The sequence below is a fragment of the Mytilus edulis genome, chromosome 8 (assembly GCF_963676685.1).
Source record: "Mytilus edulis chromosome 8, xbMytEdul2.2, whole genome shotgun sequence".
NCBI lineage: Eukaryota > Metazoa > Mollusca > Bivalvia > Mytilida > Mytilidae > Mytilus > Mytilus edulis.
The window spans coordinates 64,445,711-64,589,889 of NC_092351.1; the positions used below are offsets into that span (position 1 = coordinate 64,445,711).

Here is a 144,179-nt window from a genome sequence, read left to right on the forward strand (position 1 = left end):
ACGCCTTTATGACGTCATTTACCAGATAGAGGGGCTCGCCTGTATCCCTGCACTATTTACGTTCATCAAGCGTCTTAGTGATCGTCTTTGTGCAGGATAAACTAGAAATAATGGTTGCTCTGTAGGTACTTACTGACATTTCCTTAATGACAGCAGTGTTGATTGTCAATTTTGAGAATTCATATTTGCCAAATAATTCGTACAATATAGAATTATAGTTTTCCAACCACTCGCTCAACATTGGAAGGAAGTGACGACGCCCCTAAACGCACAAATGACGATGATAAAGGCGCGTATAATTGACGAGTTTTTTCCGGTGACGGATGAACTCGAAAGTGGTCTATTATACTTGGGACATAAACAAAAGTAACAACAACAATAAAATAACTGAGTTGAACACACAAATATATCTCTATAAGAATCTACCAACCAGTAAACTTAATAGGTATTGGATCATCAAAATTGACAATACTACACAAACAGGAAAAATTATATGAGTACAAAAGATTGTGTAACAATACCGATAAATAGATGGAAAACATTTGCCATGGCAAAATATGCAAAAAGAGAATCGGGAGAAGTTTTGGATAAAAACACTGGGTGTCCTCCACCCAGACGGAATCAATAGAAAGAAATAATTAAATTTACAGTCTAGTGTTTATATTATTATATTCAGGATTTTGGATTAAAATCAATCGACCAAAACTTACCTGTATTATTACTGATCTATGTTTACACCTTATACATTATATATCAGTATTGTTAAAACTTTTGCACCGAAGAAGGCCATTTGTTGAGCCGAAACATTTGCAATTATTGTATAATTTATATCATCTGTTCAGTTTTTCCATCTTTGTGCGATGATATTCAACACTTTTTAGTGTTTTGTTTTCCATCTATTTATCGGTATTGTTACACAATCTTTTAGACTCATATATATATATATATATATATATATCAGTCTAAAGATTTGCACAACGGTACTGATATAAGGTGTTATTAAACGAAAATGTTGTTATAAAATCGTGTTGACAAATATTTCGGCTCAACAAATGGCCTTCTTCTTGTGCATAGTATCGCCTATTCTAGACGATCCGGTACATAGTAAATTTGCTGGTTGGTCCTTTTTATAGACTTTTATATATATATATATATATATATATACTCATATATATACAAGTAAAACTAACTAAGAGTTTTTCAGTATCAGGTAGATATGGAAACATAGACAACCCAACCCAGGACAAAAGGGGGGGTTCCAACTATGTGTCATCATTCAAATGCATTGAGCAGCCAAAAAAAGGGGGATTCCAACCCCCGGAAACCCCCCTCTGGATCCGCCACTGCTTTTAGTGCTGATCTTTCACTTTTTTGCCGATTTTTCATGAAGATCAGAATAATGAACTTGTCATTATTTTCATTAAACATACTATAATTTTGTTTATCTCTTTTTAGTAATGGTTCAACAATAACGGCAATACCTCACCAGTTCTTGACGGATATGACAATCAACGGTACCATCATCACATTTTTTTTCAAGGAACATCACATACGATATTTATGAATAATTGTATTCCAATTGATTTCTTAATCCTGAACGATAATGGATAAGGTTTTGTATTTTGCAACTCTGAAATATGATTAGTATTGTAAATATATTTTGCTAGCTAGGAAGATCTTGGAATATACGTTTGTTGAAATATTTCGTTAATACTCAGTTGTGTGGATATAGGAAGATGTTGGCTCTTAGCCAATGAGACAGCAACATCGACAAGTAACATTGAGAAATATGTAACGGCAGACGCCTTGTGTGAGTGTTTGTGATTTTGTATATATACCAGTCATGTCTTCACTTAATTTCATAGTGCGGTCGTAAATATTTGTCCAGCTTATGAAAACAGACGAGGAAGCAACACATATGATCTTACATTCCGTCGTTCTCAAATTTAGTTTTAGGGGTAGAAAATAAAAATATAGTATTAATATTTACACTTTCATAAGTAAACAATGGTGCTCGCCTTAGCGATAAGAGAAAAAATGGTTACAATCTGCTATATCATCCTCTCAGCTATGTGTTATTTATATACTGGTAACTTGGCAGAGAGGTGTTATTCATTTCTGTTTTGTTTACTTTTTGAGCCATTGTTTATTTCCTTATTTTATTCTCATTATTTTCTGTTCAGCAATTCCAATTCAGATCCTCATAAGGGAATAACATCTGTTCAGCAATTCCCATTCAGATCCTCATAAGGGAATAACATCTGTTCAGCAATTCCCATTCAGATCCTCATAAGGGAATAACATTTGTTCAGCAATTCCCATTCAGACCCTCATAAGGGAATAACATCTGTTCAGCAATTCCCATTCAGATCCTCATAAGGGAATAACATCTGTTCAGCAATTCCCATTCAGATCCTCATAAGGGAATAACATCTGTTCAGCAATTCCCATTCAGATACTCATAAGGGAATAACATCTGTTCAGCAATTCCCATTCAGATCCTCATAAGGGAATAACATCTGTTCAGCAATTCCCATTTAGATCATCATAAGGGAATAACATCTGTTCAGCAATTCCCATTCAGATCCTCATAAGGGAATAACATCTGTTCAGCAATTCCCATTCAGATCCTCATAAGGGAATAATATCTGTTCAGCAATTCCCATTCAGATCCTCATAAGGGAATAACATCTGTTCAGCAATTCCCATTCAGATCCTCATAAGGGAATAACATCTGTTCAGCAATTCCCATTCAGATCCTCATAAGGGAATAACATCTGTTCGCATGTCCTGGTCCACAGCTTTATGGAGGATACGTATTGAATTGAAAGACATATACCTTTGCGAGCGAGAGTCGATATATATTTAAGGGATTTTTAATCTAATTAGTCGAAACTAAAACCATGGCAAAATACGAAAAATAGACAAAGAGACAAACAACAGTACACAAAACAAAAGAAAAAAAAAACACACAAGAAAGAAAAAAAGCACAACCCGAACGCCACCAAAAATCAAGGGTGAATCGGGTACTTCTGAAGTGTTAGCTGATCCTGTACTTTGAGAGATCAACAGTGGGGTATATGATGACCAAGTGACGCATAATTTAGATTCACTTTCGATTGTCAGTTTCAAAATGTAAAATGATTAACAATCAAGTAACTTAGTGTAGAAATGTATCGAGAAAACACAACCTCTCTCTGACTTAGTAACTTTCGTAGATACATATATATTTTTATAGAATAAACTGTAATGCTATTAATCCCCTGGTTAAAGAATCTTTACAAACAAACGTAAATTTACATTCCGCAGGAATTTATTCTTGTTACTCATTTGCAGATAATTTTTTTAAAGATATGAAAATGAACCAAGAAAATTACTCTCATATTAATGTACCTTTTAAACAATCAAAAAAAACGTGTCAAAATGTAATATTAAAAAGTGTGTTTCAGAGGAATATGAAAAAACTACTTTAAATTAACTTTTAAAATTGGATTCCTCATCCAAACTTTGTCTTTATGGGAAATTAAAAACTAATTGTCAGTCTGAGGAATGTTTAAATTGCAATACTTTTATAAATAGACACAGTCAGGATTCTACTTCGTCAAAATTATCTACCCAATTACGCCAGTTATTTCACAATCGTAGAAATGGAAGCCATTGTAGGGATGACGCGCTGCCAATTTTGCTCTTGAAAAACCGATAAATTTATCCACATAGCACCATTACGATCAGTATATGTCAGTTGTATTTTAAAAGACAAACGTATCAACTATCTAATGAGCATCAGTTATGTTCTTGTCTGCATTGAGTCAACTTAAAACTATTGTCTGATCGGTTGTCAGGTGGAATTTTCGAAAATTCTTAAACATTTAAAAAAATTATAATTTAATATTTCGTGGAAGGGAAGACTAAACATTTTAGTAGTTGAAGATTAAAAACCCTAGTTATCACACACATTTTTTTTCTTTCATTTTCATCATCCAACTTAAAAGACTGTCGTAAAGTACTTTTATTAAAAAAAAAATAGCGATTCGAACACACCTACTCTGTTTTTGTGATTCATTAGATAGGTATTTCACTTGACCCATGTATTTCAATTTTTCGTACTGTGATATCTTTATGTTATGAAGTCAACCTGTAGCTTTGATATATAAAAATGATTGAATCTGAAGCGAGATGATATATCAAATACTCTTGCTTTGTACGTTTTCAAGACAAAATATTCAACTCAAACACGCCCTAACATAAAAAGGTGCACTCGATTTTTTTGTTGATACAATTGTTACCCATTTTTGTCGAGCCTGCAACTTTTGTTGCAGAAAGCTCGACATAGGGATAGTGATCCGGCGGCGGCGTTAGCTCACTTCTTAAAAGCTTTATATTTTAGAAGGTGGAAGACCTGGATGCTTCATACTTTGTATATAGATGCTTCATGTTACGAAGTTTCCGTCAGTCACATGTCCAATGTCCTTGACCTCATTTTCATGGTTCAGTGACCACTTAAAAAAAAAGTTCAAATTTTTTATAATGTTGAATTCTCTCTTATAAGTAATAGGATAACTATATTTGATATGTGCCTACCTTGCAAGGTCCTCGTGTCTGTCAGACAGTTTTCACTTGACCTCGACCTCATTTCATGGATCAGTGAACAAGGTTAAGTTTTGGTTGTCAAGTCCATATCTCAGATACTATAAGCAATAGGGCTAGTATATTCAGTCTATGGAAGGACTGTAAGGTGTACATGTCCAACTGGCAGGTGTCATCTGACCTTGACCTCATTTTCATGGTTCAGTGGTTATAGTTAAATTTTTGTGTTTTGGTCTGTTTTTCTCATACCATATGCAATAGGTCTACTATATTTGTTGTATGGAATGATTGTTAAGTGTACATGTCTAGCGGGCAGATGTCATGTGACCTTGACCTCATTTTCATGGTTCAGTGGTCAAAGTTAAGTTTTTTGAGTTTTGGTCTTTTTATCTAATGCTATATGCCATAGGTCAACTATATTTGGTGTATGGAAATATTTTATGATCTTTATGTCAGTCGAGCAGGTTTTATTTAACCGTGACCTCATTTTCACGATTCATTGCACAGTGTTAAGTTTTTGTGTTTTGGTCTATTTTTCTTAAACTATAAGTAATGTGTCAACTATATATGTTGTATAGAAGCATTGTTAGCTGTACCTGTCTGCCTGGCATGGTTCATCTGACCTGGACCTCTTTTTCAAGGTTCATTGGTCTTTGTTTAGTTATCTTGGTTAATGTTAAGTTTATGTGACAGTTGTAATAAATCGTAGCTTTATACTTAGGACTATCAACATAATATCAATGGCGAGACATTTCAGCGTGTGCACTCTTGTTTAGAATTTTTTCTTGAGTCCCATAATGGAAGGACAGACACGAAAATTACTGAACTAATATATTGATATGTTCTCCGTCCGTGGTACATTTTTGTAATTAAAAAAAAGAAGATAGGATGTTATGCATTTTCTGCATCCAACTTGATAGATACCCATGTCGTCGACTTGATATCTAATTGTACGGAAGCGTATTAGGGACATAGAAAAAATAAAAGTAGTAGTGAACTTTTTTTTCAAAGTCGAAATTTTGACATTTCAAATCTTAAAATTTCGACTTTAACTCGAAATTTTAACTATTCTTATCTTGAAATTTTGACTTTCTAAAATCTTGAAATTTCGACTTTTCAAAGAGTCGAAATTTTGACTTTTTTAGAATTCGAAATTTTGCCTTTATAAAAAGTCGAAATTTCGACTTTTTTAAAACTGGAAATTTCGGTTTTTTCTAAACTCGAAATTTCGACTTCTTTTTAACTCAAAATTTCTACTTGTTTTAAACTCAAAATTTCGAATTTTCCTAAGTATTTATACGTTTGCGATTACCACATTCACAGTCATTTATATCAGCAAGCGGATATATAATATATAATTCATAAACTTAATAAGCACATTTTAATAAACTAAACCATTTTAAAGAGGTTATTTTCGATAGAAAATCTTGTTCTTGCCGAAGAATAAGTAAAATATGTTTCACGTTCAAATAAATATTTCAAGTCTGGACTTCAGATATGTGTATCAAGACAACCCCGTTATTCCGATACACCCATGTTACGACATACTTTTATTCAACAGTCTGATATATAAAGGCAAGGGTTAATAGTAGTGTCATAAGAATGTCAACTTGTAGAGTTTAATCAATATTCCAGAAAAAAGAACCATTTATTTATTTCAAAATTCCAAAACTAGAAAACCGAGCAGCTCATTTGTCGTCCTGAATATGCATGGCATTTTTGGCTACTTGATTTACCATTGTTCAAACAAGGCAAAGTCAGTGACATGCTATTGGGAAACCAAACAGGCCTTTGAAACTGCGATGCTATATGTTCTCAGATATGACGATTCTATGACAGTGTCGTGGGAACTAAAACATGGAACAAAACCTATTTCAAAATATAAATTGTCAAAATGTGTTGATGACGCTTTAACAATTTGCGTCCATGTCTACTCCTTCTAAAATTTATAAAAAGTCGAAATTTTGAGTTTAAATAAGTTGAAATTTTGAGTTTAAAATAAGTTGAAATTTCGAGTTTAAAATAAGTCAAAATTTCGAGTTTTAAAAAAGTCGAAATTTTGAGTTTACAAAAAGTCGAAATTTTGAATTTAAAATAAGTTGAAATTTCTAGTTTAAAATAAGTCGAAATTTTGAGTTTTATAAAAGTCGAAATTTTGAGTTTAAAAAAGTCGAAATTTCGAGTTTAAAGTGAAAATTTCGACTTTTCATAAGTCGAAATTTCGAGTTTCAAAAAAGTCAATATTTCGACTTTTCAAAAAGTCGAAATTTCAAGATTTTTGAAAGTCAAAATTTCAAGTTTATGTCAAAATTTCGGGATTTGAAAAGTCAAACTTTCAAGTTAAAGTCAAAATTTCGAGATTTGAAAAGTCAAAATTTCGACTTTGAAAAAAAAGATTCACTGCCAATTTCATTTTTTCTATGTCCCTAATACGCTTCCGTATTATTGTTCTGCATTACTATGTAATAAATAAATTGAAAACTTATGCAAATGGTGTTTTTTAAATTAAAACACTTCGTAATTGAGAAGAAAATTGTCGTTTTATTTGTTTCTATTAACTTTTAAAAATTTTGTTACTATAGTAAACATTACAGTAAGCATTTATCGCCTTCTCTAACAAAAAGCTTCGATTCTTTTGTTCTATTTCAACTGTGTTTACGCCTTGACAGTTACTCTCAAAATTTAGACTGAGTAATCATTCCCTAGGCATTGAATTGGGAAGGTACAGAAACATTCTAAAAGCACAAAGATTATGTAAAAAATGTGGAGTCCTAGATGACGAATTTCATTTCTTGTTGTATTGTGACATTAACATATCATTGCGTTCTATTTTTTTTACTTATCAAAAAGAATATGTGCCATTATTTCAACATATTGATGTATTTAATAAACTTAAACACATTCTAAACCCAATCCCTGAACTTGTTGGACATATTGGAGTCTTCATTAAGCAGTCTTTAGAACTGAGGGGGTTAGACCCATGTCAGACAAGCTCGTGATTGTATTTTATACATCAATTTTAATTTGAACTCTTTAAATATGTTCTATTATATTGTATTGTATTTCATTGTATTGTATTGTATCTAAAATGTATAATTGTTTGTTTGTATTGCTTGACAATTATAGGTGTAATTTTGCAATAAAGATATTATATTATATATACCAACATACATTCCCAAATAGTGGGAAAAAAACTACCAAAATCAATTAGGAGCATATGGATCAGTGGCCATCGCTTGTTGACTTTTTCACACATATGTTTTGTCTAAATAAGGCAGTTGATTTTTCTCTTGTTCACATATTGTTTTCAGTGGAACACATGAGATTTATCTTTTTCTTGTGTTTAAGTTGTTATGGATTTTTTTTAATATATTAAGTCCAGCTGACTGCTCCTTTTTATGTATTTTCCTTTTTTTTCAATGTTTATCTAGTCTTTATTTTTTACCCTGTATGCTCATTATTGAGGGGGGCAAGGGGTTTAGCTGTTATGCTGTTATGGGGCATTTTAATTCTTTGTTATCTGTTATTCTGAAAATATATTTGCTGTTAGCTGTTATTGTCTTATTCTTTGTTAGCTGTTATTGGGCTTTTAGTTTTTTTGTTATCTGTTATTGTGATAATGTATTTGCTGTTAACTGTTATTGAAAATTGGAATGTTCGCATTTTTTTGACAGCCAAATTTTCGGTAGAAATTGAAGGTCATTGGACATGTTGGACATTGGGGTCTACCACTACTAATATGTTGGTCCCGTATTCGGAGAAGGATTCCATTAACATATACCCATCACAGAAGTAAGGTCCAGGACAATTCCAGTACATCTTATGATTATCCTTTGTAATACATTCCATTTTTTTTGGAACATTTATTTAGAATTATCTTATTTTCTTGTATGAGGATAATGTTCCTTGTTTCCCGTACGAACATATTAAATTAGAACAATTCTTTATATGACAAAAAGGAAAACATATGGCCAGGAATATCTGACAAGGATCTCAATTAAGGACTAGGTCCTTACAACCAGTTAACCTTTTATATTATATGGTACATAGACTCAGCTCTTTTCAAATTACAATGAAAGTTTCCACCATGTACTGGGTTCCGAAGCTGCACATAAGTCATTACAAACAAAGATTTATTTCGTCTTCAAGCCATTGTTCCCCTACTAAACTATGTATTTCACTTACTAGTAGACTTGGTACAATCAAAAACCTGATAAAAATTTTTCAAATAAGGCCTTTGAAAATAGTGGAATAAATTACTTTTGGAGTGTCAAAATTGGTTCGAGGTACATGTACTTGATAAATTGCATGCTTATAATCGGTGCTTTTGATTTTTCTACCCTATATACAACTTTGCTTCATAGTCATATTCAGAAAAATTTGCACACCTCTTTAAATAGGCATTTAAAAAAGTCAGAATGCGAATATATATATTCAAACTCTTTTAGGTCATTTTTTAGTAGCAACAAACACAAGCACTATGTCAATTGGACCTACTTTGATACCATAGCTGCCCTTCAATGTTTACTAGATATCATTTTTGTCTCTTTGACATATTCCTCATTTCCATTTTAAATTGTATTACACACTATTTAAATTACCAGCATGTGTGAGTTTTTATAACTGTACAAAAATAAATGCTGAAAAAAAGTAGTATATATAACAAATAAACAGCTACGCCATGAGCGCATGATACGCCCGTCGCCTTTTTGAAATATTCGATTACTTCTCAATGTCATATCAGATATTTATAAAAACTGAAAGGGAGCTTCAGTCAATATATATCATGTATATAAACAATACATCAAAGTATCATGAGAACTTCTGAAAACATTTTTGAGTTATTGTCCGAAAACTGGAAAATACCATCTTTTTTAATAAACAAACCCCTTAACTGAATAACATAAAATCGAAAATTAATAAAAATCGAAAGGGCGCTTACAGCAATAGATATAAATAATTCAGCAAAGTTTCATGAGAACTGCTGAAAACGTTTTTGTGCTAATGTCCGAAAACTAGAAAATCCCCCTTTTTAATTAATAAAACCCCTTAACTCGGAAACGTAAAATCTAAAATTTATAAAAATTGAAAGGGAGCTCATGTCAATAGATATAAACAATTCAACAAAATTCCTTGCAAATTTGTGAAAGGATTTTTGAGATATTATCAGAAAACTGAAGAAAAAAACACCATTTTTATTGAATAAAACCCCATTACTCAGAAACTTAAAATCTAAAATTTATAAAAAAAAAAAAACGATAGGGAGCTCACATCAATAGATATATCAATTTCCTAAAGTTTTATGTCAATTGGTTAAAGAGTGTTTGACGTGGCACGGTACTTGTCTATCCCAAATTCATGTATTTGGTTTTGATGTTATATTTGTTATTCTCGTGGTGTTTTGTCTGTTGCTTGGTCCGTTTCTGTGTGTGTTGCGTTTCGGTGTTGTGTCGTTGTTCTCCTCTTATATTTAATGCGTTTCCCTCGGTTTTAGTTTGTTACCCCGATTTTGTTTTTTGTCCATGGATTTATGAGTTTTGAACAGCGGTATACTACTGTTGCCTTTATTTGAGTTAATGTCCGACATGTTGACGACGGACGGACAAGAATATACCAAATACATATCTAGATACATAAATCTAAAAACCATATGTTCATAGAAAATGGAATTCATTACAAAGGATTATACCGTAATAAGAAATACTGGATTTGTCAAGGACCCGACTTATTTTAATATTTCATTTACTGTTATCTGTTTTTGTCCATTTTAATTCCTTGTTATCTGTTATAAGCCAAATCAATTTGCTGTTTTGCTGTTATTGGGACCCCCCTTGCCCCCCCCTCATTATTTTCTATTCTTTCCTTATTCTATCCCCATTCGGCAATCCTCGGTAGAATCCGCTACTCTCCTTCTATACGGAATAGGCCGAGTTGAGACGAATGATTCTACCCCATGCAGACCTGCTAACAATTACTGCAGTTTTTTACGTGTTGTTCTTCTCCTCGACCGATCTGCATTCATCCAAATACCAAGGGATCCATGCATACACAAACATCAAGACTTTTGGTACAGAGACGTATCATTTTACAGTTGTTTTATTATTTGTGGCCGACGGTATCAAAGTAAAACCAATAATGATCGTGATACGTAAAACAAAACCTGCAGAAAACTATGAAATTGTGTACTGGGCGAGTGTAAAGACGAATGGTTTAAAAGAAAAAGAACGACTGCAATACCAGAGCTTTTTTAATTTTTCATATAGAGTGTAATGCTCATTGTTGAGGGTCATACACATGCTCTTGTTTACATCATGTATCATTGAACATATGGGGAAAGCTGTCCCATTTATTTTTGTACTCGTGCCACATTATTTTATCTGACCAGTTTCTGTTCCTCCATAGTAAATATAGCAAATGTGTATGGAATGCCATAGCTGTCTTCCGTTGTTCATATTTAGTATATGCTGTGATCATTTAATTATTTTCAGCGGTTTTTTCTCGATTATGAGTGCCCTTTTCATTATGTTCAGTAGTATAACAATTATGTTGAGCAGTAACATCATAATGATCAGTAGAATAATCATTATGGTTCCACTAGCCCAGTACTGTAACCAAAATTCGGTCCTGGTATTAAAATACAGAAAATAAAACTTAGAATGCTTGATTGAAATTTGCTGTTATTAAATTTTGGAAATCATTTTTAAATTGAGTAAAACATCCTCTTCATGCAAAGCTCAAATTCCTTGTTCTGATTTTGCTAAAATTTAGGGTTCTTTTTTGTTGAGCCTGTGACTTTTGTCGCAAAAGCGAGACATATATATATATGCGGTCCGTAATTCCGTCGTCGTAGGCGGCGTTGTCCACAAGTATACACTCTGTGGTTTCAGTTTTAAAATGTTTAATAACTTTCTTAAACTATCCTGGATTTGTACTAAAATTGGACAGAAGAATCAATTTTTTATATGTTTTACTTGAATGGCCGATTACAAATATCTAACTTTTAGCTAATTTGATGATATCGATAGCAAAACAGGGCGTTAACTTAATTTATACAAGGATTTGAAATTAAAAATTATTACAATTTAAATATCTAATGTTTTAATTACTATGACAACGTCTTATATATCAGGTGCTTTATTTGTACTGCATGTTATAAAATTCAATTTTAGGAGAAATCATCTGGGTCAGGTCGTATTATTTGTACCATATTTAATAGTGCTGTTGGTGGGTGACATTTGAATGTTCCAGTGGCGGATCCAAAAATTTGTGTAAGGGTGCCATCTGATTGACCTAAAAAGGGGGCGCTCCAGTCATGTTCAGTGATTGATCATGCCCTATATAATCAACGAAATTTCCCCACTGTGCCATACCCCCCTCCCCCAATGTCCCTCTGGATCCGCTTATGCACTGTAAATCTAAGTGTTAACAAATAGAACACTGCTTGAACGCTTTTTTGTAACACTTTTTGAACGTGTAATGGTGTTCCAAATGTTTACACTAGTGTTAATCAATTGAATGTGTGGTGTTCAGTTTTTAATGCCTTTGTGTTTCATTTTTGAACACTTGATGTTAGAGACCTTAACATTAGTGTTCAACGATTTAACGTGTCCGAATGTTCAAAATATTAATACGTCGACGCGTTCAACAGCCATGTAACACTTTTTGAACGCACTGAACATGTTCAAAACCAGAAATGTTAAGATCCAGAACACCAGATGTTAACATTCAGAACAGTTGACATAGGTGTTCAAAGTGATGGTGTTCAAATGTAGAACATGTTCTATTTTCAAGCGTACATAATGTTCCATAAATACTAAGCTTAATTAAACTGTTATAAAAACTATATTGAATCAGGCAAAATATAACAATAAAACATATTTTAACAAGTAATTCTTTATATAATCAAATGAGCATATATGTAAGACATGTAAAAAAAAGTACACAAGAATACCTTATGATATCACAAGTAACAGTCAGTGAAATCACATACATAATGTTTTTAAATTGACTTCACATCACAAATAAGTATTTACCCCTACATGAAAAGATAGTTGCTACATCATGTGTATCCTAACCGAAAAAGCATGTAAAAGTGATAAGTAGATAGTTTATGATATAGATATTTGTCACAATGAAAGTTTAAAAGTTTGCAAATTCCAAGAGTTCTTGTACGATCACATACAATGAACGCTCCACTTTTCAGTGCATCTTCACTTAAAGCTATCAACTAAGTGGCATTTTATGTGTTGTTATCAACTTCCAAATGTCAAAGTCATCCACAACAAGTAATGTCTATGAGCCTATATATCCTGCAAAATAAAATTTAAAATTAATAGAAGAGAGTTTTTTTTTTATAAAACATCAAATTATGCAATGATTGTTATGCTTTAATTTCGATATATACTACGTCTAGAGTACAAATTGATATTCTATGGCACTGAAATGCAAGTTTTGACATTATAAATTACAAAAGTCGATTTCTTGACCTAAGGTATACAGATATAGAAATGATATACCCACATAAGCTATTAATAAACATATATTGTCATACCTTTTTTTATATCTTTTTTTTCCAACACTTCATAGCATGCAAAAATGACCTTCGTGGGATTATTGGCTACCGGTTCCTAATTCAAACATTTCAATCTAACGATTCCTGCAAATAAAAAAAAACGAGTGCATTTTCTAAGTCAACTGAAATGGTGTTCCAAATGTTTACACTAGTGTTCATCAATTGAATGTGTGGTGTTCAGTTTTTAATGCCTTTGTGTTTCACTTTTGAACACTTGATGTTAGAGTTATTTAACACTTAGTGTTCATCAATTTAATGTGCAGTGTTCAGTTTTTAATGCCTTTTTGTTTCATTTTTGAACACTTGATGTTAGAGTTATTTAACACTTAGTGTTCATCATTTGAATATGTGGTGTTCAGTTTTAAATGCCTTTGTGTTTCATTTTTGAACACTTCATGTTAGAGTTCTAAACACTTAGTGTTCATCAATTGAATGTGTGGTGTTCAGTTTTTAATGCCTTTGTGTTTCATTTTTGAACACTTGATGTTAGAGTTCTTAACACTTAGTGTTCAGCGATCTTCAGCTAATATACGTGGATAACTTGGCAACAATCATCATTTATTCTGTAAAACAGACAGACGATCACAGACTGGTTATTCATCAGTTTAGGAAATCATTTGTTATGAACGTTTAATCTAAATCCTGTTCTTTAATTCGTCTTTTATTTTGTTGAATATTTGGATATAACAGTTATGAATATTTGACAAATATATATCTGACATGAGAAAATAACAAGGAAGCCATCGAACTACCTATTGAGATTATCCTAATTTGTTACTCACTTCTTTCATGTTCATGTGGGATAGAAGTCCCTTCTCCAGTTCTCTTCCTTATGTGTATCCATTCTTCGTTAAACCGCCTAAATCACCAGCCGATATCTGTTTCCGGTATTTGGTACCCTGGTATATTTTTTTTAACGCGAGGTGTTCAAAATTTCGAGCGATTTGAACACTGATTGAACATGTAATGTTAATAAACTGAACGGATCATGAAATAAGATAAACATCGACATATTTTTATTACGATATTATCATAACAGGCCTAATTGATATGCATTATTTTGTCACTTGTAAGTAAAACTAGAAATAATAATAAAATAAGTTCATAAACTATACATATATCCTGTATATGCCAGCTTGGAAGTTTAATATTTCCCAATTACTAAAATATTAGTAAAAAATTTACAGATCATCATCCTGCGTATACATTCATATATTTTAAAGAATTTCTTTTTGAATTTGCCAATTAGAAGGATAGAAAATCGGACAAACGACTGTCTTCTTTTTTTACATCAGAATTTGAACACTGGTGTTCACTGTGTCTGAACACACATGTTAGTAGTTTTAACACAAACGTTAAATCTTTGAACACGTCTCTAAGCATTAACATATGACGTTAAAATATTGAACATTCGGTGTACAAATTTTGAACGCGTCCGGACGCGTCAGGCGTCAGGTATATTTACAGTGTGGGTTCTAATGACCATGAAATATATTTCCTCTGTATAATTACATTCTCAGTCCTACACATACTATTAACCATATATATATTATTCAAATGAGCATAAGCTGAGAGAAATAAGGAAGAAAAAAAATTAAAATATGATTTTGTTTTTGCTCAATCATTATGAAAGTGAAATAGTGAGATAATAATTCGCTTTTAACGGACAGTTGTCAAAAATAAGCTAAGGAACAATGCAAATGAGTTATGAAATTGCAAGAGAATAATTGGACCTCACTGAGTCCGTATTCATGTCACCTTCAATTTAACCCTTTATCTAAAGATTAGTTACGAAATATAAGAGAATATGGTACGAGTGCCAATGAGACAACTTTCCGTTCAAGTCACAATTTGTAAAAGTAAACCATTATAGGTCAAAGTACGGTCTTGTACTTCTACAATCCATGTTTTTAATCTATGACTGAACTCCAACACTCCACCGTTCCACCACGCCACTCCACTCCACTCAACATTTTAGTACATGCCCGAATAAAATGCTAATATATAATCATTTTCTGAAAACAAGATGGTTTATAGTCACGCTTATATTCACAAAAAGTCTCATTTTAAATTACAAACTTAAATAAACCATGGCGATCAGCACGTTTGCACAATGTATTCTCTTGGTCTTTGTTGTGATTACTTTTGGTGGTAAGTTAAAATGCTTTATTCATAATTTGCAAGGATACATTTGAAATTACAAATATTCAAATATTGACTAAATGTCAACAATAATTGTGTATTTAACGCGAACAAAAGAAATAGAAATATATAAATCGGACTCTCACCATGCATCCATTTTTACTTTTTTTACGCAGTATAATTTGTTTCATCGTAGATTAAATATTTATTATTCAATAACAGTTGCCAATTTGGAATTTAAATCATTATACCTTGTTCAATTGAAATAAATGTACCTATGATCACCTATGAAATGCTATGGGTGCATTGATTTTTTTTAGCAATGTAATATGGCGAACACACGCTTGATTGTGCATTCGAGGCGATGAAATGAAGTGGGCGAAGCAAAAGTATAAAACGGCCGGATCCAGTGATTTAAAAAGGGTGGTCCCAACCCAGGAGAAAAGAGGGGTGGGGGTTCCAACCACATATCCTAATTCAAATGCATTGATCTTCTAAAAAAAAAGGGGGGTTCAAACGAAACCATATGATAAAAGAAAATAATACAAAAAAGTATACAACCATATATATCTTTATGAATATTAAAGATATATATAAATATATATATATATCATATCTTGTTAGGCATTTCCGATTGGCCAGTTTATAAAATCAAAGGAATTGATTTAAACGAATAAATTGGTAAAATTATCAGCATTACATGATGATTCCACTCCAAAAATTTGAGAAAAACCTAACAACTTGTCTTAGAGCTATTGCCCCTGAAATATCTGACCAACCCTCCCCGAATTTCAAGTAGTTTTCTGTAATAGAAAAACTATCGGAGCTAGGATAAAACGGAAATTTCAAAATGGTCCATCACAACAAGATGCTGCAAATTAGAGAAACGTCTGTTTACCTGTTTTGGAGTTACAAATGTATAGATAATTTTCTGCAGTTTTTGCTGTTATCTGGAAAAAAATATGTGAGCTAGCTTAAAAGTGTAAATTGCTCAAAAGGTTACACGACAAGATTTATCTATCCTGAAAATTGAGAAAAAAATCTGTTGTAAACCCGTTTTGGAGTTGCCCCTGGCATAATGTTTATTCTGTTTTCTTTGTTGTTATTATGGAAAAGGGAACTGGGTTACAAGTGGACGTTTGTAAAAATGCACAGCGAAATGACAGTAACGTTACGTCATTGGTTAAATTTCCATTGTTTATGACATTTTTAACCAATCAGGACGTTTTGGTGTACACTTTTAAAAATATTACCCAGGATGCTTCAGATGTCATCAATTCTATGTGATGTTTTATAGTTTCTGAAGTATTTGGTGGGGAATGTTGCAAAGCTTACAAAGACCTTACTGGAGACCTCCATTCTCCACAATGGTGCTCAGACTTATGCTGCATTAATCCATTAACTTTTGGAGGTACATACTACTGTTGTGATAATATCCTGCTACAGGCACCAAACAAAATGAGAGACAGTTTCTGTATCCAATGGTGGGCTGCACATTTGTAAGTACAGGATTAAAAAATCAGGGTTCAAATGACATTGTTTAATTGGTTTATGACAGACCATAAGCTCTCATGGTTAGATCAATTACACAATTGCGTTTAATGATATGTGCATAAGATTTGTTTAATTATTGAAGATTCAATATTTTATTAAAGTCTCCCTACTTGCAATACATAAATATACAGTACATACAGAGTATATACACAATATAAAACAAACAATACACAAATATAAAATACAAGTACCATTCTATTAAGAATTATGAGAGACTGTAAAACAATTTCTATATAAAACTAGTTAAAATACATACGAGTGTTAAAATAATTTCATTTTAAGAATATAACTAGAGGCTCTAAAGAGCCTGTGTCGCTCACCTTGGTCTATGTGACTATTAAACAAAGGAAGCAGATGGATTCATGACAAAATTGTATTTTGGTGATGGTGATGTGTTTGTACATCTTACTTTACTGAACATCCTTGCAGCTTACAATTATCTCTATCTATAATGAACTTGGCCCAGTAGTTTCAGTGGAAAATGTTAGTAAAAATTTACAAATTTTATAAAAATTGTTGAAAATTGACTATAAAGGACAATAACTCCTTAGGGGGTCAATTGACCATTTCGGTCATGTTGACTTATTTGTAAATCTTACTTTGCTGAACATTATTGCTGTTTACAGTTTATTTCTATCTATAATAATTTTCAAGATAATAACCAAAAACAGTAAAATTTCCTTAAAATTACCAATTCAGGGGCAGGAACCCAACAACGGGTTGTCCGATTTATCTGAAAATTTCAGGGCAGATAGATCTTGACCTGATAAACAATTTATCCCCCTGTCAGATTTGCTCTAAAGGCTTTGGTTTTTGAGTTATAAGCCAAAAACTGCATTTTACCCCTATCTTCTATTTTTAGCCATGGCGGCCATCGTTGTTGGATGGCCAGGTCATCGGACACATTTTAGATACCCTAAAGATGATTGTGGATAAGTTTGGATTAATTTGGCACAGTAGTTTCAGAGAAGATTTTTGTAAAAGATTACTAAGATTTACGAAAAATGGTTAAAAATTGACTATAAAGGGCAATAACTCCTATATGGGTCAACTGACCATTTCGGTCATGTTGACTTATTTGTAAATCTTACTTTGCTGAACATTATTGCTGTTTACAGTTTATTTCTATCTATAATAATTTTCAAGATAATAACCAAAAACAGTAAAATTTCCTTAAAATTACCAATTCAGGGGCAGCAACCCAACAACAGGTTGTCAGATTCATCTGAAAATTTCAGGGTAGATAGATCTTGACCTGATAAACAATTTTCTAATAGTCAGATTTGCTCTAAATGCTTTGGTTTTTAAGTTATAAGCCAAAAACTGCATTTTACCCCTATCTTCTATTTTTAGCCATGGCGGCCATCTTGGTTGGTTGGCCGGGTCCCTGGACACATTTTTTAAACTAGATACCCCAAAGATAATTGTGGCCAAGTTTGGATAAATTTGCCCCAGTGGTTTCAGAGGAGAAAATTTTTGTAAAAGATTACTAAGATTTACGAAAAATGGTTAAAAATTGACTATAAAGGGCAATAACTCCTATATGGGTCAACTGACCATTTCGGTCATGTTGACTTATTTGTAGATCTTATTTTGCTGAACATTATTGCTGTTTACAGTTTATCTCTATCTATAATAATATTCAAGACAATAACCATATAACGGCAAAATTTCCTTAAAATTGCCAATTCAGGGGCAGCAACCCAACAACCGGTTGTCCGATTCGTCTGAAAATTTTAGGGCAGATAGATCTTGACTTGATAAACAATTTAACCCCATGTCAGATTTGCTCTAAATGCTTCGGTTTCAGAGTTATAAGCCAAAAACTGCATTTGACCCCTATGTTCTATTTTTAGCCATGGCGGCCATCTTGGTTGGTTGGCCGGGTAACCGAACACATTTTTTAAACTAGATACCCCAATGATGATTGTGGCCAAGTTTGGTTAAATTTGGCCCAGTAGTTTCAGAGGAGAAGATTTTTGTAAAAGTTAACGACGACGGACGACGGACGACGGACGCCGGACGACGCCGGACGACGACGGACGCCGGACGCCAAGTGATGAGAAAAGCTCACTTGGCCCTTCGGGCCAGGTGAGCTAAAAAGGTATTTCTTCTACTTAAAATATCAAAGCAGGTTTTGGCAACCATATCATAACATTTAATGTTTTTAAATAAATAAACAAATTTATCATCATCAGAAATCATTAAAATCTACATTATATTTCATAGCTTCGCTATATAGACAAAAGCGCAAATCTGCATATAAAGGACGATAGTATTACAATGAATGATGCTTGTGCTCTTCTGTCAAGATATCACTTAGATAAAGATAAAGATATTTTATTTCCTAATCATAGGGCTCACAACAAGCATGTATAAATCACATAAAGTAAAAATAAAAAGCCTTTCTCTCCCCCTCGCATACACTCACATATACAGCTATCGTTCTGATTAAGGATGCTTGATTTAACAGTACAACATGTAATTGAAAAATAAAATACAGATAAAAATACAGACACAAATGTATTTTTATTTTTTTATGAGGAGAATCAGTTGCCTACATTGTATATGAGGAACGAAGGATAACTCTTACTGCCCAGAAAAGAAAAAGAAAAAACAATTCAGTGTAATGTGACAATGAACTGGTGAATAAATAAATAAGTTTTATAATTTTCAGGTGACATTGACCTCATTTTTATGGTTCATTAAATAATAGATAAATTCACTATGTTTACGTAGTAAAGTGATATGCAATTTGCTTTAAGAAATAGGACAAGTGTATTTGGTCTACAGAACAATTTAGAATTGAGTAGCTGAAATTGACCGGGTTAAAAGGTCAGCAAATAATTGTTCATTTTCTTTGTTTTACGAGATAGGTTTCGTAAAATGAAATCATTTCTAGCACAAGACTTTTTCTCGACTGAATTTTAACGTAAGCAACTTTCTCTTCAAATATGACATGAATGGGAAGGAATCGATAGAAACTCGTGTGAACGTATCAGATTTCATGCCGTTTTTATTACTTTGAGCTTGTCATTTATTTAAGCATCTTACTTCTCAAGGATATCATATTTTTCCGAAGACAGGTGTCTAATGTTTAAAAGGAACTGAACAAACGCTTATAATTGAAGTGCATGAAACTTTAAAAAAAGTACACATGCATAAGCAATTCGTTTTATATTTATAATCATGATAAATATAATGGTAAAAAGGAAAAACTGTGCATGAAAAAAAAGGGAATAAGATAAATATATATTTGACATCAGTTACAGTATAAAAAACCTAGATGTGATGTCAAATTTTTGTATAAGAATGTTTTACTTTTCTACATTGGCTAGAGGTATAGGGGAGGGTTGAGATCTTAAAAATATGTTAAACTCCGCCGCATTTGCGCTTGTCCCTAGTCAGGAGCCTCTGGCCTTTGTTAGTCTTGTATGACTTTTCATTTTGGTTTTTTGTGTATAATTTGGAGTTTAGTATGACGTCCATTATAACTGAACTAGTATATATATATTTTTTATGGGCCAGCTGAAGGACGCCTCCGGGTGCGGGATTTTGTCGCTGCATTGAAGACCTATTGGTGACCTTCTGTTATTGTCTGTTCTATGGCCGGATTGTTGTCTCTTTGACACATTCCCCATTTCCATTCTCAATTTTATTTAAGACGTGATTTGTGTATTTTTTTTTTTTAGATATGTTCCCATTCTGATTGGTGTCGCTGTCCTACTAATCGTGGCTGTCACGTGCTGTTGTTGTTGTTGCTGCTGTGGCTGCTGCAGACGACAGAGACCAGGATATATTGTACAAAATCAGCAGCCAGGTATTCATAAAAATCTATAAACTATAGTCTGTCATTCCACTTATTATTAATTTTTGATCAGCAACTGTTAATATGTTTCATAACGATTTGAATTGGAAATAAAAAAAAAAGTGCTTATTTTAAAAAGATACAACTGCATAATCATAATTTAAGAGAATTCTAAAAAAAAATAGGGAATTAATCCATGCCATGTTGGTGCTACAGGCCATTAAAGCAAATTAAATCTAATTGCAATGTCTTTTTCAATAAGCTATTGGAAAAAAAGGATAAAGGACTTAAGTGAAAGTAATAAAATTTTTCTATACAAAAATATTAAGATTAACTTGAAACAAGAATTTTACCTAAAACATAATTATTCTGACTCCAGAAAACTATTAACAAAAATTTAGAATTAGCGAACACACTCTTTTAATAGAAAAGGGTAGACATCTTAAGATCCCTAGAGATCAGAGATATCGCAAATTCTGTAATGAGGTAGAGGACGAAAAACACTTCTTTCTCTAATGCCCTAAATATAAATTTTACAGAAACAAATATTTTGACTTCATGAAAATCAATTCGGAGTGGCTCGTTTAATTTTCATAAAATTTTGACAAAGTATTTTCTTTGACCCTTTGACAAAAATATAAAAAATCAGAAAATTTGAACCAACCATTTTATCAGAAAAATTACACTAGTTATATAGCAGTTTGACAAACACTAATTTTGATCATTGAGAAGCTTAATATTCTCTTAACAACACATCGTTATTAAAACGTTTAGCTGATTTTACAGAGTTATCTCCCTGTAGTGTTAGGTACCACCTTAAAAAAAAGTAATCGGTATAATATAACCGTTTTATAATATTTGGTTGGAAGTTCTTACTGCAAATGATAGTTAATGTAAATCATCTTCTGTGACATCACAGCTTATTGACATTTTTGTTCGAAAACAAGATATATAAGATGTATAAAGATTTATATAAAAAATCAAAGATTTTTAGATCCGATTAACATAATTCATACTCTAGTTTGTAGATTTCTTACTCATATTTACGGTTTTGTAATTATCATTTACCATTAAAAAAAGCATGCATGATGACTAGGACTATTATATTAACGTCCCACATGATGTCGATTCAAACGATCTGTTAAGTCCATTTGTTGGTAAAAAAAATCAATATGAATGGTTGATAATGACTTGAAAATAGCAATTATTTTATTGTTGGTTTAAATAAAAATACCACAATGAGCATTTTCCATCACTGGGTATCCGTCGTCTCATAAATCTAATCCCTCCCCTTACCAAAAAAACCCAACAATTGATCCAAAGCGTACCAAGCCTTCACATGATTGACACTGGCGGATCTAGAAATTTTCATAAGTGGGGGCCCACTGACTGCGCTAAGAGGGGGCCCGCTCCAGTCACGCTTCAGTGATTCCCTATATAAGCAACCAATTTTTTTCCCAAAAAGAGGGGGCCCGGGCCCCCTCTAAATCCGCCTCTTATTGATTAGTTAGGGTGTCTCGATTTGAACTTGTGAATAAAAACATGTATATTTTGATCAATTTGAAAATTGAAAAGGTTCGTTTAAAAAAAATGCTTGTTTTTTCATAGGTTTATCTGTAATATATGTAGTTGAGCAGCAACCAAACACCAATCAAGATCATGACCAATAATGGATACCGGAACAAAGAATTATAATCAAAGAGCTGAAAGCTTTGAGGAAAAATGACGCCACTGTCTCTAATATTGGGATATTTATTATGCAAGTCTTGATTTTCACATACCGTAATTAGTTTAACAATGCAACATGTCTCGTAAGCATATAATTGATATTCGTATATGTGTGTGTGTGTGTGAAGTGAAGATTACAACTGGCTGTTTTTTTTAAGACAAATGAATAGGTCAAGACTACCTGAATTGTACAAAAAAATACCGTAGAAAGGCTTGTATATTTCTCACTGGTATATAGTATGTACCCCCTTCTCCCACAAAATTTTAGGTAAATAATCTTTTTGTTACTGTTATCAAAGGTCTAATGAAACTCCGTTAATTTCAAAGAATTGTAGTCAAATCGGCACCTGGTTAAATTGACACCTGGTCAAATCGGCACCCGGTATACTCAAATCGGCACCTAGTCAAATTGGCACCTGGTTAAATCCACACCTGATATAGTCAATTCGTCACCCATGTTAAATATATATTTTAACAGTATTTTAAGCAAAAAGAGTAAAAATAAGAAAGGGGTTGCCAGAATTGTTTTCAATATTTAAGCAAAATGAGTTAAATACCTAAGGAATGGATTGTCCAAAAATAAATTAACTTTCACATTTTTTGGGGTACGTGTACATTTTGTATATATTTATTTTTCTCAACTAAATGTGTATTTTTAATCATATATATGAGGTATTGGATATTTCTTATCCATTTTTTTTAACCAGTTGAGCATTGTGCATGATTGTTGGTTTAATGCTGTTCAAACTTTCCTTCGATCGTTTGCGGTATTTTCTTGAGAAAACCTGTTTTCCATCATCAAACAGAAGTAGAAACTGCTTGAAAATGATTCTAGAACGCTTCATGATTGTTAAAATAAGTTTAGTTCACTTAAAAAACAATTTTGAAACTTATGCGATGTTTAACAGGAAGTTTAAAATGCACGTGTAAACGAAGAAATTAACCGGTGAGAGTCGAAATCCGTACATGACAGATATCACTATAATACGACTTTGAAAGTAAAACAGTTCCATCCTTTTGTAAAACAGTCTTTAATATACCTATCACATTAATGTTTGAAGGGTCTTAAGCTTATACAAACCATATAAGTCGGTATGAAACACCAAAACGGAATGAATAATAACCGATTACGTTTTGTAGTTTACAAATTCTAAGCTGGTTTACGGTTGTCTTTTTTACTATGTTTGGATCGTTTGAATCTAGCAGATACCAGTTTATTTCAAATGCATTGAAAAGAAACGAGAAATTTGTAATGAAAGGTTTAGTTTTTATATTTATCAGTTTTAATTTGATATTAATAGAAATAACTTATTAATGGATGAGTTAAAATTATCTACAATATCAATAACAAAGATGGCGGAACGTAAACAAACCACCTCGCATCGAATTTGAACTTGTTCTCTTATTTCTTGCTTATTGTACTCTATAGTCCGCACCCTCTCTGGAAGGTCCAATTTTGGAGAATAAAACCGCGTACTATACAAGCCTTTCTATGGTCAGGTCAACATTTTTGTTGTAAATAAAATAAAGTATGTAAACTGGTTCCCGTCCGACTACAACACTTTGTTCGAGTGTAGCGGAATACAAACAGATACCAGTTAGTTTGTAAAATAGTAAATATGAAACCGAATGCGGTAGGCGGAGGCAATAATCGACTTCCTGTTGTTCTGGTCTATGGTATCGGAACAATGCCGCTGACGCGTCATTTTCCAAAAAGCTGAAGAATTCATCCATCATGATAGAACAATTAAGAGCCTTGGACATGAATTATTGAGCTATGGTTGGAAAGTGATATTTTTTTATTTTCATAAAAATGATGATAAATGCTCAGCTGAAACAAGAATAACACATAAATAAAGTTTTTTTCAATTTTTATCAAATTTGAGGGTTTCAATAGCAACTAAATACAATACACTTTATACGGACTAAAATGCAATAATTTAAACAAAATATACAACTTTTTCAGCTTTGAAAAAGCTGAAGCATATAATATCTTTTAAGTTATCATAGCTTAATCATTTATTTTATAAATAATAAAAAAAAATTTAAGTGAACAATTAATTTTGCTGTTGCTATGGTTACATAAAACTTACAACTTTTTCAAAATAATAATAAATGCGAAAAACACCATTTTTCCTATGCCAATTAAAAAAATCGCAACAGTCAATTTGAAGTTCTTTCTTATTCCCTGTTCATCTATGGTATAATTATTTATTTTAATAAAAAGAAATGGGTAGCAAATGATTTAATTTTTTTTTAGCATTGGTGAAAATTAAAAAAAATCAAAAAAGAAAAAAATCTTATTTATCAGAATAGACTTAAAAATAACTGTGTTTTATTATACCACGAGAATAAACATATATAAACAACACTTAATATGTTTCACACATAATCAGTATTTTATATCAATATTTTGAAGAAAAATGTTGCATAGCAACCAAATTAAGGCCATAGCAACCTATTTTAGTATTACTTTTTATCAAGTTTTGAGAACAGAATATCTTTTTTTATGATTAAAGATGGGTTTATAATTGTTTACCAATGTCAATTATTGCTGGCTCTACCTTATTCATTAAACATTTTTTTTAAAGTGCTAAAAAGGTTTAAAAAAAATCTTAAATTTAATAAAAAGTAAGATTAATTTTGAATTTTGCAACACAAAGCTAAGCCATATCTTTAAATTTCTATCATTCTATCATTCTAACCAAGACAACTTTGATATAGGTTAATAAATCAAATTATATTGACAACCTTATATGACAAATTAGAAAAGTAAGGATTTTTCAGCTAACAACAGTTGTAATAATTTACTGAATGACAAACACATTATTTATACTCATAATCCCGTTTCTCCATTCCAGAACATGACCATTGTGAGAAACATATATATGTTTCATGCAAGATGCAAGTCATGCTTACCCTTCCTGAGCACCATAGATGCCCAACTTTAACTTTGAACTTAAAAAGTCAATGAACCATGTCTGAAGGTGTCAGGTCATATAGTTTCATGGATACTATAGTATATATATGCATGTCAATGGTTATACAACTACATACCAAACATCATTGACTAGACAAAATAGGTTTTCTTACAATATAACCTTATCATAAACTTTAACCATGGACAGAATTCAGTCAGTAAGCCATGACTGAGGTTTTTTTAACATAATATTAACATAGAATATTTATGATGTACCTTATCAAAAGACATGAATTCATAACAATAAATACCTTTACACTATAAGCAAGATTTGAATTGCAGCAGATCAAGTTTACGAGCCTATTCCATCTACGCCAGTGACTTACAACCTTACGACTTTTCAGAGGGTTGCATCCTGTTCTGCAAATCATGTTTTGCTTATTGAATGATTTTTTCCCCCAAAAGTTAAAGACACCAAAATAATAATGATGGAAAGACAGAGAGGGATCTAACAATAAATATCCCCTTTTTCATCTTATAATAATACAGAAATATTTAAAAATAGGCTATTTTCTATATACCAATTGGAAACCAAAAGAGTTTAAGAAAGACAATTAAACAGAAATACCATAATTGAGCATAGACTACAAATTGATTAATATAACAAAGTTAGTGGTAAAGTTAGTTCCTGGCCAAGACTTGTAACTCTTACAATGTCTCAGCAGCTATTCCAGCTTCCATATCTTCTTCATCATAAGAATTGCATGCTGTTTTCCTCTTCTCTAAAACAAGTCTACTAAAATATGAAGCAATCTGAGTAGCTGATAAAAATTCATCTTTGGAAAAAAATCTTTTTCCAAGGCTGCTTTTAGCACTTCTCATTCTTCTTCCGGGTCACACTTGTGTCCAGTTCTTTCTCCCTTTGAAAATTTTTCCTTCAGGAAAGAAATTTGCGTGGTAGTGAATTTTTTTACAGTTCGTCTTTGTTTTAGACCCCATCCTTCACACACTTTGCAGGAATTTTCACGTTCTGTAGTTTCGTGGCAACAGCTAGGTAAAACAACCAATTTCTGTTCAATTTTACTAGCATATTGTATCTTAGACTTATCAATTAAAGATGAAACCATTGGTTTTGTTCTATGAGAACCAACATTCAAATGTCTGACCAAATTACCATACTTGCTAAACGTTGATAGACAATTTGGTTCTGAACAGGTAAACAGGTTGCTCCCAATATCATCAACCTCTTCCTCAATATCAACATCTGATTGATCTACCGCAATATTGCATGTTTCATTTCTGCAGTCTTGAACTATAATACCTTGCCTGGCTGTTCTGGATGGAATTGAACTAAGGTGGCCGGCAAAAGCTTCTACGACTGTAATATTACTGCAACTTAACAACTGCAGCTTTAGCGATGAATTTGTAAGAATCTTTCCTTCCCCTATGCCATACTGTCTGAACACCCTTATACCTGTTTGTTGGTAGGCAAAGTTGTTCAGGGTTGTAATATTCTGAATTTGAGATTTGATCTCTTTCTTGTTACTGCTCTCTGGAGGTAGTGCAACAACCACAGCTACATTTTTTAAACTGCATATCTGAAGTGATTTCTTAAAATCAGCTGCAGTGCACACATCATGTCCTTCATTCACATATTTTCTAATTGCTGATTTTATGTGTGCAGCCCTCCTATCACAGATAGATTTTCCTCCCTGAGGATCAGCAAAATCCATTTGCACAACCTTAATGTTTTCTTCTTCATTGATAAGTGCTATTTCACTGACTGCCAAAAAACCATGGAAACATCCAGCATTGTCTGACCTTATGTAAGCTTTTTTAAGAGAAGGATTCATTTGTTGAAATTGTAGGAGAGTGTTTCTTAGTACAGCGTTTGATGTTCTTGCATCTTGGGAAGCATTATCGAAGACATGGATAATGGTTTGCATTTTAAGGTCATCAGTATCAGAAGTATGATATGATCCTACACTAACATGCCAATTTAACCCTCTTTTGCCGAACCATTTAGACTGAGACTCTCTATAGCGCATGGGCAGGAATTTCATAGTCCAGTCTCTCTCTACCAAAACTTCATCTTTTGATAATTTATACAAAATTTCACTTCTTGCTGTGTCCTGGTTATAGGATCTCAGGAGGTGTTTCTTCCACTCTTGAACGGCCTTTATACTCTGAAATATAAAATATAATACATGTACATGAATATTAGTAAATATGTGAAATGGTGCAGTTATTTATATTAGTTAAAGTTGTGGTTTAGAGCTGTAATTTCAAAAGGAAATACCAGGATAAGATAAAACTGGTATGAAATGATGCTGCGATTGTTTTTCTTCATCTAAAAGTCAAATTCCCCCCCCAAAAAAAAGAACCGAGTTACTGTATTAAGATTTCTCGCTACATTGAAGACCTGTTGGTGACCTTCTGCTGTTATTTTTTTCTATGGTCGGGTTGTTGTCTCTTTGACACATTCCCCATTTCCATTCTCAATTTTATTAAGATGGACTTTTGTGTAATCAACATTTACCCTCATTCATATTTTTTTTTCATTATGATATGCAGTATAGATATACATATACAGATGAATACTCTGCGAAATATTATTAATGAACAACGTGGACACAAACCAGCATGAATAGTATCCACCATTCTAAGACTATAGCATGGCAATAAATAGTCCCTACGGATTGACAATTTATTTTACCAAAACAAAATTGGAACTTGATGTATCAGTTGTCATATTTAAACTATATTATAAAAGTTTATACCAAATATAAAATCAAAATCTTCAAACATGATGAAAAAAAAGTGCCGAAGACTGATTACGTTTTTTAATTTCCTAAGTCCAAGAACCATAACTCTGCAAAAATCATCAGACCACAACAGAATTGGAACTTTATCTGTAATTTGTCATGGTTAAACTATACACCAAACATAAAATCAATATATTCAAGCATGACATAAAAAAATGTGGAAAACTGATTTATCAGACAGACAGAGTGAAATCCCTAAGTCCACTTCAGCTTCAGCGGTAAGGGGCTTTTAGGGTAATTGTGCGCAAGATATCAGCTCAGCGGTAAGGGGCTTTTAGGGTAATTGCGAGATATCAGCAAATATACAATGGGATTTTTTACCTGTTCAACCATGTATATGGTGTCATCTTCTTGATCAGCTGACTCATATAATACTTCATCTGATGATTTCTCTATTTTTACCAGGGTTTCTGTTAAGTCATCACATTTCTTACACACTTGGTTGTGCTCATGTTGACAAGAAGCAGTATATTCTTTTGATTGATCTGATAAGGCAAAGTTACAACAGTGGTCTGCAGTTTCAGATTCTTTGGAAATATGCAACTGAAAAGAACAAAAAGATTCTCGACATGTTATAATTATTTTCATTTTTTGTCGCAACTACGAGGTAAGTCTGGAAGCTAAGAAAGAGATTCCAAATTTCTTAAATGTGTAGCAACTCGGTATGGTTAGCACAGTTGTGTTTAAGAGTTGCTGATCTACAATGTCCTCGAATATTGGAGAGAATTTTTTTTATGGAATTCAGAAATTCGTTTTTATTAATGGAAAATTTAGATGTGCATAATATTCTCATTTTGTTTTTACATTGATACACAACATGACATTTCTTTGAAAAAATAAGTTAATTACCTTGTATTCTATTTTGAGGGATTGCTTCCCCAAGGTTAAGGATTTCTGGATAGACTCTTGCCATGGTGCTCCCTTCCCCAGTTTTCCAAGTAATTCTGCAACTTTTTTTAGATCTTCAAATGCTTTGGCTCCATCAGCAGCATAGTTGTCCAGCCCCTTCATGCACTTTCTAATGTTTGGTTCAACTGCCTCCATTATTCTCAAATAAGATCTTGAACTTGCTGTGGCATCAAAATGTGTGTCTTTACAATAGGATTCATATTTTCATTAATACAGGTTCTTACACTGTTCAATATTATTTTTGGCACATGAAACACTTCCCCTGATGAAATCTTGAGATGTGTCTTTCCATATGGTGCATCTGTCATTATGGATGGACTCATAATGAAGTCCATGAAATGGCTTATCTGCTCATCTGTCAAACCCTCTCGACTATATGATGTTTTACTCACAGGTTGTCCAGTACCAATCATTGAAGAATGTTTTCTAGCTGTGGTGTACTTGTATTTTGACAAGTCAGGAATAAATTCCTTAATTGCTTTAAGGAGTAATTTCCAGCAAACAGAGATAAAATCTGTCTTTGTGTTCCCCAATCTGTGGCTTGGTTATATGCTGCAGATAAAACTTCAAGCATATTATTGTCAGCTGATTGTGTTGAAGACAATCTTTGTAGCACAGCATTTGATAAAGAAGACACTTGTCCAGGAGCAATAACATTCAAAACTTCTTGAAAGATTGAAGTTGCTGTATTTGTGTGATTTCTTCTAGTGCGCTCAGACGCTTCCTCCCAATTACACTGTAGCTGGCTGACTGGATCTAGACCACAAACAGTCAAAAAATTATCCAGGGCTTTTCTTTTTAAGTCATTTTCAGGCACAGACTCTTGGCTGTCAGGCCGCCAAACACTACCCTGAGATTCATCATCTGTAAAATCTGTCTGGGAAAATTCCTACAAAAAATATGTTTATATAAAATTTAATGAAAAATCTTACACTGATTATAAATAATTAAAAAAATTAAGTGTTATAACATTTAGTACTGAACTTCAAATTTGATCGAGGTATAGCTAATATACACATTTAATGAATTTATACCTATGATAGTGTTAACGAGGTCATTTTCCATAATATTAATATTTCCAAGCAGGCAACTCTTTTTAAAAAAAGTCGATTTTAGAACTTGTCCGAGATATTGCTGATATTAACCTTTAGTACTAGTATAAGTTTTATAAAAACCTCGCAAGAATTCCTCCTTTGGGAGCACTAACAAAACTGGACAGATAGACATATGGATGGACTGAAGGACGGACACCCAGTATTTCTATGTCCCCGCAAAAGTGCAAGGAGGATCAAAAATAACATTAAATGTGAGTTTTCCATGGAAAACATATGTTGCCAAGAAACGACAAGTTTCAACAGGAAGTTGATAGTCAATGAAATAAATACACACACTATAACACAATGTTAAAGCTTTAAGGCAGCAACCATTTGATTTTCTGGGCGGGGGGCTATGGTTTTTTTTTCAGGACAAATTATTTTTTTCTCCAAAAACTGGAAACAAACTTTTTTTCCAAAAAAAAACATAGCCCCCCCCCCCCTCCCCCCCAGAAAATCAAATGGTTGCTGCCTAAGCCATATAAAGATTGTGCCCAGTGTTACGTTGATGAGAAAAGTGTGACAAAAGTTTTTGCGACTCCACCGATGAAGACACTGACGCAGGCAACATATAAATCACTAACAACGGATGATAGAGTAAATAAGTCATATATATCATCATGTAACAATATCAAAGTGTTTTAGTTTTAAACTTACTGTAATTTCAGTTGTGACAGTCTCACTTTCTTTTACTGATTCATTTTCTACAAGTTTGTCAAATTCTGCAAGGTAACCAGGATTGCTGCATTCCACTTTCTGCTTGTTTTCCACATACATTTCATTCTATAAAAAAGAGATTTGTTGTTATTTTATTTTATTCTAAAATTAAAAGCAAATAGAAACAAGAATAACACAATGACAGTAATTAAACCAGTCTTGTTTTTACATTTTTTTGTGTCACACCATTTTTAAATCTATAACCATGACAGTGGAATTTGCCAATATCAAACTTTACCTTCATTGTTCCATCAGTAACAATAAGTAAAATTCAAAAAACTTTTATGAAAAATATAAGCAACAGTTCAAAGGTTATCATTATACATAAATTCATCAACTTTTAAACTTAAGTCAGAGAATGGAAGCCAATTTTGGGATCTTCATAAGTACATATACATACAGACAGACATGGGTAAAACATATTGCCCAATTCACATAGCGGCGGAGGCATAACAATCAGACTTGAAATAGAAAGCTTCAAAATAGGTGCTGACCTTTTGTACCCCACTTTATATAATAAATGGAGAATGTGACACAGATGATGCCCTCGTTTGGATATAATACTATTAAGAGGCAAACAATTAAGGATTGGTAAAAGTAACACCACCCAAATTGGAAATTGATCTATGTTTTGAGGTTATAAGCATTACGTATAAGTTCTATAATTTTTGTTTGAGGAAAATTTAAGTTAGAGAATGGAAATCATTTGGGGAATAACATACAAATGTACAGACAGATAAGGCTTATGCATATTACCTGTTTATCAACAAGCGTTGCATAAAAACATAAAAGCTATGTCAAATATGACTTGATAGATACATGTACATTATAAACGGCTGACTTACTGTTATTTCATATCTCTCACTTTCTTCTAATGATTGTGATTCTTCCATAAGATAGTCTAGTTGATCTGCTAGGTAAAACTGACTGTGCAACTCCATATTTGTCTCTAGATCTCTTTCCATACAAGTTTCATTCTGGAAAAAAAAACCAAAACAAAATCAATCAATTCCAATCTTGCATCATTTAAATATATATATGGAAAATAACTGAATCTACTATGGTTTTGGTAATCATATAAAAATGAGTATACCCAGTAACCCTATCAATATTTATATGATACAAGGACCGAAAGTGGAAGGTATTGTACCAGACAGCTCATCAATAACTTTGCAAATATTGGTTTTTTTTTCTCTTCGTTTTGGCCTTTTGGCCAAGTTGGAGTTTGAACACCGCCAATATAAGGATTTCCTGATGTGGCTTGATTTTAGATCAATTGTTTTGATGAAGTCTCAATAAATGGTAAAGATTAGAAAACAATTTGTTTATATATATAATTTGAAAGCAATTTGTAAGTGATTTGCTTCTTTAAAATAAGTAAATGATTTCAGAAATGTTTTGTGATTTTAACTTGAACTAGCTGGCATGATCAGTAACTGCTGCGAGTACTCTCAGATCTGTACTTATTCTTTTTGTTTTTGGGATATACAAGTACCCAGCCACGTCCACTCTGTGTTTTTGTTAGATTTATTTCTATTTGTATCCATCTGATGAGTTAAGCTTTTTTCAACTGATTTTTATAGTTCGTTCCTATGTTGTACTGCTACACCACTGTGTCTCAAGTCAGGGGATTGGGTTGGGATCCAGCTAATATGTTTAATCCCACCACATTATGTATGTATGTGCCTATCCCAAGTCAGGAGCCTGTAATTCCGTTTGTTGCTGTGTTACATATTTGTTTTTCATTAATGTTTTTGGTAGATTAATAAGGCCATTAGTTTTCTCGTTTTAATTGTTTTACATTTGTTTTTTCAGGGCCTTTTACAGCTGACTATGCAGTATGGGCTTTGCCTTTTGTTGAAGACTGTACGGTGAACTATAGTTGTTAATTTGTGTGTCATTTGATCTCTTGTGAAGAGTTGTCTCATTCAGTCATTGGCAATCACGCCATATCTTCTTTTTTATATTTTTATAATTGATTCTTACATTCAGCTGGCACTCAGAATTTATATTATCCTTTGTTTCATGGTCCTTTAATTCTTTCACTATCTCTTTACGACAAGAAGTACACACGTCCCTGTAATCAAAATGTAAAAAAAACTTACTTTATATTGAAGTGGAGGATGTCATAATTGTTCATGACTAAAGATCATTCAAAGCATAGGTCAAATACATACAAAGAATGTACAGCATGGGTTAGTTACAATTTATTATGTTGTTTGGATTTGGTTTAACTAGTTTTTGTTTATATGATTGCAATGATTGATGTTGTTTTAATGTATTATCATGCAGGGAAAGTAAATCCTGACATTGTTACAGAGTGAAAAGTGAGGCCCCAAATGGGGGGTTCCCATAATCACATTTATCATTTACTATTTCTTTAAACTCAGAGTCTGTAATCAGACAATCAAATAATCAATAATATTTGGTTTAGTAATCAAATAATCAGTAACAAATGGCCAAATAATCACATTATCAATAACCCCATGAGGAGGTTCAAAGGTTTGTTATTAGTTTGAATATTGGTTCATTGGACTTATTCTTTAAATAGATTGTTACCTGATCCAATCTGTATTAATTGGTGTCTTTGTTTCCACAGATAAAGGGACTGACACAAAGCAATAGTTCCTTTGAAAAGAGGTTTCTTTCTTTTTTGTATTTCCTTTCGCCTTGAACAATAATTCAGCATATATAATTGACTGCTTCTCCATCCTAAGCCTAATCTGTACCTATGGTTTGGACAAATTGTGCATTGCTCTGTTGGTATATCAAACAATCCTCCACGATATTTTAATAAGTCAGCTTCATTATTGACACCTTTAAAGTTTATATGAAAACGTCTGCAGTGAGATTCAATGGATTTGTTGCATGATTTAAGAGGTAGTCTAAGAACTTTGTTACAATCAGCTTTAGCATTTGAATCACAAAATATATTATTTACACTAGTAAATTCTCCAAAGCTACAGCATAAAGGATTTCCACTTGCAAAAAAATAGAATCATTTATCAATTAAGTTAGAAAAAATCAATAGTGAAATATCGCTGATTTACAGTTTTTCCAGCAAACATATCTATATTAAAAGTTTAATTAATTTCCAAAACCAAAAAAATATTTCTGACCTCAAAATTGAAATGACTGTAAACGGTCTATAATCATAAATAACATACAAAAATAAAATAATTCCCATGACCATATTTTTAAGTTATTGGATGGATAATTGTTTAAAAACAGTCCAGTGGCAGGTTAAAGTAAATGCATATTCAGGAAAAGAATATGATATTATGCATATTCAGTGACTCTTAGTTGTACAAAACTCTAACATTGAACTGGACTTGTTAGAGCCAAAACTTTAAAATTGGGAAATTTAAGCAAGAATATCAACAATAGAACCTTTTTTTGGTAATTCAAGCATCAAATTCAAATTTGAAGTTATATTGAATAACAAATAACAATAATAAAAATTGGTTGATTATATAGGGAATCACTATTAAAGCATGGAGGGAGCAAGCCACCTCTTATGGAATTCAGTGACACCCCTTCCTCTTATAAAAAAGTTTTTGATCCTCCATTGAGTTAAGGCCCCCATCAAAGATTAGCCCAGAAATTAGACTTTTATGGTATTAGGAATCAAAATTTAAATTGGATAAATGATTTTTTAGCTGACAGGCAACAGCAGGTACTTTTCATGGTGTTAAATCTTCAAAATTAGCTGTTGACTCTGGTGTCCCTCAGGGAACAGTTTTAGGCCCAACATTATTTTTCCTCTTTATTAATGACCTAGCCGAACATGTAACTTGCAATGCAAGACTTTTTGAAGATGACTGTTTATTATACAAAAATGTAAATAAATATAGTTCTGATGCACAATTACTTCAAAAAGATTTATCTAGTTTAGTACAATGGGAAGAGGACTGGCAAATGAATTTTAATCCCGAGAAGTGTTATGTAATTCATATTTCTAAAAAAAGTAAACCTTCCGCTTTTGATTATATATTGCACAATCATGTTTTAGAAGCAGTAAAAGACAGTAAATATTTAGGAGTAACTATAAGCCATAATCTTGATTGGGGAACACATATAAACAATATTACCTGTAAGGCAAATAAAACCTTAGGTTTTCTTCGTAGGAACTTGAAAAACTGCACACATAAGAAAACCTTACGTACACATCACTTGTCCGTCCAGTCGTCGAATACTCTTCCCCTGTCTGGGATCCGTACAAAAAGCAACACATCACTCAGGTTGAGCAGGTACAGCGTAAGGCAGCCAGGTTTGTCTTCAATGATTATAAAGACAGATCACCTGGAGCAGTTTCAAATTTAATTAAATCGTTGGAATGGGAAAATTTAGAAATAAGAAGAAAAAAAGCTAGATTAACTATGCTATATAAAATAAATTGGGGGTTAGTTGAAGTTCCTAATGACAATTTAACAATATCTGATAAGACGTTCTAGGGGGAAACATAAATTTAGGCAAATATCAACAAATAAAGATTTCTATAAATTTTCATTTTATTCTTGCACTATTTCGAACTGGAACTCACTACCTGAAGCAAAAGGTATGTCTGACACCCTGGAATCCTTCAAAAGAGGCATATCCACTCTAACATTTGAAGGATCCACAACAACTTATTAAACTACAAAGCCACTGTATAATGTATATATGCTATTGTTAACTATTTTTCTTTGTCATATTAATTTTAAATTTAGTCCATATGTACATAGAACACAAGATCCGGGAAGTTTTACACTCCTACCTAGGAGTCTACTCCCGTATTCGGAAGAAGAAGAATATACCTACATGGGATCAGTGAAAGGGGTACTATGATCTTTGTAAAGGAAAATCTTATTAAAAAAATCAAATTAGTTTAATATGTAAATATTCTAGTTAAATCAATAATCGTTTTAAAGTAATTTATTTATGTATTTAAGAAACAAACATCCGCATTCTCTATATATATTCGTCAGTCTTTTTTAACTTAATTATGAGTTTGAATCCCCTTTGGTATATGTATGATCATTCGCCTCTATCTTTGATGTCAAGAGAAGTTTGAATAAAAGTAAAACTACGCATGCAAAAAACTCGTAGGGAAGGACCATTTAACTTCCGGGGAGGGGGAGGTATGTTTTTTTTTCTATTTTTTTTTTAATTCTGATCCCAAATTTGAAAAAAAATAAAATATTCTGGCAAAGCGGATGACAGAAAAAAAAATATTGTGAATGCAAATTCCTCTCATTCCTTAGTGTTAAATTTGGAAAAAAATAATCTGATTGTCGCGTTGAAAAACTAAAATAATTGGTTCGCGACATGTTTTAATACACACAATGATTGATAAATAATTGGTAAGACATCGTCAACTCTAAATTTGAAACGAGCCCGTGCATGGAACGAAAATTCGGTAAAACTTGAATATGAATTTACATATGTTGTATATAAAATCTACTATTTTGTAAAGCAATCGTCATATGACATGGGATATCAGTGATGATAATTGTCTGTGTTTTATAATTTCGTTTTATTGTGTATTGTGTAAACACTTATATGTTTATTTGTAATTGTCATTAGGTGATAGTCCAATGTCTGGATTTTATTTCAATAAGAATTACTTACTTACTTAATTTGAGTGAACTTGAATTGATCATTTATTTTGTGACTCGACGGGTAATCCATTTGTAATTTGAATTAATACAAATCTGAACTGTTGTCACCAGGATTAAATGTCAATTGAAAGATGACGAGCAGTATACTTATCTGTATTCTATGTACATATGTTATGCTGAATTTGTGTGGTAAGTTTATTGTGAACGCGCTTATGTTACAACCTCCCTTCACAAATCTGAAACAGTTGGTCAATTCATAACGCGATGCATGTATATCAAACTAATTGTTTATGTCCTGAATGTCCAACGAACATTATGAGGGACAGGTTGGCTTAAAACTGTTATTAATTTGAGAAAACGGATTACGGTCCAGTGTCGGATCCAGCCATTATTAAAGGGGGCTCCTGAGCCAGGATACAAAAGGGTGTGTTTCCAACCATATGTCGCCATTCTAAAGAATTGGTCGTAAATAAGGGGGATACAACCATCGGACATCAACCAAGTTTTGGATCCTTTACTGTGGTCAACAAGGTTTCACAATGTCTCCTTTTCGGAACGCTCTACACAATGAGTTTATGAGCGTTTATTTCTCCACTTACTCTCATTGTTATTGCATCAAATTTAAAACACAATTTACAAATCTAGATTGATTGATTACTGCTTGTTTAACGTTCAGTGACAATTTTCATCATAAAAACCTTGACTTCTTATACTGCATCTCCTTTGGAATTAAGACAGCAACCATTTGATTTTCTGGGGGGGGGGGGGGGGGGGGCTATGGTTTCTGAGAAAAAAAAATTGTTTGTTTCACCCTCAGCTGCCACTATATGTAATGCTAAAATTGAAAGAAAAAAATTGTTTTTTTTGCCGCAGTCGAAAAAACAAAATTTGTCCAGAAAAAAACCCATAGCCCCCCCCCCCCCCGAGAAAATCAAATGGTTGCTGCCTAAATACTAAAATAATTTACTATACAGTTACCGGAGTAGCTGGTGACGAATGCTGCAAAGAATACACAGTTCTCAGTGGTAGAAAAATCGATGCAAAGTGGTGTCCCCGCTACTGCTGTTATGATACCATTTATCATGACTACATATGCTGTGAAGATGAGTCCAAAAGAGCTTTATCTGACCATAGGGAAGAATTCTGCAGCAAGTGGTGGTCGGCGCATCTGTAAGTACATGTATTGAGTGTGTGTAAATGAGTGACAGCACATGTGTAAGTACATAATATATGCATGTATTGAGTGAGTGTGTAAATGATGGACAGCACATGTGTTAGTACATATATACATGTATTGAATGCGTGTGTAAATGATCGACAAGATATGTGTAAGAGCATACATACATATATTGAGTGCGTGTGTAAATGATGAACATCACAGGTGTAAGAACATACATATATGTATTGAGTGCGTGTGTAAATGATGGACCTCACATGTGTAAGTACATATAAACATGTATTTAGTGTGTGTGTAAATGACGGACAGCACATGTGCGAGTACATACATACATATATTGAGTATGGATGTAAATGACGGACAACACTTGTGTAAGTACATATAAACATGTATTGAATGCATGTGTAAATGATCGACAAGACATCTGTAATAGCATACAAACATATATTGAGTGCGTGTGTAAATGATGAACAGCACATGTGTAAGTACATACATGCATTGAGTGCGTGTGTAAATGATGGTCAGCGTATGTGTAAGTACATATGCACGTGTATTAAATGCGTGTGTAAATGAAGGACAGCATATGTATAAGCAATTAAATATTAAGTGATTGGCATCATACAAGCATGTATATATTATACTTGTATATGTAAATTCTATAAGCTGTATTGCTTCTGAATAAAAGACTATTATTACTATTATTATGAGTGGCAAGCAGAATGCGTGTGTAAATGACACAGCACATGTGTAAGTACATATATACATGTATTGAATGCGTGTGTAAGGGAGCTACCATTTGATTTTTATGGGGGGGGGGGGGGGGGGGGGGGCTAGGAGGAAACATTTTGTCCTGCATTTTTTTTTTAGCTGTAATCTCTGTCCTGCCTTTTTATTTTCACTATGTTCGGTCCTGACTTTTTTTTTAGTTTATCCTGACTTTTTTTTTAGCAAGTGTCTCATCCTGCCTTTTTTTTTTACTCAAAACTCCTGTCCTGCCTATTTTTTTCAAATTACATCCTAGCCCCCCATAAAAATTAAATGGTAACTCCCTAAATGATCGACAAGACATGTGTAATAGCATACAAATATATATTGATTGCATGTGTAAATGATGAACAGCACATGTGTAAGTACATAGTATTTACATATATTGAGTGCGTGTGTAAATGATAGTCAGCCCATGTGTAAGTACATATACACATGTATTGAGTGCGTGTGTAAATGACGGACAGCATATGTGTAAGAAAATAAATATTAAGTGATTGACATCATACATGTAAGCAAGTATATATTGAGTGGCAAGCAGAATGCGTGTGTAAATGACGGACAGCACATGTGTAAGAAAATAAAGTTACGTGTTCGGCAGCATACATGCAAGTTTATATGTACATCCACGTCTACATCTTGAATCGCGGAGTTGTGATTGGTGATATAAAACCGTACACTTTGATTCATCCTTGTTTAATATGTAAAGTACGTCTAAGTCCTGATTGGCGGAGTTATGATTGGCGACATAAAATCCTACACTTTGATGTATTTCTTGTTATATAGGTACGTCTAAGTGTATTGGGGATATACAACCTTACACTCTAGTTTATAGGTATTTCCCTGATTGTTGAAGCTGTGATCGGTGGTATAAAGCGTGCACAATTAATTCAATCTATCATGTATTTAGGTACGTCCCCGTTCTGGTTGGTGTGGCTGTGTTTGGCAGTCTTGTTATTGCATGCAGTTGTATCTGCTGTTGTGGAATGTCAAGTGGACAGTCCAGTGGTTTGAATATTGCTTCCAAATTTAGAAAGGTAAACTCATTTTTCATGTACGAATACATATTTCGGAGTTTAGTATGACGTTCATCATTATCAATGAATTAGTCTACATTTTTTGTTTAAGGGCCAGATGATGCACTGCCACACCTCCGGGTGTGGGATTTTCTCGCTGTATTGAAGACCCATTTATGTCCTTTGGTTGTTTTCCGCTCTTTGGTCGGGTTGTTGACTCTTTGACACCATTTCCATTCCCAATATTATCATTGATTACTTAAAATAAAACACCAACTTGCATCTTTAACAATGGTAACTTTTTGTCAGTAAAAAAAACATCATTAAGGGGGAATAACTGTAACTCTATTAAGAGTTAGCTGACAATTCCAGTCATGTTGACATATTTATAGATCTCCTGCTTATAAATTTTCCTTTTACAGTTTCTATTTGTCTTTTGTAGTTTTCAAGATGATATGAAAAAGAGATAAAACAACAGACTGAAAGACAACGCATATCAAACTGCTTTTTACTACTGATCTTATCTAAAACGTTTTGCAGAATAATTCTTTATTCTTTATTGAAAAAGCACTGTATGCCCATATGGGCCAATAGCTTACAACAGTGGCGGATCCAGAAATTTTCATAAGTGGGGGCCCACTGACTGACCTAAGAGGGGGCCCGCTCCAGTCACGCTTCAATGATTCCCTATATAAGCAACCAAATATTTTCCCAAAAGGGGGGGGGGGCGGGTAGGGGACCCGCCCCATAAATCCGCCTCTGTACAAACATTATACATGATATACACATGATCAACTTTCTTTTCTTTACATTAAACGTAATATGATTTTGTTTTATCTATTTTTAGTAATGGTGCAACAATAACGGGAAAACCACACAAGTTCATGACGGATATGACGACAAACGGTACCATTGCCACATTGTTTTCAAGGAACATCATAATCGATATTTCTGAATAATTTTATTCTGAGAGATTTTGGATAAGGATGTGTATTTTGCAACTCTGAAATATGATTAGTATTGTAAATATATTTTGCTAGTTTGGAATATACGTTTGTTGAAAATATTTCGTTAATACTTGAAGTTGTGTAGATCGATGTTGGTCATATGCCAATGAGACAGCGACCTCGTCAACCTCAAACAACCAACAGCAACATTGAGAAATATGTAACGGGTCGTGTGTGTGTGTGTGTGTTTGGTTATACAAGTCATGTCTTCACTTAATTTCATAGCGCTGTCGTGAATATTTGTCCAGCTTATGACAAAAGACGAAGAAGCAATACATAATGATCTTACATTCCGTCGTCCTCAAATTTAGTTTCAGGGGTACAAAATAGTATCAATATTTACACTTTCGGCATAAATTTTCCCTGTACAACATTGAACGTAAGGGGAGAGCTGTCCCATTTTGAAATCATGCCACATATCCTTATTATGTTCGACCATTTCTGCTGAATGATAAATATACCTGTATATTACATGTAGCAAATCTGGTCATAATATGAGATAAATAGACGATGTATAATTTTGGGTCCCCGATGGTTCCACTAGCCCAGTAGCCAAAGTTCGGTACTGGTAAGAAAATACAGATAATGCTTTAATGGAATTTGCTGTTATTTAATTTTGAAATCATTTTTAAATTGAGGAATATATATCCTCTTCGTGCAAAGCTCTGATCTCTTGTTCCAACTTTTCTACAAATCTAGGTCCTTTTATTTGAGCCTGCGACTTTTGTCGAAAAAGCGAGATATGGCGGTCCTACATTCCGTCGTCATCGTCGGTGCAGTCCACAAATATTCAATCTGTAGTTAAAGTTTTGAAAATTTTAATAAATTTCTTAAAACATCCTGGATTTCTAACAAACGTGAGCAGATGCGTGTTTATGATCATAAGGTAGTATTCAGAAGTAAATTATGAAGAAAACAAAATCCTGTTTATAATCCGTATTTTACTTATAAATGGACTTAGTTTTTCTGCCAGTTGATATTGTTAACGTATATTTGTTCCGCCTAGCAGAAGTTCTAACGGAATGGAAACTTTGTAATAAACATTTTCATAACATATATGCATTTCCTGTTGGAACAAATATTCTATATATATCATTTATTCCGTTAATAACATATACTGTAATATTTATTCCTGGGAACTTATATTATGAAGGAACTTCTATTCCGTGACATTATTACATTCATTCTGTAGTTAATGTTTAAAACAAATTAAGAACTTTTTTAAACTATCCTAGAATTGTACCAAACATGGACAGAATAAAATTGAGAATGGAAATGGGGAATGTGCCAAAGAGACAACAACCCGACCATAGAAAAAAACAACAGCAAAGGTCACCAACAGGTCTTCAATGTAGCGAGAAATTCCCGCACCCGGAGGCGTCCTTCAACTGGCCCCTAAGCAAATATATACTAGTTCAGTGATAATGAACGCCATACTAATTTCCAAATTGTACACAAGAAACTAAAATTAAATTAATACAAGACTAACAAAGGCCAGAGGCTCCTGACTTGGGACAGGCGCAAAAATGTGGCGGGGTTAAACATGTTTGTGAGATCTCAACCCTCCCCCTATACCTCTAGCCAATGTAGAAAAGTAAACGCATAACAATACGCACATTAAATTCAGTTCAAGAGAAGTCCGAGTCTGATGTCAAGATGTAACCAAAGAAAATAAACAAAATGACAATAATACATAAATAACAACAGACTACTAGCAGTTAACTGACATGCCAGCTCCAGACTTCAAATAACTGACTGAAAGATTATGATTTCATCATATGAACATCAGGCACAATCCTTCCCGTTAGGGGTTTAGAATCATACCATCATAACATATATGAGAAGAACATAACCCGTGTCATGCCAACAACTGGTTTTTGAATAAATGTGTTTAGTTCCGATGCAAAGACCCTATAAGTGAATCAATATTAACGCCAAAATATGCAATCTTTAATGACCTGACAACAGTCTCGTAACTATATCCCTTCTTAATAAGTCTATTCAAAGGTTTTGTTAGTTTTTGAGGTGAATACTGACACCTTTGTGCTTTATAAAGAATATTTTCATAAAAAATTGGATGTGAAATACCTGAACGTATAAGAAGTCTGCATGTTGGGCTATATTTACGAATGATGTTCTTATACCGATGATAAAATTTAGTAAATGTTTTGACTAGTTTGTGATATCGAAAACCCTGGTGTAATAATTTTTCAGTAATACATAAATTTCTCTCGTTAAAATCTAAAACATTGTTACATACACGAGCGAATCGTACAAGTTGAGATATATAAACACCGTAAGATGGTGACAAGGGAACGTCACCATCTAAAAATGGATAATTAACGATGGGAAATGAAAAATCATCTCTTTTATCATAAATTTTAGTATTCAGCTTTCCGTTAGTGATATAGATATCAAGATCGAGGAAAGGGCAGTGGTCATTGTTAGTATTAGCTTTATTTAAAATAAGTTCAACAGGATAAATTTCTTTAATATACATACTGAAGTCGTCATTATTGAGAGCCAAAATATCATCCAAATATCTAAAAGTATTATTAAATTTGTTTATAAGATGTTGTTTCGATGGGTCTTTGCTTATTTTTGTCATAAATTGTAACTCATAGCAATACAAAAACAGGTCCGCAATAAGTGGTGCACAGAAACTTGTTTGTGTTCAAAAGCTAGTATCTAGAAGGAAAGTTTGTGCAGTAAAATTGGTCGGCGTTAATATTATTATTACAAAAAAAAACCGACAGCAACCAACGACAACTACACTGTAAAAATCGTGCTTAGAATTTAAACACTTGTGATACATGTTTAGATCTAAACGTGTTTAGCATTGTGTTTAATTTCTAAACACATTTTTCAGTAAGCACATAATATTTAAACATGACGTGAATTTAAACACGTTTAAAAATGATAATGTATAAGAATTAAACACATTTTCTAAGCTAAACACGATTCTAAACACAATCCAAAACACAGTGTACTGAGACACGTTTAGATCTAAACATGTAAAAAAAGTGCACAAAAGATGTGCTTAGAATTGTGTTTAGAATCTAAACACCATTTTTACAGTGTATTGCATTTCTTTCTACCTTGACTTCACCATACATTGTTAAGTTTGGTGATTTCTAATGTTAATAATAAAGCAAGGAAAGTCTTTTTCCCCCCTAAATGTGCATGTAATATTTGCCACTGGAAGTTGAGGAAATACATGTATGCAGTTGATCGTGAATCAATTAATGATATGCTTTACTTGAAAGGCGGATTATAAATATCTAACTTTAAGCTCGTTTGACGATAAAGTAGCAAAAACGGGGCTTAACTTAATTTATACAAGGATTTGAAATAGTAACTATACAAGTGCCTGTTTAAACTGCAATAAACTGAAGTACCATAAATGTAACATTATAAAATTATTACACTTTAAACATCAGGTGTTTACTATGACAACGTCTTGTCAGATGCTTTATTTGTACTGCATGCAATAAAATTCAATTTTTTGAGAAATCATCTGGGTCAGGTGCTATTATTTGTACTATATTTAATAGTGCTATTAGTGAGTGACACTTGAATAGTTCCAATGACCATGAAATATATTTTCCTCTGCATGATTTTATCCTCAGTCCTACAAATATTTACCATATCTATAATACAACTTATTCAAAGGGGGCATTAGCTACGAGAAATAGATAACGAGAACTAGATAAAGACTACACTATGATTTTTTTAAACATTAATATCTTTATTGCAAAATTACACCCATAATGGTCAAGCAATACAACTAAAAAGTTATACACAATAGAATGCAATACAATTTAATACAATACAATATATAGAATAATAGAACATTTACTATTAATGGAAGTGAAATTGTGAAATTATAATTTTTTCGAATGTCATATCTCATATGGTTAATTAGATGGCGTCTAGACAAGAAATGTTGATGTACATGTATAATCGGGCGATATCTTTTTGCGCCAAAAAGTAACTCATTTGCGCCACAACTTAATTGCGCCAATACCTCTTTTGCGCCACCTATTTTTCAAAACTATAGGTATCATTTGCGCCAATAAAATATTCATCTAATTGCGCCAATTTTATATATTTTTATTTATATATAAAACTAAATGATTGACTAGGTACCAACAGCAAAAAAATGCCTCTATAATTCATTAACAGTTATTAAATGCTCTTTAAAAATCAAATATAATGCTTTGCCTCTGACATATCTTTTCATTTAAATTTGGGTGTTATGGTGTTTTGTGCTCCCCTTTCTTTTCTTATTGACAAATGCCTTTCATGTCCTTAACATTTTAGACCTTCTCAAGCCTAATATATCAATAACTTATTATTGATTCACGTAAAACGTTGGAATTTACGACCAGCACTAAAACAGTAATATGTCTGGCCTATTTTTAGGTGGATGAACCTTTTAACAACTTTCCGAAAATTATTTTAAAAAAAATGTGAGAAATTCACAAAATAAACCCCAACGAAACACAATTTAGAAAATGAATCAACAGATAAAAAAATAATAGATTTTGTTTTGTTTTTGTTAAAATGAAACAACTTTGCTATAAATAGATAAAGTCTTCATTAATTTAGATATTTCATAATTTGTTTTGTTTACCATGTTTACTACAAACAAGTAAAAAGCATGTACTAACACGTTGAGTGAAATTGAGTGGAGTGGACTGGTGGAGTGTTGGAGTGAAGTCATTGAGTGAAATCATAGAGTAAGGAAATGGAGTGGATTGGTGTAAAGAATTTTGATTAGATATTAAAGGAATCCACAAATCGATTCATATTATATGAAACTTTTAATCCATGTTTTCACTTCATGAATCCACTCCACCACTCCAGTTCATTCAACCTTTTAGTATAGGCCCAAATAAAACGCTATTTTCTGAAAACGAGATGGTTTTTAGTCACGCTTTTATTCACAAATATTCTCAACTATGTCAGTGGTTTTAAATTACAAACTATAAATAAACAATGGCGATCGGCACGTTTACGCAATGTATTCTCTTGGTCTTTGCTGTGATTACTTTTTGTGGTAAGTAAAATTGCTTCATTGTCAATCAGAATGTAATGTTCATAATTTGCATGAACATAATTGTATATTTAAAGGATGATTAAAAGCAACGGAAATATGTAAATTAGACCCTCACCTTTGCTACGTAGTATAGACGTTGCGCACGATATTGGTGTCACTTTGAAAATTTGGGTTAGATGGCGGGTTATTCAAATTCAAGCTCTTATCCTATACAATAAACAGCCATGTTTTGCATATCATTCGAAAAGAAATAAACCAGAGGAATCAATAACATAGATGAATTTGTGCTTTGCCTTTTTTTTAATGAAAAAAAATGCTCATTTTGATGTCTTTAACGTCATTTTAAGGGTGTCCCGCTGTTACAATTTTGTTTAATGTGCGTCTTTGAAATCCCAGTGCGGATTCATTAGTAAGTATAATTGTTTAAAATTTTACAACTATATTTGATACAATTAACGTTAAATGAAGTAATAGATATTTTTAACTATAAGAGTAGGAAGATCGTCAGAAAAGTTTAAACAAAAAAAGAGAAAAAATGTCCCAATTTGCAACTCAACCCGTAAAAAAACTTTCTGTCTTCAATTTCATAATATATAACATACGAAAATGGATTTTATTTATATCAGAAAAATTATACATGTTCCGAAGAAGCTATCTAAAGTCATTATTATGTAACTGCGGTCTTATTTTAAAAACATTGTCATTTTTCCCGTGTCCAATAAAATGTCCCGATGGACAAAATAACACAAAGAAAATTTCAGAGGCTTTTTATCAAACGAAATTCTACTATATCTCAAATTTTTATCACCTGTTAACTGATATGAATGGAAAATACATTTAATTTCCTTTAATATGATATGATATGTACTTTTGTTTGAGTTGCAGGTAGAAAATCCGAAACGATCTAAGATGTCTAATGAAATGTCCCCGTAACCGTAATTTGACGTTCGCGTTATAATAACGTTAAACTGGTTTACGACTTTTCTTGCATATTTGGCATATACATAATTAAATGAAATGGTCTAATCTATATAAAATAAAGTTCTCGTTTAATATGTATTAAAATGTAGATCTGCATGGTTTCAAGGATATAAGATGTCGAAACATTTAACTGGGATACTCCATAAAGACCAGGCCCCGGAGTTATAACAAAGAGAAACCTAACTAATGACCACACCCCACTTTATAAGCAAGATACATTGAAAAAGGAAATGCAAACAAAAGTGAGATCTTCTTAATTATCCTCCTCAGCCATATAGTATCTGCAATTCCTAGCGTTGCTATTAAAAAATTCGAAGCTATACACATGAACGAAAATTCTCACAATAAATCGTATGAGAAAAAGTACACCTTAGTCGTGAACATTTCAGTAAAACGTGCAATCATTTTTTGTTGTTACATCGACTCATTTAACAAAAAGTTTTATCAGAGAAATACTCGTATGCCATAAAATGTCAGTATAGCTAACGATCATTTTGATTAATCCACTGTAAGTACATCTACTTAGCAATGTGTATGAAAAGAAGGGTTGTTACACTTAGAAGTAGTGTGATAGAACATGTAGCAGCTAGCTTTTCTCAACAACAAAAATAAATAGATAAATCTCAGTTTCAGGTATAGAAATGTGATTTTTTTTCTGAGACAAGTGCTTGTGACCATCCACAAGACCTTGCGGTTATCCGATGTTCAGTACTTCAGTACTTTGAGTATATTTGTAAAACAAATGATGTAAACTCGAAACCAAAAAGATTGAAACCGAAAACATAGAAATAATCAGTTTGCATTGGAAACGGGTTTTTTTAAAGTCAAAGAAGATTTAGTGTAAACCGGTATACTCTGTAATATGTTGAAAATGTAAGCGCTGAACCAAAAATAACCAATAGTATATAAAAAGTGCATGGAATACATTCCTGGTCCATAGTTGTTTGCTTGAGAAAAACATTTATCCATGTGAACATGCACATATAGCAATTACTTGAAAATACACATCTAGTAAAATGAAAATAATTGTATCATCCAAAATCGGATTTCGACCTGCTGGTAATGTGTGAGGTATGTATTGGTCTGTATAAGATAATTTTCTATACTTTGCCAAATTCTACATGTATAATTTCAAATATTATAAAAAAAAATATTGATCGCCGACCCTTTTTTGAAGCTTTAATTTGTGAAAAGATATCAGATGAAAGGATAGCTCGTAAAATATATTACCGAAAGCAAAAACACAACAATACAGAATCACCGTTCTCATAATAAAGTACATGTGTGTAAGAAGATGCGGCCGTATGACGAGATAAACTTCCATTAAAGACAAATTAATAATTTCTATAGCTTATTCTATTGCAATCAACAATGAGCAAAACCCGTACCGTATGGTCAGCTATAAAAGACCCTTAAAAGACAAATGTAAAACAATTCAAACGAGAAAACTAACGGCCTGATTTGTGTACAAAATGTGTAATTTCCTACATAACATGAATTTTCTTAATTATTTGGTAAAACAATCCTGATTTAAAAATTGTGACCAATGTAAACATTCAATATTTTCTTTTTAAAAAAATAGTTTAGACCCTGACCATCTTTAAATCATTGACGGTTGGCAACGGCAGCATAAAAGCACGTATTTCTTTTTCAAACTTGATGAACATTTTATAAAGCTTTTCGTGAGAGATTTTTGTAAAAAATATTCTATTTTTAACGTTTTCCATAAAGCGTGTTTGATGTTAAGATTGTGGTCTTACTTGAACGTTAAAATGAATAATATGCATTATAATGTAAGTATAAGTCACTGTTAAATGTTATAAGCAAAGACAGCCAATGCGATATGGTGTAAGCACGCTCGTCCTAAGAGTAAAGAGATTCGCCTCAGATTTGTCCTGCATTTGTTTCACTCATAGTACTTAGTTTGAATGTTTCAAAACATTGAAAGGGGCCTTTTATATCAGCCTATTCAGTATTGGCTTTGCTTTTGAAGGCCGTACAGTGACCTATAGTTGTTGATTTCTGTGTTATTTTGGTCTCTTGTAGAGAGTTGTCTCATTGGCAATCATACCACATCTTTTTTTATACATTTCAATCATTTAACAAGACATCAAATTGTTATTTTTTGTTATTGTTGCATCTATTAGTAAGTATTCTTCGCAAAAATTAAAAATTGTTCATGTATTTAAAATTTTGTTCAAATTTAATGGAATTTTGTATTTGCAACGCCTTAAAAAAATAAAACCATATAAAAGAGCAACTTAGAAAGTCTCTGTACTTTAAGCAGCATTTCACATGAGTAGATATAAGGTCAACATTTGAAACTTTCCGTGGAACAACGTCAAAATCGTCGTTTTATTAGGAACGTCGTGTAACGAAAAGTGGCACCAATACTGTGCGTAACGTCATAATGTTTTACATTGTTGCGCGGAAAGAACGATGCTTTGTGTGTATTTTTAACCCTGTGTTAAATTTGGAATTAAGGTCTTGGCAGTTCGATACCACGTGTAATGTGTAAAGCCTGTTTCTTGATCAATTTTATAATAATATGTACAAGAAATGTATCTGTACTAAAAAAATGCTACTATTGTCAGCTATGGGAAAATTAATTTTGTTTTCCAATCTAATATGGCGAACACCTGCGTGATTGTATTCGAGACACGTCTGCAGGGGCAGATTCAGTCATTTGAAAAAAAAGGGAAGAAAGGGGGGGGGGGGGGCTGGGTTCTAAACCCAGGATAAAGGGGGTGTTCAACTATATGTCCCCATTCAAATGCATTGATCGTTCAAGGTTCCAACCCCCGGAACCCTCCCCTGGATCCGCCACTGGCATTTCCTGGCAGTTTCTAAAACCAATTTTGAAGGAATTAATTTAAACCTGTAAATTGCGAAAATAATTAGCATTCCAGGATGATTCCTCAAGAAAAAATGAGAAAAACTTAACCGCTTGTTTGAGAGTTATTGCTCCTGAAATATATTTATTTATTTATTTATGAAATGCACATTTATACCCTAGGGGTTGAAGGCATATACAAACAATACACTACAATATACACAATGGAAAAAAATATATAGGAAAACCCCAATGCCACCTCGGTTTCAAGCAGTTGTCTGTATTTGAAAAAAAATATAGATAGGAGCAATGATGAAAGTGTAATTGCAAAATGGTTCATCAAAATGATTCTTCACTGAAAATTAGAGAATCATGTGTTGGCCTGTTTTGGAGTTATTGCCCTTATATTAATGACCATTTTATGCAGTTTTTGAAAAGTACAGGAGCTAGGTTAAAAGTGTAAACTGCCATAAAGGTAATTCTACCCTGGAAATTGATGAAAAATCAGTAAATATTAAAAAGAAGATGTAATATGATTGCCAATGAGACAACTCTCCACAAGAGACCAAAATGACACAGAAATTAACAACTATAGGTCACCGTACGGCCTTCAACAATGAGCAAAGCCTATACCGCATAGTCAGCTATAAAAGGCCCTTTAAAAGAATGTGGTGGGGTTAAACATGTTAACAGGATCCCAACCCTCCCCTAACCCGGGACAGTGGATTAACAGTACAACATATGAACGAACTATAAAAATCAGTTGAAAAAGGCTTAACTCATCAGATGGATAAAGATAAACCCGTTTTGGAAATTTTGCCCCTAAAGGGTGTTTATTTTGTATTTCTTTGCTGCATTCATGGAAAAGGGAACTAGGTTACAAGTAAGGCTGCAATAATGCTCAACGTGACAAGACCGATCACCCTAAACAATTCTGAAAAATCCTGTCGACCTGGTTTTAAATAATTGCCCCTGAAATATACAATTTTTCAGTTTTTCTTATTTTTTTGTCATTGATTTCCTTTATAAACTTTTGGAGGTAATTTTCGAGGGTAAACCGCTAAAATGACCAGCATGATAAGATCTATTCACCTTGAGATTTTTACAGCTCATATTTTGGAGTTATTGCCTCTGAATTGTTTTTTTTTGCAAAGTATAAATTCATTGTAAAGTATGTGTATTTTAAAGTTCAAATTATCAATCAGGCGATATTATCACCAGGTAAACGATCATGCCTCTTGTTTTCATCCCAAACACAACTTTTGGTGTATTGTTTTATGTTTTTGCCCAGAATGCTTTAGATTCTTAAATGTTGAATTGATGACATCTGTTTGATGTTTTACAGTTTCTAATGTATTTGGTGGCGAATGCTGCAAAGCTTACAGAGATATTACTGGGGACCTTCGTTCTCCACAATGGTGCTCCGATTTATGCTGCATCAATCCCAAAACTTTGGGAGGTACATACTACTGTTGTGAGAATATCCTGCTGCAGGCACCAAACAACATGAGAGACAGTTTCTGTATCCAATGGTGGGCTGCACATGTGTAAGTACATGATTAAAAAATCAAGGTTCAAATTACATTGTTTAATTGGTTTATGACAGACCATAAGCTCTCATGGTTAGATCAATTACACAATTACGTTTAATGATATTATATCATTAAACGTAATTGTGTAATTGATCTAATTTAAAGTGTCCAGTGTTATATGTGCATCAGGTTTGATATTGAATGGTGCGTGTGCTCTTCTTTCAAGATATCACTGACATTGACCTCATTTTTATGGTTCATTATTAAATAATGAAATAAATTATGTTTACGTAGTTAAGTGATATGTTAGGACTGGTATATTTGGTCTACAGAACAATTTAGAGATGAGTAGCTGAAATTCACCGGGTTAAAAGGTCAGCAAAAAATTGCTCATTTTCTTTGTTTTACGAGACAAGTAAGTACACTGAAATCAGTTAGTTATAGCACAAGACTTTTCCTGGACTGAATTTTAACAGACGCATTTCTTTCTAAACAAAAATATGTAAACGTTGTGTCGCTTTTGTTAATTGTTGTTTTATAAACGCTACAAAAGTAGATACATCGTTTAGGGCGCATTTCTTTCTAACACAAACGATGCAAACGCATAACCGCTCACATGTTTTGATCATTTATTTCAAACATACGTTTGCAAAGTTTGCATAAACTTTGACAAACTATGCAAACGCTAGAAATGCGTCTGCAGTTTGTCATTTTTCGTTTGTTAGTACAAACGCTACATTTGTGTCTAACTTCAACTTGATTAAACGATGTATTTGTTTCTACTTTTGTAGTGTTTAGAAGACATCAACAAACGCCACACAACGTTTACAAAATTTTGGTTAGAAAGAATTGCGGCCCATATATAAGTCTTTACTGACCCTGTTTGAACCTTCAATAATGCATGCACCATGTGCACATGTTGTTGGTAAACAAACTTTTTACAAACGTAGAAACAAATGTTTCGTTTAATCAGGTTGAAGTTAGACACAAATGTAGCGTTTGTACTAACAAGCGAAAAATAACAAACTGCAGACGCATTTCTAGCGTGTGCATAGTTTGTCAAAGTTTATGCAAACTTTTCAAACGTATGTTTGAAAGAAATGATCAAAACATGTGCGCGCTTAGCCGTTTGCATCGATTTCATGCCGTTTTTATTACGTTGAGCTCGTCATTTATTTAAGCATCTTACTTCTCAAGGATATCATATTTTTCCAAAGACAGACTTTCGTAAGGTATCTAATGTTTAAAAGGAATTGCCAATGGTTCTTTAAACCCATTATAGTTATTTGGAAACGAAAAAGCGAGTACTGTATAGGTTAGACCTTTCAGTCAGGGATACATGATGCATATAATTTAAGTGCACGAAACTTAAAAAAAAGTAAACATGCATATATATATATCAAGCAATTCGTTTTGTTTTCGTAAGATAACTATAATGGTAAAAAGCAAAAACTGTGCATGAAAAAAGAAGAAGAAGGGAATAAGATAAATATATATTTGACATCAGTTACGGTACAAAAGACAAATCTTTGTATAAGAATGTTTTAAGACGTGATTGGTATATATGTTTTTTAGATACGTTCCCATTCTGATTGGTGTCGCTGTCCTACTCATCGTAGCTGTCACGTGCTGTTGTTGCTGTTGCTGCTGTGGTTGCTGCAGACGACAAAGACCAGGATACATTGTACAAAATCAACAGCCAGGTATTCAAACAAATCTATATATAATAGTCTTTTATTTCACATCTTACAAAATTTTGTGTTATCGAAAACTGTTAATACAAAACGTGTTCGATATAACACTTTGAAAATGAAATAGAAAACATGCAACTTGAAACAATGAACAAAAGCATTGTAATTTCACAGACTTCTCCCAAAAATATATAGATTCACTCATGTTGATGCTACAGGTCATTTAAATGTGTCATGTATAATTTAGATACTGCGACTTTGAAATGAAGAACAGCAATACAACATGTCCATTTTCTTTGTATTTGTTCAAGGGCGTTTAGAGATTTTATGTCGATTGAGTTATTGATAACTTTTTTATTATTATATTTGTTTGGAAGTTCATACTGCAAATACAAGATAATGTAAAAATCACATTTTATTGCATAGCAATATAATATTTCCCACAGAAAGTAACCAAAATTTAGCATGCAATAGATTCCAATATTGCACTCGTGCAATAAATCTTCAAAATTCATGACGTCATTAACGACAAAATCTTAGTTTAAACCAATTTTTACTTTCAAATATTATATTTCTATACAATAAAAGGGTTATTGCATGAATATTGGGGAATATTGACCCTCGTAGAACATATATTGCACTCGCAATCTCGTGCAATAAAAAATTCTACTAGGGACAATATTCCCCAATATTCATGCAATAACCCTATATTATTGTCACCTTTATTGGTAAATGGTTGATAATGTCTCAGAAATATCGATTTTTTATTACCTTTGTTGGTTTATATAAACATACTATAATGAGCATTGGTCATAACTGGGCATTCGTTGTCTCACAAATTCTCCCCAGGCCACTAAGAAACAATGTAGCAAAAAACTACACGATTAATTAGTTAGGGTGTCTCGATTTCAGCTTGTGAATAAAACATGTTTATTTTGGCCAATAAACCAATGTAGCAGCCATTGCTAAAAATAGACTCTAGGGGTATAATTATATATTTGTAACTGTTAGTGAATGTTGTTCACAAAATTACTTGTAAAAAATTAAAAAAGAACCCTTTTTAAAATGTGCTTCTTGTTATATTATAGGTTCATCTGTTATAGTTCAGCAGCAATCTAACACCAATCAAGATCCGTTCCGTACCGGATATGACCAATAATGGATATCATAACAAGGAAGCATAACAAGCTGAAGAATCCATCCGTCATGATAGAACAATTAATAATCAACACAGGAGTAAAATTCTGCAATGAGCAAAACTCATTTATTTTGTTACCTTCCAGTGATTTTAGAATTTTGAACTATTAAAAGAAATGAACTAAAAACAATTTTATTGAAAATAACCAGTTTATAGACTAACCAATGTGACCGAAGATGTAGTTAATGTAAACAAAAATATTAAAACATTTGAGTACTATTATGCCTTGACACCGTTAGCTTGTATTTTGCACTTTTCGACACAAAGTTCTATTGATACATACATAACCCATTGCAAACGCTAGTACACAACAAAATTTTTTACAATGCATTTTTTGTTTTCTACAAATCACAAACATATGGAAACATCAGTGGTATTAATTTTACTATTATCGAGTTATGAATAAGCAACAGCAACAAACGAAATACAGTACATAATTGGTATTTCTAGACAAAATAATTCTTTTTATGTTTTTAATGATGATTTTGCTGTTACTTTGACATGTAATCATATCGAAAATATGTTAATTTGCAAGGAAGAAAGACATTTTTGTTTAACTTTGGGTGGCAGGTTAATTATTCATTTCGATATTCAGGCGCGTAGCTACGTTTACGTCAAAACGCCCGGGCGTACACTTGAATCTTGGTAAAAAAAATATTTTAATCTCAATAAATTAAAAAGATCTGGTTTAAATCACACCAGTCTATTAAAGTATAAATTATTCTAAATAATAGGGATGTTCTGGTACCTAACAGAAAACCCTGGCCGTTTTTGGCACAACTTTTTTAAACTTTTGGTCCTCGATGCTGTTCAACTTTGTACTTGTTTCGGCTTTCAAACTTTTGTATCTGGGCGTCACTAATAAGTCTTGTGTGGACAAAATGCACTTCTGGCGTATTAAAATTTTAAACTTGTTGCCTTTTGTTAGCTATTATTCGTGTGTTTTTTTGTCAATTGTGTTCTCCTAATTATTTATACTGTAGTCCTGTAATGTTGTGTTGTCATTTTAATGTTATATTTCACATGGCCATAAAAGAGGGAGGTTTGGCATGCCACAAAACCAGGTTCAACCCACCATTTTTTCCTTTAAAAATGTCCTGTACCAACTCAGGAATATGGCCATTGTTATATTATAGTTCGTGTGTGTGTGTGTTACATTTAAACGTTGTGTTTCCGTTGTGTCGTTTGTTTTCTCTTATTTTTGAGTGTGAATTAACATTACTATAAGACGTGTCACGGTACTTATCTATCCCAAATTCATGTATTTGGTTTTGATGTTATGTTTGTTATTCTCATATGATTTTGTCTAATGCTTAGTCCGTTTCTGTGTGTGTTACATTTCAATGTTGTGTCGTTGTCTCCTCTTATATTTAATGCGTTTCCCTCAGTTTTAGTTTGTTACCCCGATTTTGTTTTTTTTTGTCCATGGATTTATGAGTTTTGAACAGCGGTATACTACTGTTGCCTTTATTTTTAAATCTTTCGTCAATAGCTTGTAATTGCGAATAAAAGTGACATGATGTTTTCTTTCGATCAAATGGTATCATATTTGTTCATTTTTCTGTCAGTCGAAGACTGAATCTTCTGGGAATTCTTCTTACTTTCCTTTCGTTTACAGCATATATCATAATCAGCTGAGATTCGATATATGCTTTGAATTTCAGTTGAGCTTGAGGCTACATTTATGACGCGAAAACAAGAAATATAAGAGAACCTAGATTTCATTGGAGGCGACAACATTTAGGTTCAATATGTTGAAAAAGGTTTTTTTTTTTAAATATCAATGATTTTGTCAAAGCTTAATGAAATTTTACGTAAAATTGGACAGAAGCTTTTTATTCTCAAAAGAGTATCCAGACCATATAAATGATGAATTTTATTGTTAATTTTCCCATATTCTACTGATAAAAGGAATTTCTGTTTGCATATACAGTCTGTGGTTGAAGTTTGTTACACTTCAATTACTTTGTTAACCCTTCATTGAATTTAACTAAACTTTTGCAGAAGTTTTTTTGTGATTAATGTCTAAAGCAAAATTTTGAAAGTATATTTTTTTTTCATTTTTCAATTGACATACGGACTTATCTTTTAGCCCTTAACAGACGCTCTGTGATAATTGTTTTTTACATGATGACTTTGAAAACCTTCAGATATTGTCATGAGACTAGAGTAGAAGTTAATATACCAGATCAAAAAAAAAATCTAAAGAAAATGTTTGATTATTTAAAACCCTATTATAAACTGATAAAAGATTCAATTTTCGCGGGAAGCGGTAATCTAGCGAGAACCACAGTTTCACGAAACCCTTTACGAATTTTCATAATGAATCTAAACATCTTTGCAAATTAATCCCAAGGTTCCTTTAAACATATTTTAAAGTAACTGGTTTGGATATTAACTCTTAACACCAATGACCATTACATTTCAAATCAACACAATGAAAACATTAAACATAAAAAAATATATATAAAAAAGTAGTCTATAAGGTATGTTCAACTTGATATTGATTAGTTTTTTATAAAAGAAATGCCCCCGTTTCGAAACCCACTGCTAGAAGGTGTTATAACCTAAATCCGATTGGGCTCTCAAACCCCTCGCCGTGGTTGGGGCGTACACTTAAAAATATCCTAGCTACGCCACTGATATTCATAGCAAAATCAACCTTGACTGATATTTTAATTTCTTGACTGTAAAATACATTTGTTTTTGTCTTGCAACCTTGTACAGAGTAAAGACCCCCAACACCCAAAGAGGGCGAAAGATACAAAAGGGACAGTCAAAATGTGATATTTGAATAAGTTGGTATTAATCTCAGATACAAATGTATTTCTCATCTTTGTGACATAATATGTAGTTAGAGCAATTTGTTTAAAACCTCAATTGGAGTTATTTCTGCTTATATTATGATATGAATCAGATCCTTAATTCCATATTCAATTCATATTTGATTGTAGCTGATTTCGTTTAATTGACATTACTTATACTTTTTGGGTAGACATTTCAATTCCTATTCTGAAAAAATTGTTTATATATTTGTAGTTCAGAATTATTCATATTAAAATAAAATGATATGCAAACTTTATGCGACTGACTCACTTGCATTCGGCAATCCTCGATAGAATCCGCTAGGGTAGGGAATCGGCCGAGTTAGGACGAATGTACTCATTTGTTGTAGTAAAATAGAAAATCAAAAAGCAGATGGCAAAAAACATAGGCAGAAGTCTCATTAGTCAACGGCATTCTGACAACGTCATGACAAAAACATAGGCAATCCTCGGGTGAACATGTGTATGGCAATGAAATGTTTTTTCTGTTTTTGTCATGGCGTTGTCAGAATGCCGTTGACTAATGAGACTTCTGCCTATGTTTTTGTCATGACGTTGTCAGAATGCCGTTGACTAATGAGACTTCTGCCTATGTTTTTGTCATGACGTTGTCAGAATGCCGTTGACTAATGAGACTTCTGCCTATGTTTTTGTCATGACGTTGTCAGAATGCCGTTGACTAATGTTTTTGTCATGGCGTTGTCAGAATGCCGTCGACTAATGAGACTTCTGCCTATGTTTTTGTCAAGGCGTTGTCAGAATGCAGTCGACTAATGAGACTTCTGCCTATGTTTTTGTCATGGCGTTGTCAGAATGCCGTCGACTAATGAGACTTCTGCCTATGTTTTTGTCATGGCGTTGTAAGTAAAATGAAAGTAAATATAATACTTCCATGGTTAAAATCCGTTGAGTTATTATAAAATGCAACATGATACAGACAACACAAAGAAAAAGAGAAGCATTACGATTGAAAGAAAATTACAAGTGCAATATGACACAATCTTTATTTGCATAAATGTAAATGTCGTTTGTCTGACTTCCGGTTATATTGGCCCTTTGGTACACACCATACGACCTTTTGCACACAAACAACCTGGCTTATCTCTTGGTGATTGCCCAAATGGTACACATTGACCTTCAAATGCGCAAGCTGTAATAAAAAAGAAACGAAATTACTTTCCTACACTATTATTGATGTTTTTGCGAGGTCATGTTTGTTTCGTATATGTGACGATTTCTTCTTATTTATTTATCTGGCACATCTTCAAGGTCATCTATCTGAAAATATATTTTACTAGTAATTTTATTTTATAAAGTTATGCCGAATTTGGGATGAGTTTGGAGTAAGGGTGCTGTATGTATTACAGGAGACGGTTACCATGTAGACGCACTCGGTATCAATCCGTTGGAAGCCCATGCAGTTTCCTCAGAAGGCTGTTTTTTTCTCGATTTTGAATATTTCTAACAGATTTACAAGACTTTAAACTTGGTTAACTACGTGTACCTACTGTTGACTCAAAATGTAACCAATATATTACATCTTGCATCTGGTGCAAGAAAATTGGTACCGTTAATTTTTTTATTACCACTGGGTTGATGCCTCTGCTGGTGGACTATTACATTTGTAGTCCCCGAGGGTATCACCAGCCCAGTAGCCACTACTTCGGTACTGGCATGAAAATACGGATTTTTTTTGTGTTATTAAAATTTGCTGTTACAAAATATTAGAAATTAATATAAATTTAGGAATGTATCTCCCTCATGCAAAGCTCTGATTCCTTTCACGGATTTGGCTATACTTTTTGGACCTTTTGGATTATAGCTCTTCATATTTTATATAAGCTTTGGATTTCAAATATTTTGGCCACGAGCATCACTGAAGAGACATGTATTGTCGAAATGCGCATCTGGTGCAAGATTTTTTTTTTTACAATGGTATTTGTATGTTAATCATATGATTTCTTCGTTTTCTTCTCTGGTTGATTGTTGAGCTTTTCAAAAATACCAGGAATCAGTTTCAACAACACATCTTTGTTTATCGTAAATGTACCGAATTGTTCACGACTTATGACCCACTTTTAATGTAAGATTTTTTGTGAAGCTGATCACAGTCATATACTTAAGATATTTTAGAATTTATGGCGGCCATCTTGAAATAAGTCGCCATATTAAATGTTGAGGGTGAGTCCATAGCTAATATTGCTCAGTACACACAAATGATGTACCAGTTAGTATTTTAGAGTGTGGTATATTGCAATGAAAACGTTCAAACGAGTTCCTTTATATATTATTTTCTTCCAATTAATGTTTTTTAAAGAATATAATTGATACCACATGTGTTGTTCAAAGTGAGAAATATGTTTAGAGGGTTTTTTTAAATGTTCTGACGCTCGGACTTTAATATAATTGACACATCTGAATCTGGATGATTCGGAAAAAAACCTTTTTTTGCGTGCTAGGCGGAGTAGCAGTCACCCGTTTGAAAGGCTTTGGTTCTACCTGGACGGGGTCCGAACCCATGAAAACATTGAATGAAGATAAAGTTTTTATATAGGAAAAAACGTATAAAGTTAAAACTAACCTTTCATTCTTTTTATTTGTCTTCGCCCACGTCGACCACACTTTATTCCATGACATTTATCTTCTTTGGAATCGTATTCGTGCCAGTTAGTACCTCGCCGATGGCAAACATCAGCATTACTTTCTTTGCAATGTTTTGACTCTGTGGAATGAAACAAAACATATTTAGAGATAGTGATATAATAGCCGAATGACACAATTGTGGAAGGGCAGCTCGTCTGTAACATGCACGTGTTACTTAAAACAAAAAGAATTGTTCAAGATCAACCCAATCGATTGAATATGACTTTAGTGGTTATCCCCATGGAGTGTTTTAAAGAAAAAACGTATCATTATGCAGATAAGTAATCATAATATTAGAGTGCGGTATCTTGCAATGAAAGCGTTTTTTAAGAGGAATCTCAATAGTCCTGTCATGTAGTGTTATCGTTTAGTGTTATATTTAACATTGCAATAACACCGCAAGGTTTGGCTAGCCGCAAAACCAGGTTCAACCCACCATTGTTTTTCTTAAAATGTCCTGTACTAAGTCAGGAAAATGGCAGTTGTTATCTTATAGTTCGTTTCTGTGTGTGTTGCATTGTCGTTTTGGTTTATTTGCTGCACTTCAGTGTTTCTGTTTCAGTTTTAGTTTGTAACCCGGATTTGTTTTCTCTCGATTTATGACTTTCGAACAGTGTTATACTACTGTTGCCTTTATCTATCAATCCCATAGGCAAATTACACGTTCTTCCCACCAACAGTAATAACTAAAATGCACATATTGTGAAATTAAATGAGTCCATAAATTTTTTTATCAAAGGTACCATGATTATAAGTTAATACGCCATACGCGCGTTTCGTCGTCATAAGACTCATCAGTGACGCTCAGATCAAAATAGTTATAAAGCCAAACAAGTACCAAGTTTAAGAGCATTGAGGACCCAAAATTCCAAAAAGTTGTGCCAAATACGGCTAAGGTAATCTATTCCTGGGATAAGAAAAATTCAAAGTTTTGTAAACAGGAAATATATAAAAATGACCATATAATTGATATTCATGTCAACACCGAATTGCTGACTACTGGGCTGGTGAAACTCTCGGGGGCGAAACGTCCACCAGCAGTGGCATCGACCCAGTGGTGTTTATGTCATAAAACCTGATTAATTCAAATGTTATATTATCACACCAATATAATGAATGGAAAAGAGCTGTTACATTCCTGATTAAGAAGTCATTTTCCAAGAACAATTGTGTGTAAAATCTGGTTTTTTTTCACGATAGCTAGCTATATTTCCCACTTGCATGGCTGTTATATTGATAAAATTGGCTGAGCCATCAATACAGGTATAATTGATTAATGTGACAATAATTTTCATACAGTAGTAACAATTTTGTAAACATACAATTGTTAAATAAAATTGAGAATGGAAATGGGGAATGAATCAAAGAGACAACAACCCGACCATGGAACAGACAACAGCAGAAGGTCATCAACAGGTCTTCAATGCAGAGAGAAATTCCCGCACCCGGAGACGTCCTACAGCTGGTTAAACAAAATTAATATATATACTAGTTCAGTTTGAATCATTGGAAAGATCATTTTTCTTTAAATAAGGTATGAACATACGAGCTAGTGATTCTATTTTGCTAATGAATCTTTTCCCTTTGACCAACCGGGCGACACATTTCTCGGTGACACAGGATTCGCCTTCAATCTTTCCCCATATTTCTTTATTCTTCTTGCAGCCTTCACTTGTGTCACAACCTATTTACAAATGTAAATGTGTAGTAGTACAAAGTAATAAGCAGAAAGTATAATGATAGAACAAAAATATAACGATCGCCTGCAAGGTATTAAAATATGAATAAATAAATTGCGGTAAGCCTAGTTCACTTCATTCAGATAAGGAATTTATACTTATAATCTTAAACTGTAGAAAAAAATAATAATCTTGTATTGAAATCGTTTTGCATATGGTAAGACAAAAGTCAGTATAATGAGATGTTCATTTCAATAACAATACGTGACGAGTGAATCGATTTCAGAATGCCAACAAAACCAGTATACATACCTATACTAATAGAAGTGATACAATCTGCGACTTAGTCAACATACTTTTGTTTTCGTTGTATTTTTTTTTTTAGATATATACAAGTACACACCCGTGATATCGCGGGTCCGTGACTGAATTAAAGTATATAACTATGCCTTATTTTAGTAATTGGTATTGTCATCTGATAAGTCATGTCGATTATAAGATACACAGTTTTCTTTGCTTTCAAATCTTTCTGTTTGAACCCGTCGACCTGGAACTTATCAGTTATTGGAAATATTAATTATTTGGAAAACAAAAGGTCCTGGCTATCCAGGAATGGAGTATGTTTTAATCAAGAGCATTGTCCTATATTAGTTATCTTAGAAAGTCTTGCTGATTGCTGAATAAAACTACAATAGGGAACAATTTGACAATGATTGAATTTAGTAGTGTCAGTCCTTTGATTATGACCCGTGTATATAGCAAAATCCTAAATACACCGTTTGGTGGTGCGCCTGTCAAATGCGGAACGTACAGATAAGGTAATAGCTGAATATACTATTTGTATCGGTATCGGATTCGACCCGGAACGTGTTAATTATTGGCAATATTAATTATGCTGAAAACAAAAAGGTCTGGAGTGGTGTAATTTTTAATCTACACCATTGTCCTATATTAGTTATATAGAGTTGAATTCTTTGATTTGTCGTTTTTACCCGATGACGGCTGACAAATTGGACCTCGTAATTTTAGTATTATAGATATATTACAAAGCTACAGTATATAAAAAGGTGTAAATGTACACTAGTGTAGTAGATAAGACATTTATTTACAAGAGTCATTAAACACTGCTTATTACCAAGTTTTTTAACTTCTACAATTCCATTTAAATCGCATTTTAGTACTGAACAAGCGTTAGGCATTAATAAATCATCCTGGTCATAACATTCACCGTCCACTTTACATCCTGCAAAGAAATTAGATGTTAACAGTGTGTGATACTGCAAACAGATTCTGAGGACAGTGTGTTCCATTTCTAACAGAGTAGGATATTGTGTGATATTGCAAACAGATTCTGAGGACAGTGTGTTCCATTGCTTACATAGTAGGATATTGTGTGATATTGCAAACAGATTCTGAGGACAGTATGTTCCATTGCTTACATAGTAGGATAGTGTGTGATTTTGCTCAAAAAATATATCACAAAAATAAAGAACTCCGAGGAAAAATAAAAACAGAAAAGTCCCTAATTAAATGGCAAAAAAAGCTTAAACACATCAAACGAATGGAGGGAGATGTTTTATTGCTAACATAGTAAGGACAGTGTGTGCTATTGCTTACAGTGTAGGAAAGTCTGTAGGATAGGATAGGAAGGTGTGTGCTATTTTAACAAAGAAGGACTGTGTGTACTATTTCTAATAGGGTAGGACAGTGTGTGTTATTTTTAACAGAGTAAGGATAGTTGAGGCTATTGCTTAATGGCTAGGATAGTTTGTGTTATTTCTACAGATTGGACAGTTTATACTTGGCTGGGTATGAGTGGAATTGTAAGTTTATTGTTCCCCAAAACTATTGCCCTGAGGACTAGTCGTTTGTTAGTGACTTGGTCAATTTAATAGTCCAATAAATGTATTTTAAAAGGCGTTTTAAACCTTATAATTCTTTAGAATCGGAGATAAGGAGTTTTATTTTCTAATTGTAACAAGTGTGGACACAGATGAGTGTGGATAGTATGTTTGGATGTTTGACAGTGTTTTATGATAATTTTCTATTTGTAACCACTATCACAAGTAAATTGTATATTCGTGTCATTGCATTGACCTGACGCATGGCTATAATTATGGTAATCGCAAAAAATGTATTTCACATTCATGTTAAAAAAAAACTACAAACATATATAGCTATTATTCAAATGAATATTTTGTGTTTATTATTTAAATCAACGTTGAACGGGAAGTGAAAACAACATTTTTGTTAACCTTTACCACAAAATGCAAAGAAAATTTGATTACCACAAATACTTATAGTTCTCGTGTGGACCAAAGTGATAATACTTACCTTTGCTTTGTTTGATAACGTATATACTTTCTTCCATCGTGCATTTAAAGAACGCACACTCTTTTCTATCCATCCAGTGGGTATCCAGGTCAAGACAGAGCCCATTGTCGTTTTCACATCCTTCAAAGTATGAAATGATAGGGTATACTATTGATTTTGCTTTTATTTTTAAGAATAGACAAAAAACAACATAAATGTTAAAGTCATAAGAAACGAGTGACCGGTGAAAAATTATGTTCTTCCAATTCTTGAACCAATGCATACACACATCATAAACTTAGTCTTCTGTGCACGAATTTATCATTTTTTTCGTGTAAATTTCGTATAATCGTCAATTTTTTTTTCAATCGGTCAGCGTTGTTGTGTAAATATGGCAGGTAATTAAAGTTCGTGTTTTGAAGCCGAAGTTTAACGATGGTCACCTGTTTGTCAACAATCGACAAAAAATAAACAAAAAAGCATGGAAAGAGAGCACGTGTTTAACATGTGAATTCAGATAATTGTTTATTTTAAGGACATCCACGCGTATTGTGATCACCGGATTTTTACGAGATGGGTCACACTGAGGTCAGTTTGCATACGGAATATATGTCGGGGGAATTGGTTGCTGGAAGCAAGCAATTAAAATAAAGTAAACTTCTTCTAAATATGAATAAATTAAAGAATTTTCTTCAGAAAAAAGTATATGTACATAAGTTTTATAATGAAAACTATCCATTGAGTTATAAAAAACATATGCATTACTTTTTTTTGATTTGAGGTTTCTTATGACTTTAACTCTTAACTTTACTTGCACGGCATCCCATGACGCCACTCATAATTATACGTTTCGAAGGAGAGTTGAGCACTTACAAGAATGTAAACTCACCACATTCTAAAAATAATTAAATCTTTCCAAGTCAAGGCCTTAATGTGATAGTGTTCTTGGTTGCTGCTTGCCTTTTTTGTTGATCTTTTATTGTTTTTTCTTTAATCAGGGGGTTGGATTTTTCATTTGATTTGTTTTACATTTTACTAATTCGGGGCCTTTTATAGCGGACTTTAAAGTATGGGCTTTAAACTGTTCCTTGTTGAACGCCACACCGAGACATATATCCGCTAAAATCCACGTCATTTCGACCATGTTAAGTATAATTTTCCTTGGCAATTATAACACACCAATTTATTTTATGCTACTAGTAATTGGTGGATGAGTATATTAGAATCAAGGTTACAATCAACCATTAAATACCATAGGAGCAGACATTTAAATTTTTATGAACAATATGGTATTACCAATGTTATTTCAACTGATCGGGCGGAGCTTACGTTTTAATTTGCATAAGGACAGTCTATTTGAAGATGTGTGTGATAAAGATGGTTGCTGTTATAATTATTACTGATTTCTAATCAACTATCAGTGTCATATAAGGAATTTACAAAATAATGACTGGACACTTCATTGATGAGTTTATCCTAAAACACCTATCTATAGATGGACCAGTTTATTGTGAGCGAATCGGTTAAACTCCGCCCAGTCGAGTGAAATAAATCGAGTAATATTCAGAAGTAAGAGTATGGCTAATCCTGATTTTTATGAACAACATGGTATTCAAAAGTAAGAGTATGCCTAATCCTGATGTTTTCCCCTTATATCATTAAAGACTTTGTGCACTCTAAAGGATAACAAAGGCAAAGTAACTTATATTTCTTTAGCCTAAACGGAAATGACACCCCTTTTTATAGCTAGGATGAGATGTTTGGGATAGACAAGTACCGTGACACGTCTTATCGCAATATGAAATTACACTCAAAAATAAGAGAAAACAAACGACGCAACGTTAAAATGTAACACACACAGAAACGAACAATATTATAAGAAAGTCTTACCATCATTGATACCGTATTGACTTTTCTATCATCACCACAACGGTGTACTTTACAAACTGTATGGTAGTAAGAAAGTCTTACCATCATTGATTACCGTATTGACTTTTCCATCATCACCACAACGGTGTACTTTACAAACTGTATGGTATGGTTGTAAGAAAGTCTTACCATCATTGATTACCGTATTGACTTTTCCATCATCACCACAACGGTGTACTTTACAAACTGTATGGTAGTAAGAAAGTCTTACCATCATTGATTACCGTATTGACTTTTCCATCATCACCACAGCGGTGTACTTTACAAACTGTATGGTTGTAAGAAAGTCTTACCATAATTGATTACCGTATTGACTTTTCCATCATCACCACAGCGGTGTACTTGACAAACTGTATGGTTGTAAGAAAGTCTTACCATCATTGATTACCGTATTGACTTTTCCATCATCACCACAACGGTGTACTTTACAAACTGTATGGTAGTAAGAAAGTCTTACCATCATTGATTACCGTATTGACTTTTCCATCATCGCCACAACGGTGTACTTTACAAACTGTATGGTTGTAAGAAAGTCTTACCATCATTGATTACCGTATTGACTTTTCCATCATCACCACAACGGTGTACTTTATAAACTGTATGGTTGTAAGAAAGTCTTACCATCATTGATTACCGTATTGACTTTTCCATCATCACCACAGCGGTGTACTTGACAAACTGTATGGTAGTAAGAAAGACTTACCATCATTGATTACCGTATTGACTTTTCCATCATCGCCACAACGGTGTACTTTACAAACTGTATGGTTGTAAGAAAGTCTTACCATCATTGATTACCGTATTGACTTTTCCATCATCACCACAACGGTGTACTTTATAAACTGTATGGTTGTAAGAAAGTCTTACCATCATTGATTACCGTATTGACTTTTCCATCATCACCACAGCGGTGTACGTGACAAACTGTATGGTAGTAAGAAAGACTTACCATCATTGATTACCGTATTGACTTTTCCATCATCACCACAACGGTGTACTTTACATCCTAACGCCCAGCTTTCTCCCGGAGCCTTTCTTTTTCCTTGCCATAAACAGTGGTCGGCATCTGCAATAACTGTATGTATGGAATATAATTGTACAATTATTTACCTGCTATGATAATAATACATTTGCTGTTTTTTTTTAAATACGGGAAAACATTTGCTACCAGTTAAAAGTTCATATCCAGTAATTATTTTTGGAAACTATTGAGCGGTTAATAGTCTTATTAGTCAGAAAATGTTAGCTTCAAGTTACTAGAAATAGTTTATACAATGTAAACATGTAACAAAAACTATTGACCAATAAACTGTCATATTCAGACAATTCCTCTATCCGAAAATCATTATGCATGCAAAGGGTTAGTGTAATGTAAAATCTGCCATCCAAGTTGGAAAACACTGTAATCCGTATTGTCATTAAGACACTAGGTATTAATTAGGTATTAATTAAATTCAGAACATCTAACACGCGTTTGTTCTGTACAAAAAAAACTTATTGAAATCAATCCATTTTGAAGAGTTGGAGGATAACATCAATAACGTTTTTAAACATTGGTACAGCGAAAATTTCAGTAACGTTATTCCAAAATATTTGAATACCTTCTAAGTGTGGAGAAGAATTTGTTTTTAAAGTATCAAATACTGAGAACAAACTTGAAGTCTTTAATTGTATTTAAGAAATAATTGATGCAAGCTATACTATATTGTAGTTTTAACATGAGTAGGCATTATATTCGTGATTATTTTTGTCCGAGCGATAGTGACAATATAGCTTGCATTAATTATTTCGATTCTGAATAGGACAATTAAGGTAATTTCTTTGTGCGATAAGTATATCTTCCATGAACCTCCCTTTTCTTTGTGTAAAAAGCTAGCACTGTGATTTTCAGAGGGAGGAGTTAAACAGCCAGCATGCACGGTTGTCGCCGGTATCTAGGTCAGATATGTCAATTTCGGAATGCAACACATTACAGTCATAATAAATGAATTAGTAACATTATGTGCACCATTTAAGAGTTTGAAAGTGTTTTAAAGTTAAGGAAATATATTAAGTGCATGATAATTTGATAAATTCATTATTCTGAAGAAGTCAATATACGCATGTCCAAACAAATTTTATTGGATTTAGAGCATGGTTTGTTCACAAAGCGAAAGAAGCAGCCACGTCATATTATAATTCAGCTTACTACCGAAGCCAAGCAGATGACCATAAGTAAGAGTTCAAAGTTTTACTCAATATTGATCTGCATAATTTACAACCAACATCTAAGATCAAAAGAATATTTGAAATCTACCTACCAAGAACTAAGGCTACAACACTTATATATTAAAAAAAACCCCCTCAAAGGTATTGCATGTCAGCGCACATGTGTTGATTGTTGTACGTACATGTATATACTATTTATATCATAGAGGCACTATGTAACAGCGAATCGTTCTTGTAAATAGTCACCAAAGATTGTTGACGTTTGTCTTTAAATACGTGTACGTACTTATTTGTCAGAACAAGAAGGAAAAGAACATGAGGACAATGAAAAATCTTACTTGAAGTTACAAAAAAGATGGAAAGAATAACAACATACAGTACTACTGACATTTTGCAAAATATTAATTCGGTGAGTGATATACATATATGGCTACAGTTTAACATTCGTAGTCTCCTATAGTCTACATATAACGTGACTTTTAAAGATCCCGCCATTATGATATTGTTCTATTATATGTCATAATGTTATTGTTCTATTATAAATTTGAAAATATTTTGAATGACAAAATTATTTTGTATTATGATAAATTGTTTATGAGAGCTTTGCATTCTTTTTCGAGGAGTTATTCTTTTATAACATCAGAACTGTATTTCTGGATCCTAACAAATTGAAACTGATTACCTGTGTTAGCTGTTCCATATATAAAAGGACAAAGCACAAAGTCCCCAAACAAATGGCAAAATCGCAGCTTATTTTGACAATATTGAAACAAACTGGCTGCTAAAAGAGAATTATTATTCACTATCTAACTTTCATTAATGATTGGAAAAAAATATATCTTATTATATATCTCGTGGTTAATGCTCCCTTAATTGTAGTACTGAATTGTACTATGTGGTTCATACTATAATATTTATTGTACTTGCTACGTATTATCTGTATTATGTTTGGAATAAAGAATATAAAATGGAAATAAAATATAAAATAAATCTAAAGAAAACTGAATATAAAATAAATTTCATAACTTGCGTAAATGAATTGAAACTCTTGTAAGACTTGTATACGAATAACTTACCAGCATTTACTGTAGACAGTAAGAAACTTAGAAACAAGATAAACATTTCAAAAATACAACAAAATGTGTGAAGTGTATATAGTAGATCCAATCTTCACTGATCTTTTTTGATTATGAATGACACAATACAACCACATGTTACTTATGACATTTCACGTATTGTTTATTGGTTCCGCCGTGGATGTCATATTTTCAGCATCTGAATCAATAAGTGATGTCCGCCTATTCACAGTATTATAACTGTTTCATGGTTATGAATATCTTGACTCAAATGTCAATATAATATGTTAAGTTATATTTCTACAATTTTAGAACAAAGGTAATTTAGTTTTACAAATACTATTTATGATCAAATAAATGAGGTCCATGACAGCCATGCAACTCGTTATGCATACGTTAAACTTTCAAATGTATGAAATCAGTTTTACCACTTTGACTCTTGGTTCATTAGCTCTCTTTTAAGCATCAAACCTATGTCAAGATAAAACAAATGATAGAAAATGGAAGCTCTGGAATATGATATGTGATCATATGTACTTAATCTGCAGATGATGCTGAAATGCTGCTACATCGGAAATATTAACTTATTTCTATCGTTGTAAAGTTTTGTTGTTATCCGACCCTAATAGTAAATTTCTACATGTAAGTCAAGATATGCGGTAGATTAAATTGTATCTGTAATATCCTCTATTTAATGTTTGATGGGATATATGCTTATATATGATAATTAAGCGGAACGTGATGCTTAGTTATTAGTTCATAAGAAAAATTAAGTGATTTTCGAACCACTGTATTATTTTTTAATTATTTGACCATGTGTGTTGCGTGGTTGTTATCTTGGTTGATTTTAAGTTGTGAAAAGTTTGACGCAAATCAATAAATAAGTATAAATCTCATATGATTGGCATATAAGGGAGTACCTTAATATGATTGGTCAAGGTGGTTTTCAGAACGTTTTTTGCAGTTATTTATTTTTTCGATAGACGACATTTACGGAACCAATGTAACCAAGATGGCGGTGATCATAACACAAACCAGCTATATATATAAACGTTAATAATATTTATTTTCATTTCACGCTAAACGTTAATTAAATTATAAACACAAAACAATCATTTGAATAACAGTCATACCTGCCAACCGTCACTATTTGTGGAAAATTTAAAAGAAGAGTTTTGTCCACAATTAAAAACAAAATAACATCCTTATCTCTTTTAACTAAAATGTAATTAAAATTGTACAAAAACTACTAAAGATTATGTTGGGTAACAATGCACTAAATAGCGTAAGATGGACACCCCCATCTAGTGTTGGAAGTGACACAGAGGAAAATCGATGATTATATGCGATTAGTTGTCATATTCATCAAACTTATCCTCCATTGTACCTCAGTAATACAGTTTGATGAAAGGATAAATATGTCATTTAGAGGTAAGAAGTTTACGTTTATTTTCGTCTTTATCAAGGTTTTTTGTATTTCTTCTACATCACTATATATATATATGGGAATTGGATATGTAACTATTATATGTAACCACATTTACTATAGTTACCTCTAATACCCCCACCACAACATTAACTGGTGTAGGTAGATATTGTTCAGAAATTCTATTAAAATTAAGGAAAAAATTCATGTCATAAACATTGTAACGACTAACAGGAAATGAAAACGGATATTTAACCATTTCACTCCATAAAATATTAATTGTGGTATTAATTTTTTTTTATATGAAACATTCTGCTACGGTTTTGATTTTCGAATGTATAGCTGAAATAAAAAGGAACTTATTTAATCATATATTCAGTAAATAAAAGTTTGTCAAGCCATCTAGTTATAGATGCCGATTTTGTGATATTCGTGTAGGTATTTTTTTTAGAAATACAACCAATAACGAGATGTTTTATTGAAGCACTTCCAAAATAAACGCAAACAGAATAGCATAATATTATATAACAGATAATTCTCGATATTCAAAATGAAAATTGATGGTAGAAAATTATAATTTTAGACAAATGGGTAAAAGAATATTTGATAACATGCCAGATATGTTTTTAGATATGAAACTACATTAAATATATGGAGTAACTATTCGTCCGGCTAGCCGGACGAATAGTTAAAAATCTCTATTTGCCCGGCCTTCCGTTTGCGGATGCGCAAATCTTTAGTATCAATAAAAGTGTCATATGGCGCTGAAAGTGTCCCGGATGAGGTGTCGGATAACAAATGCGCGTATGCATGGACGTTTTGAGAATTGGAGATCGTGATTTATATTTAATATGTCATAAATAAAACTAGAGAGATTGTGATTGCTTTAAAACAAATTTTGACATATTAGTGACTCTAGAATAATAGCGTGTATAGTACATATAAAACGGAGAGGATATTACCGAATAAAGCCTAGTTGACATCAAACTGAAATTGCTGATTATTGCATGAGATTCATAATCGGATGCCATCGGTTTTTATTTCCTTATTTCCAACGCCTGAAGAGGAAAATACCATAGAAACTAAAGCAAAAAACCAAAAACATCCCTGTACCGTCCCTGATTTATTTAAAAAGATATATCAACGCCCCCGTTAAAACCATCTTCCTTATTAAAATGAAAATTACCTAAAAACGATTTTGAATCAGTATAACTTACACTATCTAATGAACTTGAAAGTAATTTTGTAAAAGTAGTAAATTATTTCCCTCTTATTTGGAAATATATTCACAAACAATAATTGTTTGGGATATATGTTAGTGGACGACCATTTGATTTTGTTTGAAGGGGAAGGAGGATTTCCAAAACAAGTGTTCGGCCAGGTAAGAGACGAAAATCAACAGCCTTGCATAAGACTGGATGAAAATGAATCTTCTGCAGCACAAAATGCAAGAATCAATCGTGTTTAAAAGTGCAAATACATTTTCGCGCGGCCAAAGAAATAAGCATGCGTAGCAACATATGAAAATGCAATCAGGCTTCCTCCAAATTCAAAATATCAACTAAATCTGATGATATCATAAAATCAAAATCGTCTGGCACAAAAATACTATACGATCATTTAAAAATACTTTCTTTGCATTCTTCAACCTAAAGGGACATGACCTTTAAATCGCTTAATTGTCACTAAAAGACACCATTCTAGGTCGTGTGACAATAAGTCAATCGGTTGACTCGAATACTTTGTTTTTGAAAATAGACAACTTTCCTGAAATTGTATCAGAGGGCTATGAAAATTACTCAAAAAATAGGTGTATGCAATATTCTAATGCCTGATCAAATTGTAAAACCGTTGATATTTTATTGCTACAAGTGTCTACAGAAGCTCTCTATTAAAAATACACCGACCAGGAGAATTTGTAGGTTTAGTTAAAAATAACTCACGTGAAATAAATATCAAAGAGCTTATAATTGTTTAATGGTACATAAAATTAAAACATTTTTGTCGGGAAATTATTCTAATCAAGAGTAATATGAAACTGTAAATTTGCGTAGGATTGTCTGTGAATTATTTAAATTATTGATTACAGGCAGTTAAGGTCATTATGGTATCTCCCAATCAGGGTCAAGATTAAGTACAAGTATGGTTGTTTATTGATATCTAGTTGATTGACCAATGCGGATTAGGTGCATGCTATCTCTTCACATGCGTTTAGATTAGTCATCATTCTCGCATTGCTCTGAATGCTAGCGAACGCCATTATATGTGTGAATCTCACGTGAATTTCACGTGAAATGAGTGTAAAATAAAATATTACATGTGATATTGACAAAAAGAAATTGGTATGTTTTATGATTTAATTCAAATTTTAATATTTAGATGCTAAATGCATAACTTTATTTAAGAAATCACACGAATTTCACGTGAAAAAACAGTCATGTGAAATTGACGTAAAATTCACGTGAGTGTTAAATAATCATATTTACACGAGACATTGAAACTCACGTGAAACAAGTTCGACATATGAGTTTCTCTTTTCAGTTTGTTTGAGGTGAAATGTATGTTAATTTCAAGTGTGATTCACATGAATGTGAAATTTCCTGTGTAGATTAACACATTTTAAGTTTTTTTTTAGTTTCTCAAAATTGTTCTTGGGTGAACATTATCTAGTAAGGTTTCCGAAGTAAGCAAACAATTGTACTATTAACCTTAAATCACGCCAAGACGGTCACGTATCGTTCTCGACTGACGTTAATCGTTGTTTTAAAGGAAATACAGATCTAGACGATTGGTTTTTATTACAAAAATGTTCATTGATACAGACTTATACAGATAGCAGGTATATAATATCTGCCAGTGGATGATATATTCTTACAGTTAAAATAAAGTAAAACAAATAACACCTGTTTATATTACCGTTATTTAATGTTTCATCACGGACCTGAGAAATGTTTTTTTTTCCATTTCGTATATTTCATTGAATTAAATCGAATTGAAAATGAAAGTAATGGACATAACAAGATTTTGCTTTTCAGGGTTATTGTCAGACAAATCATGTCAAATATAAATAGACTGCCTAAATGTTTTGGTATAATTTTTACAGAGCACTGTTAAATTATGTTTTTATGTGTTGCATTGTGATTTTCTCATTTTCAATCATAGGTGATATGTATTTCATAATGACCCTCTCTGTCATATTTTGTTTCATTAATACTGTTGACAAAATCTTTATTTTTATATTGCACACGTCTGCTATGAAACATACTCTATGACATGCTTTTTCTCCGTAAATATCATGCTGTGATATATACATTATCTAAGTCGAACAGAAATACAGAAATGTATCTGATGGGCAACGTTGGTCAACAGACTTCTGCTTAAAACAACGAAAGCCAGCAACAAGCTATGATGCATTTTTAAATGAAAATACGTTGATGTGATTCAAACACTTACACGTAAACATAATATGGCTTTGGACAATGAGTCAAACTCAGACCGTATAATAAGTAGACTGTTGAAGGTTAAATGTACAACACTCTCCCAAGAAAAATATTCAAGTGTGAATTTAGCTATTTAAAGATAAACAAACGTTATGATATGAAAAGAAAAAAAGAAATAATAAGAAAGTTAGCATACGCGTATCTTCTCAGCTAACTAGAGATGATTCACAAGTATTTAAAAGGGAAACGAGTCAAATCCTCCAAAGAAATCAGAATAAAAACAATATTTTAGAAAGTCAACCCCTATCAAACGTTCATGATTGTTGTTCTTAATTTCAAAATTCTAGTTTAGAAATCATGAAACCAAGTCTATTATGATTACTTTAAAAGGTCGTATATCACGTGCATCAGATGAATTATCCGGTCGGTTGAAATGCTATACTAGAATATATAATATGTATTATAAACAACGTTCAAACGTGCTTCCTAGGTTGTTTTACGTGTTCGTTTTTATTCTGTGGTTAGTCAGCACTTCGGTGTTGACATACATATCAATTATGTGGTTATTTTTACAATGTTTTATAAATGTACTGTTTGCACAAAGATAGGTTATTCTGAATACTAAGGTTTTTCTTTCCCAAGTCATAGATAACCGTAGCCGTATTTTGCGCAGCTTTTGGGAATTTTGGGTAATCAATGATCTTTTATTTTGTGCTTGTTTGGCTTTCTGACTGTTTTGATTTGAGCGTCAATGGTGGGTCTTGTGTAAATGAGGCATGCGGGTGGCGTGTTGAATTGTAGGCTAGGTGCCTTTGATAACTACATGTATTAGCATGTCGAAATTTATCATTGTATTGTTTATTTGTGTATTTCCCTGTCCTGAAAGTTCTTGCATTTATTTGTACTGTAGTTCTGTCATGTAATGTTGTCATTTTAGTGTAATATTTAACATGGCCAAAAGAATGCGAGGTTTGGCTAGCCACAAAATCAGGTTCAACCCACCATTTTTCTTAAAATGTTCTGTATGTGAGTGTTACATTGCCGGTTTTTGTTGTACTTTAGTGTTTCTGTTGTTTCGTTGTTTTCCTCCTATCGTTGATGTGTTTCCCTCAGTTTTAGTTTGTAACCCGGAATTGTTTTTTCTCAATCGATTAATGACTTTCGAACAGCGGTATACTACTGTTGCCTTTCTTTATTAAACCTATAATGTATTATGTACATATTTATGTTGTCGTTATTTATGTTCACTCTACTATACCTTCATTATATTTGTTTTCTGTTGTAAACTGTATTTTATTTTATTTTCTTGGAGTACAGACAACATGACACAAAACGTGTCAATGGCTATGTATCAATACCTGTGCCAAAATATAGTAGGATCTGAAGATCATGTTAAAGAAATCAGATTGATGAACGCGGTTAGGGACGATTTGTCAAGGGAAAAGAATATAACACTGATTACAAGTGGAAGTTTTGGAGAAGGATTAGAGATGAGAGGTAGTGATTTAGATATGATGTCTGTACATCCAGGAATCGAAGTTTATGAAGATGTAAAACCTCATTTAAAAGACAATGTAGCATATATTTCAATGAAAACAGACAATACAAAACCTGGGTTTACTTTTTTGCTGGTAGAACATGTCGATAACCAGTGGTTGAGAGGCATTATTGAAGAAGATAATGGTAAATTTTATGTATCGAACGCTTTATTTAAACAAATTGGCATGACTAAATCATACAATTTAATTCATGGACCATGTATCACTAACAAGTATGGATTTCTCGACGCTGCTGGTTGTTTACATTGTAAAACATGGATATCATCTGCAATGCAGTGGATAACAAGATCAAATACCCAATGGCCGAGTCATACTGTCAAACAAAGTATTATAAAACATGGAATACTTTTTGTACCAATCGGAGTTAAAGGGTCACCAAAAGAGGAACTTCAATGGCGAATATCGTTTTCTATTGGCGAAAGACTTCTAATGAATGATGTTACACACACACAATTATTATGCTATGCCCTTTTGAAAATTCTGTTAAAAGATGTTATAGCTACAACCTCTGAACATAAAGATTTACTCTGTTCATATTTTCTAAAAACAATTTTGTTTTGGATATCTGAAGAACTGCCACAATCCGTATGGAAACCTGATAGTCTTTTACCATGTTTTATGCAATGCTTCAGCAGGTTGATTTATTGTGTTGAATATTCAGTTTGTTTGCATTATTTCATTCCAGAAAACAATATGTTTGAGAATAGAATAGAGGGATATGCTCGTGAAATACTCTTAGAGAAATTGTATACCTTGCACAGATACGGTTGGAAATGCATCTTATTTTCATATCAACTATCAAATTTTAAGTTAGTAATGCGAAATGTTATCAACCAATCACATGCATTGTATTTATACGAATTTAAAAAAACAGTTTGTTCTAACTTATTTACGTTAGCAAATTCTATTTTAGCTAGTGGAAAGTTCGACAAGAGTGTGTTAAAAAGGAGGATACAACAACTAGTGGCATGTGATCAATCTTCAATAAAATACTTATATACATACTACATGTCCCTGTTAGGTGCATCGCGTGCCCAATCTATGCCGCTGAACAGTGCATGTATTAATAATAAAGACAAACACAAACAGTACAAGTCCTGTTTCAGTTATCTGCTTAAAAACATCTATCACGACGCTGTGTCTGGCTGGCTAATGCTAGCATCGCTTTTCTACAAGACAAAACAGTACAACAAAGCTTTACATATTATTGTATATTCTATATCGAAATGTACAAACGAAAAGTTTAATCGTGGCATTCAAATGTCGGATAGTCTGAACCAACTTCTCAAATTAAAATTTCTGCAGAAAAAAAGTATTGGTTATATTTGGAAAATAATGATTGTCGAGCTTATGGTGTTTGAAAAGAATTCTGTATTGATGCCAGATGAACTACAAATTGAAAAGCAAAAAGTACATTATATTCCGTCTTTAGCATATGCGTATTTCCTTAAGTTTCTTTGTCATTACCATCTCAATAATGTAGGACAATGTCATGTTTCTATCCAAGATCTAAGGCTTATAATAGCAGAAAGTTATTTAATAGCATATTTGACAGAAAAGGCCGAAGTTTGCAATCTCCTTGGAATTGCTTTACAGTTATTAGGCGATACTGAATCTGCACGACGAGCATTCTTACAGTCTGCTGAATTAGACCCAGATCTGTTATTCAAAATAACTTTAAAGAGACTTTCATTACTGGGTTAACATGGTTAATTGAAACATTTGTGCATTCACTTTAATCACAGGTATTGTGATGTTAGTGCTTTTCTGTCGTCCTAAAAAAGTCACATTCATGTACAATCGTATTAAACATGTTAAAAATTAATAAGAAAATAGAAGAATAGAAATTTGAAATGGATTTAAGATTGGTCACATAAATCGCTTCTTTAGTACTCTGCTTTGATGTCATTGTAATGACAAAGTATGTTTCCATTGGAATAAAATTATTAATGTCAAATGATTTTTATTCATTCATTAGGATGCAATAGCTTAAAGTAATTCAAATCCACAAAGTTCAACAACTCCCAACATTGGTTAACATTGCTTGTTAACCTTTTCTCTAAGTGCATTGCCAATGATTATAGTGAAAAACCCAAGATCTTTACTAATATCATTGCCTTGATACTTACTTGGATTTAAAGCTTATATATAAGTATTGATATCAGATAAGACCAAATTGCAGTCTGCATCACAAAATATTAGCCAACCCTGATGTAGGTGTCATACCACCAATTACTCCCTCAAATATAGAACGTATGTGAAAGAAGGCCTACTCGGACAAAAAATAGTGCATTTGATGTCACTGTTCACCTAAACTAACCAACTAATTTGCAGAAATGAAACTTTTGTTGAAAGAGAAATATATTAAGACCATTTTGAGTCAAAATTTACCTGTCTATGAGTTTGCATTGAAAATTGAGGATTAGTGCGCTCCATAGTATACTAATTTAAGATTTCCAGAAAACCAGGGGTTATTTTTAGTGGTACCTCCTTTCGGAAGCTCTCTTCCTTCTTATATGATTTTGAATGTATGTTGAAAATTGGCATGCAGAAAGGTGACACCTGTTCGATTCAGGATATACCTAGTTTCTATTAAGTTAAACTTAAGGTAAAATATTTAGAAAGCTGTGAAAATAGCAAAATTTGGTTGAACAGATAGGGACTTTTAATTGGTGGTATGACACCTGTATCACTTAAATTTTCCTTGTTTCATAAAAAACGATTAGATAAATAAACGAGGAAATTTAAAGCAGTAAACTGAAAACTGATTTTATTTTCAATACAGATATATTAAATTACTTCCGTTTTGTTATGACAGTTTTTAACACCCGGTAAACACTTTTTAGAAGTATGAACTAAATTAATTCGACCAACTTAAATAATATATGCGTATTTCGAATCTTTCGTTTACTATTTTTCTATTAAGGAAGCAATCTATATTTAAAAAAAGCCTCTTATAACATTGTATAATATGCCCCATACTATCAAATTCTTTCTGCTATGAGTCTCATGGAGATGAAATACGCGTCTTGCGCATGAAATTATAATCACGGTACCTTTGATAACTTTGACACACATACGTATACAGCGACAATGATTGGCTTAGCATTATGTCGTATACAAAGAATCGAATATATTTGTGAAACAAACAAGCACATAATACCACAGTAATTTGAAATAGGCAAACATGTAAGCCTATCAATGTTTTGTTTGTTCCTATATAGTTTTAAAATACGTGATAGTTGTTATGACCACTATATTTGATCTTCAACAAACAATTGCAGTCAATCATCTTTTCAAATTGTGACATTTCTATTACATTTATATCAAAATGTTCCAGAAATTTATCAATTAAACTACCACCAATCATTCTGTTATTTTTAATTTTATCAACAGTTGGTTCGTAGATCAATCGACTTTAAAAACAAAGTTATACGTTTTGATACTACAACGCAAACATATATTTCGTTTTTAATGTTTTAATTGTTCAAATGCCTTTGTGGCAAACCCTCTTCATAAAAGTTCACATTTGCCTTTCCATCTAGTTTCTTAAACAGCGATATACTAGTAGCATAAACGATTATAATTTTAGAGGATTATATCTAAAAAAAATATATGTTGATAAAAAATGAATGGCACCATAATGTGCCTTAAGCTTTATTATAATGGTTGCATTGTTTTATTTAGGATGAAATTTTGATGAACAATCTTTGACAATTAGTTTATTTACAGTGAATCTAAACTAGGAGCCTCTGGCGAAAATACAATATTTTTTTGAAAAGAGTAAACTTGATTGGCTGACAACAATTAAAGTCATGAAACGAGTGACTGTTGAAAAATAATGTTTATCAAATTCTTACACCACTGCGTGTATATATCAACTAGAGGCTCTCAAGAGCCTGTGTCGCTCACCTTGGTGCATATCAAACAATGGACACAGATAAATTCACGACGAAATTGGGTTTTGGTGATCGTGATGTGTTTGTAGATCTTACTTTACTGTACATTCTTGTTGCTACAAGTATCTCTATCTATAATGACCTTGGCCCAGTACATGCAGTAATTACAGTGGAAAATATATTCTAAAAATTAACAAAAAATTTACAAACATTTATGAAAATTGTTAAAAAATGACTATAAAGGGCAATTACTCCTAAAGTGGTCAACTGACCATTTTGGTCATGTTGACTTATTTGTAGATCTTACTTTGCTGAACATTATTGCTGTTCACAGTTTATCTCTACCTATAATAATATTCAAGATAATAACCAAAAACAGCAAAATTTCCTTAAAATTATCAATTCAGGGGCAGCAACCCAACAACGGGTTGTTCGATTCATCTGAAAATTTCAGGGCATATAGATGTTGACCTGATGAACAATTTTACCCATTGTCAGATTTGCTCTAAATGCTTTGGTTTTTGAGTTATAAGCCAAAAACTGCATTTTACCCCTATGTTCTATTTGTAGCCATGGCGGCCATCTTGGTTGGTTGGCCGGGTCACGCCACACATTTTTTAAACTAGATACCCCAATGATGATTGTGGCCAAGTTTGGATTAATTTGTCCCAGCAGTTTCAGAGGAGAAGATTTTTGTAAAAGATAACTAAGATTTACGAAAAATGGTTAAAAATGGACTAAAAAGGGCAATTACTCCTAAAGAGGTCAACTGACCATTTCGGTCACTTGACTTATTTGTAAATCTTACTTTGCTGAACATTATTGCTGTTTACAGTTTATCTCTATCTATAATAATATTCAAGATAATAACCAAAAACAGCAAAATTTCCTTAAAATTATCAATTCAGGGGCAGCAACCCAACAACGGGTTGTTCGATTCATCTGAAAATTTCAGGGCAGATAGATCTTGACCTGATAAACAATTTTACACCAGTCAGATTTGCTCTAAATGCTTTGGTTTTTGAGTTATAACCCAAAAACTGCATTTTACCCCTATGTTCTATTTTTAGCCATGGCGGCCATCTTGGTTGGTTGGCCGGGTCACGCCACACATTTTTTAAACTAGATACCCCAATGATGATTGTGGCCAAGTTTGGTTTAATTTGGCCAGTAGTTTCAGAGGAGAAGATTTTTGTAAAAGTTAACGATGACGGACGACGGACGCAAAGTGATGGGAAAAGCTCACTTGGCACTTCGGGCCAGGTGAGCTAAAAATGGTTAAAAATTGACTATAAAGGGCAATAACTCCTAAAGGGGTCAACTGACCATTTCGGTCATGTTGACTTATTTGTAAATCTTACTTTGCTGAACATTATTGCTGTTTACAGTTTATCTCTCTCTATAATAATATTCAAGATAATAACCAAAAACAGTAAAATTTCCTTAAAATTACCAATTTAGGGGCAGCAACCCAACAACGGATTGTCTGATTCATCTGTAAATTTCAGATCAGATAGATCTTGACCTGATAAACAATTTTACCCCATGTCAGATTTGCTCTAAATGCTTTGGTTTTTGAGTTATAAGCCAAAAACTGTATTTTACCCCTATGTTCTATTTTTAGCCATGGCGGCCATCTTGGTTGGTTGGCCGGGTCACCGAACACATTTTAAACTAGATACCCTAATGATGATTGTGGTCAAGTTTGGTTAAATTTGGCCCAGTAGTTTCAGAGGAGAAGATTTTTGTAAAAGTTAACGAGGCTGGACGACGGACGACGACAGACGCAGACGACAGACGCAGACGACGGACGCCAAGTGATGGGAAAAGCTGACTTGGCCCTTTGGGCCAGATGAGCTAATAATTCTTATATAATTTGCATATTAGGGAATACGTTGATATGATTGGTCGAGAAAACTTCCGGTAGTTGATCTTGACGTTGGTTATTTTTCGATAGACGACGTTAACCGAACTTGTATTCGCAAACAATGTAAAAAATATGACGGCGATAATAACACCGACGTTACCAAATTTATTTTCACTGCACGTTAATCGTTAAATAAAATAATACACAACCACATTCGTTTGAATGATAATAAGGTTTTTGCAGTTTACTTTTTATCACATAGCAAATTTCATTGAGTACATATTTTTGCGTTAACTAACAAATATATTCATACGCCAGTCCTATTCAATGACATAAATATACAATTTACGTGTGATAAAGGTAACAAGTGTGGAAACATATTCCCTATCTACAATGTTAAAGAATTATAAGGATTAAACACCTTTTTAAAGGAATTATTGGACCAAGTCACTCACAAACATATCACATTTTTGTTTGTGAGTGAATCGGTCGAGTTTATACACCAATAAATTCCTTTAAAAAGGCGTTTAATCCGATATAAACTTTGTCTTCTGTGCACGATTTTATCATTTCTTATGCAAAAATATCGTATAATCGTATTTTTTTTCTCTGTCCGTTTAACAAATATGGCAGTTAATTAATTACCGTGTTGTGAAGCCGTAGTTTACCGATTGTCACCTTATAGTTAACAATCAACAAAGAAGCATGGATATTTAGAACGTGTATAACATGTACAATCAGTTAAAAATTTATTTAAATGCCAGATCCATGCGTATTGCGATCACTATATTTTTAAAAGGAGGGTCACTCTAAGGTCACTTGCAAACGAAAAATGGTTCGGCGAATTGCTTCCTGGAAGCAAACAATTAAAAAAAGTAAAAGTTCTTCTAAATGCCCTAAGATTTTTTTTCCTTCAAATGCACGGACACGACTGGAAACACCATTTTTCAATCTTTCAAGAACCATAACTCTTGAACGGTAAAAGTCAAAATCGTCATTATTGAACTTGACCTCCATTTTGTCATCAGTAACAATATATTAATATTTGGGAAGCTTTGGTAGAACAGTTCATGTATAAATGCAGGGACACGACTGGAAACTCCATTTTTCAATCTTTCAAGAACCATAACTCCTGAACGTTAAAAGTCAAAATCGCCATTATTGAACTTGACCTTCATTTTGTCATCAGTAACAACATATTAAAATTTGGGAAGCTTTGGTAGAACAGTTCATGTATAAATGCAGGGACACGACTGGAAACTCCATTTTTCAATCTTTCAAGAACCATAACTCCTGAACGGTAAAAGTCAAAATCGCCATTATTGAACTTGACCTTCATTTAGTTGTCAGTAACAACATATTAAAATTTGGGAAGCTTTGGTTGAACGGTTCATGAGTTAATGCACGGACAACATTTGATTGCCGCCCGACCGCCCGGCGTACATCCCCAAATCAATAACCGACATTTTTGTCACAAAAATGCGGTTAAAAATTGACTATAAAGAGCAATAACTCAGGACGCCGATGCCGACGGACGCCAAGTGATGGGAAAAGCTCACTTGGCCCTTTGTGCCAGGTGAGCTAAAAAGGGACATGGTCGTATGCACCGTTAAAAAACGGAAACCAAATAGCTAAGCAAATGCGGAATGTGATAAGACAATGGAGATTTCGTAGTATACGTTTTTATGATAAGATTTTAAGTTTATGAATTAAAATCTATCAGAACATCCCGAGAGCACCACACGGCCCCCAGTGGCGGATCCAGAACTTTTCCTAAAAGGGGGGGGGGGGGGGGGGGCGGGGCGCTCCAGTCATGCTTCAATGATTTCCTATATAATCAACCAAATTTTTCCCACGAAAGGGGGGGGGGCCCAGCCCCCCCCCCCTCTGGATCCGCCTATGCACGCATTATCATGTTTGAAGGTATAGAACCACTAATTCAGGCCTGGTCGGAAAGAACATACAAGAAAGTAGAACATATTTTAAACAAAATAGTTCCTTCGCATAGCTGTATTTTTGTCAATAGTGGGTATATTTGGTTAGTTGTGGTATCAAATGAAAGCTTGGGGACTTGGGATCACTGTAGAATATATTTGAATAATAAAGAAGTATATGAAATTTTGATAGAAGGTCACATTTGACCTGTTGTTCAGATCAGAAGTTCCTGTTTTGTACTATCAAACTTCCTGGGAACCAGTACGCTCTAAAATGCAATTAAAGGTATGTTGATTTTTTCAGCACAAGTCAGGATAAGGTACAGTTTTGACATGAAATAACTGCCACTTTATTTGAACCTAAGACATAGTAGCCATTTATGCTTGAAATTGCAGAATTTAACATAGAAAGCAACGGGGCTACAAATTAGTGGTTTTATACCAGAAAAGACTGCAATTTATGAAAGATTATTGCTTTGTTATGAATACGATCGTTAGTTTTAGTAGTAGTCATGGTCAGGGCCTTGTACAGCCGTATGGGTTTTCTCATTGTGGAAAGCCGCACATTTGCCCATAATTGATTACATCCACTTCCATGAAACAACAAGAACTACATAAACCACATCCAATGTTGTATTTGCCGGCAAAACGTTTAGGAATGTTTGGTCCTCAATGCTCTTCAACTTCATAGTTTATTTGGCCTTTTTAACATTTTTTGATTCGAGCATCACTGACGAGTCTTTTGTAGACAAAACGCGTGTCTGGCGTAAATAATATAAAATTTCAATCCTGGTTTCTATGATGAGTTTATGTGCAACTACTTAATTAGCATATTCTAAATACAGATTTATGAAATAAGAAAACTGTATAATCAGGACAACCAAAACTTGCAATAACTAGCAAAGACATGAAATAAAAAAGATTTATTCATATAAACTCACATAAAGTAACATATTTATATATATATTATATATATATTGGAGCAACTAAATATCAAATTCAGATGTTTTTATACAAATATTTTAAACAATATTATTGCTTACATACTAAAATGTAAATTTTGTTTAACTTCTAAAAACATAAATGATAAGAAAATACACCTGGACTATATTGTTGTCAAATACACTGCTAAGCTCAAACCTTCACATTTGATAAAGATGGACAAATTATCTAGTCATGCTAGTTATCAAAATGAAAATAATGCCAATATGAATTTGGTGCACTCAAAGTTATTTTCTTGCTTTACCTTAATCAGATAAGCACAAACCCCAAATTTTTTAAGCAAGGATGTATATCTAAACAAATTGTTTATGATTGAATTGAACATTTCCTCTTATTTATAATCTTACCACATATTTCTCATATTGAATCTTTTTGCTTTGGAAAGTTAATGATTTTTTCCTGGCTTTGTAATGGAAAAGCATCAATCTCTTTATACCGTCTTGGATAAAACCTGTTCCTCATACCAATAGTTTGTCCTATCATAGTTTTGTGCTCAGATGATAAAGCATGTAAAAAATGACATGAACCTTTAAGTTCTTGAACCATGTTTTCCTCAAGACTTGTTCGGAGTGTTAAATGATTGAGAACTATCCAAATTCTAAGTACCGATGACATATCTAACTCAGCATCGGGATATTCACTTCTCCATAACGGAATTGGTGGTCCTTTATTACGCAAAAGAATATCATGTTCATGGTCATATAAATATATGTCAAAATGAGTTCCAGTAAAGGCTAATGTTGGAATAAGAGTAATGGGAACAACATTGGTCCTGTTCTTGTTCATTTTTAACTGATAATACTTTTGATAAAAAGAAAAAGTGGTAGCTTGAGCAACAAACTTTGATACATTCCTTTCATATCTTAGAAGTGCAATATTTTCTTCACTTTCAATTATCTGTCTTTCTTCAAAATCTGCATGAAAATAGATATCACCTTCAGCTATTTGTTCATCTCTATCTTTTTCTTCAGGTCTTGCAATCAAAGTACTTCCCCCAATAGAATTGACCAATATATCTGGATATCCATACCACAGAAATTCACTTCCTACAAAAAAATGAAAAATGCATCTGGTAAAAGTTGAGACAATTGCAAGTAAACTTCTTAAATCTTTTTCATAACTGGATCAGGAAAATTAATCCACTTAGAGCTGAGCGCATAGTGCAACTTAATTTAATGCAATGACTTTTTGAGATTTTTGGTTTTCATCCCTTATAGATCATGTAGATCTTGTTACCGTATATACTGTAAATTCAGAAATTATTTCATGCAATTATGAGAATTTTATAGAATGGACTAATATGTACATTCTATTTATAGTAGTTGTGATTTCAGGAAAATCTGCATACAGTTACATGTACATGCATGTAGATAATAGAATAGGAGTTCTTATTCATGTTTTTAAAACATGCATCCAGCTGCATTTGATTATTCATACTGATAAAATTCTTAATTTACATGTACAGTAATTAGTGGTTTCCTGTTAAGATTGACAAATGGTTAATTTTGTACTCAATGCTCTTCAACTTCGTACTTTATTTGGCCTTTTTAACTTTGCTGAATTCAAGGGTCACTGATGAGTCTTAATTTGTAGACAAAACAAGCGTTTGGCGTAAATACAAAATTTAATCCTGGTATCTACGATGAGTTTATTTACTTTAAGAATTATACTGATCCAGAAACAAGTATATATAAGGTATATGTACACTGTGAATGCAGAAACTAAAGGTCATTGAGGTCATTATGATGCTTCTGCGTTAAATTTTTTGTCAATATTAGTGCTTAAGTACATAAATAATTCACACAATGAAAATCAGACCATGTTTTATTATCATTTGGGTCAAGTTTAAACTCAAGATCAGAGTGACATGTGAGCATTAGATACATACCTATACCAGAATTGTTGTACGGTATTTTCTCTCCACACTCATCACAAGGACATTTATTATATGTGTCATGTGATCTATGATCATGTGATACATAATAATTTTGACCAAAGTTTGCTGCTAGTCTCCCAAACAGATGGTTAGATAGAAGTACTGTCCTGAATAATTCACTTTCTTCATCAGTATAAAACATCTTCTCTAAGCATCTTTCATGAAAATCTGAAATGACAGGATTTCTATTTATATACAAGTGATGGGTAATCAATATAACAGCTATATGTTATTAAATATGATAGAGTAATAAATCTATTTTAAGAGGGGCTAACTGTGAACAGTATGCCATAAAGCAGCTTTGAATTATAATTGGACTCTAAAAAAACATGATAAATCAGGAAGTCTTGATAAACATGATAAAATGAAAATATCCTTAGGAAACCCAACTGTTGTATAGATCTGAAATTTGAGGTTATATACCACATACGAGAAATTTTTTTAAATTGTTTTGAAGCAAAGTGCAGTAACTAGTAACAAATATATCATTCATTTGAGAATGATTTCAGCTATCAGAAAAACAGCTGTTATATTTTTTGGCTTGAAAATCAAAATGTATTGCTTAAAATATTTGGACAGTATATGTACCAGCTGAATTTTAAGTTTTATAAATAAATATGGATATAATGTAGGAATTTAGTATTAAAACTTTACACCTTTTATATATAGATGTGAATATAAATGCATAAAAAACTATTGAACAAATACATGTATCATCTGATCACATAAAATAAACATATACATGTACAGTGCCAGATCTAGACATATAAACAAACTATAAAAAATCTCTTATTTCCATTTTAATATTTCTTTTTAAAATTAAGCGAATTTAAAAATACAAAGGAATATTCATCAGCAATACCAAATTAAATAATTACATGGCGATATTTTTATAATCATAGACCATGTAGACAGTTAAACATTTATATTTAGTTTTATATGAAAAACTGTGTTATGTGAATTGATTTGTTTTTTCAATAGATTAAATTAACATTCATGGACGAAAGACTGCATGTACAATTATTCTGAAATTTGTGATTAAAGGGAGAAAACTCAATTTATTTACCTGTTTCAATTTCAAATAGTCACATTTGTTTCTTTTAAATGAATATAGTACATATTGTACATATATACATGCAAGGCATGAAATTGAAGATTTTGACAAAGGGGCCCACAAAGTTAAAAACATCATTATACATATTATATATATATATAATACAATGTATATCCAAAATTTTCAAGATACAAAAATGTAACTGAAAACCAGCAATTGTATTGTAACATTAAGACAGCAACAAATAAAATAAGAATGTAGGCTTTATAACAAATTATTTATGTTTCTTATACGCTGTCGTGACTGTGTAAGTATACAGTAACTTTTAATATTTAGATTATTAAATTCAGTTAGATTTATCATGGTTATCGCTATTTTCAATCACACCATTATTGTACAGATAATGATTCTGTCCAGCGGCTGATATTTAATAACAGAAATACACAAAAAACATGCATGCCATATTTTTCTGACCATTAATTGCATTGCTCTACCTTTTCTGGTCAATTATTTTCTCCATTTAGAAACTTACCACTTGGTAGAGCAAACAAAAGTAAGTTTGATATACATGTGTGCTGTCATGTCATGATGACGCTGAAGCCTGTCAAATTTTCCTTACACATTTTGATGTCGCAGATAATTTAAATTTATTTCTGCTCACTTTATAAAAGTCATGTAGTATACTTGTCTGACCTGAAGTGTAACATGTTAGGGATGCTGGACATCTAAGAGTGACTGACAATGACTAAGCAGGATGTCAGATAAGCCAAATTATTATGAAGTCTTGACTCTTGAAAGGCTACATGTATATGATTTTTTAGAGAGAACAGGCCATATTTAATATTTTTCCTTAAAATATGCTGTTGCACTAAATATAACTAAGGTGTCAAAGCAAAAATATTAAAAAGCTTTTCTAGACATCATACATATTCTAATAGACTACTATCAAGTTCGTTTTAAATCCGTCAAAAACTTTGGTTTTATTGAACATCATTGATTTTTTTTACGGTTACAGAAGAACTCCATAGGGACAATATGTAGGTGTCAGAAATAGGCCTGGTATAAACATGAAAAAAAGTAAGTTACACTTTTAAATCAAATTACCTTGGTTTTCTAAAAATCCTGTCCTGAAAGCTTGAGTTGCAAAGTCTAATTTTGCACTTTTACTTAATTTACCACCTGTAGTATTACAAAGGGCATCAAAACCTTTCTTGAAAACTGATTCAAATTTAATTTGAGTTGTGTAAATGTTTTTGTCATCTTCATTTGAAACAAATTGATCAATCCTTTTTCCATTCAAATTTTTTACTATTTGTCGAATGTCTATACCAGAGTTTGTGAAGCTTTTTCCGAGTGAGAATTTAACAATCTGATACGGTTCAAAGGTAATATCAGTATACTTTTCAAGAGACCTGCTAATAGCATTGGAGATATCGTCTTCAGAATAAATTTTATATGGAAAGTTCTTGTTATTTGTTTGCATTAAAGTGTGAGCAGATCGAAATGACTGTGTAATGACGACAAAGCTATATTTTCTTCGAACAAGTGATGTTATCATCTTTATGATCTTATTCCTCAATCCTCAATCTCAGGGGAATGCTTGTGAAGGGGAAAGAAATCTACGTTATTGTGGTTGGAATCTCTTTCGATACTAATACTTAAAAAATAAACCTCCGGAGCACCACCGATACCAACAATAACTTCAAACAATGTTTGACGTCTTGCAGCACTTGACATCATGATGATTAGAAAGTTACATACTACTAAAAGATAAATCGATTGCACCAATAAGGGTCAAACAAACATTACAATTTAAAAATACAATGACGTTGCGCACGATATTGGTGTCACTTTGGAAATATAGGTTAGAAGGCGGGTTATTCAAATTCAAGCTCTGATTCTATACCATAAATATCCATGTTATGCATATCATTCGAAAGGAAATAAGCCATAGAAAACAATATGAGGGCTTTTTCACATGAGTAGAATATAAGTTCAACGTTTGAAACTTTCCGTGGAACAACGTCAAAATCGTCGTTTTATTAGGAACGTCGTGTAACGCTAAGTGGCACCAATACCGTGCGTAACGTCAATACAATCATATTTAGGAACATATATACGTGAAAATATTGATATACATTTCATTGACGGATCCAGGGGGGGTTGGGGTTCCGGGGGTTTGAACCCCCCTTTTTTGTTTCTTTGGCCGATCAATGCATTTGAATGGGACATATAGCTGGAACCTCCCCTTTATCCTGGGTTGGGAACCGGCCCCCTTTTTAAAATGGCTCAGTGGATCCGCCCCTGCAGTTTCAAGGTCTCTGATACAATGGAATACAATACAATAGAATTGATTTTAAGATATAGTTCAAATTGAATTATTACAGCTTGCATGATGATGATCCTCCGTGACTGCTTAAAAACTTCTTAATGAAGACTCCAATCATGACAAACAAGTTCAGGGTGGGGTTTAGAATGTTTTTAGTTTGTTAAATGCATCAAGATATTGAAATAATAATGGTACCTATTAAAATGGTACATAACGTGAGGATACCCAAATTGCACCTATTTTAATATTTTTTTAACTTACGTATATTTATGCTTCAGACAAAAGTTTTGATTATGAGTTTATTTTGTAGATGTATCATTATTTACTATATAGTTTCATCAATTTAATTTTTAATCCATATGGAATCATATAAAAATTGGTCTGAACTGACCTCCAACTGATTCTGAAATGAGGAGTACCCAAATTGCATCCATGCTTAAGTTTTCATCGTCAAAAGTCAAATAACAGAGCTTTTGTTTTATTTTTTCAAATATGTTGAACAATTGGATATAAGTCCATGCTTATTCTTCATTTTTTAAGAAATGGACACTTGTAACATTTTGTGTTTGTGTCGACGCATGGCGACGTTTACGTACATTTTGCTTGTTTTTTTAGTAAACACTGCATCTGTTGATAAATACTGTGAACGTTTTATATATCTAAATAGTTTTACCTATGTTAAAAGACGTGCATAATATCAAATAGTCTTTGAGATAAGCAAACAAAAAATAATAAAATTGAACGCAATGCTATGCTAATGTCACAATACAAAAAGAAATGAATTTTGTCATCAGACTAGGACTATTTCTTATTATATTATATTTTGGAGAAATTGTCTCTTTAATGATGATAATTCAATAAATGGAAATAAACTAAGAACCTACAGAAAATTTAAAGTAAAGTATGAACTAGAAAAGTACCTTTTATTAAATTTAGATAAAAATGTTACAAAAAATTATGCTAAAATAAGAATAAGTAATAGTATGCTGGCTGTTGAACGTGGTAGATACAACAAAACAGCTTTAGAAAATAGAATATGTCCTTTATGCCATAAAGAGGTTGAAGATGAAATTCATTTTATCATAACATGTTCAGAAATTAATAAAACTAGTATCAAAATGTTTGATGAAATATCTAGTATTGTCCCCTGTTTTAATTCAATGAGTGAAGAAAACAAATTTGAATTTATATTTTCCTGTGAAGAATGTGATATTTTACTTATCATTGTTAACTACATAAGTGAAATGTATAATGAAAGAAACAATTATAATGTCAATATATGAACTGTGTAATTGATGGCTCAACTTATAATGTTATATATATTATAACATATTTTTTGTAACATAAGCATAATATTTTAATTGATAATTTTAAAGAGGAGGCATGCTGTCAAAAATAGTATTATAATTAATACTAATAATCTATGTTTTTGTTTTTCTTTCAATGCTACATGTTTGTAATGTATAATGACTATCGTTTTGTATTTAATATGCCACTGTCTGTTTGTTTGTTTTTGTCGTATATTTTAGTAACAATCCTATTGTTTGGATTTTATACCAATAAAATTCTTATTCTTATTCTTATTCTTATTCTTATTCTTATTATCTGTAACTGAGTACCAAAAACTCAGTGGCGGATCCAGAACTTTTCATTAAAAAAAGGGAAAGGGGGGGGGGGGGGGGGGGGGGCGCCAGTCATGCTTTACTTTTACTGTTTCCCTATAATATAATGTATCCAGAGGATTAATATCATAAGAGTTTTCAATGTAAAATAAAAGTAAATCCACCCAATTCTAATCTAGCATCTATGTTATTGGCTGTCTATTTCAATCCTAATACTGCTTCATAAAAATGAGAACGAACCTTCTCAACAAGATATTTTTCAATCTGCCGGTGTAAGAGTATCAGAAAAATATTATTTTCTGCAGCTCTATAAAAGAGGGACGAAAGATACCAGAGGGACAGTCAAACTCATAAAATAAAAATAAACTGACAACGCCATGGCTAAAAATGAAAAAGACTAACAGACAAACAATAGTACACATGACACAACATAGAAAACTAAAGAATAAACTGCACGAACCCCACCAAAAAATAGGGGTGATCTCAGGTGCTCCGGAAGGGTAAGTCTATCCTGCTTCACATGTGGCACCCGCCGTGTTGCTTATGCATGAGATTACAAATCCGGTGAATAGTCTTATTCGGTAAGTCACATTTATGAAAGGAAAGGGGATTGTAGGCTACTTACGACGTAAGGAACATATCAGATATCATTTGTGAAACGGTTATTCCATAACGGTCAACAAACTGGTGATGGCGTCCGTAAAATTTACGAAGAGATTATTTAAACTTCACCATTTGGAACTCTTGATTTAATAGCTTCCTTGTGAGCAACAACCCGCTATCAAGAAAATCATGATAGGAAATCCAAGCACGGGAATATCGTATCAATTGGGAGATACATATACACCGTATAAGATGCCATTAAAATTGACTGAATCCATGATAAACCAAACTTTAGAGTTGTTTGTCAAAATAGGTCTTAAAAGGGTATCACTTAATTTACATGACAAATTAAACAGAAGGAAACAAAACTAAAATATGACATAGACGTCTATATGTTCTCAATAAAAGTAAAACTTTAAAACCTTTATTTAGACAACTCTTCAGTAGATTTTCAATAATTTCCTCTAAAGTTAAACAAATAATATTCCCTAGAATAAAAAAAAAAATCTATAATTGAACAAGAGGGTGTACATATATATTCTGAAACATTGGAATGTTATAGTCCTGTTTATATTTAAACTCAACAGTTCCCTGTACTTGGCTTGTCAGAATGGACAATAATAAAATAGTAAGGACACTATTATTATTGATGTGTAAACCGGGGCGATTAACGAGTTCTGTGCCATAGGGCCGATGATCGGCCCAAATATGACTCCTTTCAGTGCCAAAGGGCCGATTCATCGGCCGATTGAAATGATGTTATGAACTACGTAATGTACTATGACGTCGCCGTTTTTGTGATAAATTTAATTCCTCCGTCTTGAAACATTCGCGCGTTTTTTTACCAATATTTTAAAAAAGATATGAAAGGGGAGCTTTTTTATGAAATTTATGAAAATAAAATTATGTAAGGATGCGTTTATAAATATATATAAAATTATATAATATTTAGAACTATAGAGTTTCAAATCCACTCCTTTTCCCCGACGCTATTGCAGTAGGCCATTTAGTATATTTATAAATTCTAGGCTTACTTTCCTAAACTGCCTAAGGTTTTTTAAAAGCATTTACTTTCCAAAATTGTAAGAATATAATAAAAATAAAATTTTACATACATAAAATATAGAAGATAGAAGTTATTCAAATACCTTTACAAAGAACGGATTAGAAAAAGCGCAAAAAAAAAAATCAAAAACTTAAAAAGATGAAAAAGTACGCAAAAAGTGCACTACATGTTAATGACGTAATTAATCTAATGACGTGATTCGTTTATAACGCATCCATCGGATTATTGCTAATCCTTATCCGTGGTTATCCTCCTGAGTGAGGGATCACACATTATTTAACAAGAATGTAGGCCATATAAAAGAATACTGCAGGGAAATTTCAAAACCATTGCCTATATCGTGCTGATTTTCACAATTCATTCGACGAAGAAGTTTGTCTTGATAATATACATTTATGCCCATATTCCATTAAAACGCCACCAGAGAATTTTAATGCATGGAATAAATTTCGTTAATTTCTTTTTGTTTTGCTGCGTTTAATTTTTCTAGGCTTTATACGGCATACTTTTATATAAATTTCAAAGGCAAAACAGTTAAACATGAATAATACAAGAGATACAAGGAAAATATTTAATATTGTATTTATCGTGTGAAAATGCAATGTCCTGTATAGCATCGTAAAAAAAGAGTATTGCCGGATTGTGCCGGCCAAATTAATATTCCAGGTCAACATGACACTTTTAATTGATACATGTAACATGTTTCCTAGTAAACTACATGTTGTTTGATCGGTGCAAGTCTGTACTCATTTATTATTTATGCCTTCTTCCATTTGTCTTCCAAAATAAAAGATAGCAAAACCGCAAACAACATGAAAACTTTGTGAACAATTATACATTCAAAATTACAATCACAGTAAATTATTATTGTACGGTTGTCAAGAATTAACGAACACATTATTTTTAATATTAAGATACGATAGAAAATTCCTATTAAAGAACTCTGACAATGTTCGATCAGGTCTTTATTTTACTAGTGTGGATCTAGCCGGCGTTAATATTCATGAGGCTAGCCGTCAATAATATTCATGAGATGAAAACCGCGTTCGATGAAATGTTTTGGGTAGTTATTAGATTGTTACAATAAAATAACTTTTGCTGTTAATATCCATTATGGTTATGCTATTTATAGCAATATAAAGTAATTAGGAAATAGTAAGCCAATAGGTGTCTTCTGCAAGGTCCGCGTCATTTAAAATGAAAGTAAAAAAAAGTTTAATTGCATTGCCTCACACAACACAAAACAATTATGAACATTAAAATGTTGTTATTATTGAATCAATGTAAACTATAGTAATTAAAACAAGATGATTTAATATAGGGTAATTAAATGGAATTAATTGTCATATGGGCATTCCATAATCTGTTCGTTGTCTACAAATATAGTCCAATTCTAAAACTAAAATATACAATACATACGATAGTATCACACAATTAAAAAGATCAGAAAAACAAGAAACATAGTTTATTGAAGGAATATAATAAACAGAAAAATAGAAACTGTCAATTACTATTTCAATGACATAATTCTTCAAAATTACGGAGATCAATAAGAGTCTTTAATCTCAACATTACCAGTCCATTTAATTGCCTCTTAAATAGCCCATAGCACTTATGCCCTAGACCCGTACGAGTTAGTCAGAAAAGGATAAGGGGAGTACCCTGGTATATCACAAATTCGAAAATGAACTATTGCCGGCTGGCCAAACGAAGAGATTCTCCACGTGGGCAATGATACCAGAGGAAGAGGTACTTATTGCCTTTAAAAAGGCCCATAGCACTTATATCCTAGACCCGTACGAGTTTGTCAGTAGAGGGTTCAAAGGGGGTATATGGTATCCCGGATACAACGAATTCGAACTGAACTATTGCCGGCTGGCCAAACTAAGAGATTCTCCACATCGACCATTATACCAGAGGTAGAGGTTGGTATTGCCTCTAAAATGGCCCATAGCACTTATGCCCTAGACCCGTACGAGTTAGTCAGAAAAGGAGAAGGGGGGTACCCTGGTATATCACAAATTCGAAAATGAACTATTGCCGGCTGGCCAAACGAAGAGATTCTCCACGTGGGCAATGATACCAGAGGAAGAGGTACTTATTGCCTTTAAAATGGCTCATAGCACTTATACCCTAGACCCGTACGAGTTTGTCAGTAGAGGGTTCAAAGGGGGTATATGGTATCCCGGATACAACGAATTCGAACTGAACTATTGTCGGCTGGCCAAACTAAGAGATTCTCCACATCGACCATTATACCAGAGGTAGAGGTTGGTATTGCCTCTAAAATTGCCCATAGCACTTATGCCCTAGACCCGTACGAGTTAGTCAGAAAAGGAGAAGGGGGGTACCCTGGTATATCACAAATTCGAAAATGAACTATTGCCGGCTGACCAAACGAAGAGATTCTCCACGTGGGCAATGATACCAGAGGAAGAGGTACTTATTGCCTTTAAAATGGCCCATAGCACTTATACCCTAGACCCGTACGAGTTTGTCAGTAGAGGGTTCAAAGGGGGTATATGGTATCCCGGATACAACGAATTCGAACTGAACTATTGCCGGCTGGCCAAACTAAGAGATTCTCCACATCGACCATTATACCAGAGGTAGAGGTTGGTATTGCTTCTAAAATGGCCCATAGCACTTATGCCCTAGACCCGTACGAGTTAGTCAGAAAAGGAGAAGGGGGGTACCCTGGTATATCACAAATTCGAAAATGAACTATTGCCGGCTGGCCAAACGAAGAGATTCTCCACGTGGGCAATGATACCAGAGGAAGAGGTACTTATTGCCTTTAAAATGGCTCATAGCACTTATATCCTAGACCCGTACGAGTTTGTCAGTAGAGGGTTCAAAGGGGGTATATGGTATCCCGGATACAACGAATTCGAACTGAACTATTGCCGGCTGGCCAAACTAAGAGATTCTCCACATCGACCATTATACCAGAGGTAGAGGTTGGTATTGCCTCTAAAATGGCCCATAGCACTTATGCCCTAGACCCGTACGAGTTAGTCAGAAAAGGAGAAGGGGGGTAGGTACCCTGGTATATCACAAATTCGAAAATGAACTATTGCCGGCTGGCCAAACGAAGAGATTCTCCACGTGGGCAATGATACCAGAGGAAGAGGTACTTATTGCCTTTAAAATTGCCCATAGCACTTATACCCTAGACCCGTACGAGTTTGTCAGTAGAGGGTTCAAAGGGGGTATATGGTATCCCGGTTACAACGAATTCGAACTGAACTATTGCCGGCTGGCCAAACTAAGAGATTCTCCACATCGACCATTATACCAGAGGTAGAGGTTGGTATTGCCTCTAAAATGACCCATAGCACTTATGCCCTAGACTCGTACGAGTTAGTCAGAAAAGGATAAGGGGGGTACCCTGGTATATCACAAATTCGAAAATGAACTATTGCCGGCTGGCCAAACGAAGAGATTCTCCGCGTGGGCAATGATACCAGAGGAAGAGGTACTTATTGCCTTTAAAATGGCCCATAGCACTTATACCCTAGACCCGTACGAGTTTGTCAGTAGAGGGTTCAAAGGGGGTATATGGTATCCCGGATACAACGAATTCGAACTGAACTATTGCCGGCTGGCCAAACTAAGAGATTCTCCACATCGACCATTATACCAGAGGTAGAGGTTGGTATTGCCTCTAAAATGGCCCATAGCACTTATGCCCTAGACCCGTACGAGTTAGTCAGAAAAGGAGAAGGGGGTACCCTGGTATATCATAAATTCGAAAATGAACTATTGCCGGCTGGCCAAACGAAGAGATTCTCCACGTGGGCAATGATACCAGAGGAAGAGGTACTTATTGCCTTTAAAATGGCCCATAGCACTTATACCCTAGACCCGTACGAGTTTGTCAGTAGAGGGTTCAAAGGGGGTATATGGTATCCCGGATACAACGAATTCGAACTGAACTATTGCCGGCTGGCCAAACTAAGAGATTCTCCACATCGACCATTATACCAGAGGTAGAGGTTGGTATTGCCCCTAAAATGGCCCATAGCACTTATGCCCTAGACCCGTACGAGTTAGTCAGAAAAGGATAAGGAGAGTACCCTGGTATATCACAAATTCGAAAATGAACTATTGCCGGCTGGCCAAACGAAGAGATTCTCCACGTGGGCAATGATACCAGAGGAAGAGGTACTTATTGCCTTTAAAATGACCCATAGCACTTATACCCTAGACCCGTACGATTTTGTCAGTAAAGGGTTAATATGGGGGATATGGTGTCACGGTATACAACGAATTCGATCTGAATTATTGCCGGCTGGCCAGACTATGAGATTCTCTACGCGGGCCATTATACCAGTGGTAGAGGTAGGCATTTCCTCTAAAATGGCCCATAACAATCATGCCCTAGACCTGTGCAAATTTGTCAGCAGACGGTTTAAAGGGGGATATAGTATCCCGGTGTACAACGAAGTCAAAATGAAATATTGCCAGCTGACCGACTAAGATAATCTAAACGTGGACCATATTAGCAGAGGTAGAGGTAGCCATTGCCTTTAAGATGGGCCATAGCACTAACCCTGATTGCGTTGTCAAATATATCAGATGTATGGAATAATGTTGCCTCGAAAATTACTCATGGTTCTTATGTCCTAGACCCGTACCTGTTGAACAGCAAAGGGAAGTACTCTTGTATATCACAAAGACCAAACTAAGAGTTTCTCCTTGTGGGCTAACAAAAAGATTAGCGTAGGTGTTTTCTCTAAAAAGGCCCATGTATCGTATATCATAGATCCGTACGTATTGGTAGGAAAAGGGTAAGGGAAGTACTCTTGTATATCAAAATATTCAAACATACTTTTACTTGCTGGTCATTTTAAAGGTAATTAGTACCTTAACCTCTGTATCATGGTCCACGAGGAGAATCTTTTAGTTTGACAAGTCGTCAATAGTTCAATTCGACTTTGAGATATATAAAGGTGCCCATCTTTCTCTTTGCTGACTAGGTCGTACGGTCTAGGGTATAGTAGTATGGGTCATTTTAGAGGCAATTCCTATTTCTTCCTCTGATATAATGACCCACGTGGAGAATTTCTTAATTTGGCCATCCGGCAACAGTTTTTTTCGACTTCGTGATGAATCGGAGTACCACAACCCTTGTTATCCCCTCCTGGCAAACTCGTACGGGTCTAGGACATAAGTACTATGGGCCATTATACAACTACTACATATACCTCTTGTGTCATGACCCATGTGGAAAATGTCTTGGTTTGGCCAGCTGGCAATAGTTCATTTCGACTTTGTGATATATAAAGGTACCAACCTTATCCTTTCCTGGCTAAGTCGTACGAGTCTAGGGCATTAAAGATTTTGGTCATTTTTGAGGCAATGGATACCTCTCCCTCTGATATAATGACTCGTGTGAATAATTCTTTCTATTCAAGCTCTAATGTCAACATGTCACACATGTTACAATGAATATGGGCAGCGAGAACGTTGCGTTTGTGATTTTGCTCTTAACATACTTGGGCCGCACATGAATTACTTTAAAATAAATGAAAGTGATCACAACATTAATTATTAAAGTTCTAATAAAATAAATTACTAGTAAAATTTTAAAGTTTATATGTAAAATATTTAACAGCCCACGGTTTAAATTCATTTTAATGTCCATATGCTAATCACACGTTATCATTTTACTTTTCACGATTTATATTTAACACATGTTAGTCTATGTTTTTATTTTCGTCTTTTCCTCACTCTGAGCTGCTATATTTTCAAATTCCAAAGAATTCAAGTTTGATGATTGGTCTAGATATCAAACCAGTTTTTGTTCGAATTATGGCTGATCGTGTAAGTCCATCTTTGTCGTAAAATAATTTGTCAATGATCGCCAAAGTCCAATTTACTCTAGATACATAGTCCTGAATCTGAACTACATATTTCCGACGTTAATGTTCTATGTGTTTCGATCTGTGTATCGATAATATTTCCTAAGCGAATTTATGTATTCCTGCTTCCATCTTTTTATGTAGTTTTTAAGAATTAATGAAAGAAACTTCGATTGTCTAGCCAGTTACTGGTTCATGCGTAGTGTCTTTGGTTCCTGGTTGTAAACTACAGTCTTTAAGGCCGTTATACGGTAGCGTCTTGGTCCGTTTTCAATATAATAAATGTGACGGAGTAAGGGGTTCGTCGTCCGCGTTTGATCCGATGAAACGTATGTTAGTGGGCGATCACTGAGTAAACGTTCTACTTCAGTCATTATCGTGTTGAGTGTTTTATTGTCCATATGTGCTCGTTTAATGCAGTTTTTCGTTATTCCTCTCAATCTCTCCCACCATCCACCGAACAAAATTGTTCCATAAGGATTAAGCTTCTCGGTTACATGATGATTTTGATAAATGTTCAATTTCTTATGCTCTCGCATCATACAAATCATTTACAAATACTAAACGTGATGCATGGAAGAAGTCTAACAAAGCTCTTTGTTAATTAAAGCTCGATATAATATTGTCAACATAAAAGTATTTCTTTAACATTGCTGTCCAGTCTGTTGAATTGCAGTCAAATGTTTACGTATAACAGCATTTAGGATAAACGGAGAGAAAGTTGCTCCAAATTATAATGACTTGAATCTGTTTGCGGTTAGTTGACTATTTGGGTCATCCGGGTTACTACGCATAAGAGAATCTGGTAACATCACGATCCTCTTCATCCAGCCCATAATAAGTAAGGCTTTTTTCTATACCTGTCGACACGGCGTATTTGTGCATTCTAAATCGGAGAAAAATTCCGGTTAAATCATTAAAGTTTGGCCAAAGATCCATCAAACAATCATTTAAGCTGAGATTAATAGGTGAAGGTTTGCAGCTACAGTCAAATACAATTCTGATTGGCGTGGTTGACGACTTTTTACGGAAATGATGTTGCGGTATGGAATGAACAATTGTTGTGGCTGATCGTTCATCAACTCTCTCGATAAATCTACGTTTTTCTTGTTCATTAATAATTTTTCCGTTTTTCTGTAAAAGTGTAAGTTCACGATTAAGACGCGTAATGACATTTTCTGTTCTCCGTTATTCAATACTTCTGTTGTCTAGTAAGGTGTGGTGTTCCTCCTTACAAGGTAACTTATCAACATATCTTTATGTTTCCATATGGTAACCTCTACCATTTGATTTATATATATCTTGGAATTGTCTGTTTTCAGATTTGTTGTCACTATTATTTATACTAGCAGCTTCAACTTCCATAAATTTCTCCAAAATAAAAGTTCTACTCTTCAACTTTGTGACCTACTAATATGTTCATCATTGACAGAAAGTGTGTGATCTGGATTTGCAGGTATTCAATTGATTGTGCCGGACAGAAGGTTACGGATTTCCGACTTGACGGTAGTAGGTCCTGTTCCTCATACTATTCTATTATCGACAATTGACCAGTAATAATCGAATTAGATATAATTCAATAGAGAATCTTCAACCATTGGGTCATGTGAGACCGGATGGTCTAATTTCAAGCCAAACAAATACTTTAAACTTGTTATATTACGTACATAAGTCTTCATTGGTACAGCTATTTCTGGTACAATCAAAACGTTGATAGGTAATTTGCCGTTGTCTGTGCCATCACTTGTGTCACAAAATCCTGACAAGTTTATGGTCTTCTGTCTGGTAATTGTCAAATCAAGCTCTGTAGCTTATTTTTCTGTGATGAGGGCATCTGTGCGCCCTTGTCAAATAATGTGTTTGTGTAAGTACATTGAATGCCCGAACTTACTTGCGCTACGACAGTTTTTATTCTGTGTCTGTGAGTGAAGAACTGTACCCGTTTTCTTCGCGTTGTGTTGTGTTTACTGAATTGTGTTACTAGTAATATATTCATTAGTGTTACTCTGTTTTTCATCTTTTTAACCTCGTCTTTGCATAAACTAGTATGCTGCCTTATTTTACATTTCCTGCAACTTTTGTGTGATTTGCAATTAGCTATATTGGGGGTCAAAGACAGTTAAAACATAAACGATGCTGTTTAACAACAGAAATATTTGCTGTTTGATCAATTATCTTAGTGCAATTAACGGGAACATGTGATTCGTTACAAAAGTACACATGATTTTACGTTTATTTGTGTTGATTTATTTTGTACGTACCTTTGCATTGGTGTGAAATGCTGCTGTAGTGGTTTAAGTTGCCGTATGATCAGAGGAATTGCCTCTCTCCATAATGTTGAGTTCTTGAGATAGTATATGTAGTAGTTCATTTAATTGCCAACTATTTGATTCATGGTGTCTTGTAAGATTTATGCGTACGTCCCCGGTAACTTTTTCAATATGATTGGGACCGATAATGGGTCATATGTATTCTCTGTCTGACCAAGGGATTCTAAACCACGTACATATGTTTCAATTTTGTCGAAAAAAATAACGTAAGCTCTTGTATGAAGGTATGTAAAATTATGCATTCATGTACGTTTGCGTGATGTTGCGAACTTGTGGCATTTGTGTTTAGCGTTGATGTTTGTACTTAGATAAATTTTGCTATTGGCTGTATTTTTTTTCTAGATTAAATAAATAATCATCAGAGTTAACGATTTCTGTTTCGAAGGTTATTGGAATCAACAAGTTTTGTGCCGCTCTCCCCATTTTTCGTCGAATTTCTGAAATATTCCGGAGACGGCACTACTATGTCCTGCTAGTATCGATTTCAGCTGTAAATTCATCCTGGTCACTTGACACCAATATCGTTAAGAGGTTCACTTGACACTAATATCGTTAAGAGGTTACATCGGACAACTATATAGCTAACAATAACAAAAGCGAATAGAATGTATGTATATCTATTTTGACTCTAATGTCAACACGTGACACTTACGTAACATTACAATGATTAACAACAAACTTGATCAATTACTCCTTAACATATTGTCTAAGTATCGGTACCCAATACGATTGTAGTACGTAAGTAAGCGTAGCATTGAGTCCGAATTAAGTGAACGCTCGTGTGCGTCTGTCACTATCAGTTTGGTAAGTAAATGATTCGCAGGTAATAAATACGGAAATTTGGTATTCTCTAAAATGATTCCGCTGTGAATCCTTCCATTGCATCTCAAAAAGCTACCGTCATCTATGAAGAGTCACAATTGTCTAGTGCTAGGATATTGCCTTGTGTTTTTATCTCAGATGTTTGGTATATCGGTATATTGGTAGTTAAATATGAACAAACTCAAATCACTTTCCTGAAAATTTCAATATTTCCAATTGTCTATAACGTTACTGATATCATAGTGATCAATATGAACTTCATTGTTTAGAAATTCCTCGTCTTCGTTTTTTTCTGTAAGAGATTGGTTGGGTTGCATTCTTTTGGGCAATATCTCCATTAATGTTGATTTTGTAGATTTTGTTATTCCTCGCGCTCGATTCGCAATAAATCGTTAAAACAGTTTCGATGATTTAACCAGTGCAATACTATACAGCTATCCGATCAGAAAGCCACGTTTTTACATTAGAAGGTCGATTTTACATGAAAAGCTAGTCTAGTTCCAATAACTGCGGCCATAAGTTCTAGTTGCGGTTATGTAAGGGTTTTCACTTGCGCTAATCTGCTTTTCGCAATCACTAACGTAATTTCGGTTCCGTTGTTCAGATAGTAAGTCGCAAAATACGTTTAGTTCAAGGTATACCGAAGATTAGATGAAACAAAGGAGAATACAAAATTCGATCAAGTAGAAGTCATTACAACACTAGGAAAACTTGTGCAAACACAAACATTGTTTTAGGACTTGAATGAACAAATTCTAAAGTTAACGGAACCGGAAGATGTGGTAAATTAGATTATTTCATTCAGATGAATTTTCGGTTAATATGATAACCTTGATTTGACACGTACGTAAGTTCATACAAATGTCCAAAATCCTGCAGTCCCGTCACATTGAATCAAATACTAAAGTACTAGAACGCACACTTTAAATCCAAAAATTATACCGTTTGTTTCAACGCAAAACATAGCAAACCTACACAACGCACTGTCGTTTGAAAACCAGTTTGCCCAAGCCATTCTCACAATCAACACGCAATAAAGTACATTTCCTGCAACTTTTAATCAGAGTAACGTACCAAAACTTACGCTTCCAACTTTCGAAGGCACGATTTCAGAATGGCAAACCTTCTGGGACTCATGTGAGTCGTCCGTACATCTTAACTAGTTACTTACAAATATACAAAAGTGTAACTGCTTGAAAGCTAATGAAGTAGAACACGAAGCACTAGATTTAAAAATTCCTTCGCCTATAAATCAGTAAACAAGCTTACGAAGTTTTTTACGATCAAATTGGAGGTAGCGTCAAGGTCTAGAAACTTTGGGTAAGACACATGAAACATACGGCACACTACTTCTTCCCATTATTGTCAACAAATTACCCGTTGAAGTCAGAAAATATCTCGCGCGAGAACATAGAACAAAAACGTTGGTATAACGGACCTCCCTGAAAGCATATTAGACGATATCGTTAAACCGGACGCAGGACAAAAGAGTCGACATCCGAAATTGGTGAAATCTAAATCTTACAAGAATATTGAGACTAGACCTAGCGTTTAATGTCACGAAATACATCCACCAACTCATTGCAGTAAAACAGCCGACACATAATGCCGTACGAACAAATTTGTTATCTTTAACTACCTTGGTATACACAGACTAAACGAATGTAAATCTAAACGCACATTGTAATGAGAAACACCACACAAACTAATGTAATGCACGTTAAACCCACTATCTTCGAATTCGCCCAACGTTCAACTCGTGAATGACATTGATGATACGGAACATAATACTACTATTTTGTATTCTCAACGGACAGAATTGCAATCGAATGTACTTTTGAAAACTGCCGTGGCACAAGTAGGCTCAAATCAGTTCTTTATCGATACGGATATTCTTTTTGACGAAGGAGGGCAAACATCTTTTGAAACGCAAAACTTAACTAAATTTACAGATAGCGGGAACATAAATAATATATTAATCGGCATTTGGAGGTGCAGAGAAAAACGTGAGACACAAAGAAAAGTCAACAATCTATCTGAAAACCGATGTAGGACACGTATTGTCAATCAAAGTACTGATAGTACAGATGATCGGCATGCCTATACAGAATCACATACGTAATATTGATACACAGAACGGTTATTTGCGTGGTTTAAAGATAGCGCACACGGTGACAAAGCACGATTCATTCGAGATATCGTTGCTGGTAGGCGCATATCACTACGGGGACATTGTTAAAGATTATATAGTCCGTGTAAACGATCCGACCGCCGTGAAATCCAATATCGGATAAATGCTTTCGGTACTTACATACGGTAAGAAAACAAACACGTCGAAGACTAGTATGTGTAATGTTCTAGTATCACACAAAGTTAAAGAATTCAATCTGGAGAGATTTTGGAATTTAGATTCAATAGGAATAAATAGTAGGGAGGTAGACGAAGACGACAATGCATATATTTAAGTCTATCAGGACAGATCAATTGAGTTCTGAGAAAACAAATATCCCGCTATGTTACCTTGAAAACGTGATGAATTGCCTATAAATTAAGCAGTCACGAGCAGAAGGACAGAAAACGTCCTTCAAAGACTTACTCAAAACTCAGATAGGTTAAAGAAGTACGGGAACATTATACAAGAACAGGAACGAAGAGGATTCATAGAGAAGGTAGATGAAACAGATGAACTTAAGAAAAGTATCACTACATTCCTTATCATCCTGTACAGAAGGAATCAAGCACTATGCCTATCAAAATTGTTTACGAATGCATTTGTCGACATCGCATAATTCGCAAAGTTTGAATGACTGATTTGTATGTGAACAACATTCTGTTAAGTTTACAGAACGAGGGTGGGCTGACTATAAGGAAGGGAGATCAATGATGGAGGAAACTGGATTCTATCTACGATCCTGGACGTCAAACCGTGTGGATATACGTAAGCTAGCTAAAACGGAAAAAAGTACTACTATATGCGGACAAAACACAAAAGTACTTGGTATGTTATGGAATAGCTGATTCGATGATCTGATGTATCAGAAATTAATACGGCCGCTTTGTGAAAAATTGTGCAAATCATGCTACAGGAATAAAATTTGGCATAGACTCAGCTCAGCTGTTACTCTTTTATTCAATATAAGGAGGCATTTGAAAAAAATGTCTCACATCCGGTAAAAATCTTAAATGGCCGACATCATACTTAAATCATCCAAATATCAGAGGCTAGTGTAAGTGTGTGAAAAGCGGTTTTTATCATGCTGATATAATAATATTTGGAACAAACCTTTGTTATGTACTACTTTTGGATATTTTATATAGATTAGATGTCTTTTAAAACCCTACTTTCCGTAAAATCCGACATGGCGGACATTGTACAAAAATAAGCTTATTTTTAAAGGAGGGTATTGCTACTATCATTAAATTGTTCAGGAACCTTTCTTTGATGCTGCTTATGGATACAATACATAAGACATATGTCTTTAAAAGCATTACTTCCGGTTATAGACAAATTGGCGGACATGAAACATCATTATTTTACTTTAATATTCAACTTTATTTCAAAATGTAAAGAAACTGGTTTTTTTTTGTGCTGGTCAGTTACCATTTGGTTTTGGCTTTAAGTTATCTTCTAAACCACCTATTGTATTCTATAGATAATGATTAAATACAAAGCTAACACTTCCGGTATATAAAACCAATTTGGAGTAAATTTCAAAGATGAGTCCTCAGTCCATATCTTCGAAATAGAGCTTTTATTTGGATAGATTGATGAAAATAAGATAAAATCACTGTAGTACTAAAACATTTTTAAAAGTACAGATCATTTATGGCCGCAAATATTCACAATCGGAAAGCTGATTTTCCTCATTTACTAAGACAGCGGCGGTATTGGTTTTTACATCAATAATGTACAAGCTCCTGATAAGGTGAAGAGGCCTCACAAAGAGTTGTCCAAAGGGGTTCCAATGTTTCATATTTTCCCCTCAATTATAAGCGTCTGGAATAGTAAGCATAGAAACCAAATCTCAAGCTTGTTACTCATCCACACCTGCCATGGTATATTGCACGTTTTACATGATGAAAAACATTAGACCGAGTCGTTCAAATATCATCAATAAGTCTTTCCACTTTCAAAAACATGTTTTCTTGCTTCGTAAATCCCATCTGATAAGTTTTTTTCGACCTTACTACAAAACCACGTATCGTTTTATCAATGGCATTATCAAAACCATATCTGGTGATGTTGGCTGATCAATCATCATTCTAAATCATTAAGTCACATCTTCAAACGCCATCCATGTCAACAACGAAGTTCCCTTTCAAGTAAACGTGCACTTGAAAGGTCACGGATAGATTATATCTAAGGCTTTTTCCACTTCCAAATACAAGCCAAAGTTCATCTGCCCCCATGTCACGGAATAATGACACAGCAATGACAGCAGCATCAGTATCGACTGTTCAAGTCATGAGTCAGTTAAGTCTGTGAATCACTGCATCAGACACATGTTTTTTTATATTGATTCTATAGTATAAGCCTATTCATTTTAACATGGGGCTAAACTTGAAACACCATCATGTGGTGAATAACACAAAACATCCTGAGCATTTGTTGCTACAACTAACTCTTCCACAAAATCTATTGAGCAAGCGCCTGTGAATAAAAACTAAAAAGTTCTTTCTTAATGTCGTCATCTCTCAGAAAACTTTACCAATTTTGAGATTTGTTTCGACTCTGGATTCGTCTTTGTATTCTCCTACCCCTAAGTGTATTTCTTTTTTCTTGTGGCAGCATTCAAACTACCGGTATTTTCTATATATGCATTCATCCACTGTTACAGTTTCAAGTTGTTTCATAACGAGTATGCTGATAGGGTATTATGCCCTTATCTTAAAAAGCATGAAACTATTATGATAAAGTCTTAGATGCATATGACAGTTGTAGCAACACATGTTCAGGATATTCTATCTTTACCGCCGTGATGCGTTTCAAGTTAAACACCATATTAATACATATGTATTAAAAGGCTGACACTAGAATCATGGTGCATGTGTCTGATGCAGTGAAACACGAAATTAAACAAGTCATTATTCGAACAGTCGTTACTGATGATGCTGTCATTACTGTTTCGCTATTCCGTGACATAGGGGTAGACGAACTATGGATTGTGTTTAAGAGGAGGAAAAGCTTTGGATAAATATATATAAATGACCTTCCAAATGCACTCGCGATTAGGGATCACACACAAATATTGTGATCCATTTTCCGGTTGTGATACGGTTCTCTGTTTTCTTGAAAAGGGGCAAAAAGACTGTTTGGGAGACATTGATAGCATTTGAAGATGTGACTTTAACTTAAAGAATGATAATTGATCCGCCTAAATCACCGGTGTTTACTGTAAGATAGCAAAAAATAAGCATATGGGGTTAGCATGGTTAACAAAGCAAGAAATATCTATTTACGCAAAAGGGTAGGTTAATTGAGGTTATCAACTTAGTCTAGTCTTTTCCAGCATGCAAAATGTACAATATACTAAGACACGTGTTTAGGGGACGAGCCTGAAATTGGCTCGTATGCTACCAAGTCCAGGCGCTAATGGATGACGACGGGACAAAGAGGATCACTTTTAAAAAACTCTTTCTGAGGGCTCATCATGTTGTCAGAAGCTTGCACATTGTGGATGTAAGAAAGGTTGTCGCGGTTGTTTTTATGAGGAAAATCAAGTCTCCCGTGCCCTGCGTCGTGTGCATGTGGTGGTAACTGGGAATTTACAAGTTTTTTTTTTGCCAAATAGTGGTAATTTTTAAAAGGTTTAGTACTTAAGTGATTTTATTTTGATTAAATCAATCTATCCAAAGCTCTACATCGAACATATGGAGTGAGGACTCATCTTTGACATTTACGCCATATTGGTTTTTTTTTTACCAGAAGTGTTAACTTTGTATTTAAATATTAACTACAGAATATGATAAGTGGTTTAGAGGATAAATTAAAGCCTTAAGTTGATGACCACCACAAAAAAAACCCCACTTTCTTCACATTTTGAAAAAAAGATAAATATCAAAATAAAAAAAATGACATATTTATGTCCTCCAGTTTGAATATTACCGGAAGAAAGGATTTTTAAGACATATATCTTATACATTGTATCCCTTGGAAGCATCAAATAAATGTTCCTGTACAATTTAATGATAGTAACAATACGTTAAAACACATTTCAATCCCCTCCCTAAAAAATAAGCTTATTTTAGTCAATGTCCGCCATATTGGATTCTACCGAAAGTAGGGTTTTTAGAGACATTTTATCTATATAATATATCCAAAAGTATTACATAACAAAGGTTTGTACAAAATATTATTATAGCAGCATGCTGATAGATCCTTTTCACATACTGTGGATTCATTATTATTCGTGGGATACCAATTTTTCGTGGATTTCGTTGGTACAGGCAAACCACGAAATTTGATGTTCAACGAATGACAAATTTTACAAAGGATTGTACTAGTATGCAGACTTCGGTTAAACCACGAAATTAAATATCCACGAATATGTAAGTTTCCCTGAATCCACGAAAATTGGTACCCACGAAAATAAATGAATCCACAGTACTAGCCTTCTATATTGGGCCGATTAAAGTATGATGTCCGCCATTTTTTATTTAACCGGCAGTGAGACATTTTTTTCAAATGCCTTCTTATCTGAAATAAAAGAGTAATATTTCAGGAAGGTCTATGCCAATGTTCATGCTTATATCAGGATGTGCACAACTCGTCTGAAATATACTTGTGGCCGCCGGACTAAATGTGATATTCCAATACTAGACATTGTAACAAAAAGTGAGATTTTGAAAATTCTTCGAAAAAATACGATCCACTTAGAATACTTAGCCCGGTCACAATACGAACAAAGAAGCTCATACAGGATCTATGGAAAAGTGGATTGAATTGGGATAAACACGTTTCGGAAAACTCTAAGGATTACTGTAGCAAGCGACTTTGAGAAAGCGACACACAACGTATTTCCGAGATATTATTTCTCCGGTAATTCTATTTCGGAATAGTCTGGTAACAGCGCTTCTGTCTTCTGTTCTCCGATCTGACTGATTTCATTTTTTCGAGATCCGGGTCACGGTATCATAAATAAAGATGATAGTTAAGGCAATATGTACTACAACAACTGTTCAGCCAGTACATTAAATATACATATTCGTATTCCAAGGCGAAGTCACTGACAGTACGACGTCGACAATGGACAAGTACAATAAATCGGACGTTATGCTCCCGCGATAGGTTAACCAATAATGGCTAACGTGGAGAATCTCTTAGTATGGCCAGTCAACAATAGTTAATTTCCATTTTTAACCCTCTTCTGAAAAATCTTACGGGTCTAAGGCGTCAGTGCTATTATCCATTTTAAAGGTAATAACTACCTTTGTCCCTGTTATCGTGGCCCTAGTGGAGAATCTTTTAGTTTTGCTAGTCGGCAACAGTTCAATAAACCCCTTTCCCTTTGCTGACTGACTCGTACGGGTCTAGGGCATAAGTGTTATGGGTCATTTTAGAGTCAATATCAACTTCTACCTCTGGTATAATTGTCGATGTGGACAATCTCTTCGTTTGGCCAGCCGGCAATAATTCATTTCGAATTTGTGATATACTTAAGTACCCCCTCCTTATCCTGTCCTGACTAACTCGTACGGGTCTAGGGCATAAGTGCTATCGGCCATTTTAGAGGCAGTACCAACCTCTACCTCTGGTATAATGGTCAATGTGGAGAATCTTTTAGTTTGGCCAGCCGGCAATAGTTCAGTTCGAATTCGTTGTTAACCGGAATACCATATCCCCCCTTTTAACCTTCTACTAACAAACTCGTACGGGTCTAAGGTACAAGTGCTATGGGCCATTTTAAAGACAATAAGTACCTCTTCCTCTGGTACCATTGCCCACGTGGAGAATCTTTTCGTTTGGCCAGCCGGCAATAGTTCATTTTCGAATTTGTGATATACCAGGGTATCCCCTTTATCCTTTCCTGACTAACTCGTACGGGTCTAGGGCATAAGTGCTATGGGCCATTTTATAGGCAATACCAACCTCTACCTCTGGTATGATGGTCGATGTGGAAAATCTCTTAGTTTGGCCAGCCGGCAATAGTTCAGTTCGAATTCGTTGTAAACCGGAATACCATATCCCCCCTTTTAACCCTCTACTGACAAACTCGTACGGGTCTAGGGTATAAGTGCTATGGGCCATTTTAAAGGCAATAAGTACCTCTTCCTCTGGTATCATTGCCCACGTGGAGAATCTCTTCGTTTGGCCAGCCGGCAATAGTTCAGTTCGAATTTGTTGTAAACCGGTATCCCATATTCCCACTTTTAACCCTCTACTTACTTACTCGTACGGGTCTAGGGTTCAAGTGCTATGGGTCATTTTAAAGTCAATAAGTACCTCTTCCTCTGGTATCATTGCCTACGGGGACAATCTCTTCGTTTGGCCAGCCGGCAATAATTCATTTCGAATTTGTGATATACTTGGGTACCCCCTCCTTATCCTTTCCTGACTAACTCATACGGGTCTAGGGCATAAGTGCTATCGGCCATTTTAGAGGCAGTACCAACCTCTACCTCTGGTATAATGGTCGATGTGGAGAATCTTTTAGTTTGGCCAGCCGGCAATAGTTCAGTTCGAATTCGTTGTTAACCGGAATACCATATCCCCCTTTTAACCTTCTACTGACAAACTCGTACGGGTCTAAAGTACAAGTGCTATGGGCCATTTTAAAGGCAAAAATTACGTCTTCCTCTGGTATCATTGCCCACGTGGAGAATCTCTTCGTTTGGTCAGCTGGCAATAGTTCATTTTAGAATTTGTGATATACCAGGGTACCCCCCTTATCCTTTCCTGACTAACTCGTACGGGTCTAGGGCATAAGTGCTATGAGCCATTTTATAGGCAATACCAACCTCTACCTCTGGTATGACGGTTAATGTGGAGAATCTCTTAACTTGGCCAGCCGGCAATAGTTCAGTTCGAATTCGTTGTAAACCGGAATACCATATCCCCCTTCTAACCCTCTACTGACAAACTCGTACAGGTCTAGGGTACAAGTGCTCTGGGCCATTTTAAAGGCAATAAGTACCTCTTCCTCTGGTATCATTGCCCATGTGGAGAATATCTTCGTTTGGCCAGCCGGCAATAGTTCATTTTAGAATTTGTGATATACCAGGGTACCCCCTTATCCTTTTCAGACTAACTCGTACGGGTCTAGGGCATAAGTGCTCTGGGCCATTTTATAGAGAATACCAACCTCTACCTCTAGTATGATGGTCGATGTGGAGAATCTCTTAGTTTGGCCAGCCGGCAATAGTTCAGTTCGAATTCGTTGTAAACCGGAATACCATATCCCCCCTTTTAACCCTCTACTGACAAACTCGTAGGGGTCTAGGGTATAAGTGCTATGGGCCATTTTAAAGGCCATACCAACATCTACCTCTGGTATGATGGTCGATATGGAGAATCTCTTAGTTTGGCCAGCCGGCAATAGTTCAGTTCGAATTTGTTGTAAACCGGTATCCCATATCCCCCTTTTAACCCTCTACTTACCCACTCGTACGGGTCTAGGGTTCAAGTGCTATGGGTCATTTTAAAGTCAATAAGTACCTCTTCCTCTGGTATCATTGCCCACGTGGAGAATCTCTTCGTTTGGCCAGCCGGCAATAGTTCATTTTCGAATTTGTAATATATCAGGATAACCCCTTATCCTTTCCTGACTAACTCGTACGGGTCTAGGGCATAAATGCTATGAGCCATTTTATAGGCAATACCAACCTCTACCTCTGGTATGATGGTTGATGTGGAGAATCTCTTAGTTTGGCCAGCCGGCAATAGTTCAGTTCGAATTCGTTGTAAACCGGAATACCATATCCCCCTTTTAACCCTCTACTGACAAACTCGTACGGGTCTAGGGTACAAGTGCTATAGGCCATTTTAAAGGCAATAAGTACCTCTTCTTCTGGTATCATTGCCCACGTGGAGAATCTCTTCGTTTGGCCAGCCGGCAATAGTTCATTTTCGAATTTGTGATATACCAGGGTACCCCCCTTATCCTTTCAAGACTAACTCGTACGGGTCTAGGGCATAAGTGCTGTGGGCCATTTTATAGGCCATACCAACTTCTACCTCTGGTATGATGGTCGATGTGGAGAATCTCTTAGTTTGGCCAGCCGTCAATAGTTCAGTTCGAATTCGTTGTAAACCGGAATACCATATCCCCCCTTTTAACCTTCTAATGACAAACTCGTACGGGTTAAGGGTACAAGTGCTATTAGCCATTTTAAAGGCAATAAGTACTTCTTCCTCTGGTATAATTGCCCACGTGGAGAATCTCTTCGTTTGGCCAGCCGGCAATAGTTCATTTTCAAATTTGTGATATACCAGGGTACCCCCCTTATCCTTTCCTGACTTACTCGTACTGGTCTAGGGCATAAGTGCTATCGTGCATTTTATAGGCAATACCAACCTCTACCTCTGGTATGATGGTTGATGTGAAGAATCTCTTAGTTCGAATTCGTTGTAAACCGGAATACCATATCCCCCCTTTTAACCCTCTACTGACAAACTCGTACGGGTATAGGGTACAAGTGCTATAAGCCATTTTAAAGGCAATAAGTACCTCTTTCTCTGGTATCATTGCCCACGTGGAGAATCTCTTCGTTTGGCCAGCCGGCAATAGTTCATTTTAGAATTTGTGATATACCAGGGACCCCCCCTATCCTTTCCAGACTAATTCGTACGGGTCTAGGGCATAAGTGCTATCGGCCATTTTAGAGGCAGTACCAACCTCTACCTCTGGTATAATGGTCAATGTGAAGAATCTTTTAGTTTGGCCAGCCGGCAATAGTTCATTTTAGAATTTGTGATATACCAGGGTACCCCCCTTATCCTTTCAAGACTAACTCGTACGGGTCTAGGGCATAAGTGCTATAGGCCATTTTATAGGCAATACCAACCTCTACCTCTGGTATGATGGTTGATGTGGAGAATCTCTTAGTTTGGCCAGCCGGCAATAGTTCAGTTCGAATTCGTTGTAAACCGGAATACCATATCCCCCCTTCTAACCCTCTACTGACAAACTCGCACGGGTCTAGGGTACAAGTGCTATGGGCCATTTTAAAGGCAATAAGTACCTCTTCCTCTGGTATCATTGCCCACGTGGAGAATATCTTCGTTTGGCCAGCCGGCAATAGTTCATTTTAGAATTTGTGATATACCAGGGTACCCCCCTTATCCTTTCCAGACTAACTCGTACAGGTCTAGGGCAAAAGTGCTCTGGGCCATTTTATAGGCCATACCAACATCTACCTCTGGTATGATGGTCGATGTGGAGAATCTCTTAGTTTGGCCAGCCGGCAATAGTTCAGTTCGAATTCGTTGTAAACCGGAATACCATATCCCCCCTTTTAACCCTCTACTGACAAACTCGTACGGGTCTAGGGTACAAGTGCTCAGAGCCATTTTTAAGGCAATAAGTACCTCTTCCTCTGGTATCATTGCCCACGTGGAGAATCTCTTCATTTGGCCAGCCGGCAATAGTTCATTTTCGAATTTGTGATATACCAGGGAACCCCCCTTATCCTTTCAAGACTTACTCGTACGGGTCTAGGGCATAAGTGCTATGGGCCATTTTATAGGCCATACCAGCATCTACCTCTGGTATGATGGTCGATGTGGAGAAGCTCTTAGTTTGGCCAGCCGGCAATAGTTCAGTTCGAATTCGTTGTAAACCGGAATACCATATCCCCCCTTTTAACCCTCTACTGACAAACTCGTACGGGTCTAGGGTACCAGTGCTATAGGCCATTTTAAAGGCAATAAGTACCTCTTCCTCTGGTATCATTGCCCACGTGGAGAATCTCTTCGTTTGGCCAGCCGGCAATAGTTCATTTTCGAATTTGTGATATACCAGGGTACCCCCTTATCCTTTCCTGACTAACTCGTACGGGTCTAGGGCATAAGTGCTATGAGCCATTTTATAGGCAATACCAACTTCTACCTCTGGTATGATGGTTGATGTGGAGAATCTCTTAGTTTGGCCAGCCGGCAATAGTTCAGTTTGAATTCGTTGTAAACCGGAATACCATATCCCCCCTTTTAACCCTCTACTGACAAACTCGTACGGGTCTAGGGTACAAGTGCTATGGGCCATTTTAAAGGCAATAAGTACTTCTTACTCTGGTATCATTGCCCACGTGGAGAATCTCTTCGTTTGGCCAGCCGGCAATAGTTCATTTTAGAATTTGTGATATACCAGGGTACCCCCCTTATCCTTTCCAGACTAACTCGTACGGGTCTAGGGCATAAGTGCTCTGAGCCATTTTATAGGCAATACCAACCTCTACCTCTGGTATGATGGTCGATGTGGAGAATCTCTTAGTTTGGCCAGCCGGCAATAGTTCAGTTCGATTTCGTTGTAAACCGGAATACCATATCCCCCCTTTTAACCCTCTACTGACAAACTCGTACGGGTCTAGGGTACCAGTGCTAATAGCCATTTTTAAGGCAATAAGTACCTTTTCCTCTGGTATCATTGCCCACGTTGAGAATCTCTTCATTTGGCCAGCCGGCAATAGTTCATTTTTGAATTTGTGATATACCAAGGTACCCCCCTTATCCTTTCAAGACTAACTCGTACGGGTCTAGGGCATAAGTGCTATGGGCCATTTTATAGGCCATACCAACATCTACCTCTGGTATGATGGTCGATGTGGAGAATCTCTTAGTTTGGCCAGCCGGCAATAGTTCAGTTCGAATTCGTTGTAAACCGGAATACCATATCCCCCTTTTAACCCTCTACTGACAAACTCGTACGGGTCTAGGGTACAAGTGCTATAGACCATTTTAAAGGCAATAAGTACCTCTTCCTCTGGTATCATTGCCCACGTGGAGAATCTCTTCATTTGGCCAGCCGGCAATAGTTCATTTTTGAATTTGTGATATACCAGGGTACCCCCTTATCCTTTCCAGACTAACTCGTAAGGGTCTAGGGCATAAGTGCTATGAGCCATTTTATAGGCAATACCAACCTCTACCTCTGGTATGATGGTTGATGTGGAGAATCTCTTGGTTTGGCCAGCCGGCAATAGTTCAGTTCGAATTCCTTGTAAACCGGAATACCATATCCCCCCTTTTAACCCTCTACTGACAAACTCGTACGGGTCTAGGGTACAAGTGCTATGGACATTTTAAAGGCAATAAGTACTTCTTCCTCTGGTATAATTGCCCACGTGGAGAATCTCTTCGTTTGGCCAGCCGGCAATAGTTCATTTTAGAATTTGTGATATACCAGGGTACCCCCTTATTCTTTCCAGACTAACTCGTACGGGTCTAGGGCATAAGTGTTCTGGGCCATTTTATAGGCAATACTAACCTCTATCTCTGGTATGATGGTCGATGTGGAGAATCTCTTAGTTTGGCCAGCCGGCAATAGTTCAGTTCGAATTCGTTGTAAACCGGAATACCATATCCCCCCTTTTAACCCTCTACTGACAAACTCGTACGGGTCAAGGGTACAAGTGCTATAGGCCATTTTAAAGGCAATAAGTACCTCTTCCTCTGGTATCATTGCTCACGTGGAGAATCTCTTCGTTTGGCCAGCCGGCAATAGTTCATTTTAGAATTTGTGATATACCAGGGTACCCCCCTTATCCTTTCCAGACTAACTGGTACGGGTCTAGGGCATAAGTGCTCTGGGCCATTTTATAGGCAATACCAACCTCTACCTCTGGTATGATGGTCGATGTGGAGAATCTCTTAGTTTGGCCAGCCGGCAATAGTTCAGTTCCAATTCGTTGTAAACCGGAATACCATATCCCCGCTTTTAACCCTCTACTGAAAAACTCGTACGGGTCTAGGGTACAAGTGCTAAAAGCCATTTTAAAGGCAATAAGTACCTCTTCCTCTGGTATTATTGCCCACGTGGAGAATCTCTTCGTTTGGCCAGCCGGCAATAGTTCATTTTCGAATTTGTGATACACCAGGGTACCCTCCCCCCCCTTAATCCTTTCCTGACTAACTCGTACGGGTTTAGGGCATAAGTGATATGGGCCATTTTAAAGGCATTGATATAAATTGTTAATGTCAAGATTAATGACTGAGATTGGTCTCCGTAATTTTGAAGAATTATATGTCATTGAAATAGTACTTGACAGTTTTTATTTTTCTGTTGTTTTTATTTCTGCAATTATTTATGTTTCTATTTTTTCTGATCTGTTTAAATAGAAAATACTGTCTGTATTGTATGTTTTAGTTTCATGATTGGACTATATTTGTAGACAACGAACAACGAACAAATTATGGAACGCCCATATGATCATCAATTCTCTGTAATTCCTAAATTTCTATACTAGTATTCAATCATTTTTTTTTATTGATTGTAGCTTACATTAATTCAATAATCACAAAATTTTAATAAGAACTGTTCTTTACTTTATTTGTTTGTTGTAATGTCCCATTAAATTTCTATATTTAATTATATATTTATTTCAACTTGTTATTGCTTCAGTTTACATTATTTCTCTTATCACAGAATGTTAAAAGACCATTACTTTGTTTTATATTTATGGAAGCATTTGCATTGTTTTTATTACATTTACAATGTTATTTAAAGACGCAGACCTAGAAGTCCTTGAAGAAGACCAAAAGTTAATTTAGTAAACGCGGACCTCGAAGAAGACACCCATTGACATGCCTGTTTGAAGTAATATCACATATAAATAGGAACGTTATTTAATCATAGTTATCGTTCATAGTTTCTAACAACACTTCTTCGAACGCAAGTCATCTCATGAATATTATTGCCGGCTCATGAATATTATTGAAGGCTGGCCTCATGAATATTAACGCCGGCTGCTATCGACGGCTAGATCCACACTAGTCTTTATTTTATACAATTAATTGTTTGATGACATTTCCGAAGATCATATAATAAGAACAAAACGACATTTGAGAAAATTGCCGGGTCGAAAAGAAGAGAGTGTTCTGTATGTTCTGTACGAAATGTCCCTGGTTGCAGGAAAGGGCCGAAACATGTATATGCATGTGTGCTCTCTGTCGTAAAATTGTTCATAAACCATGTAGTAAATATAAGAAACACGACAGACAATGTAACACCGACGAATAAAATATCTTTCTTGAGAAATGTTAATATGAATCTTGAATTTTGTATCAAGCTCATATAATGAAGTTGGAAAACATAAAATAGTGACCCCTCCCTCAAAAAAAAAATTTACCTTATCTTGTTGCTTTTACTAGAACCGGGACCAGAATATCTTATTACACGTAACTTGTCTAAATATTATAACTTCGGAGTCAAAAATCGGTATTATATGTAAGAAAATGGACTATTAGTAAAAAAAAATTAATTTTCCCGCCACTTGCAGTTAACATCTTTTGGCGCTATATTACCTACTATGACGTCGACGTTTTTGCGGTCTTGTTAAGACAATCAAAAAAAGCATTGGCACTGAAGAGGTTTTGTTAACAATTTGTTTGGCAGCGAAGGGGACTTTTATGTTGAGTTTGTGAGTAAGAGCCCCGGTTTACACATCAATAACCTCTAGACAAAATGTGTTTAATCCTTATAATCTTTCAGCCAAACATTTTTTTTTGTTGATGGCTACTATATATATTTACCATCAAAAGCACAATGGCAAGTCGTAACTAAGGAGTACGCCGCCATCTTGACTTTCTAAAAACCATAAATGTCCGATAAATACAACGGAATCTTAAACCTACCTCAAAAACTTCATTTTAATTAAATTTTATCCGAATTTGAAGCGAACACGTAACGAAATAATCTTTCCCTTGAAAATTTCCATTCGTATGACGTCGTGTTTTGCCATGACGTAAATTCGCCAAATCCTTCATGAAATTTCGCGGAATTTTATTAAATTTAATTTTTGTACATTTTCGAAGCTTTAGTGCAATAGATTTATTTCTTTTTTTGTTATATATGCACTAGAATAGTCACAACTGTTATGCAATTGTTTTTTAATCTCAATTTGCTGAAAATCCCGGGATCACTGCAAGCTTGTGTATCGCGCATGAATAGATTACAAAAGTAGTTTCGGAAACATGGTTTATCGAAGTGTAAACTTAGAGAAAAATTCTAATTGACCAATCCAATTCACGTATTTATAGATATGCAAATCATATAAGAATTATTAGAACACAAATCTAATGTTGATATACATGTATGTGACAATAATGGCAGGAGTCATCTGTACATTGCAATTTTGTGTGAACATACTGATATAGTAAGATTTCTGTTAGAGATAAATCCTAATATTGATCTGAGTGACAATGACGGCTGAAGTCCTTGAGATAACATAGCTTCTGTTACAGAACAGTGATGACTGTTACATATGTATCCATAGTAAAAAGTCATTAGTAGACACATATACTAAGCATCCATAGAAAACAGTTAAACAAGCAAAATAATTAGTATGCGATAGCCTTATAAAGACTAAATCATCATATGTTACAGATTATGTCAATAAGAAGTCAGTAGATTATACCTTTGGTTTTGTAGCTGGTTCTTCTCCATTGCACATTGCCTGTTTTACGGGTAAGATAGATGTAGCCCGTTATCGTCTGAACAACAATACTAACACCGACATGATAAAAAGAAGATGGCACAACACCGTTATTTTGTGTATGTGAAGTCTATAGTTCATCTAGTACGTTTACTGTAATATCAGAATTGGGTTTCTGACTGTTATCGGGTTTGTCGGATGCTGGGTCGTGTGGACTGTCGTTTGCCTGTTATGGTTGGACTTAACCAACAGCACACCTTACTGACTTATGAGTATGGGTAAGGGCCTGAAAACAGTTATAACAAACACAGTGAAGTTGGTTTTAGATGTTATATCTTCTAAAGCGCATTCGATAATCATATATATTTTACACAATATAATAGTATATAATAAAAATAATAGAAACATATAATTCATATAAATGATCAAATAATATAGTATACAAATTTTATGTAAATGCATGAGCATATGCATTTAAACTGACGAACACGTATGCTTATAATATTTCTTATAAATAAAAGCTTATTTAGCATTCAAATATATGAGCAAGATGCAGACTTAATATTAAATATATGAGCATAATGCGAGACCGACTATTTGAACCTAACAGAGCATAAAGCACGTGCCGAACAGCATAAAATAATAAGTATGTATTTTGACTAGGGGGATGTACATATGTAAGAACATATTTAGATCTGGTATCTTTCGAAATATAAACATGGTAGAGCATATATGGCGCTTGTAAAAGCTTAAAACTATAAACCTATCAACCCAAAAATATCAATTCCGACAATGAGCATTGGTTGAGAAATATTCGAAATCGAGACTAAACTTAGCATTACGAAACTAATCGCGAATATGCTAATAATATAAATATGAAACAATATAATATGAATTGGGGAAAACTAGCTATCAAAATATACGAGCTTGCTTTGTATCAAAAATTCATGACTCATAATAAAATAGGACTAAACGACAAGAATAGTTTACGATAAATAATTTCTCATTAAATTAACATACACATGTGAAAATTACGCATAACGCGTTTATTAAAATAATCAATATCTTATCCTTGCGGAACTGACCTTAAATTGTATTAAGTATGAACAAGCGATAAGTTAAAATTATCATTTCCAACATGCGAGCGTAAAACATAATTCTATAACGCGTTTAAAAATACCCTTGAGTGTAGAAAGTTTGTGAAGAATAAACCAACCTTTTTTTGAACATATATACATTTATTTACACTGATCGAGAAATAACAATTTGGTCTTGATTTCTTTACTTGCAGAACTTATTGATAATTAACTTTAACTTTACTAAAATAAAATGGAAATGAAACTTAACGAAGTTTCAGGATGCAATTAAATAAAGTAATAAATAAAAATACTTGACTCACCTGAAAACAGTTATAACAAACACAGTGAAGTTGGTTTTAGATGTTATATCTTCTAAAGCGCATTCGATAATGCCACTTTAGGGACCGAAATTCACTTGTTCGATTTTGCGTTACTGTTTCAGGTTCGACCAATCAGATTCGTTAAACAATCAAGCTATCTTAGTTACCCTGATATTTTGGGGTAAAAAGGGGCGTGGAAAGGTCTTTGCTGGACAAGACAAAGAACCCTAATTGACCAGGTTACCTAGACATATGTTGTTTACACAACAACTTGTTTGTGTTTACCGGACAATGGAATTAGTAAAAAACATGTCTGATTGTGTCCACTTAGCTTGTCGCTAAAACATCTTAAATTGATAAAAATTAAGCCTAACAAAGAGAAAATTCTAAAGTGACAAATGCCAAAATAAATATTTATCAGATGTGAAATTCTTATCTTAAATGTTTCGAGAATATAAAAATGATTTCCTTCAACAATAATGAACGAATATAAAACAAAAATACTTTTAATAAATACTGCAGCTTCGAAATGAACTTTAAATAAATAAAATATCTTAAACTTATGTCTTTTTTTGCTGAAAACTAAATTTTCACCAAAATATAAAATGAGGTCCAAAATGACTCCATGACAACTCCCCCCTACTTCAGCTGATTTCGTCCCGAAATCATGAACTAATTTTATCTGGAAAATAGTAATCATACATTTGTAAATCATATATAATCGAATAAAAAGCAAACAAATCACACAATATATACAAAATATACAAAACAATATATAATCAAATTAGTCCTGAGTAATAAGGTCATATAAAAATTATTGTCCTTTGCATCACCTATGGAGAATTGGGTCTAAAACTGATTTTTTTTTTTTTTAAACTATGAACCAAAGCTGGCTGGATTTAATACAGTAGCAAAACGTTGGTGTGTAACTAGAACATACGCATTAAAAGATTGCATTAAAATTTTGTTAAGTCTTCTTCGAGTTAGATATCCTATGCTGACTGAATCTGGAATCTGTACAGTTTTCATAGTTAATTTATTGGTAATGACAAATGAAGAACATAGAAAAAACAATTTAGAATAAGGGAGAGCTGAAATTGTAATGTTTTCCACTGACGGTGTAGAGAAATCGTAGTACGATGGACACAATGATAAGTTTATTATGGGTATCGTAACACAATCACCACCGGACGTTATTTCTAGGTAAACCCGAGTGCATTGAGAATTTCTTTTACGATACAGGAAGTAAACAAGTACTGATAAAAGCACAAGTACTAAACAACTTAGTATAACAGAAGCATGTAACCATGTAAATTCTGATGTAATAAACTTTTCAATTATAGAAATATCATTTGGTGCAGGTGTTGCAGTAACTTTATGGTAAATAAATGATGGAACGCTGTCTGATTTTGATTTTACAACTTGTTGTAGTACTAAAATGGCAGTTGCCATTCGACGAAATTTCAAAAACATGAATATAAAAAATAGAAATGTTACTGACGCTATTCCAAGAGCGACAAAAATCAAAATGGCGTTTAAATCAGGCCACTCAGATTGCAATTTAATTTGACCATATAAAAGTGGTTCAGTTAAAGATTTAAATATTAGGGAATCATTTCTAGCTGCAGCAGACATTTTCTTTAAACTTAAATGTACTTCGTGGTCTGCAGCTAAAATATTAGACATATTATGAGTATAAAATTTAAAATCTGGTATTGTCATACTGATTTGATTTGAAAATAAAGAATCTCCTAAAATAGTTTTTAGCTTATTTTGATTGAAAAATTCTTGTAAAACTGCTAAATTAATTGGATGGAACACTGACAGTTCTGAGGTCTTGTTATAACAATTGACCAACCTGGGAGGTAAATATAAAGATACTGTAGACAGTGAACACTTGCACGGTAACTGAATAACACAGAACTTGCAACCAGGTAAAGTGGTTTGTTTACCTGGGCAATTAAGTGCAAGCGAATCACTTTGATACACCAATACTGATGTGGAACTCAATTCAATGATGTCATGGGTCAAATGGTTTTTCAAAAATCGGAAATCACAGAATTGTGAAACCTGGTTGATGTCGTTATTGAACAATCCAATAGTGCATTGTGGAACATGCGTTGGTATGAGTGCCTTGTTAAAATTGCACGTGATTATTGATTCATGCTTGCAGTTACTTAGTTCGTTAGCTGAGATATGTAAATAATAGTCATGCTGATGTGTTATAGCAAAGAAATCAGGTAGATCTAGTAACTTGGCAGCATGCTTGAGAGAATTATTAACAGGAACAGGAAGTGACAAGATCTTGTAAAGACGAAGAGGATGAGTGAGTGAAGATATTGGAAAACGAAGGGTAATGAAAAGTTTAGAGTGGTTACGCATAAACATGAAATTTGAATTAGTATAGTAATAGGATGGGTGAGGTTGTGTTAAGTAGAATCCAGGATATGAATTTGTTAAGATGGTTTGGATTTTGTGCAGAGCTAGTGTTAGAGTATGTTTTGGCAATAAGAATGGTGAGATCCGCCCTTCGACCAAACTTTGGATTGCTGCCTGAAATTGGTCCACTTTGCTTCTGAGCATGTTGCCTTTGTTAGTGAGCTCTGTTAGTAGTGTGGTCGTGTTAAGGAAAAAACTTTGGGTGTTCTCTAATGACATCTGAAATTTGTTTGCAATGGCAAGAATTTCTACTGAGTTTTGTTGAATTCCATCCATCAGATTGGTTGTTCTTTTGTCAACTAGTGACATAAATGAAGACAAGTGATCTCCATGTTGCTCTAGAGCCCTAGCCATTAATCTTGTTCTTTGATTTATTTGGTTGATATGGCTAGCCAGTAAATTTACGTCTCCCATGGTTGCAGTACCAAATAAACCTTTAGCTAATGAGCCTATGAATGGTAAAAATGAGCGTGCATTAAGTATGAACAAGCGATAAGTTAAAATTATCATTTCCAACATGCGAGCGTAAAACATAATTCTATAACGCGTTTAAAAATACCCTTGAGTGTAGAAAGTTTGTGAAGAATAAACCAACCTTTTTTTGAACATATATACATTTATTTACACTGATCGAGAAATAACAATTTGGTCTTGATTTCTTTACTTGCAGAACTTATTGATAATTAACTTTAACTTTACTAAAATAAAATGGAAATGAAACTTAACGAAGTTTCAGGATGCAATTAAATAAAGTAATAAATAAAAATACTTGACTCACCTGAAAACAGTTATAACAAACACAGTGAAGTTGGTTTTAGATGTTATATCTTCTAAAGCGCATTCGATAATGCCACTTTAGGGACCGAAATTCACTTGTTCGATTTTGCGTTACTGTTTCAGGTTCGACCAATCAGATTCGTTAAACAATCAAGCTATCTTAGTTACCCTGATATTTTGGGGTAAAAAGGGGCGTGGAAAGGTCTTTGCTGGACAAGACAAAGAACCCTAATTGACCAGGTTACCTAGACATATGTTGTTTACACAACAACTTGTTTGTGTTTACCGGACAATGGAATTAGTAAAAAACATGTCTGATTGTGTCCACTTAGCTTGTCGCTAAAACATCTTAAATTGATAAAAATTAAGCCTAACAAAGAGAAAATTCTAAAGTGACAAATGCCAAAATAAATATTTATCAGATGTGAAATTCTTATCTTAAATGTTTCGAGAATATAAAAATGATTTCCTTCAACAATAATGAACGAATATAAAACAAAAATACTTTTAATAAATACTGCAGCTTCGAAATGAACTTTAAATAAATAAAATATCTTAAACTTATGTCTTTTTTTGCTGAAAACTAAATTTTCACCAAAATATAAAATGAGGTCCAAAATGACTCCATGACAGTAAGACAAGATAGTAACTTCACAGAGTTGTAGACTTGATGGCCAATCCCCTTTTAAATATTGAAACCGATAATTTACATAAATCTGTAGTAATTATTATTACAGAACACATACAGAAGGAGGAAAAACGTTCTTCTTAACTCTTGTTAATTTGTCCATGAAAGTTTTACCTGTACTATGGCACATAAAGGTTCAGAAAAAAAATCTCATTTAGTCTTGGTGTCTAGTCTATGAAAGTATGACATGTATCAGAGCACACAGCTAATCAGGAAAAATAACCTTCGTGTTAACCCTTGTTTTTTGGTCTGTGAAAGATTTAATTTAACTTGACCGAAGCTAAACAGTGAATCAGAAAGTAGACATTATCTTTATCCTTGTTGTCTGGTCTATCTAAGTATATAGATATAGAATGATTTGGTATGAGTGCCAATGGGACAACTCCCCATCCGAGTCACAATTTATAAAAGTAAAAAATTATAGGTCAAGATACGGTCTTCAACACGGAGCCTAGGATCACACCAAACCGCAAGCTGTAAACACGGGTGTCATTCGGTTTATCGAGAGAAATGGGCGTGAAAGAATATCTAACGGCGGTCAAGCATTGAGAGACGATCGTGAAAGTTCTGGTAACGGATCGTGAAAGGCATTTAATGTACATTTTAGTTCAGAATCTTTGAAAAAATCGCTAAATTTTCAAAACGCGGAACAAATCTGAACAAATAAATATGTCTGTCAAAATGGTATAACTTCCTCAACATAACTGTGAAAGAAGATAAAGAAAATATGAAGTACTTTTTGAAAAAACACAAAAGGCGCAATGCGTGTCTATGAAATTAATTACCAATAACACGCTTTGTGTACCTATAATGGTCATATTTCAGAATATCATGATATATTTGAAATTTAATCTTTGGTCTATCTGATAGTACAGTAAAATTAAAGTATGTTCTTCCATTAAAAGCGTTAATTTGTTTATGAAAACCTTGAATTTCTTGAATTTCCATCAAACTTGATCGTGAAAGATCAGGCAACGTATTTTTTCGATCGTGAAAGAAAATGCGTGACCAGACTTTATACTAGTAATCAGAAATCAGTATTTCTTTTACCATTTAATAAATCTGCAAGTGGTTGAAGCCTGTAACTATTTTGATAAGGATGAACATTAAAGCTATTATCTTTTTTTTCTATTCAACACTTAACCTCGAAAGTTAAAAAAAAAACCAACTAATAACGTGTCTAAATAAGTGTGAACGATTCAGCTCTTTGAATCGGTCTAGTGCACTTCAAGCACACAAACACTAGTTAGCCAATAATATGGATATGCAACGTTTAAACCAAAATGTTATCCATCAAACAAAAAATCATAGCAAAAACAGCACATTTCATGTTTAATATTGGATTAAACGATAACCAACATTTTGTGCAACAGAACTTTTTAAGTTCTTTATAAACAACGCAGATAAGGATTGATTTAACTTTATAGTACATATTATAGAATACCAAAGCGCAAATGCTGTAATGTCTTGATTGCTTTACTTATGATAGTATATTTGTTGAACGTCTATAATATAAAGGGTTTTACTAGAAGTGTCAAATGCGCTTAAGATTATCAATGTTTCATAAAAAAGGTCAAGGTCGGATGAACCATGCCATACAGATCTCTACAAATATCCCGTACACCAAATTAATGTGTTCCGATCTTTACAGTGCCTTAGAAACTGACAAATGTAAAAGTTGTGCTTAGCCAATTAATTCGAAACATAAGGTCAAAAGTATATGAACCCTGACCGACAGCCAGACATAGACATCTTTCTATCATTTAATAAATCAAACAAAATTGAAGTCATCATGGTCATATAAGAAACATGAAGACAGACATGTACACCATACACGAAACATATTGTCGCTATTGCATACATGTATATATTCAAAAGGCCAAACAACATAAAACAAACATTGCCGAATGATGCATGATAATGAGTTCAATGTTAGTTGAAACCTTGCACAAGTCGAAAATATACAACTTACAATCATAACAACAGACAGTTATCCTAAACTTAACGAATCTTCGATACGGACTTGACCACTAAAATGAATCTTCATCCATGAAATAGTTTTATAAATTGACCATAAACCCACTTATTCATGGTATGGTATCAATATTTCTGACCTGACACTACGTACTTTTTATTGCTTAATTCATTAGAATTTAATATGCAATGTTTCGGGTTCTTTCGGGAATAATCCCAGGTAAACCCTCATCAGAGGTCGACCTTTATATATTTATTTCGTATCTAGAGTCTGTAAAAAGACTAGCTACAACGTAGACATATATGCACGTGTAGTTAATAAATTAAAAAAAACTGTTATGAAACAGTCACACATCTATCTATGATACTAGATACGAAATAAATATATAAAGGTCGACCTCTGATGAGGGTTTACCTGGGATTATTCCCGAAAAAACCCGAAACATTGCATATTAAATTCTAATGAATTAAGCAATAAAAAGTACGTAGTGTCAGGTCAGAAATATTGATACCATACCATGAAAAAGTGGGTTTATGGTCAATTTATAAAACTAGCATCAGATCTTTCACGATCTTCAAAAATGCGGTACGTGATCTTTCACGATCCAAAAAATCAATTTTGTGTGAATAGTTCTTTATTAACCAAGTTTCAGATTATATTTATACGAAATAACTATGAGAACCGTTTAATTAATTCAAATACAATGCCCTTATTTTGATAAAGGTAGTTTATCTAGTCGAATTTGTGAAAAAATCGTGTTTGTTTACATTTTTTATGTCATTGAAATGTCGAGAAGCAATCTGCCTTTTGTCGTTTTGTAATAACTGTGTACTTTTGAAACTGGATATTCTGACATACTGATCATAATGTTGAACCATTTTGACAGACAGTTTTATTTTGTCGTAAATGTGTCTGTGTAATTAATTAAATTAGAATATTTACTGACCTTTCATATGTCTTCTCGATTAAATTTCTTTCACGATCCGTTACCAGAACTTTCACGATCGTCTCTCAATACTTGACCGCCGTTAGATATTCTTTCACGCCCATTTCTCTCGATAAACCGAATGACACCCGTGGTAAAGGGCCTAAACCATGTACACGGGTGTCATTCGGTTTAACGAGAGAAATGATCGTGAAAGAATATCTAACGGCGGTCAAGTATTGAGAGACGATCGTGAAAGTTCTGGTAACGGATCGTGAAAGACATTTCAATGACATAAAAAATGTAAACAAACATGATTTTTTTCACAAATTCAACTAGAAAAACTACTTTAATACGAATAAGGGCATTCTATTTGAATTAATCAAATGGTTCTCATAGTTATTTTGTCTAACCATAATCTGAAACTTGGTAAATAAAGAACTATTTACACAAACATTGATTTTTTGGATCGTGAAAGATCACGTACCGCATTTTTGAAGATCGTGGAAAGGATCGTGAAAGATCTGATGCTACGAAGACGTTCAAATTATTCTTCAATTATATCATAATTAATATTTGTTATTGGTATTGAGAAAAGTATATATATATATGTCAACATCCCCAACAGGTTTAAGCTTTTCAAAGTATAAATAATTTCAGAAAATGAAATGTAAAATAGTTGGATGATTGTGGGATGAAGCTTTTTATTGTCATGTGAAGTACTCACTTATCACGAGTTATAGGATACTCACATTTTGTACTAGTATATTGGATCCTATAAACTACATGTCCGTCAGACAGGATTCACCTGACCCCGAATTTGCCTTATTTTATGGATGAAGATTCATTTTTTGGGTCAAATCCGTATCGCGGATTCGTTAACTGTCTGTTGTTATGATTGTGAGTTGTACATTTTCGACTTCTGCAAGGTTTCATATAACATCGAACTAATTATCATGCATCATTCGGCAATGCTCGTTTTATGTTGTCTAGCCTTTTGGATATATACCCGTATGCTATAGCGCCATGGTATTTCGTGTATGGTGTACATGTCTGTCTACATGTTTCATATATGACTATGATGACGTCAATTGTATTTGATATCTATACTATTAAACGAGAAGACCTCATTTTGTGTGTCGCTTCTCTTCTTTCCACAATAAATTAATCAACACGCCTCTGTTTCCTATAGGTAAAGTGCATACATTGTAGTCGCATTTGTCATCCATTTCTATACTATTAAACGAGAAGACCTCATTTTGTGTGTCGCTTCTCTTCTTTCCACAATAAATTAATCAACACGCCTTTGTTTCCTATAGGTACAGTGCATAGTCGCATTTGTCATCCATTCATATGATTATTCAGATTGAGTTATTTTAGGAGAAAAACGAGAAAAAAGGCATTCGGATATTGTCCCGTCATTGGACGAAATTTTAAGTCAGATTAGACTTCCGGTTTGCGTTTTTCTGTATAATACTACATACATATACTACGAATAAAGTGTATTTTCAGAATTTTATCTACTAACATTTGCAAGTTTACTATCCACGGCGGTCACAGAGTTTATTAAATATGGAAGGTCTGTATACTATATCAATGATCACCATGAATCGATTAGTAAACTTAGAATTGAAAGTAAATTCGCTTTATTTATATAGTAATGAATGTTCATAATATACAGATAAGCGCTAAAATTATTCATGTGAATTTTTGATACCTTTTCTGAAATTCTCAAGTAATTAAATCTTTTACAAAATTCATTGATTACAAAAAAAAAGAAGATGTGGTATGATTGCGATGTTGAGACAACTCTCCACAAGAGACCAAAATGACACAGAAATTAACAACTATAGGTCACCGTACGGCCTTCAACAAAGAGCAAAGCCCATACCGCATACTCAGCTTCAAAAGACCCCGAAATGACAATGTAAAACAATGCAAACGAGAAAACTAGCGGCCTTATTTATCACGGTACAAAAAATGAACGAAAAACAAATATGTAACACATAAACAAACGACAACCACTGAATTACAGGCTCCTTACTTAAATGTTCATAACATACTAAATGTATGTTCATATTGAAATTGATAGAAAACCAAAAATTGGGAACTTTGGAAATAAAGGTGGAGGGTAAAAAAAAAAAATTTCCTGTCCCCAATAACATATGACTTATGATACTTTTGCTGATATTCTCCAGTCATTCTGTATTTTACAAAATTCTTACAACAACACTTTACATACTTTAAACTACGCTCTGAATGCCCGCGATTTCGCGGGTGTGTTCTAGTATTGAATGATAGTAAGATGTCTGTCTGGCTGTCGGTCAGGGTTCATATACTTTTGACCTTATGTTACGAATGAATTGGCCAAGCATAACTTTTACATTTGTCAGTTTCTAAGGCACTGTAAGGATCGGAACACATTTATTTGCTCTACGGGATATTTGTAGAGATCTGTATGTCATGGTTCATCTGAACTTGCACTATTTTTATGAACCATTGACAATTATAATCATAAAAAAAGAAGATGTGGTATGATTAAAGAAGATGTGGCCAAAGAGACAACTATCCACAAGAGACCAAAATGAAACAGACATTAACAACTTTAGGTCAGCGTATGGTCTTCAACAATAAGCAAACCCCATACCGCATATTCAGCTATAAAAGGCCCCGATATGACAATGTAAAACAATTCAAACGAGAAAACTAACGGCCTTATTTGTATAAAAAAATGAACGAAAAACAAATATGTATTAACACATAAACAAACGACAACCACTGAATTACAGGCTCCTGACTTTGGACAGGCACATACATAAATAATGTGGCGGGGTTAGACATGTTAGCGGGATCCCAACCCCCCTAACCTGAGACAGTGGTATAACAGTACAACATAAGAACGAACTATTAAAATCAATTGAAAAGGCGTAACTCATCAGATGGACAAAAAATACATTACTGAGCGCATTAAGCGCATTTGACACTTCTAGTAAAACCCTTGATATTATAGACGTTCACAAAATTAACTATCATAAGTAAAGCAGACGAGACATTACAGCATTTCCGCTCTGGTATTCTATAGTCTGTAGTATATAGTTAAATCAATCAACATCTGCGTTGTATATACAGAACTTAAGAAAGTTGCTGTTGCGCAAAATGTTGGTTATCGTTCAGTCTCAAATTACTAATGAAAGATGCTGTTTTGCTGTTATTTTTTGTTTGATAGATATTATTTTGGTTTAAACGTTCCATATCTATATTATTGGCTAAATAGTGTCGGTCTGCCTGAATTGCACTTAACCGATTCTCAGAGCTGAATCTTTTAAACTTATTTAGAGACGTTTTTAGTTTTTTTTTTTTTTAACTTTCGAGGTAAAGTGTTGAATAAAAAAATAAGAATAGCTTTAATGTTCATCCTTATCAAATAGTTACAGGCATTCAACAAGTTGCAGGTTTATCAAATGGTAAAAGAAAAACTGATTTCTGATTACTAGTAATAAGTCTGGTCACGCATTATCTTTCACGATCAAAATAATGCGTTGCCTGATCTTTCACGATGAAGTTTGATGGATATTGAACAAATTTAAGGTTTTCATATACAAATTAATGCTTTTAAGAGAAGAACATACCTTAATTTTACTGTACTATCAGATACATCAAAGATTAAATTTCAAATATATCACGATAAACTGAAATATGACCATCATAGGTACAAAAAGCGTGTTATTTGTAATTAATTTCATAGACATGCATAGCGCCTTTTGTGTTTTTCATAAAATACTGCATATTTTCTCTATCTTAATTCACAGTTATGATGAGGAAGTTAAACCATTTTGACAGACATATTTTTTTGTTCGGATTTGTTCCGCGTTTTGAAAATAAAGCGATTTTTTTCAAAGATTCTGACCTATAGAATTTTCATTAAATGTCTTTCACGATCCGTTACCAGAGCTTTCACGATCGTCTCTCAATACTTGACCGCCGTTAGATATTCTTTCACGACCATTTCTCTCGTTAAACCGAATGATACCCGTGATCATGGTGATGTAATAAAACACACAGTTGATCATGATATGTAATTTGCATGACATGAATAAAAACATGCTGCACAGAATAACACTTTATCATGTTTCACTCTAGTACTAATGTACTGATATTCATTGGATTACTTTGTTTCAAACTTTACGAAACACGTGCAGCTTTACATTGCTAATGTGATACAAATACAGGGAAACCATACCATTCTGCTGATTCCAACGAGTTCAACTACACCGCACTAAGTAAATATTGTAATTCTTTCATCACTTAATAGTTCTCATTATCTTCATTCTATATATTTTTAAAGAGTCATACTACCTGTTGTCCTACTTATTGTTTATACTAAAGATTCCATGTTTTACTGATTGTATGAGATAGTTACACTTTACTCATGATTCTACAATTTGTCGATATTGTAACTTATTTTTTGGCATTGCATATGTTCAATGTTTTTTTCATACAATTTATGCCGTCCTTACACTATATCAGTTTGATTTGTATTGGTCAATACGTGAATTCCGGAAAATATGATTTAATGTCTTTTTACGGTCCTCTTTTTACTGGCTTTCAGTGATTGCGTACTCTAATGTTATTGCTTTGCGTTTCATGTTAGTTGAGTTATTCATGCTTCGTATCCATTGACTGAGTTAAGCCTTTTGCAAATTGATATTAACAGTTTGTGCTAATACTGTGCTATAACACTTTGCATGCATTTTTATACTAGTAGATGATTATACGGCATGACTTTTCTCCTTGTTGAAGGCCATACCGTGATTTATGAAGGCTTTTATCTTTTTTCGTTTGAACACTAAAGTCTTGTGAATAGTTTTGGCACTCATACCACATCTCCTTATTTTTTTTATATAATGTTGATTACCATGTTATGTGCATTGCTATGCTTGTTAAAGAATTACTTGAAAATGTATTTCTTTATGTCTATAGATCGTGCAGACTTTATGCTATTCCTTAGATTCCATGTTAAGGTTTTATACTGCTGTTAATGCCACAAGTGGTATGTCAAATTTATTTTAAAAAACATTTTCTTTGTGTTGGATTATTTAATTAGTGTCTAGATTCCACATATATCATGAGATAATTTTTGTGTGTATTTGTAGTTGTGTAAGATCATACTGTGTAGATGCCAGAAGTGATATGTCAGGATTCTTGTAATAATAGTGTTGAATTACTGTCACAATTCAATCCAGTTGAAGAGTTGGATCAATTTTTGTCAATTTTACTGAATAAAAATAGGAACAAACATTTGATATTCATTGCTATCATGTTTTTTTTTATATTTCTCTAGTGTGTGTATTTCTTTAATATATAGATATATAGAAATAGATTTGTTTATTTGTTTAGGGGCAAGCTGAAGGACGCCTCCGGGTGCGGGAGTTTCTCGCTAAATTGAAGACCCATTGGTGGCCTTCGGCTGTTGTCTGCTGTATGGTGGGGTTGTTGTGGCTTTGACACATTCCCCATTTCCATTCTCAATTTTATTTCAGTTGCTGGTTTAGCTCTCAAATCGAACTTTCGTGTTAAGTTTACCTGCTGACACAATTTGTAATGCATTTCTATAATTCAATGTTTGTACTTATCTAGTGTTATATAGTTCGTCTGACTATTTTTAAGATGTACCACCTTTGGTATGTAATTTGTATAGCGATGAGTTTTCACTTGTGTTCTCGTACAGTGAACAACAAATTTATTGATTTTGTAAAAAATGTTTACTTCCGTTTTGACAACATTTTTATAATAAAATATAAATCTGTACGTTGTTTTATTTAGCGCCATTTTGTATTTATATTGTGGCATAGATCAAACTTATACGTCGAGTAAATGTTTACTTTTTTTTGTTTAAATGTCTCTTTGATAGAGATAAGCCATGTTATACATGTTAAAATTATTTATAGTCCTATTTCTTTGTCATTTTGTTTTATGGCGTCTTTTAACATATCTTGGAGTTATATAACTGTAGATCAATAGTTATTTTAACATAGCGCCGCTTGTATCATTGACGAAGTCAAAAAGAGTGACTTATGATTGCTGTTCTGTTTCTGGAACAATTTTTTTTACATCATATTATAAGAGTTACAATATGGAAGCTTATGGAGATATTCCTCGGAAATGTTATACGCTGCCATTTTGAAAATTGATCTGACAAGGACATTATGCGAACAGTCGAAAAGGTTCCGCGAAACCAAGCGTCTTGCATATGAATGCTACTGTCAATGTAAAAATGTAATGTTGATTGTGAATTTGAATCCATTACATTGGAAAAGTACACAATTTGAAAAAGAAAATGAAATATTTTCTTTAGATACTTACATTGTATTCGTTATCTTAAAGATCGGCTTCTGAACAAGTTTCTTAAAAAGCCATGGAGGTTAACAATCCTTTAACAAAACATGTGCTAGACAGTTTATAAATGTAACATGCGAACAAATCTAGTCAAATTATCAGTACAATACTGGAAATGACAAAAAACATATTTTTAAAACTTTGCTTCAGAATTTTTTTTTACATAAAGTAGACCGTTAGTTTTCTCGTTTGAATTGTTTTACATTTGTCATTTTGGGACATTTTATTTCTGACTATGCGATATGGATTTTTCTCATTATTGAAGGCCGTACGGTTACCTATAGTTGTTTATATCTGTGTCAATCGGTCTCTTATTGAGAGTTGTTTCATTGACAATTATACCACATCTTCTTTTTTATAAATCATTTTATCAGAAAAATATAGAAAAATGAATACAATATTTTCTAATTTTTGCTCTAGATACTGTCTTTGTTCATAAACTTGTGGGATTTAAATTTTTTTTTTTATCAAATTCAAAGGTCTGACTTAAAGAAATTAGACTGTCCCTCCGGTATTTTTCGTCCCTCTTTTATGGTGATGACAAAATACTAATAACCTTAGGGTGAATTTAAATTTCAAGCACAAAAATAGTTACAAGTAAAATGCAGGAGAATGCCTCTGTAGGAAATACATTCGAGTAATGACAGTTATCACAAAAATTAGCTTTGATATTCCTCTATAGACAGTTTATTTTTGATATCACATTATTAAATGTTTTGGAGTACCCCTTACACTTAACAAATTGATGTATTTTATAAATACATCAATTTGTTAAGTGTAATGGGTATTTTTGTATTTACAAAAATATTAGAACAAACCGCCGAAATCGCGGGCAAATACAGCTTGTAAACTGTTGTAGGATGAAGTTTTGTAAAAGATATGTCTGGAGAATTTCATAAAAGGTATCAAAAGCCCTCTCCCCCTTTTTTTTTACAAAGTCCGTTATTTGTTTCCTTTCTGTTAAATTTTCGTGTTTTTGGCCTTAGACCACAATTATATTCTTCCCCTTTGCTACAATGCATTTTTTGGTAAAAGTCAATTTAAATTTTTAAATTGCACTACTTCGAACATGAAATAAATGTAACTGCTTATAGATCATTATTATGCTAGTAAAATATGCTTCTAGGACAATCCATCAGTGCTTTTCTTTTGAGAGCCGCAGTAACATGCCAATGGTAGGATTTGAATCTTGTATCAATGACTAAGGCTTATTTAATGGGTGGTCAGAAGGGTCCTGATCCCGAAATCCCGGGCTTAAAAACATCAAATGCCGAGGTGCCGAATTTAAAGAAATTCATATCCCGACATCCCGAAATTCGAAAAAAAGTATTCCCAAATCCCGTTAGGATCAATCCCGAAATCCCGAGCTTAAAAACACCCGACCCCGACGTCCCAAAAAAGGACCTGTCTCCCTCTAATGTCTACCCTACTTTCATTTTAGCCAAAGCACTACTTTCACTTTCAACAATAAATTTTTATTCCCAATTTATGGGTATGATGTTTTCTAGTCGGTGCGTCCGTTCGTTTGTAGGTTCATCCGTCCGTCTGTCCCGCTTCAGGTTCAAGTTTTTAGTCGAGGTAGTTTTTGATGAAGTTGAAGTCCAATCAACTCGAAACTTATAAAATAGGTTCACTATGATTTTACCCCATTGTCACGGTCCACTGAACACAGAAAATTATAGTGCCGATGTGGCATCCGTGTACTGTGGACACATGTTTTACTTATAGGTGTGGTTCTTGCGATCTAAAAACCATGGTATTGTAAACGCTCTGATTAGCTGATTTATTTTTCATTTTTGTTATCTTTTAAACGATTGGTTGTACTTGTGCATGTTTAAAACCGGAAGTCAGTCTGATGACGGAAACAATATCCGGAAACACCTTTTTTTAGCTCACCTGGCCCGAAGGGCCAAGTGAGCTTTTCTCATCACTTGGCGTCCGGCGTCCGTCGTCGTCGTCCGTCGTCGTCGTCCGTCGTCGTCGTCCGTCGTCGTCGTCCGTCGTCGTCGTCCGTCGTCGTCGTCCGTCGTCGTCGTCCGTCGTTAACTTTTACAAAAATCTTCTCCTCTGAAACTACTGGACCAAATTAAACCAAACTTGGCCACAATCATCATTGGGGTATCTAGTTAAAAAATTGTGTCCGGTGACCCGCCCAACCAACCAAGATGGCCGCCATGGCTAAAAATAGAACATAGGGGTAAAATGCTGTTTTTGGCTTATAACTCAAAAACCAAAGCATTTAGAGCAAATCTGACATGGGGTAAAATTGTTTATCAGGTCAAGATCTATCTGCCCTGAAATTTTCAGATGAATCGGACAACCTATTGATAGGTTGCTGCCCCTGAATTGGTAATTTTGAGAAAATTTTGCTGTTTTTGGTTATTATCTTGAATATTATTATAGATAGAGATAAACTGTGAACAACAAAAATGTTCAACAAAGTAAGATCTACAAATAAGTCAACATGACCAAAATGGACTGTTGACCCCTTTAGAAGTTATTGCCCTTTATAGTCAATTTTTAACCATTTTTCGTAAATCTTAATTATCTTTTACAAAAATCTTCTCCTCTGAAACTACTGGACCAAATTAAACCAAACTTGGCCACAATCATCATTGGGGTATCTAGTTTAAAAATTGTGTCCGGTGATCCGGCCAACCAACCAAGATGGCCGCCATGGCTAAAAATAGAACATAGGGGTAAAATGCAGTTTTTGGCTTATCACTCAAAAACCGAAGCATTTAGAGCAAATCTGACATGTAGTAAAATTGTTTATCAGGTCAAGATCTATCTGCCCTGAAATTTTGAGATGAATCGAACAACTCGTTGATAGGTTGCTGCCCCTGAATTGGTAATTTTAAGGAAATTTTGCTGTTTTTGATTATTATCTTGAATATTATTATAGATAGAGATAAACTGTAAACAGCAAAAATGTTCAGCTAAGTAAGATCTACAAATAAGTCAACATGACCAAAATGGTCTGTTGACCCCTTTAGGAGTTATTGCCCTTTATAGTCAATTTTTAACCATTTTTCGTAAATCTTAGTTATCTTTTACAAAAATCTTCTCCTCTGAAACTACTGGACCAAATTAAACCAAACTTGGCCACAATCATCATTGGGGTATCTAGTTTAAAAAATGTGTCCGGTGACCCGGCCAACCAATCAAGATGGCCACCATGGCTAAAAATAGAACATAGGGGTAAAATGCAGTTTTTGGCTTATCACTCAAAAACCAAAGCATTTAGAGCAAATCTGACATGTGGTAGAATTGCTTATCAGGTCAAGATCTATCTGCAACAACAAAAGAAAGAGAGTTTTTAACGACCTCAGCTGGCTATACAACCCTTGCACAATCAACTGAATTTTGCAGAAATCATTAATAGGATAGATTGCCCTTATATGATAATTTTTTATTACCTTTTTGGTTTTTTTGGCAAAGTGGGGGGGGGTTGTGCAACAACAAAACTACTTCACAACTTTCTCATTACTTTGCATTTCTTGTTAGATAAATTTTACAAAAATTCTCCCCTGAAACAACTGTTGAATTTAAACAAACTTGGTTTAAATCACCACTAGGATATCCAGGGACCACTGTGTATGATGACCCTGCCTGCCCACATGGCTGAAATTAAACATAGGTTTCAAATGCACTTTTTAGTATTATATCTCTGAAACTAAACGACAGTACAACAGTGGCATTTATCATGCAACAATTGTAAATAAAAATATCAGGTGAGCGACACAGGGTCCTTGGACCCTCTAGTTTCGTTTTTCTCCCAAAATAACTCAATTTGCATAATCATAAGAATAGATAACAAATGCGACTATGCATGTTACCTATAGGACACAGAGTCATGATGAATAATTTATTGTGGATGGAAGAGAAGCGACACACAAAATAATGTCTTCTCGTTTAATAGTATAGATGTCTTTATAAATGTGAGATTAACAAATAGTTTGTAATTTATAGTAGCTTACTGTCAATTTTAAAAATTGTAAATTTGAAAAATTCTATAAAAGTAAAGTTTGCTTTTATAATTTTCCCCAAGGCTTTATTTGTTATTTCTTTATGATGCTTACTCAGCAAAGCTTTGAACATACACTTTGAATTTTTGAAATACTAAGGCTTTTCTACCTTAGGGATAGCTTAACTTATCTGTATAAGTCAAAATTTTAGGAATTGTTGGTCCTCAATGCTCTTCAACTTCGTATTGTTTGTGGTCTTTTTAACATTTGTTCACTCGAGCGCCACTGATGAGTCTTTTGTAGACAAAACGCGCGTCTGGCGTTAATATAAAATTATAATCCTGTTATCTATCATGATGAGTTTGATTGTACACAAATGTTGAAGGTTTTATGTATTAAAATAAATATGTGTAACAAACACATTTTGTTAGTTTGGATATATTGTTATATATTGTTTACGTTGTTATATAAAAACACAGGTATTTTGCTGATGTGATATGAGTCAGAAAATACAATCATAATATTATATGTTATCAGTTTTATATTTATTTGATTACATTCTATCTTCTTATTTGTTGAAAAAAATATAAAAATCAGGAGATGTGGTACGATTTCCGCTGAGTCATTTATCCACCAAAGACCTAATGACTTTAGAGTAATCAACTTCAGTTAATCGTACGACTTTCAACAATTATCGAAACCTAGGACTTAAGAAAATGTAAAACGTCCTGATTTAGGCAAAAAAAAAAAAATAAAAAAAAAATAAAAAACAAACAAAAAAAATCCAAAAAATAACAACACGACAGACAGTAACAAAAACAATATTAAGCCACATGCTACTGATTTGGTGCAGGCTCGTATTGAATTTGCGTAGTAAAAAGTATATAATGTTATGGACAATGAAAATTATCTCATTGGTAATGATAATCGCGATTTTCAAGCTTCAGAAAAATATATCTTAAAACTTTACGACTCTACTACAGAACGAACCATTCTTTTTATTTGAATACATGTGACAGTAGTTAACTTATGTTCAATCCTAATAATCAATTGAAAAGACATACGCCAAGGTAAAAAGAAAAAACTTAGAGAGTTACATCAGCATCTAAATGAGTAGATACTGGTTGTGTTGAGAGCATAATGTTCTCCTATTATACTGTGTACTCACATAGGCAAAATGTCCCAATCTGGACCATACACTGTCGGCAACAGGCAGACAAGTATGATTGTACCGAAAGTTCTAAGACCGAGAAAAAGATGACCTACTTCAATCCACCCACATGCGTCAGTCTGGGTCATTCGTTCTATCAAGATTATTACACAGTTTGCTTATCATTACATACTTGAGGGAATATAGGACTGCAATCATACACCAGGTTTCTATTTGTGGACATACATAAACGGTGAGAACATATTTTATGCTAATACTTATGATGACACAGTTTTTATGTTCGTGTGTTGTTAATTAAGGATCATAGTTTTGTACTCAACTAAATTTGTGTCGATAATATAATTAGATTCAGTCATATTTGTTTTAGCTGTTACTTATCTTTTTGTAGATGCTGTCAGAAATGTTGAATCATAAATACGCTAACTTTTACAACTGGTTCACAATCCCTTATGCACCTCGACTGAGGAACTCAAAGTTGTATGTAAACACAAAATCTCTGTGTAGTGATATTTTTTACAGGTGAATGAGCTTTGAGTTGATTTTGAATGTACAGGAACATACAATAAATGTGTACAAACTATGGAGCTATTAAATGCGTTCAAAGTAAATTTCATAGAACTGATTTGATTTAAAAACGAATCTCAATTCGTACCCCGAAGATTCAACCACATATGTGAAAATGTCACAGCTTCGAAACGAGCCATCATACATATCTAAGTTTACAATATGGACTGACCTACAGGAAAAACGTTACCATTACCGTCTAATCGAAATCAATTAAGGATATTAATCCAACTGTTCACTCATTTGTTTCAAACGTCAATTCCTGCACAATTACTTAAAATTTAATATTACGGATTATTTCACAGGCGTTCTTGTCACATATATATATATATATATTATGATGGTATGATATTAAATTCCTAACGGAAGTGATTGTGCATGCTTGATTTTAATAGGATGAAGACAAAATCTTTCAATCTCAGTTAAATAGAAGTCTGGAGCTGGCATGTCAGTAACTGATAGTAATCCTTTGCTGATTTATGTATCATTGTCATTTTGCTTAGTTTCTTTTGATACCTATTCTGACATCGGACTCGGGTTTCTTCTTACTACGTTTTACTGTGCGTAGATGTGTGTTTCTTTTATCTACATTGGCTAGAGGTATTAGGGGAGGGTTAGTATCTCACAAAACATGTTTTATATGAGTAGCCTCTGGTCTTTGTTAGTCTTGTATGTTTTTAAGCGTAGTTCATTTATTTGTTTTTGACTTTAATATGACGTCCATTTTCATTGAACTGGTATTTATTTTTTTATTAAGGAGCAAGCTAAGACCCACCTCAACGTGAGGGATGTTTTTGCTACGTTGAAGGCCTATTGGTGGCCTTCAGCTGTTGTACACTGTTTTGTCCGGTTATTGTCTCTTTAATATATCCCCCAATTCTATCCTAAATTCTATTTTTGAATATAAAATATGTATTTTCCTAAGTTTAAAGAAAAAATTAAAGTTTCAAGAAATATATATGCATTGAAGACGCTTATATTATATATGTCATAAGACACACACCGAATTTCAATTAAAGCAAAGTCAAAACAAAACAATTGCTTAAGAGCATTGAAACATTTTTATTAATAGATATTTGCATGTTCAGAACGAGAACACATAACATATAACACTAAATGTAATAGGTAAGTGTGGGAAATCTTAATTGCCACTGGAAATTAAAGGTTTAAATAAAAAGACAGGAATGTCGAATCCGTCTACCTACTGTTACAAAAATTCCAAACTGTCAGAGAGCGATGCTATCTTTATAAACAAGACACCGTTTATTTCTGATCAGACATTGTTCCGTATGTGTACAACCAGTACAACGAACCAAATGTTTGAATAGATTTTTCATTCTACCGAATATGTTGAACAGTCTATACATGTACACTTAATATTTTGAAATTCGACAATTGACATCGCATTCAAATTTTTTATCAAGTTAACAATAAGTTGCCTGTTGCTACTGTTAATACTATTAAAAAGTACTGTTATAACATAATCAATACGATTATACTGTGTCCCATTCCACCAGTTACATTTACTTACGCGGGGTACAGGTCAGCTCTGAAATAAGTATGAACAGAACAGATTCAAACAGTGTAGTCAATGACATTTACTCCTTAATTAAGCTTGTCCTATCAGAATTTCAAGATCAAGACAGATTCTGACGTAATTTATCTCGTCTAAATTTATTTCAGTAGCGAATCATTCTAAAGCTCAACTTGTTTGGAAGTCTGTCAAAGTCGTACGACCAAGATTACTTTTGAATTGTAGTTAATTTTTGGAGCAGTAACATATCTCATCATCAGTTGGAATTAGTAAGAAGAAAATTACCTAAAATACCGAACTCTGAGGATACTATAAAACAGAGAGGCCCGTATCCAATGGCAAAATCAAATGCGCAAACACATGAAACAAATGGATAACTGTCAGAATTCGGACTTGATAGAGACATTTTGTTTTAGGTAGAACATGGTGGAATGAACCTGGTGTTAGCTAGCTTAACCTCTCTGTATGACAATCGCATAAAACGTAAAAATGTCTTTTAATTGGAATTACTAATTGCAAGATTTACACCTTCTTTGAAAATATAAGAAGCTTTATTTTCAGAAAAAAACCAATGATTATATCATGATTATGTTCTTCTTCGAAAATCCGCGTAGTAATATATATTACGGATTACAAATGTGTCGAGGTTTGTGATTGGATAACAACACAGAGATGTCAGTATATATTCAGGAAACTGCCGGGGTATATACGACGTTTTTATCCCCAATTGGAACCTCAAAAACGTCACCGAAACACCGGTTACTATGTGACGTAGTCAAAAGCTATCAGACTGTCAGAGGCTCACAGAGGGAAAATAATGACGTGCTTCAGTCAATAATACAATTTTGATACAAAATCACGCATTTTACACTTTTAATACTTAAATTTAATGTTAAAAGTGTTATTACAAATTATTACATACACGATAAAATTATGTTCACAGCAAATTAGAAAATCCTTCACGTATGCCGAACATATCAGGTTTGGTTTTTCAATATATATGTGTTGTCAACAAATACCTGCACTGCAAAATAACATTAAGTCAGGGGTAATCCGTAATATATGTGTAATTCAGGTCTCAGACAGGGTATATACTGTGACATTCCCGGCTTAGGGCTTATATCCCCTTCGCCTCCGGCTCAGGGGATATAAACTCTAAGCCGGGAATGTCACAGTATATACCCTGTCTGAGACCTGAATAACATATAATATTTTCGTGTGTTCGCTTGTAATTAATATCTGAACTTTTTTTTTGTAGTAAGTTTTGAAAAACAAATATGGCAGCAATTAGAGCTTGTTTAGCCTTTGGTATACTTATAGTGCTTACTGCGTCAGCCCCAGACAGGACATGTGATGGCTTACCAAATGAATGCTGCTACGTACAGGAAGGTGTGGTTATTAAAGACTTGAGAGCAGAGAGCTGTAAATTATACACTGAACATCAAGGTATATTCATTTGAATGCAAACTAATTTACTATAAAGGAGTATTTACATTATCATATAGCTCACATAGTTCATACTCTTTTGAAATAATACAATGCACATCATATTTTCCTCCTGCCAATGCACTTCTTATTTACGGCAGAATTACTTTTGCAATAAGCATGGTAAGCGTGGTAATTATTTTTGTGTACACCAAGATGTTGTTGAAAGAAATTAGATACCCTGTATTTATCAAGTTTTTCAGTAACATTTGGTCAAATTGCTGAAGAACTCGACCCACTCCTAAATTATTAAAAACTAATAATTCTCAATTATTTACATTGTATATTATGTCTCTAAGTAAACAAAGTACTGAACTTCTGCTGGTAAAGTTTCGTTTGCTTTTGTACATTTCTGTTAAGTCAAGTAAACAATATTTTATAGGCTTAGTGAAGACAAGATCAAGTCACTGCAATGATCCAAACACGCTTGTAATCCATAATGATGGGTGCGAAGCTATGTGCACCTTTCTACCTTTGAACAACTACGGTTGCGTGGACACACAGCACAGAAATGCTTGGTTATACTGTCGAAATGGTAGCTCAGTTTACGATACCAGTAACGGTGCTTGTGACAAACGGAGAGGAGGTAAGAGTTACATAAATTTATTTGATCTTTTTCTTTGTACATAAAGATACTGATACGACGTGCCGAAAAGCAGATACGCTGATTTTAATTCTTAATTTATCTCAAAGCTGGCGATATTTTTTGTCAGGGTCTATTTAATACACGAACTCCAGTGAGCACACACAAATAATATAGTTCAGTATTTTTAAATACATTATCATGATTATATACGAAATATGTGTATTGTAAACTATTTAGACGACATTAAACGCTTTAACAATATTCGATCAACTGGTAATATTCATGTGGTATGGACTTTTATTTCAGACTTTTAGTCGTAACCTCCTGATAACAGTACCTTAAAAATGTTGATGGAATGAATAAGGATTATGTTATGAGAGATATATAAAGTCTATCAAAAGAGAAACACAAAACATTTTGATTTTAATAAAAGAAAAACACGTTGCTTAATAGACATATGCTGGTGGTCCAAGTAGAAATTTCTGTAAGTCCCCCCACCCCACAAACGAATCCAATCTATTATTCACCAAAGTGCATTTAGTTTGTAGTTAAAGGCTATTATTGTCATCATGAACAGATATGGTAGTCAAATATGACAAAAGTAATATATAGGTCTCCATAGTTGACATCTGCCTAATTTTGCACTTGCAATAAAACAACTAGTATATCACTAATGACCCGCACAATGTACAGTAACATAAATAACGAGCCCTAAAGAAAATTCAAAACGGAAAGTCCCTTATAAAATTGAAAACTCTAACTTGAAAAAAAAAATTATCAAATCAAATCAAATTCCTGACTCGAATATGCATTTTCTTATTAAGTTGAAAATGATAGATAAACCCTAATTGGATAGAGAAATATGTTACTTGTACGACAATTCATTTATATTAATGTGATAATATGAGAACAAAACAAAACAGACATAATATGTAGAAATATATAAAAAAAAATATTAAACTATTTTTATAAGCATTAACTTGTGTTTCTTTTTTTGTAGATCTGTGTGTTATTGGGTAGATCATGACAAACACGTGTTTCAATTAATTGAAGTAAAATTTTCTTTTTGTTGTGATTAACCCGGCCACATTATTTATGTATGTGCCTGTCCCAAGTCAGAAGCCTGTAATTCAGTGTATGTCGTTTGTTTATGTGTTACATATTTGTTTTTCGTTATTTTTTTTAAAATTTAAATAAGGCCGTTAGTTTTCTCGTTTGAATTGTTTTACATTGTCATATCGAGACCTTTTATAGCTGACTATGCGGTATGGGCTTTGCTCATTGTTGACGGCCGTACTGTGACCTATAGTTGTTAATGTCTGTGTCATTTTGGTCTCTTGTGGACAGTTGTCTCATTGGCAATCATACCACATCTTTTTTTTTTTATATTTAAAACGTAATTGTATCTAATAATTTAATGGTTAACTGAAGTTTAGACTAGGTTTGAGATATTGGTGTAATTTTACAATATATGTATATATATATATATATATATAGGAGAGGAGGTTTCATTGCCAATTTCAAATATCCACTAAAGTTCAACATTGTTCAAATACAGGGGCTTCAACAATGAGAAAAAAAAAACTGTAATTTTTATATGGAATATATATATAAGGTCAATAGGTTCGTGTTGCATTGCTTATATCGTATTCAAAGTCTGTTTCTTTTTAAAAACTAGACAATATATCAACAATATATCAACTATATTGTTTGTTTTGAATATCTTTAAGTTGAACGTGTTCGACTAGCGTCGTTCATATAACAAAAACATGATTTTCATGATTACGTTTCAATTGTCTGTGTCATTTTGAATACAAGTGATATATGCAACAACTTAAACAATACTTGGTAAATAGACGTTTTCTACACCATAATGATATGTTTCCCTCGATGAGAATGAGAAAACAAATTGTGCGTCAAAATTTGTCATTTGTCATTGTGGTATGTCATTCCAAATACTAGTAATATAAGCAATCAACATTAACTATATTTGGTAAATAGAAGTTTTCTACACCATAAAGATATTTTCTTTCGATGGAAATTAGAATAGAAAATGAGTGACGTTTACGATGTTGTATAAGTGCCAATGAGACAACTTTCCATCCAAGTCACACATACAAAAGTTAACTATTAAAGGTCAATTTAACTCATATAAATCTATATACAACTTATTTTCACTTCTATCATAACAACCATGATAAAAAACACGAAGTTTAATAAAAAATATAAGTTGACAATGGGAATTGGGAATGTGTCAAGGAGACAAGAACCCGACCCTATTAACGGGTCTTCAACACAGCTAGGACATCACGCACCGATGGCGTGCTGCAGTTGGTTTCTTAAAAATAATGTTTACTAGTTCAGTGATAATGGACGTATTATCTAATGAATAATGTGAATACTATTGTGTTTCTGTACCATATCATGATAAGTTGTTAAACTTTTCATATGGCAATACTGTTGAGATAAACACAGCATTATTTTGTATAGTATTACACTTATCTTACAATGCTTAGTCTTGTAAAGCTGGTGAGTCAG

General features: G+C 33.7%; 5 protein-coding genes and 1 long non-coding RNA gene across 7 annotated transcripts in view; 4 read left to right on the forward strand and 2 right to left on the reverse strand.

The window, feature by feature from the left end:
* Positions 1–1,674, forward strand: part of LOC139486075 (uncharacterized) — a 7,913-nt gene extending 6,239 nt beyond the window's left edge. Inside the window, exon 3 of the long non-coding RNA XR_011655471.1 lies at positions 1,456–1,674. This is a non-coding gene — a long non-coding RNA (uncharacterized lncRNA). The remainder of the gene's footprint in view (positions 1–1,455) is intronic.
* A 13,515-nt stretch (positions 1,675–15,189) lies between these two features.
* Positions 15,190–40,478, forward strand: LOC139486073 (uncharacterized). 2 transcript variants are annotated; one of them, XM_071270769.1, is made up of 6 exons: positions 15,190–15,310; positions 16,599–16,800; positions 20,548–20,675; positions 37,431–37,626; positions 39,309–39,435; positions 40,262–40,478. In XM_071270769.1, the coding sequence occupies exons 1-6, from the start codon at positions 15,250–15,252 to the stop codon at positions 40,262–40,264; spliced, it is 717 nt and encodes a 238-aa protein (XP_071126870.1). In that variant the 5' UTR covers positions 15,190–15,249; the 3' UTR covers positions 40,265–40,478. The 2 variants fall into 2 exon arrangements, with proteins under 2 accessions (XP_071126870.1, XP_071126871.1); XM_071270770.1 differs by lacking the exon at positions 39,309–39,435.
* A 4,851-nt stretch (positions 40,479–45,329) lies between these two features.
* Positions 45,330–53,937, forward strand: LOC139486074 (uncharacterized). The gene is made up of 4 exons (XM_071270771.1): positions 45,330–45,483; positions 50,643–50,844; positions 52,405–52,532; positions 53,609–53,937. Exons 1-4 carry the CDS (start codon positions 45,423–45,425, stop codon positions 53,677–53,679), a joined length of 462 nt encoding a protein of 153 aa, XP_071126872.1. The 5' UTR covers positions 45,330–45,422; the 3' UTR covers positions 53,680–53,937.
* A 3,591-nt stretch (positions 53,938–57,528) lies between these two features.
* On the reverse strand, positions 57,529–66,173 carry LOC139486076 (uncharacterized). The gene is made up of 6 exons (XM_071270773.1): positions 66,057–66,173; positions 63,200–63,319; positions 62,001–62,108; positions 60,733–60,870; positions 59,125–59,265; positions 57,529–57,693 (listed from the first exon to the last, which is right to left on the reverse strand). Exons 2-6 carry the CDS (start codon positions 63,270–63,272, stop codon positions 57,587–57,589), a joined length of 567 nt encoding a protein of 188 aa, XP_071126874.1. The 5' UTR covers positions 63,273–63,319; positions 66,057–66,173; the 3' UTR covers positions 57,529–57,586.
* An 8,424-nt stretch (positions 66,174–74,597) lies between these two features.
* LOC139484283 (uncharacterized) lies at positions 74,598–76,520 on the forward strand. The gene has a single exon (XM_071268018.1). The coding sequence runs from the start codon at positions 74,598–74,600 to the stop codon at positions 76,518–76,520; it is 1,923 nt and encodes a 640-aa protein (XP_071124119.1).
* Positions 76,521–83,750: 7,230 nt separating this feature from the next.
* On the reverse strand, positions 83,751–88,109 carry LOC139486077 (uncharacterized). The gene is made up of 3 exons (XM_071270774.1): positions 87,613–88,109; positions 85,407–85,622; positions 83,751–84,564 (listed from the first exon to the last, which is right to left on the reverse strand). Exons 1-3 carry the CDS (start codon positions 88,064–88,066, stop codon positions 83,876–83,878), a joined length of 1,359 nt encoding a protein of 452 aa, XP_071126875.1. The 5' UTR covers positions 88,067–88,109; the 3' UTR covers positions 83,751–83,875.
* Positions 88,110–144,179: the final 56,070 nt, after the last annotated feature.

Coding starts and splice junctions, on each gene's coding strand:
- LOC139486077 (XM_071270774.1), bottom strand. CDS start 88,066: ATGATAACATCACTTGTTCGAAGAAAATATAGCTTTGTCGTCATTACA. Junction 85,623..87,612: donor AGGATTTTTAGAAAACCAAG/GTAATTTGATTT, acceptor CTGTCATTTCAG/ATTTTCATGAAAGATGCTTA. Junction 84,565..85,406: donor GTACAACAATTCTGGTATAG/GTATGTATCTAA, acceptor ATTTTTTTGTAG/GAAGTGAATTTCTGTGGTAT.
- LOC139486074 (XM_071270771.1), top strand. CDS start 45,423: ATGGCGATCGGCACGTTTACGCAATGTATTCTCTTGGTCTTTGCTGTG. Junction 45,484..50,642: donor TGCTGTGATTACTTTTTGTG/GTAAGTAAAATT, acceptor GATGTTTTACAG/TTTCTAATGTATTTGGTGGC. Junction 52,533..53,608: donor TGTACAAAATCAACAGCCAG/GTATTCAAACAA, acceptor GTTATATTATAG/GTTCATCTGTTATAGTTCAG.
- LOC139484283 (XM_071268018.1), top strand. CDS start 74,598: ATGGCTATGTATCAATACCTGTGCCAAAATATAGTAGGATCTGAAGAT.
- LOC139486076 (XM_071270773.1), bottom strand. CDS start 63,272: ATGGATAGAAAAGAGTGTGCGTTCTTTAAATGCACGATGGAAGAAAGT. Junction 62,109..63,199: donor CGTTATCAAACAAAGCAAAG/GTAAGTATTATC, acceptor ATTTCTTTGCAG/GATGTAAAGTGGACGGTGAA. Junction 59,266..60,732: donor CAAAATAGAATCACTAGCTC/GTATGTTCATAC, acceptor TTCATTCCACAG/AGTCAAAACATTGCAAAGAA.
- LOC139486073 (XM_071270769.1), top strand. CDS start 15,250: ATGGCGATCAGCACGTTTGCACAATGTATTCTCTTGGTCTTTGTTGTG. Junction 15,311..16,598: donor TGTTGTGATTACTTTTGGTG/GTAAGTTAAAAT, acceptor GATGTTTTATAG/TTTCTGAAGTATTTGGTGGG. Junction 20,676..37,430: donor TGTACAAAATCAGCAGCCAG/GTATTCATAAAA, acceptor TTTACTATACAG/TTACCGGAGTAGCTGGTGAC.